Source organism: Microplitis demolitor, chromosome 5 (genome assembly GCF_026212275.2).
Source record: "Microplitis demolitor isolate Queensland-Clemson2020A chromosome 5, iyMicDemo2.1a, whole genome shotgun sequence".
Taxonomy (NCBI): domain Eukaryota; kingdom Metazoa; phylum Arthropoda; class Insecta; order Hymenoptera; family Braconidae; genus Microplitis; species Microplitis demolitor.
The window spans coordinates 19,647,841-19,783,738 of NC_068549.1; the positions used below are offsets into that span (position 1 = coordinate 19,647,841).

Genomic DNA, 135,898 nt, shown 5'->3' on the forward strand with positions numbered 1-135,898 from the left:
AAGAGACATCTCGATCAAGAATAAAAGTATATATTTAACATTAAAAATAAATATAACATTTGATATTAAATGTGACATTGAAGAAGTATATCTATCTCTTTCACTGATCCAGAATCCACCTCGGTATTTATCCACACTTGACTACCTCTTAATTACTACTTCCGGTGTTCAAACGAGGCTCCCAGTTCCATGTATGTAACATCCATAAATAGCATTATAAACACACACGCACTTCTATCAGCTGTAGAAAAGTAAAAAAAGTTTAATAATAAACAAGATAAAAATATTTAAAAAGAAAAAATAAAATCTAAACAACAAAACGACAAGCTTCTAACATCTCGATTGAGTTAATTGCAATTCTTCGAATATCACGGATACCTGGGAATAAATTCCCCGGATTCAGGAATCGTGTGTAAGCACGTGATCATTTTTTAAATATATATGTATATATATGTGTGTGTGTATATAGTATACTATTAATTCTTGTTATATTCTTGCAACAGTAGTACAAGTGCGCTTATGTGAATAAGTGGCTCCAGGGTGTTGTTAATTGATACCATGGCGCCACAGTGGCACGATGCAATTTCTGGAGACGCCGCGTAATCGTTAACTCCTATAATATTATACATATATGAGTATATGTGATATTTAATTATACAGTAACAAACTACGTGTGATTACTTCTATCAGACTTATTGCCACGCCTTTGACCGGAAAAACTTAACACTTTCCCCGATAATAATTTTTTAGAAAGAAAATTATTATAAATTTAACTGTCGTATTATAATATTTTAAATATTTTCGGGTTTAATTTTACTCAGCTTGTATTTTTTACAAAACCCCGTTTTTGGGGTTAAATTTAGCATCGATTATCTTCCCGAGTCAAAAAACAAATCCGGATTTAAGACTTAAAGTTCTCAATGAGGTTTTTGAGGATCGATTTATAATTTTAAGATTGACAACAGTATCGAAAGTTATCGTAGTTTAGTCCTAAAAGTAGTAGTTATGACCATTTTACCACTTCGAAGACTAAACTTGAGTAGCATAATCTGGATTAGAGCCTCAAAGTACTCAAAACATACAGGAATTATTTTATCCACATTTGAACCTCAAAAGTCTTATTCGACGTATTCTCTCCCCTCCCTTTTCTATCTGAAATTTTTCAAAGTCCGAAATATGACTTTTCATTCGTTGAGGATTTTGGCGTCTTAGTTATAATTTGAAATTAAAAAATTATTCGTAATTAGATATCATAGTTATTTTGAGTACTAAAGTAGAGTTTCTGGGCGCCAAATAAAACGCCAAAAGAATTGAGGCTCTTGAAGACTAAACTAGAATTCGTTTTTTGACTCGGGTTAACACCAGGATAGCTTAGACTTAAACCATTTTCTTTTCAATGCATGTACACAGCTGAAAAATTTGTGTGACATTTAACACAAATCACATCTCAAATGGTTCACTCAATTTTTTGTGTTAATTTAAAACACATATCAAACAATGATACAGGTTTGAAACTTGTTCAAATTAGATAACACATTCAACTTTAGTTAAAAAATACACTGTATAGTGTCAAATAATTGACACTAAATATTGCACCATTGAATTTTTATACACAAAAACACAAAATCTTCAACTGTATAAATGTAAGCCCATTTTGCCCCTGGGGACCCATTTTGCACAACTTTCCCCTAGAGGTATGATTAAAGACTAAAAATTTTAGGGAATTTTTTTCTTAATATATATTAGGGTGATTCAAAAAATAACACACTTTCGTTTTCTTCTTGGAAACAGGTTCAAGAGTTTCATTTAGACATAAAAAGACGCCTGTAAAAATTAGAGCTCTTGATATTATCATTAAGAGGTTCCGCATTGCACTTTTCTATTTTCCATAAGAACAATATGGAAAAAATTTTTTTTGCGGCTTCTGATTTTCTATAAAATAGGACCTTTTCTATGATTCATCGTTAGCTAGTTATAAAAATCAGAACATGCAAAAAAAAATTTTTCCATGTTATTCTTATGGAAAATAGAAAAGTTCAGTGCGGAACCTCTTAATGTTAATATTAAGAGCTTTAATTTTCACAGGCGCCTTTTTATATCTAAATGAAACTTCTGAACCTGTTTCCGAGAAGAAAAAAAAAGTTTGTTATATTTTGAATCACCCTAATATATATACATCAATATTTCAATGCAAGAGTGAAAAAAACATGTCCGTTCAAAATGAATGACCCTAGTATATATGCATAAAATGGTGTCGTGAAGTATAAAGCAATAAAATGGTTGAAGTCATATAAGTATGAGTATAGTACAGTATAGGATAATATTAGAAATTCTCGTTCATAAACTTGCCAAGTGTGAATATGATAGTAAGATTCTCTTGGTCTCTTGAAAAAGGATGCTTTTACTTTTTTGTCGTTGCTGGTAATGCATGTAGACATACAATGTTTGCTTGTTCTATAGCTTTATATGTTTATATATATTATAGCTTTTATGAAGAACTACGATCGTAAATACCATTAAGTACCGCAATTAACGATCCAGAGGGAACAATCACTCGTATAGTTTGTAGTAGATATCTTGAGGTAAGAAATACCATGGAAATTATGCATTGTCATGTGAGAAACTCTGCTACGTTTTTTTCACTCCCGCTTGTAAGAATTTATTCAAATAGTCTATTAGAATTTACTGCGTTGTAATATCAAATGTTTATCTAGATCTCGCTTTTAAGTGACAGATGTGATCTGGGTCTTCGGAAGATTAAGAAAATTTATTTGAGATGTGTTGCATGCTCTCAAAAATTATCAAGCCATCCAACGTTTACTTTTATTACCGAAGTCACCAATGAGAATCTCTGTATCGAGAAAAACAAAAATTTAATTGTACGATTGGGCGCCAAAAATCTAAAAATTCCTAATTCGCAGAATCAAATTACTGTGCAATTTTTTTTCTAAACACAATTCAAAAAAAAATTGCAATTATTCCTCAGTACTGCGTTATATAAACGTCATAAATTTTTCTATTATTGTAACAATTCCAACTCATATTAATTCTCATAACCCATAAATCTTCACCTTCTCATAATCCATAAATCAATAAATCCATAATTCATAAATAACATTCAAAAAATAATATTTACCGTGATACCCAATCTTAGATAATACATATTTCATAAAATATATAATTAAAAAAAAATAAAAATTAGCTCAAGATTGACGAAGAGTAAAGTCAATAACTGGTTCACACCTTACAGATAATAATCTCCCTTATTTTTTATATTTTTTAATCTTTCCTTATTCTTATTCTTTCACCTTAGCATCATCATCTTATCCGTTTCATATATATCTATATATATATTTACAAATACTTATACAATATACATGTACATGCAACATATTTCTCGAGGTCCCAAAAGGTCCTTGAGAATTATCGACGCACGCCAAGGGAACCGTTGCACGCGTCCAACAATCTTCTTTCATTTTATTTTAATCTTATATATATATACATATATATTTTTTTTCAATTTTATTTTTACGCCTTTCATACCCGTTTACTTTATTTTTCGTATTTTGCGTACCCTCATGAACGGTTTCTCCTTCACCTTCACTTCTACATCCATATATATGTATATATATATATATATATATATATATATATATATATAAGGATTCTCTGACTCAGCAGCAGCAACAGTAAGCAACATCAGCATCAACAACAACAACAACAACATCAGCAAAGTAACAGCAACATGTAGTGCATGTGTGACCATTAGTGAGGTCTTACGGTAAAACCCCACGTGAGAAACAAGCTCGGACCTCTTGCTGACTCTCCATACGCTCTTTTATAATAAAAGAGTTAAGAGAGTCCAAAGATCGGATTTAACGATTAATACTGATCATTTTATCTAATACACAGCTACAACTTAAACTCAAAAAAAAAAATTTATTCTAAAGGGATATACATTATAATATTAGAAATGCGTTAATTTAACACACTTATATATTATTTTATATTAATCGAATCTTTTGATCGGCTGCGAGCTTCCGGGGGGTCTCCTGCTGTGTGCAATACAAGTAGAGAAGTCCACTGTTTTATTTTCGAGTCTGCTGAAGAGATGTGTAAAAAAAAATTACACCTGCCAGAAGTGTCGGTTATAGAATATTACTGCCGAAAAACAGAAGCCGGTTACTGGTATATCAAATAACGGCTGTAACTCTCATCTCTGTTTCCCGATGTATGTCTTATAAAGTGACTGGCGTTTAAATTGGACAGTACCTCTATAACTTGGATGTATGCTTAAACTATACATTACTATTATTACTGTGTACTACGGCAATAAAAACAATATTTTAGCTAACATCAGGTCGCTTATTAACCCATAGTATTTAACTTCCGGGTGCGTATCAACAGAACTGTTTACAGAACTAAATATTCTGTCACAATGTTTATGGGAGATTATGAAATTTAATTGATAAATCTACATATAAGGTAAAAGACCCTAAACCTGATCAGCACCATTAGTTACGCACTTTAACTGATTGATGCGTTTTTACAATTTTTACAGAAAACAATCTGAAAATTGGTTGGCTCACAGAGCCAACCCTAAAACTTCCTGTTGTTTTCCAGCTCAGACAGCTTAAAAACATTATTTTCAAATTTTTGAGCTCTTCGAAGTCAAAAAAAGTTTATTTTGTTGTTCAACCTAAAAAAAATTAGTTTTTGTAATACGTTATCTTTGAAATGAATCTACCGATTCAGACGTTTTTGGCAATCAGAAGGGCTCATCAAGATTTAGAACTCGATGTATGTTGAGGCGAATCGAACAAGTAGTTTATGAATGATAGAAAAAAAACCTAAGAAAAAAAAATTTATTAATTATTTCGATATCTATCCAGATTTGAGTCTCGATGATCTCTTTTGATTGCCGCCAAAAACGTCCAAATCGGTTTATTCGTTCCAAAGTTATCGCACAACAAAAATTAATTTACACACATTCGTATATATGCGCACACACAAACGCGCGTAGACGCGGACTTTCATGTTAATTGGAGATTAATATGTATACTAAATAATGGAATCTAATGCGCATAAAATAATATTTTACTTTTTTTTATTTGTCGATTTTTTTTTTTTTAATGACCTATGCGTGTAAAATAATCACATGAGCATAGATAAAATATGTTTTTTTAATATTTATAATTTTGTTTTTTCTTGATTTTTTTTTCCGAGTCTTTAAAAAACCTTTTTTTTTATTCTTAAAATTGCGTCTTATTTTGCCCCAGAAACTTAATATAGAAGATATTATGTATTATTTTTTCTTGAGTTTCCTTTAAGAATCAAAGGATCCTGTAAATAAAAAGTAAGTAATCTACATTTTCACAGATATCGCGGTCGTACAAATTTTTTCATTATCTCGACCACAAAGATAAGATATATGTGCGTATATGTATATACATACATTTATATCTTTTCCTCTTTGATCCCAAGCTTGTTATATATAAACTATCGACTGATATCTAGACACTTATTAGACGAGATCCAGAGGTTTCGTGAACACGCGTCGGCATCTAATTGAAGGAAGAAACAAAAATTTGAAAAGTTTGAAAAAAATACTAAAGTGTAAGTTACACATTTTGATCAGTGCATCTGGTAGAATTTATCATATAATAATTATTAAATGGTATCTATTAGAAATCATCATACCAACAGTGTTAAGTAAACTCGGTTTTTTAAAATTATTGTAATTCATATCAGTAATTACGCCGCATAATCATTGGAAGAGATAAGAGATATTTATTATATTTTTATCAAATTTTGGTCTTGTTAATCGTGAACTTGCAGATAAAAAATATGTCTTATTAATTATACAATATAAAAAAACAAAAATATTTCGGGTATTAATTGTTGTTGGTATTAAGTATAAAATAATTGAGGAACGTCAGTTTCGAAGCTTATAATGTCGTAAATTCTTATTTCGTTGTCTACGTAATTATTTACTGATAATTTTTGAAAATCGCACGATCATGTCAGTTTTATTATTTATTTATTTTTTTTTTTTTTTTCAGCGAAAAATCAAAAAAATGAGATCAATCGTTTTATTGCTGGCATTTGCCGCTGTCGCAGTTGGTAAAGATATTATTGCAACTGTGGAGCTTTTACCCCATGACAACATCAACCCTGTCACTGGAAATATTAGATTATTTCAAAGTGATTCTGGTGGGCCCGTAACTGTAACTGGAACAATTACTGGACTCACTCCGGGAAATCACGGGTTTCATATTCATGAGAAAGGTGATCTTTCTAATAAGTGTCTTAGCACTGGTGGACACTTTAATCCTACAAATGTAATTTTTTATTATTATTATTATTATTATTATCATAATTATTATTATTATTATTATTATTATTATTATTATTATTATTATTATTATTATTATTATTATTATTATTATTATTATTATTATTATTATTATTATTTTTACTATACTTACAATTTTAGCACGTACATGGAGCACCAACAGATACTGTAAGACATGTTGGGGATCTTGGAAACATTAAAGCTAACGTTGATGGTGTTGCTAATATAAATATTGTTGATAATGTGATTTCGTTAGTTGGAACAAACAATATCATTGGACGTGGTGTTGTTGTTCATTCAGGTGTTGATGATCTCGGCAAAGGAGGACATGAGCTATCACCCATTACCGGAAATGCTGGATCACGTGTAAGCTGTGGAGTTATTGAACTTGAGTAAGCGAAACAATATCGTGATGAATTTTTGCTCCAAAAAGTTTTTTACCCGAAATATTGTCTTAAATTAGGAAAAGCCGAAAGATAACTTTGGGTATAATGAGCCCCTTTTAAAAAAAACTTTCTTTTTTGTGTTTAAAATTTTTATACTTTCACTAGGATAGATATCCATTGATAAATAAATCTACTAATCAACCGATCGTTGTCAAAATTAAATTATTTGAATTGTAATGATAATAAAAATTATTTTAAAGATTTTCACAGTTTTTACAGTCGCCTTTCTTGTCATGTCTATTTCTATTTTCCCAATATTATTATTGCATTAATGACCGAATTCTGATACTATACTGCATTCGCATAGTACCCATGCATGACACATGTGGACCACAGTAACTATGGCAACCCCCGGAAAATTAATCTGCTATACTAAATCTGACTCGATTTTTCTTTAATTTTAATTTTTACCGAAAATTACAAAACTCAAAAAAAAAATTTCTTATTGGTCATTTTACCCCTAAGTATTTTTTTCCAGTGCCCGATAATTAAAAAAAAATCCAAATAATGAACACTGGATAAATCATTTTTTTAATCAAAATTTTGGATGATACTAAAGTTAGCCGACGTCTAATAATATTTGGACTTTTTTTAAAACGATAGATTATTTTTTTGTTATTGATTGTTTTTTTTAAATATCCAAAAAATTTTAATTGCCTGTCAACTTCAGGATCTCAATGATTCCTTGACCTCATTGCCAACTTGCCCCGTTTTCTCTTAAACATAATAAAAATTTTTAACTAAAAAAACATTTTTTTTTTCCGTCTAGTGTTGCATATTTTCACAGATTTTTCCTTAACTAGAACTAATAATTTTTTAGATCTTCCGAAGGAAGTCTTCCATCTTCGAGATCGTCAATTTCCATTGGCCATCATACCGTACTAGTGCCACTTATTTTTATTGTCTTCAAATATTACAACTAGTGACATATTTACATATATATAACTACAATATTTAATTATAATATCCATAATTTCATTGCTAAATACAGTATTCTAAAATCGATTTATGATATCATCGGTTTATCTACAAATAAAGTGTGTTATTTTTTTACTGAATTTAAATACTTAATCATGCAATTAATGTTTGAAATTTTTCTACCGCAATTCGATCAACTTCCAATGATTTAATTACAGTAGCAATGGATGAAGATAAAGATAAAAATCATATAATAGAAAGTAATTAATAAATGTAATGCATAAAATAATAATGATAATGATACTCAATAAATGACTTGAAGTTAACACTCAAGTAAATGTATTAATATTTAGATAATTGTAATGTTACATGTAAATGTGGGTATGATGTAAAAAGAAAATAAAAGAATAAAAATGTTAGGATCTGATGATAGTGTGGATTGATTCATAGACTCAATTTCCTGAGTATAGGCGTTAAATTCTTGAATAAGTGTGACGATTTATCGCTGAAAGGGTTTATTTATCAGCTATATAGGTATGCTAGTTTCCTCAGCCAGTGAAAATGAAGGAGTAAATGGCGCCAAAGAGTACCCGCGGGTCTGACGCTAAGAAGTATAAGAAGAAGAATAAGGTTAGCGACCTTGGGCTTGAAGACTCAGAGGACAGCCCCTGTAGCGGGCTTAGACCTAGTCTTGTGTAGATGGTAAGATGCCAAGTCCTGATGCTCTTAGAGAGAAGAAGAAGGAGATGAAGATAAAGAAGAAGAAGAGAGAAAAGTCTCGGACGACTCTGTGCATCCATCATTACTATCCAGTAATCAGTGCCAGGTAACATTATCGGTCAATTTACTGACGCCGTGACCAGTCCGAGTCTCGATCATCAGGCGTAAAAAGATTAAGATGAAGAAGAAGAAATAAATGATAAAAATAAATAACTTGAGCGAGTAAGCAAGCAAGCAAAACTGTTACTTAATATACCGGGACAATAAAAAAATTAAATACAACGAGAAGATACAATAATATAATATTCCAAGCACTAAGTAACTCGCACAAAAATATATATATGTGTATATGTATACATATATACATATGCGGAAAATCTATGTACACATATGTGTCGTATTCTTTTTTCGCATAAACATATATAAAAATAGAGGAAAGGTGGACAAGGCCAGACCGGGTGTGCAAAACGGACGGCCCCAAAAATTTAGTAAAAAATGTTTTTTTTTTTTTTTTTCCAAAATCGATCTTAATCGTCATTTTTAACTCTTCTTTGCAAAGTTTTGAGTGTCCCAAAATTTTTTTCAAATAAATACGATAGCAATAACACTAAGAATTATAAATAATAATATTAGTCACTAATTAAATAATAATTTTAAAAAATTTTTAATTATTATTTTGTACATATGACTTTGAATCCTACATAAATAAATGCGTTCAAAATTAATTAAAAATTATTTTAAACAGAATGCTGAGCTGTAAATGATACCGTTTAATATAAACTTCAAACTCAAAGTTTTGTGAAATCTTGAAATCTAATATGGAACTGAAATTTTCCTTATATTAATTTATCCGTAAAAATAACGGCCATGATTTCTTTTTTGAAAATATTATTAAGTTTTTCAATATTTTTACTTGTTACGTAATCTTTTTAAATAATTTAAATCACTAAAGCTGTTTTCGCGCCCTTACAGTATTATTTTAAAGTCATGTATAAAGTTCTTTAATTCTTTAGATACCGTTATTATAATTAAATGTTAAGAATCTAACTCGGTCTTTGTTATTTTCTCATGTATACTAATAGTTATACCAAAAAATTATCAATATTTTCTCAATGTTATTAAAACTAATTACTTTTAAATGGTTTAATTTAAATCTCCACTCATCATGCAATACTTCAGGTAGGTATTTCCCAAAGTGCTTAACTTAAATTTGTGAGATGCGGGTAATATAACACCAACAAATGACATTCTCATTAGTAAGACTATTAAACCTTTTACAAATACTTTTATGAATAAGTAATTATATAATCAAGAGTACCTGGGTTTTTAGATAAAATGTGATGTCTACAGAAAAATATTAGACATTATATCTTATAATTACCCAAAAACGACACCATTTACCTGCTCTAATGAGTATTTACTTGAGAAGTGGGGATAGAGTCCCTTTATATATTTCTAATAGCTTCAGTTTTTGCATTTTATTTTGTGACACAAGTGAACACGCGTGGTGAAAAATAAAATTTTATAACAAAATGTATTCAACGAAGACAGTGGAACGAACGATTGAAGACCCAACAAAATCAATGTTGTGCAAGGTACAATTGGAACATTCAGGTATATATTTTTACTCTACCGATTTGAAATTAATATTTCCAGAAAGAAATTTTTTCATTTTACTCCAAAAAATTTTATAGAATTTTATGACATCAAAAATGACATTCATAAATTTTCACATAAAATTTTATGGAATGACATGAAAAAATTTTGTCGTGGATTCAAATATTTATTATTATTGCTAATAGATGATAAAATTTTATGAATTTTTCCAATTTTAGACTACACTCCTCCACCTCCTGACAGACCATGGATTTCTTGTGACATTGAAATGAAACCGGGACCATATTGTAAGTGAATAAAAATAAAATAGTTGTGATAATTTTCTAACAAAAATATCATAACCATATTGATAATTTATCCATTTGTTATAGGCATTTTTTCGGTGATGAGCTACAATACGCTCAGTAGTTCGTACGCATCCCCGCAAAGATACCCTTATTGTCTCGAGGATTGCTTGAACTGGGAAACCCGTGGGCAGAGTATCATCAACGAAATAGAATACTATAACTGCGATGTGCTCTGTCTCCAGGAGGTGGAAAATAAAGTATTCCATGAATACTTATTACCCGCCTTAGAGACTCTGGGGTACAGTGGCGTTTTTGCCCCCAAATCTCGGGCAAAAACCATGTCATCTGCAAAACAGAGGCTCGTGGACGGGTGCGCGATATTCTGGAAGACCGAAAAGTAAGTATTACTTTCATGTATTTCACCAAAATACTGTTAAGTTTACTAGTAAAAATTATTAAGTTTTTATTTATTGTTTTTTTCAGATTCACGCTGATAGCCCATGAACTCATTGAGTTCAATCTATTAGCTATGGAAAACCATGCAGGTTGTGATGACATGCTTAATAGAGTTGCGCTTCGTGACAACATTGGGTTATTTGGGCTGCTGAAAACAACCGCAGCAGCATGGAACGACGGTATGTTTCTGCACACTTTTTAATTTTTATAATTTTCATTAAATTAGTCTGCTTTAATCACTATATTTTAACAAATTCAATTTTTTTTTATAGGTCTTCCAGAAAATTCATGGGATGTGGAGCAGCTGGTGTTGATCACAACTACCCATTTACATTGGAATCCTGCTTTCTGTGATGTTAAATTATTGCAGACATTTCTGCTCACCTCAGAAATTAACAAGATGTTAGAAAAAGCGTGTATCTTATCAGGCAAAGATAACATCGCTTCTTCCGATATTAAGTTGATAGTCTGTGGTGATTTCAACTCGAAAACGGATTCTGGTAAGTCGAATCACAGAAGTAACTCGAAATTCATACTTAATTTATATAAATAAAATTAATAAATTTTTTTTTTTTTTAAGGTGTATATGAGTTTTTAGTAACGGGCCAACTAGCTGCAGATCATCCGGATTTCCGAAATCTGAATTATAGAGATGCTGTTAGTAAGATTTTTGGAAATCCGAAATCTACCGACACAATACAGAGTAATCTGAATCTTTTATCGGCCTGCAATGAAATGGACATGCTGTTTACGAACTATACGTAAGTAAAAATTACATTAAAATTATGACTAAAACAATGTCAATTATAGAGAATAGTAAAGTAATTGTTTATTTTTTCCAGATATTATTTCAAGGCCGTCATAGATTTCATTTTTTATAGACCATCGAATATTCAACCAATAGGATTCTATGGTATGATGGATGTTCAATGGTTTATTGAAAATGGTATTGTGGGTTGTCCAAATCGGTACATCCCATCGGGTAAGTTGATTAATTAATAATATAATTTAACCGTTTTAACAATTGAGTATCAATTTATAATGTTTTTTTTTTTCTTTTTTTTTTAGATCACCTTCCTGTTATAGCAGCTTTCAAGATAGTGTAGTTGTTAAAATACTTTTAAAACCTAGTTTATATTGAGAATTATTTAGTTTATAGAAAACCACTAGAATTAACAATAGAAAAATTATTTTTTGTATAAAACAAAAAAAAGCACATATTGTGATATTAAATTAGTAATGTACCAATACTGTATGTAAATAAGTTAGTTTTTAAACATATTTCTATTTACATTTAAGACTGATTTTAACTTTAAGTAATTATCTTTACATTTCAATAAAACTTTTGTACAATTTTTTTATTTTCATACTTTTTGTAAAGATTTTAAAAATATTTATAAAATTATTAATTTATATTCTTAGTTTTAAGAATAGGTTGAAATATTTATTGTACATTTTTTCAAAAAATTTAAAGAATATGAGAATTTTATAAACTTGTCTGTGATATTTGTAAGATTGTATTTTTGTAAAAAAAAATTGTCATTCAAAAGAACGTTAATAAACCAAATTTTAATTGATTTATGCTTATTTTATGTAATTTATTAATAATTAAATAAATCTTTAAGTCTATTCGAAAAACTCGGCTATTTTTTTTTAAGGACACAACCTCAAAAGTTTCAGTAGGATAAAAGAAAACGCATGTTAAAATTTAAGCCATTAATATTAAGTACTCCTTGTTTGCAATTTTCTATTTCTTATTTAAAGAACATGGAAGTTTTTTTTTAAATTTACAATTTTATAACTCATCAACTAGAAATTGTACCGAATCATTCGATACAAATATTCGTTGAAAATTGAAAGCTCTACAAAAATGGTATCTTATAGTTTTTCCATAAATTCACTCTTTTAAAAGTAATTCGTTGTCAAATATAAATGCATGACAAATTTCAGTATTATTTTACATTCCCTTCAAAAATATCAGTATTATCTAAAAATATCGTAGGACTGTTTTTGCAGGCTACTTTTTTTCCAATAAATTATCATCTACTAAATTTTTTTGTGTTATTATTTTTACATAAATGAATGTTGTCAAAACAAATTAAAAATTTGGGCAAAATTTTATTTCAACACACAATTTTATATTAATTTTTACAAAATTTTTTTTGCTGCATATAGTTTTCACACATACATTTTTCTGCGCAGGAAGGTAAAGATTTTTTTACATTTTCTAGGTGATTCGAACGCGAGAATATATTGATATATTATAGTCATGGTTGGATAGAAAATTCAGTACTGGAAGTAGCTAACTCGGCTATAAACGGCAGATGCACACGTCGGGATCACGTTGCCACGTTACATTGTTGTTGGAGATGTTTGAGCATGTATTTTAGTGTAGATGAAGTATGTACATAAGTATATATAGTCGTGGTAAACCGCAGTAACCTTCCTACATCATCGCACAATTCACAAATTACTCGACCATATTTATTTTTATTCCATTTATCATCCATAGAACTCTTATATCGAGTAATACTGATTAATATACAAATAACATGGTTACTTAGTTTACTTTTATAACTTGTAATAACAAAATGTATGAGTTGATTAGTATCGTTGGTTATTACCATCATGATTTCCGAGTAAAAAAAATTAAATATTTCACTGGGTATTTTTTGCGTATGAAGATATGAAGGTTTTATAAGATAATTATGGGTGTACTTATGAGATTTTAATTTTTTGGTGAACTTCAAAAAATTCATTTGGGTAACAATGTTTAATTATGTTAATAAATTTTTATGACCTTCATTAGTTTTTATTCATTTGAAAAATAATGTAATAGTTTTTTTTTATCCGGTAATTTCATAAAAATTTTTAAATTTAGCAGAGACCGGGACAAAGTAAATTATCATTTCTGAAATAAAAAAATGTTTTTTTTATGATAAGTTACAAATTATTATCAAAAAAACTAGGGTAAGTTGGTCAGGACCAACAGTTACAAATTTTAAATAAAAAAAATTTATTCTCATGTTTGTTAACAGAATTATTTTATTTATAACTAAAAACACCGTCTCTGAGGTAAAATGGGCCACTAACGTAGAAAATTTTTTTTTTTTAAATTAGTGAATCGTTATTACCTTAGTCTCCCTTGTAAGAATACCGAACTAGAACTTTTTATCGATCCTCGAATCGGAAATACTACAGTTCGTACTAAGTAATGAATAATAATATTAATCAATGATTAAATATATAAACGCGAATGGACATAATATCATCAGGATCTAAAGATCTATTGACATTGTCAGAAATTAATAAAAAAAATTACTACTTAAAGATTGAATGCACGTTGATAATGCATTTGCACAAGTTTGCACGGAGGCCGTCGTGGAATGCGCGCGTCTCGCGTTTCAACCACAGGATATCACCAATACAGGGTTGAAATTTAAAAAAATATAAATAAAAATACATCCACATATATATACATATATACGTATGTATAAAAGAAAATAAAATAAAAAGTAGGTATACGTTAACGTTAACGTTATTGAAAACCAGTTCACCGCGATATCCAAGTCATTCGCTCGTTATCGGCTTATAATTGTGGATTACCATCATCGGCAGGCGTCGTCGTCGGCAAGACGAAGATGGTAAATAGAGAAATGACAGTAAAAAGAAAAGATAAATAAATATATATATAAAAGTATCATCGAGTACTAAATATCGTGCGTGGATATGTAACACACGGCTGTTATCGGTGTACATTTCTCGGATATAACTCTCTTCGATTGGAAATTATTTCCGTCCCTAAGAATTCATTAGCCGTCTCGTATAGAAAAGTTGCTTTGCTCATTTTATTATTCACGCTTCTCTTACACATCCAACTATCACCATCTTTCTTCTCTTCTCTTCTACTCTTTAATAAAACCTAAACATTGATATACAATCTGCTGGATGAATTTTAATGATGCCTGAATTAATATTATTTCATTTCGCAGGAATTTATTTTATATATTATTGCATTTAAGTCTACCGTTTCTATATTTATTGTCAAAAAAAAATATGAGGATAAATAATAATAATAATAAGGGTTATAAATATTATTAATAACTAAATAAATAAATATATTATTAATTAGTTGATATTAATTAAAATTTTATATGGCGCCAGTGTATTGCAGGAAGTCGTCGACATTTTTTTATTATTTTTTTCTATTGTAAAAATATTTACAGTTATAATTTTAATGCACCATAAATAATTGTCATTATTAAATTTAATTACAATCTATTTTTATCGAAATTTGAATTAGAAAATTATTAAAATTTGTTTTGATTAAAAAAAAAATTCCCGCAAAAATTTAAAAAATTTTTATTTACTTGATAAATTTTTATTTAAAAAATAAAATTTCCCGTGTAATTTTTTCTTGTTTTAATTTAAAAATTCGCGCGAAAATTTTTAAAATTAAATTTTCCCGCGGAAATTTTTAATTTAAAAAAAAAATTTTTTTAATGTAATTTTGAAAAAAATGATTAAATTTGATTTTAAAACAAGTAACGACATCTAACGATATGTGAGAGTAAAATTTGAAAGTGAGCGGTAAAATCTCAATGGATAAGCTGTAGAAATACATGAGTTTAAAAATGGAGTTCGAAGTGCGAGCAGTCGGGGAGAAGTAAGTGAAGAAGAAAGAGCGTGTGGAAAAGAGAGACAAGTAGTACAAACAGTAACGTTTATTTAAAGGTCCTGACGAGACGCGACACACAACGTTACTTGTGTATTGCTGTAAATTTAAGTGCGCGCGCAATGAACCAAGCCCCAGTATCGTGTATTCCTGCCGCGACAAAGATGTCAAAAGCCAAAAAGATCCTAGACGAAGCTCGGGAAATTCAAAATCCTGAGCTTGATCTCGCTGATAAAAATGTATCAACATTTGAAGAGATGCCCGGATTGCGTGAGTATTCTCTGCTGTTCCATATTTGTATGACGGGTTCACTCGACGAGCCAAATTTGGTAGCTTGTCGCGACAACTTTTTTTAACATAACGTATACATGTATATATAGATATAACATCATTACCATTTTTTGTGTAATTTTTGAGAGGCGTGGTTACGCATGCGCGTGTTATTTATTTTTGACTTTTGAATTTAAACACACGTGGGATTTTTTTTTTACTTAAAATATTACTGACCTACGATAAAAAAATTGTATAATTAAATTTTTTAAAATTGTTATGATAATTTTTTTAGTTTTATGCTTTAAAATAATTGATAAAAAATTTAAGCCGCATTATTTGCGGTATATATAATGTGATAATAAGTAATTTTAATCAATGATTTTTTCTTGTTACAGTGAATATGTTAAACATCACAAGATTAACATTAAGCCATAATAAAATCCAACTTGTGCCACCAGGGTTAGCTAATCTAGTTAATTTGGAAATATTGAACTTATTTAATAATCATATTACGGAATTACCTATTTCCTTATCACAAATGCCGAAATTGAGGATACTTAATGTCGGGTTAGTTTCAATAATTGTTATTATAAATAAAAAATTTATAATTACCCCATAAAAAAAATCCACATGAAAATCCAGCACAGATCCCGATATAAATTCTCACATGGGTTTCTATGGGGATTCACACCATGCCAAATTCATAAAGGAATCAAGTATGGATTCCCATGTGGATTTTTACTATTTCCCATGGAAATCTGTACCATGTTAAAATCCATATGGGAATCTAGTCTAGATTCCTATGGGGATTTCCACGTGGTGTTTTTGAATGGATTCTCATACGGTTTCCTATAGAAATCCAACATAGATCCCGATACAAAGTCATATGGGAATCTGCACCATGTCAAAATTCATATAGGAATCTTGTATGGATTAGGAATTAAGAAAATTAACAAAACGCATCACGTAGATACAAATACCATAAAAATCGTGTGTGTTTTATTAAAATTATTTGTAATTTCTATAGAGACGTAATATAAGTTCTTATATGGAAATACAAATACCCATGGTTTCTTACATAGATTTTTCTATAAATCCATACACTCTTATATTAATTTCCATGAATTCGTACATAATTCCATAGTTTCCTATATGGATTCCTATGGGTTCCCATGCAATCCCACATGGATCTTTTAAAATGGTAAATAAATAAAAATATTATTTTTTAGTATGAATCGATTGGATATTTTACCAAGAGGTTTTGGTGCTTTTCCAGTTCTCGAGGTGCTTGATCTGACGTACAATAATTTAAATGAAAAGAATTTACCAGGAAATTTTTTTATGATGGGTAAATAAATCATTGAATAAATAAAATTTCATTAAATACTAAAAAAAAAAATATCATATTTTTAGAAACGTTACGAGCACTTTATTTAGCTGACAATGATTTTGAATATCTTCCACCGGAAATTGGTTCATTGAAAAATCTTCAAATTGTAAGTCGAAAGTAATTATAAATATAAATTAAGTACCGAAATATAAATACTTTAGATAAACATTTTCTCTTATGCAAAAAATATATCAATGGAATTTAAAAATTTGAATTTACAGCTGGTACTGCGTGAAAATGATCTAATAGAATTACCAAAAGAAATTGGTGAACTTACGCGTCTCCGCGAGCTTCATATCCAGGGAAATCGTTTAACTGTTCTTCCACCGGAAATCGGCAATCTCGATTTAGTAAGCAACAAAGCGGTTTTTAGAATGGAATTCAATCCATGGGTAACTCCCATTGGTGATCAATTACAAGTCGGCATTTCTCATGTTATGGATTACATTAGATCTGAGACTTATAAATAGTAAGTTATCCTTCCAATGTTTTAGAAAAAATTTCTATTATAATTTTTGTCAGTTGCAGTGCTTAAATTTTATGAGGATTAATAATATTAAAATGCATCATTTTAAATGCGCATTATAATACCATACATTAATTGATTCGATTCTATCAACTCTATTTAAAAATATTGATTGAAAAAAATTAAAAATGATGAAATTCGAATTCTTTTCAATAATTTCAATTCTTTTGTTTGTATATATAGACCCAAGTAGCACAGAGTCAACTTCAAGATGTCTTTTAAAAGGACAAGACAAATTTTTTTTGTCTCAAAGTCATCTTTTTTTATATAAATATGACATGCAAATGTTGGTTCCGGAGACTGAGAAAATTTGTGTTGTTTCCTGTCTCATGTCAATTGAAAAGTCGTTTAGATGCCTTATTTTACCATCATTTGCAATTGACTTTTTATCGTCACTGGTGTCAAGTCTTTAAGTAGACATTTTTTCGGTGACAAATTTTTGGTCGTTTTGTCAACATATTGATGCCTTATCGACAAGTCATAAAGTAGCCTACAAACTGATATCTTATAGATGTCACAAAGGCAAGTCTGCTACCTGGGGACAGCTTGCATGGAGTGGCCGCTTGTCAATTCTTTTCAATCAGTATTTTTAACCAGGGTATCAAAGATGTTTATTATAAATAATGTTTCGCCCTGAATGTACTTGCTGGGCTCATTAGTAAATTTGATGCAAGTTTATTCTACTTTAGACCATTTAAATGATGTTAAAAAAAATGATTATTGTTAATCCACGTAATAACCCATACGTAGTTTAGATTCTAAAAAATAATTTGTCAATTAAGCAGATCAGTAAAGCCGTTATTCCTCTAACACTAAAATAAAAGTCTGATTGCTAAGTAGAGTCACCTTAAAAAATATACTATTATTATTATTATTATTATTATTATTTATGTTTTTTTAGTGTTTATAATCGTCACCAAAGTGTCAAAGGACCACCGCCAGCCATAGAAAATGACAAGAGTAAAAAAATTTCTCGAATGCGCTAAAAAAAAAAAAAAATTACAATTTAAGTAAAATTTACAAAAACTACTTAAATTAATTATAATAACAAACTAATTATAATTACTTAACAATGAGAATAATTAGTGATTATTAATGATTAATATCAAATAGTGATTAATGACTTGATTAATCAACTGTCATTAACCTTACAAATGAACTTAAAAAATCAATGGTGCCTTAACGTCATACCTCACACAATATTTTTATAAATTCTATATTTACATATGTATTCTATATTAACTATACATAAATATAAATATATATATTTTAGTACTGATTAATTATTAACAAACAATTTTACGAAAATATTTATTTTTATTTATTTTCGTTTAACAATTAATTAAATATTATTAAATGATTAATGAAAAATGATAATTATGTACAACATTTAACATGATTTTAATTGAGATGATAAATTTTTATAATATATATATATATAAAATTACATGGGACTATTTATTATTTTATCTAAAAAAAAAAAAAAAAAAAAAAAAAGAAACCTGAATTTTTTTCTTATGTCATAAAAAATTACATTATTTAATAATCATCTTCGTCATATTCATCTTCAGTGTATTCGCATTCTTCAATTAATCTCGTTATTTCTAAATCATGTTCTGAGCTCTCGTGTTCTGATAAATGTGACTCGCCTTCCATAAATTTAGCAAACCTACAACATTTTAATTATTTATTTAAATTAATTATTATCAACCCGCCGGTTGAGATATGATCGATTTGTACAAAAAAAATGATATTTATTTAATTTATTTCAGTCACTAATTTTTTTATAAATTAGACACGATCACAAAATCATTAAATATCGATATGCTGTAGGGTTTAACAACAGAATAAAAATAAAATCGATAGAATTGACAATTGTAGTACTGAAAATTTTAAAATTAACGTTCAGAATTTAATAGAATTTGGCATATTAACAAATAATGATAAGAAACGAATCAATTAAATTTGGAAGAACTACAGCGAAAAATAAATTCGACGGAACCTGTGATTTGGCATGTACCTGAAGATCGGAACATTTTTCGCGCAACGAAAATGAAAAAAATGATTTAATTTCACTATTTAAGGGGTAGCTCTGAAGGTTGGGGCCGGCCTAAGATTTTTAGCTGGCATACCAGCATCTATATGAGAAAGATTTTTAAAATCTAGTTGTCCAGCTATCCAGTAGATTTTGCATTATCAAATTTTTTCCTCTGTTACGCGAAAAACGTCCGATGTTCAGGTACATGATTTGTTATGTAGTTCAATGTTATATGTATGAAAATCCAAATTTATAGGTTTTTCTGTGATATGTCTAATTTCATTCAATTCTGAACGATAGTTTTTGAAGAAACAGTATGACTTTTACAACAAAATTTTTAAAAAATTTACAGATTTTTGTACAATTTTATAAAACTATGAAATTTTATCAGAAAATTTTTTCGAGAATTCGTATAAAATTAAAAAAAAAACTTACAGAATTTTTTACAATTTCATAAAACTTTCTAAAATTTTTCCATGATTTCACGTAAATTAAAAAAAAAAAACTACCGCAGTATTTTTTCCATAATTTAAAAATTGTGAATTAATTTAACTCGTAACATTTTTTTGTGCCTAATTAAATTAAATTAACTAATTTATTTATTTACCTTATTGGATCTTTCAATCGTAATACAGTTTTCCATGGATTTGATTCAGGACTTGAACAATATCCTTTTAATTCATTCAAAGCTTTATTAGTTTCTCTAATCGCTTGGAGTCGGAACTCGTTCTCCGTTAATAATTTCCGGCGTTCAGGAAACATTTTTTTCCTGTTGTTAAATTGTCATTAATAATAAAACAAAAAAAAACAATAATAAAAATAACTGTTTTGTTCAGTAAAAATAAAAATAATTTATTATTATTATATTATGTACAAAAAATAAACAGTGTTTTGGTATTAAAAATAAAATAAAATTACTACGTAGTGCATGCTATGATTTTTTTTTTTTTTTTTTTTTTTTTTTTCAAACTTATTATTAAGATTTCAGATTCAAACCTACCAGTAGCTTTTACTTTTGTAATAAACGGCGATGGGAAAATTGTAGATTATAAAATTTAATACACAAAATGATAATGAAGCTTCAGTGAAATAACTACTGCAGTATATAATTAACAATCCAGAAGCCTAAAAAAAATTATAATTTTTTTATTAAATCAAAATTATAATTCACTTAAAAATTTTACAGTACAATATTTTTTTTTAGAATCACGAATAAAAAAAATAAATTATAAATATAAAAAAAATAAATACCTGTAAAAACCACTGAATAATTTTCTTAGTCCTATCATTAGTGACAGGTCCAATTCTATAACAAACAAGAAAACTTATCAAAGATGTTACTAAAAAATACCAAAAAACATAATCTTTGTACTGATGTAAAATAATTTGGGCATTTTCCCAAAGAACTCGAGCAAGCCATGAACTCATTGCCCAGCCGGTTCCAATCATCAAGTACATGGTTTTTCCCTAAAATATTAATCCATTTTAAAATCTTCCAACCTTTGGAATACTAAATTTCATCATTTAATTTTTAAAAATATAAAATTAATGTATATTAATATACATGTATAACTCACACGACCCAGTAGTTTACCAACAAACCAAACTAATATCAAAACTGAAAACATAACACCCAATGTAACTCCAGTTAAATAATAAAATAGTGTATTTCTACTTAATTTTTTAGCGCTCCAAAATAATACAATCCCGCCAATAGTCATCAATACTTTCCATGAATCGATTTCTATTAAAAACAATTTAAATTACCAGTAAATAATTAAATTTATTTAGTAATTAATAATAATGAAGCTGAAGCTAGCGGCCGTAATAAGTAGCGGCCACGCAAAAAATTGCTGGCTGCTACTTATTACGGCCGCTAACTTCAGCTTCATATTAATAATAATAGTATGACTTGCAACTCACTTATTAAAGTCATAGACATTTTGTAACGATAATTATTATATGGATAAGTAAATACTCCGATACAAGTATCTTCGAAAGGATTTATTCGCAATTCTTTACTTTTTTTTGTACCAAACCAATTAAACTTCCATGATCGTTGATTAATATCATGTTTTTCCATAACTTCTGTTGGTGTTTTTCCATCATACAGATCGTAAGTATCAAGATCTGTATGTAAATTCATCTAAAATATGTTAATATTTATTTTCATAAAATATTTATAATATTCAAGTTAAATTTTTTTTTTATCATACTAAGTATCAATATATAGAGAAAATATCAAATATATATAATATAAAATTATAAAATTATATTTTAGAAATTTTAAGGTAAAATTCCCAATAGGCAGCTTCCTTTTATTATCCAGCCCTTATATTTATTTTATTAAAACTTTTACTGGTCAAGCGCTGAGACTTGGACTCGAACCCCGGACCTTCTGCTTGCAGCTGAAGCCTTCCAATGCGTTAACCCACAGCCTTATTAATTACGAGTTCTACTTAAATTACGTAACGCATTTAGGATCACTTTTGAACCCCCGCCCTCACTATGAAACAAATCGTATCAAAATACCCCTCCTCTGCTCCTTATACTGTGCAATCCGCGACATTAATTTGTACCAGGTCACGTTGCCCTCAGTTCACTGATTTCAGTACATCCCCTTTAAAATCATCGAGCCGAGAGCAACAACCCGGTACATAATTTTTTATACCGCACGCAAATTTAAATTAAATTTTTAAAATTAATTATCATAAACTTTTATACTTTTTTTTTTTAAATTACATGCGAACATTAAAATCGACCTCGCCCCCGCCCTCAAATTTATTACGTAATTTAAGTACCGCCCTTAAAAAAAAAAAAAAAAAAAAAAAAACGGATAATTGATTTTGTTTACAGAAAAATTGAAAAAATTGTGTCGCCTAAAAATACGTAAAAAAAAAAAAATCAAGTGAAGATTAAAATTTAAACTCAGACTGGGGCTGACCATCCATGAATTAGAGAAGAAATAATTGAATGGCTCATCCTTAATTCGTCTTATCAATGAGACAGTGTGCAAATATTATTTTTGTAAAGTTAAATATTTAAAAAATTTTAAATTCAGTTATTTTATTTCCGGTTCTGTCCTCAGGCCTCCACCGTGAGAAAAATAATACCTGTCATTATTTATAACAACTATATATTATTTCCCATATTAACTAATAATCATAATTAGTCATATATTCAATTTATGAAGTAACCTTGTAAATATATATGTATCTATATACACATACACATGCATGCCTACATACATTTTTTTCTACTGAGTGTACACATGTGTCATGAAAAACAAAACAAATTTAGTGAACTAGAAAAGTCTAGAATTTCCATTAAATTAAAAACTAATAAATAAAAAAAATTAATAAAAGTTAATTATTTTTATCTAAAAATCAATAATAATAATAATTATAATAAACACAACTTACAATAAGTGTCCTCCACGTGTGAATAAAATATTTGGACTTTGCATTGTGACAAAAAATCCGTAAACCAGGTGCCAAATTTTCAATCGAATCTCCAGGTTCTAAATAATGGACTGAAAAAAAATAATTAATTAATTAATTAATTACTGACAATTAAACAATAAATTACCAAAAAAAAAGCCGGTACTTGAAAAATTTAAAGGTTATAAATAGAAAGTAACTTACGGGAATCAGCACTTGAACTCCCGGTTAAAATTTGAATAAAAATATAAATAGTAATAAATTTGATGTAACTTTTCATTGAGCTGTCAAACATTTTTGTTAAATTTATTTATTGTGACCTCTGAGCAGACGATTTATTTATTTATCAATTTGTAATTTGATCTTGAACCAGATTTCGACAAAACAATGCCATTTGCCGCAAACGCTAAGGCTGCTCCACGTGTATTGAAAAATTCTAACCAAGTATTTAAATTCGTAATTATTATCAAATATTTACTAACCAATAATTTATTGCATTGATAAATATCACAGATAGCTTTTTATGTAACATATATATGTGCATTAACACCAAACAGCTGATTATTATCTCTATATCTGTGATTTTAAATTTTAAAAATAAAAGGCGGGAAAATAAAAATTTTTATCTTATTTGCGTATAAGTTAATAAATGAGATTAAATTTAAAAATTATGACACAATGAGTGAGTTTATATGTGTTCAAGGTATTTATTAACATATGTTTTATATATATTTTATATTAATTATTGATTAATTTTATTTAAAATTTATTTTTTGTTTAATTAATTCGTGGCCTGAAAGTAGTAGACATTAAAATTATTTTTTCTGTTTAATAAATCAACAAATAAAATACATATGAGAAAGAATATTTGGAAAATATATATAAAGAATTTTTGAAAATATTTTTCTGCATATTTATTAATCATTTTTTTTTATATTTACAACATGAGTGAATGTAACAGACATCACACAAATTTAAAGTTATAAATAAATATATTAAATGATTCAAAAAAAATATTTATAAAAAATACACTTATTAGTTTAAAAATTTTTTAAATGTGCATTTTTTGAAAATATTATTTTATTAATCATTTACTCTATTTATTTATAATTTTTAATTTGTCTCACGTCGGTTACGTTTACACGAAAAAAACAGAATATTAAAAATTGATAAATAATAGTAAAAAGTGGAATCTCTTATCAATAATTAGTACTAGTATGTGCTTAATGCAAAGTAGTTTGCTAATTTTTGTAGATTCCTACTATCAATTATTTCAAAAAGTAAGGAAATATTATTACTTTTAGGTATAATACGTCACTTATTAGTGAAAGTTAATTAATTTATGGCATAATCTATTAAAAAGTAATGATTGGTCAAATTAAAAATTGCTATCTTAGATACTGATTTTTCCAGCCGAAAATTGAAAAAGTTACTGACTTTTATTTTATAAATTCGATATCACTGATCAATTATTAGCTAAAAATATCATTTATTCATCATTATAAATTAATTTACAATATACATAAATCGAATAAGTGGTAAACAATAAAATGAAAAATTAGTATACTAGATACTGATTTTTTGCTCATGAAAATACCGAAAATTTTAAACTCTTATTTTATAAATTCTTTCCCATTGACTAATAATTAATATAAAATGTTTTTGTTCGTTATTATAAATTAATTTATTATATACATATATCGAATAAGTGGTAAATAATAAAATTAAAAATTCGTATACTAGATCTTCATATATTAATATGTACGTTTACTAATTTTTCGGTTCCTCATTTTAAAAATTTTTCTATGTTTATTTGAATAGTAATAACTGTAGATAGCAATTTATCGATTCTTTTTCATATGAATTTTAATATACGAAATTACAAATTTAGCTCTTTTATGTGTATTAAATTTTAATATAAATAAGAGCCATTTTGTAATATATATAATGATCCTGGTTTGATATTAGTATCGAATATACTAATTTTAAGTCCAAAATAAACTACAAGCTATTAAAATTTTGAGCATCATTTTTTTCCGTGTACACTCATAAAATTCCCACATGTCTGACACTTCCGGTACGAAATTAATTTAGAAAAATGTAAAATAAAATTTAAAAAATAATTTTTTTTTAGTTGGACAATGCGGAAATCAAATAGGAAGTGCATTTTGGCCGTTAGCACTACACGAATATGGTGTAGAAACATCAAGTGGTGGCGTAAATCAATTGAAAATTTCAAAAGATCATAAAAAAAATGTCGACGATCTGGCTGATGCATTTCATAGTTTTTTTTATGTACCAGAAAACTCGGGAAATTTATCTTTTAAGCGAATATTCGATTTGACTGCCGCCAAAGTTAAAGCGCGAGTAAGTATTTTTTTAAATTTTTTATTTGACTGATGAATATTTAAATAAATTTTTTAATTATTTAATTTCCAGGCTGTTTTGATCGATATGGAAGACAGCGTAGTATCAAGATTCAAACAAGGCCCTTTGAGAAATTTATTCGACCAAACTTGCACTGTTACAAATTACCCTGGCTCGGGTAACAATTGGTAATAAAAAATTAAATTATAAATTGATTGAGGGTCGGAGTAATTTTAATTAAAGTCAAGGACATTTTCAGACATTGTCTTCACTTTTTAAAAATTTTATCAATTATTTTAAAAAAAATTTAAGTATTAATTTAAAAAAAAAAAATACAATGTAATTCAAATTTCGCCGAAATTAAGATTTAAAAAATTACTTACAGTCGTTATCAATCAGGAGTTTAACGAAATTTAAAAAGTAAATTTTAACCCAAAATTTGACATTTCGAATCATAAAATTGACATAAAGATTTTACTGAAATTTATTTACCAAATTTTGTTCAACTTCTAATCAATAAAAACTCAGTATTTTTTTTTTCAAATCTATACTTCAGCAAAATTGTAACTGAGTGGGCAAAGAAATTACTTAAAAATTCACTGATATTTCCCGGTTTTTCAGTAAAGATTAATTTTTTTTCTCTGCTTCAGAAATTTTGTTCATATGATTGAGATTTTTAGTTTTGATTATATTCTAATTGTCAATAATTAAATCTAGTACAGAAATGTTCAACTGTGTTTACTTTATTAATTTATTTTTTATGTCAATCATTTTTTATAGCATTGCCATAGCTGGTACTTATAACCAATTAAATAATTTTTTAAAAAGTGATTTAAAGTACCCGTACGAAAAAAATATATATCCGGGCAAATTTCATCTATGAGACATATATTTTTTTCGTATGGGTAAGTAAAAAAAAAATTAATAAATAAGCAATGACTTGTATGGATTAAAAAAAATTAAACTTCCAATATTTGGTAGATGAAATTATTGAAGATTTTGAAATTGATCATCAGTTACTTGAATCTCAGCTAAAAGTTAATCTTTTTTTTTCTGTGTCAAATCTTTTTGTTTTTATTTGCTACGCGTTTTCTTTTAAAATCATCTAATCCAGTTGTAACTCCTTTTTTGTCTCGTTCAATTTTGAATTTGAGAATAACATCAAAGCATTAATTGATAAAATTAAAATACCATTGACAAAGTCATCGAGGATTTTTAAAAAGTTTCGAATATTGTCTGAGAATGTCCTTAATTATTAGCAAATTAAATATTTAGGGCTGTCGGATACTACACTCACGGTATGAATTATCACGATAAGATTCAAGAGACGATAAGAAGAACAGCTGAACGCTGTGACAGCCTTCACGGTTTCTTGTTAACGCATTCTCTGGGTGGTGGAACGGGATCTGGTTTAGGAACAGCGACTTTGAGTCTTCTGCAAGATGACTACCCACATGTTGACAAATTTCTGTCGAGCGTTTATCCAGCAGCAGCTCAAGATGTCATTACTGCACCTTACAATGTTTTGTTAGCAACCAAAGAACTTATTGATAATGCAACTTGTGTTTTTCCGGCAGACAATGGAGCGCTGCTAGATATTTGTAACTCACAAATTTGTAAAAAGGATAACGTTGATCAGTTAAATTATAATGCCACGTGCAAACCCTTCCAAGATATGAACAGTATTATTGTAAATATGTTACTCCATTTAACGAGGTACCTTAATTTAAATTAATTTTCAAATATATATGATATATATTTGTAATTACAATTGAAATTTGATTTCTTATTTTAGCGGAGCGCGTTTTCCAGGAAGTTTGAATACTGACATGAATGATTTAGCGACAAATCTTGTACCTTATCCACAATTACATTATATATTTAGTAGTGTCAGTCCAATATCTATGACTGCTCCTAAATTATTAATCGCTAAGAAAACTAAGTAAGTAATTTACTAATTACTTTTAACAGTTGTTGTAAAAAAATCGAAATGCTGACTCAACTAGTACAGATATGACAAAAATCTATATAAACAATTTTGTAAGTAATTAAATTTTCTACAAAAAAGGTCTCATTACATTTTTACGTACATCTAATTATTTTAACGTAATTCCAATTTGAAGTAAAAAAAATAATTTAAATGTATTTTTAAATAAATTTTCCCGCGTTTTTTTTTTCATAACTTAAAAACTATCAGAGATACGTTAATAAGCACAGATACTTTTTTTGTAGCAAATTAAATTTCCTATAAAATTTGTTTGAAACATTTTTTTCTAAAATCTATAGTTCAGCTTTTAAATTAATTTTTAAAATTGTTTATGTCAAAGGGTACAAGACGAATTATTCATGAATGCATGGTCACGTTCGCATCAATTGATAAAATTAGATCCATTTAATCAAAAGTCTGTGATAATTTCTGCTGGTCATATTGCCAGAGGTAACTGTTCAATGGATGACATGAGAAGAAATATCCAAAGGTATTTATAAATAATTATTTAAATAAATTTAAATTGAGCGCCAAAATTTATTTTGGGTGCATTCCGATATGCGCTGCGAGCAGCTGAAGGCTGAAGCGAAGTGCATTTCGGAATGCATCCTCATTAATTATTCTCATTACTTACGCGGTAAATTTAAATTTTTGAAAAATAAATTAATAGAAATTGGAGAAAACTTAAAATCGTACGTCCAAATAAAATGGCGGTAGAATATGATAGAAAAATATTCAAAAAATTTAAAAAAAAACACTTGAGTGTTTAAACAAACCTTGGTGGGGAAATAATATGCAGAAGGGTATCCTAATACACTTGGAGATTTGAATTAAATTGCTCCATGTGTATTGCAGCTAAAAAACGTCACTTAACTGCTATTTTCCACCAGACGATGCCAGATGATTTTGCTCAGGAACTTGGAAGTTATCAGCATCAGCAATTTGCAACACTTTACACTAGCACTGAAAACTCAACACTTAACGACACTACAGACACTTTGCACAATTTAAATTTTACAAACACTGGACATTTTAATTAAACAATTACTATGAACAATAAATTTAATAGATAATTCCGCGAATTAACTGCAATACTGTGTTTCAATTTAAACGTAAAGAAGGATCTGGACTACTACTGGCGTCGTCGATGATACTGACTGCTGCTATTGGACCACCAGCTGATACAAAACAATCGATTTTGCAATAATTCGATTCCCCCACTTAGCAAAAATTTGAACGTTGAATACAGCAACGCGCAGTAGTGTCAGTGGCGCGAAATTTCAAAATTGAAATTTAATAATTTTATTAAAATTTATTTGTGTCAATAATTATATTAATTAGACGAAAAAGTATACTCGAAATTTTTTATTTTCATCAATATTTTATTAATTATTCTTATTACTTGCGCGGTAAATTCAAATATTTGAAAAATAACTTATTAGAAATGGGAGGAAAATTAACAATTGTTAGTCAAAATAAAATGGCGGCAAAATATGATAGATAAATATTTAAAAAATTGAAAAAAAAAAAAAAAAAACACAACGGATGTTAAAAAAAAATAATTATTAGATTTCAGAACAAAGCAAAATTTACACCATGGAGTAAAGAAGTTATGAAAATCGGATTATGTGCAGTTCCACCAGCAGGTCACTCTGCGTCTCTCCTATGTCTTCTCAACTCAACATCAATGCGGCTGATGTTCAAAAATATAATCAATCAATTTGACAAACTGTACCAGCGCAAAGCCCACGTCCATCATTACTTACAAGTCGACGGGTTCGACGTTGAAAATTTTTACGAAGCGAGAGAAAGTATAAAAGTAATTTGCGATCGGTACAAAGAAGTCGAGCTACAAAAGCCTCAAAATATTCCCCGACTTAAAGTTAATTAATTTATTTTACTTTTACAACATTAAATATTTATTTTATTAATTCCCTTTTATTTATTTTATTTAATTAGCATTAATTCTTATAATTTTATAATAAAAAAACCAAGGAGATAATTTTTTACTGAATAAAATTTTTGAATTAAATAAATAAAAGTTATTTTTGAAAAAAAAAAAAATATATATATATATATATTTACTTTGGATTACTGAAGTTAATTAACATTGCGTATAATTATTTTATGCAGACACATTTTAATTTTATTTAATAATTATTAATTAGTAATTATTTCATTAGTCAATAGCATATTTTTAATCGCTGTTTAAATAGAGAACTTTGATTTAAATTTAAAATGTTCAGCTTGCAATTATTTTAGAATGACTCGAGTTAATTAATATTTCGAATAAATTTTAAAATCGATTTAGCTGGCAGGTATTTGCGGTAATCCGAATTCATCAACCAGGACTCCATCCTAAAACAAAAAAAAAAAAAGATAATAAATATAAAAGTACATGGGTCGAGTATAAATTTAATTGATACTGACCTTGTTCTTGATAGAAGCGATGCCAGGTTCTTTGTCCGGAGCACTGGGAGCAGAAATAGCGTCATCCAAGTAAGAAGTATCAGTATCCAGGGCAAGATCATCGCCTAGAGCATCCAACTCAGCGGCAAGTTCATCATCATCTATCTCAGGTGTGCCGTAGCTACGACCTAGAGCTTCCTGGACTTCATCAGCTTGCTCTAACATGTCTGCCAAGTCATCTTGGACATCCTGAATATTTAAAAAATAATTCAAATGAGTCAGTAATTGAAACCTAGAAAATTGAACCTTTCGTCTGTCGCGTATCCTTTACTAAAAATCGTTAGTGGCATAGTAGACGTATGTCTTATTATTTATATGACTGGGCTTAATATTTTTTAACTGACTGAATCACCTGAGAAAGTTTTTTATAAATATTTAAACTCAGGAATTTGAATTAAACATTTGACATCTCGATGATGTCTAGTACACATAATTTCGTTAAATTTTTAGCGCTCTCCCACACATAAAATCACAAATGAACGTGATGTAAAATAGCAGCTTCAATTTTACGTCAAATTTTTGTTATTTTACGTATAAGAGAGCTAAAAAGTTTAATTTAAATTTTTTATGTATAAGGTAAAAGCTCCTATACCCGCTCAGTACCATTAGTCGCTCACTTTAACTGTTAAAGGCGTTTTTTTATAATTTTTATAAAGAAAAATTACAACCAAAAATTTTATTATTGATAAATAATTATTTGTGAATCTAAATATATTTAAATATGACGTATCAAATTATTTTATAATAGATTATAAATTTAAATTGAATGACTGTTTTCAAAATCGCGCATCGCCGGGCATTTTTTACTTTAACGTTCATTCGTTAGATTAAATTTAGATTACGTCAAATTTTTTAAGAATTGTTATAACTATATCTTATTAAATAAATTTTTAAAATTCATGAAATTTTATATTATGAAAGAATAAAGTACTATAATTTATAAATTATTTGTCCAAATCAATAAACTTATGATAGTTTAATTGATATTGTCTTTGAGCGACTATGGGGCCATGTGTTGATCGAGTAATGGTACATGACAACTTTTAGTGAGCGACTATGGGTACACTCAAGGACCTTATTTAAAAAATTAATAATAATTAATTATCAACATTATTCTTCAAACTTAAATTTTATTCTAATACTCGAAACTTCAAAAAATAACTATAAAAAAAATATGGTTTTTCATTTTATTTATTAATTTATATTGAGTGATTCAATTCTCACTCCAATGAAAAGTGAGCGGGTGTAGGAGCTGTTACCTTACTGTACGTCATCGAGATGTCAAAAGTTTCATTTCAATTTCTGAGCTGAAACTCTAGTTTTCTGGATAGCTACCTCTGGAAAAATTTGAATTATTTGAAAAACTATTGCGACTTTAGCTATTATTAATTTACCTAAAAATTTCCCTTTTTTTTTTTTGAAAATTTTTAATTCTATAACGGGAAGTTAAAAAATAAAGTAAATAAAATTATACAAACGTTTTAAATCGATTAGTAAGACATTAATACACGAGTTGCTAAATCGGTTTAGGAAAGTAATGATTAATTTTTCTAAAAAAAAAGTCAGGGATTCTCTCAAAGCGCAACGGACGAAAGGTTAAACTACGGGTAATCCAGACCTCAATGTTATCAATATTTATGTTTTTAAATTCTTTCTGCATTTGTTTCACTCCATCTTTCATAGCTGCTACAGTGATCTGAGTATCTTTGAGAGTTTGAGTGGCATAATTAGTCTGGTCCATATTAAAAGCCTGTTGTCTCAAGTTAGAGACCTGGTTTTCATACATTTTACGCTGTTTCAATATTCTCAAGGCTTTGGTTTTAATTGCGTTCTTAGATGGGCCATCTCTCATTTTCATCATCTGGTCTTTGCATTTTTTTAATTCGATATCTAAATTATGAATTTTTTTTTCAGCTGCATCTGCTCTGCTGTCGACCTATTAATTACAAAATATATATTTTTTATATAAGTGGAATCTTGTAATTATCTGGGATGAATCATTATGGACAAGGTCATAACCTAAGTAATTGAAATTGGATAATATAAAGTAATACTTACTCCTGCAATACAATCACTGAGACTCGGACCAGGTTCTTTGGGTTTTGCGCGTCCGAACAATCGATTCATTTTTAATTTGTTTATTTATAGAGGAAAAAAAATATTTTGTGATTTTATTTTATTCAAAAAGTACTAAAATTAATACAACGTCAAAACACTGTGTCATATATTTTTTTTGTTGTTGTTATTCGGAAACTAGTGCTGCTCTCTACAAGAAATAGAGGAACTTGAGTATTTTTAAATATTTTCCCAAGTTGCATAGAGACAACTTTAAGATGTCATAAAGATGTTTTTTAAAAGGACAAGAAAATTTTTTGTCTTAAGTCAAGTTTTTTTTTATATAAATGAGACATCGAATTTTGGTACTGGAAGTCATAGAAAATTTGTGTTTTTTGTTCATTCTTAAGGAGGTAAATTGGTTAGAGATACAAAAAAAGAGCGTATTTTTGTGATTTTTTTTTCAGGGTACTTTCTTTATAAAAATTCTCAAAATATGTGACATGGTTAAGTATCATTCCAAGAAAGTTCTGCTAAATTTTCATAAAAAAATATTGAAAAATAACCCAGTGGTTGTGGGGAGAGACGAGTCACCTCAAAAAAAAGTCTCCATGCCGTAGGCAGGATAACTCATGACTGCCTCATCTGAAATCAAAAAACCAAAAAGATTTCTTTAGTACATAAGCTTGTCGTAGATTTGAACGAAGGATTTTTTTTTTCAAAAACTACTTATTTTTTAATTAAACAAAAAGAGCAATTTTTGGCAAAAACCAGAGTTTTTTTGATTGTACCTTTACCAAAAATTCAAAAATGAATATTTTGTTTATTCTTTCGTTCAAATCCATCAAACTTATGTACTAAAGAAATCTTTTTTGTTTTTTTAATTTCAGATGAGGCAGTCATGAGTTATTCTGCCTACGGCATGGAGACTTTTTTTTAGTGACTCGTCTCTCCCCACTACCACTGCCTGATTTTTAAATATTTTTTTATGAAAATTTAGCAGAATATTCTTGAAATGATGCTTAATAATGTCACAAATTTTGAGAATTTTAACAAAGAACGTAATCCGAAAAAAAAATCACAAAAATATCCTTTTTTGTTTGTATTTCAGACCAACTTCCCTTTTAAAAAAGTCATCGCAATAGACAAGTCGTTCAGATGAAATTTTATAATTATTTTTAATAATCTTGCCGTCACTTGTGTCAAGTCTTTTAAGCAGATATTTTTTCAGTGACAAATTTCTGATCATTTTGTCAACATTTTGGTGCCTTATCGATAAGTCTGAAAACTGACATCTAATAGATGTCAACAAATCTAAATGTGCTACTTGAATCAGTACACTTGAAAAAGTTATAATTTTCAAGGATAATTATCATGGAAATTCAATAACATTTATTACATTTATGTGATTATTTATTTGTTGACAATTTAAAAAATTAAGTATGATCTTTAATAAAAATATAATGTGACTATTTAAAAGCATGTTCTTTGTGATTACGGCTCGACAGTCAGGAAGAGTGATACAATTGGAACAAGGGGCAACTGTAACACTCAACAAATAAGACAACGAGAAAAAAACCATTATTATTTTTTTTTGTAACTTATTCAAAATATTAATTTATGAGATGGTAAAAAATGTAAGCTTTTATATTTTTGTTTTTTAGTAGATTTATTTACACAAAAATTTTGAATAAAATCATTTTTGTAAATTCTCTTTTTTTTTTTTTAAGGGGATCCAATTCCAATGACTCCACAGCTCGCACGTTGTCCAGAAGATCCGCCTGTGCACGATTCGTGAGTTCCTCCTCTGCCGTAATCATCTTCACCCACATGAACAACGAAAGAACGTCCAATGATACTATATGGTCCAGTTAGAGAAATCACATCATCAACAATATATATTTCAGTAACACCATTATCGTCAGTTTCAACATTTCCAAGATCACCAACATGTCTTATATAATCTGTTGGTGCTCCATGTGTTTGCTAAAAATAAAATTTAATAGTAGTATCTCTTATATACATATATTCACTAATAATAATAAAAAATTACGTTTGTAGGATTGTAGTGTTCACCAGCGCTATCACAACCATTGGTAATATTTCCAAACTCATGAACATGGAACCCGTGTTTTCCCGGTTTCAGTCCAGTGATTATTCCAGTCACAACTACGGGCCCATTACCCCTTTGAAAAAGTGTAACAGTCCCACTGACATTGTTAGTAGCGTTGTTTGGGGTTAGCTTCGAAACTGCAGCAATATCTTTACCAGCTACGACAGTGGCAAAGGCCACTAATATAACGATTGATTTCATTTTCTTGGTTTCTCACTAATAACAAAAAATAAATAACAATAAAACTGATTTGTCCGTTTGATTTTCAATGCGAGTTATCAGTAAATAATTATGGTCCGGGGTTACAATGCACCCATAGTAAAATTTAATGAGAATTTTTCACAGTGTAGATAACTAAATATAAGTTTCGAACCATACGTTTTTAAATTATTTCATACAAGAATACCAACAAGCTTTAATTTGACAACTATTATAAATTTTATGAAATTCACTGATTGAAAGTCTATAACTTATACTTTTTTCACTTAAACTCTTTCCTAATTTAAATCTCTTTTTTCAACTGATGACGACGGGTGTTTACGATTTTACTGGGTATCGACTAATATGTCAGTTGGTACGCAAGCTGTATTTATATACTGAATCTTATCTTTGTGATTGAAATAACTTAAAAATACGGAAGACTGCAAAATGGCTATTGAAATGAAAATTATTTTACTTTTCTTTACAGGACATCTAAACTTTTAGGGGAATCCCGAGAGAAAATATTGCATTTATATTCTTCAGAAGTACCCGAGGTAAAATGAGATATCCCTTGTGAAACAAAAAAAAAAAAAAGGTTTTTATTTGTTTAGTTACAGTCGAAGTTCATCGACTTGGATTCCATTAACTCGGAACTTCCCCTCAATCTTGACTCCCAATACAAGACGCTGTCTCCCACCCAATGGTATGTGTCCGTATATTTATATATACATCATACATGTGATGTAAGAGCGCATGCGTATAGTTTACTTTTTAAGGGAGAAAGGGCATCCGTTAACTCGAAAATTCCAAAGAATTTCCGCTCCTAAACAAAATTTTTCTTATTCTCGAGAATTTAAATCTTAATATAGACACAAATTTTTGTTAATTTTTTATTAAATATTTTATGTATTAATTATCTGTTGAATAAATTTATCTTCTAGTGTATGTTGCAATTTTTATTAGAAATAAATCGTGCTTTACATTAACGCAGCCGCGACGTTCGTGGCTTTTATTACAAATCGCACACCTATAATTACCCAACTCATGACTAACAGACTGTAAAAAATAAGTAATGTTTGTCACAAAACTGCGGCTAAAAAACATTGTGAAATGTATTTACTTTAAGTAAATAATATACCATTGTCTGTTTTTGATTTCTTAATACATTGAAACATGTTCAAATACAAATGGTTATTCTGAGAAATAAATATTAAATTTAATAATATAGGTTACGAATTTTAAAGGATGTAAATTCAATATTTTTATTAGTTTTACTATCTTTAGAATTTTAATATTTAAATACACATGAATATTTGAAAAATTTTTCTCACTAACGACTGAACTGGTTCACCAAATCGAAATTTAGAGCCGTTTTCTAGACTTTACTGGCTTACTTAGTTTCGATTAAAGACGAAATAGTCAAATCAAGTCGAAATTGACTTGGTTTAGACTTATTTGACTTAAATTATAAGGTGAAAAAGTTGAACTGAGGTGAAACGGGAAAAACGAATTTTACACTAAAAGATACTACACTGTGAAAAATTTCCAACAAATTTTACTATGGGTACATTGTAACACCGGACCATAAGAAAACTGGCACAAAATTTACAAGTGTCCCATAATAAACGGTATGCGCAGACGACACGATTGGGACCTATGCGCATACGTTTACTATGGGACGCTTGTAAATTTTGTTCCAGTTTTCTTATGGTCCGGGGTTACAATGCACCCATAGTAAAATTTGTTGGAAATTTTTCACAGTATACTTGCTTTTGACTTGGTTGAGCAAGTCTAAAGTAAGGTGAATGCCCGTATTAAAAAAATGATTTAATCCATGCTAAGTGTATATCTATATATTAGTCGATTCGAATTGTTTTAAATCATTTCAAATCATTTTTCTTAATCAGGGTGACTGTGTGTTCGGAGTGAAGACGAATAAGTTCAAACTAAAATGAAAAAAGCTCTAAATCATCAGCAAATCGATAACCAACAGAAAACAGGCTGAAGCGGGCCTGAATTAAGTTTTATTTTTGACCCGGGGTTTGTTAACTTTTATACTGAAATCGATATTTAATTTATCTTTTGGTATAAATTTTCGAAAACAGCCTGAATTCGCAGACTTTTGCGCATAGGTGTAGATGTTGAAGAATATTGGTGTTTACATAATTTTACTGCATACTTTCTTTGATATTGAAAATTTTACGCGATATATATATATATATATATATATATATATATATATTAAGTCCATTTATATATATATTACAAGTCCATATATATATATTAAGTCCATTTATATATATATTAAGTCCATTTTAAATGACGAATGTTTTTTTGTATGGTGTTGCATATAAGTAAGATTAGCCAGATTGGACAATTTGTTTTTATAATTTTGAATATGGACCCGTTGAATCTCACAGAATTCAATGATTTTTCTAGATGAGAGGTAGATGTTAATTACGGTCATAAAAACATTAATAATTTATATTAAACACGTTTTTTGTTTCTGTCCGCAAAAAGATCGCCCCCGGGTGGGCTCGAACCACCAACCTTTCGGTTAACAGCCGAACGCGCTAGCCATTGCGCCACGGAGGCCGTTGTAATGAAGATGAAAAAAATAATTTATAATCAGTAATATCTTATTTTTAATGTTATCTTTTTTTTAATGATAAAAAAATTCGCCCCCGGGTGGGCTCGAACCACCAACCTTTCGGTTAACAGCCGAACGCGCTAGCCATTGCGCCACGGAGGCCGATGATAAAAAGACTAAAAAAAGAACATATTTGAACATTCTTATACTTCTACTGACATTATCACTTTTAATTACAGTAATTTCAATTAAAAAATTTATCAAGATACTTCTGAAATGGAATATATTCATTTTATTCATTAGAAATTGTGCTTAGTGACACGAAAACGCAATAAATAAATGCATATTTGAATACTTATTATTCCTGATGACTTGAGTGATTCATAAAAATCAATCAGGTGTTCATAATCCCAAAAATAAATGAATTTTTTATCAATATTCATTAAAGAACAAATATGTATTTACTCATGTTATTGATTCTGAGATAAGGTTTAAATCTGTACGCTCAGAATAAAAATATTGATAAGTTTAGTTACCGCTAATGACTATACTTTTCAAAAAGTCATTAAGTTTAGTATAGTGCAAGCAATATCAATAAATCAAAATTTTTCCCGCTTCTTTTTTAAAACTGAAAATGAATATGAATAAAGACTTTTATAAGTCATCTTTAATCATGCAAATGATTAAATAAGTGCAATCTATTAATGATATTTAGTAATCTTATCGGTTAGAAAATATAATTGATAATTATTTGAAAAAAATGATTATGTTCTTTAATTGATACTGTTTACAGGCGTTAATTATTAATCGTATTTTATGACCAAGGTAATCGACAATAAAAGTGGATTGTTGAAAGCAGTTTGGAAACTCACAATTATTGATTATAAAGCAACAGTTTGCTACAGAAATAGTAAACACGCGCAAACTGAATGTTTATGAGGGATAATACTTTATAGGCCGACGATGACATCAAAAACCTTGCAGCACAAATTTTAAAAAAATTTTAGAGTCATGTGGGGCAAGTGTGCGCTGTAGGTAATTGTGCGCAAGTCCATTTATTTTGGAATGAAAAGCATGGGTTTGTGCACACTTACCCAATGCGCATGCAGATGCACTAATGGAGCTCGAAAACAGCGGGAAGTTTGGGAGCTGACCTGCAGGGTCAACCATTTTTCAAATTTTTAACTTCCCGCTAAGAAAATCGACGATTTTCAAAAATTTCGGGAAGTTATTGTTTTCACCCCGATTTTCGAAAATTGAGTTTTCATCAGATGTCGACGTTTTGAGGTCCTAGGAAGCTATTCTGACTATTTTCAGAATGATGTCCGAGTGTGTGTGTGTGTGCGTATGTATGTAAACTCTTTGTAACTTTTGAACTAATGAATCGATTTGGATGGTTGAGGTGGCAATCGAAAGAGCTCGTTGGCCTTCAACTTTCCTGAAAATTTCAGATTATTTGATCGAATAGACTCGAAAATATTGGCGAATTACGGAAAAAAAAAATTTTTTTTTTAGTTTTTTATTGATTTCTCAAAAACGACTTATACGATCGACTTCAAAATCTAATCAGCTCTAGTACTCAATAAAACGCGTCGATTGCCACCTCAAACATCAAAATCGGATAATTCGTTCGCGAGTTATCGCGGGAGAAAGAAATGGTGAAAAACGGTTTTTTTTAAATATTTTCGAAACGGCTGACGCGATCGATTTTAACTTTCAATCAGCTCTAGAATTCAATAAAACGCGCCTATTGCTGCGTCAACTATCGAAATCGATTGATTAGTTCAAAAGATATCGGCGTTGAAAAGTTAAAAAAATAACATTTTATGTTATTTTTTCCGGATAAATCAGAATATAACGTAACAAAATGTGCCTGATATCATACCAACTCATCTTTTTTATGGTTTCTTTTGATCATATAATGTCATCGAACTTGGTTTTTATATAGTTTAAATCATATTATCAACAAAAAAAATCGATAAAACCTAGTTTTTAATATTTTTATCGGATATTTCATAATTTATTGTTTCTTACATGAGTCAAAACTCATTTAAATCCTGATTTTGATCCCTGACATCGACTTCTGCCTCAATATACTTATTTCACTGTGCATAATCAGGAACTAAATTTTAAAAACCGCTTCATTGATGATTTTCGATTCTTAAATTTTCAAACTTCAGCATAACAGGTAACTTGTTAGAACTTGAAAAGATCGTAAAAAAACAATTGCATGTGATAGCATTTTCGAGCTCGAAAATATATCTACACTAATGTTTTCGAGCTCTTTGAGGTCGAAAACAGCGGGAAGTTTTGGGGCTGGCCCGCAGGGTCAACCGACGCCCAGATTTTTTTCTTTTTAAAACAACACATTTTTATAAAAAATAAATTATTTATTAGCTTCAATTTTAAATCATTAACTCTAAATTATTACAATAAGCATTTTTTTATTATAAATTATTGAATTATAATCCAATTAATAAATAATTTGTTGAAGGAAGTTGAACTGCATTTGGGCCTCTGGACATTTTACCTTAGTTACCTCCAACGCACAATCGCATTGTTGTTAAGCCGATGTTTTTACATAGTTGAGAACAACAATCGGAGTATGTGAGACACTAAAATAATAGACATAACTATAATATTGTTCTTTCTCTCTCTCTCTCATGCAATAAGATAGTGTTACAATTTTTGGACAATTGAAAAATTAATATACAATAAGTTTTAAAAGACCCAACGACATAATTATTTTTTAACATGTGTTCAAAAATACTTTTATCACACTAATGTTAGAATAGAAATTTTTTTTTTGTTTTTTTTTCATCAATTAAAATAAAGTATGAAATGTCCAAAAATGGAGCAGTGGCCACAAATGGTACTTCTACCATATGTGTATTCATATACGTACACTGTGTCCATTAGGCATACAAATAGTTATTTTGTCTTTCTTCATAATGATACCAGTTGAAGTACAGAGATAATAAGTATTGTTATCAAAATTAAATGGAAAACAATTATTAGAGCAGCAATCGTGATGTTTATAACACTGAAATGAAAAAAAAACTTATTTTAAAAAAATATTCTTTGTTGGAGTAAATTTTTACTAAGATTAAACAAATAATTTTCTTGGGAAAATACAAATACGCAGATACTTGAATACAGTATTTTTTTTCAGTGTATACTATATCATCAAATTCTCTCCGTGTACTTGATTTTGAATATATAAATGCGTGAATGGATAATTTTGTAAATAATTTATATTTACTATACAAAAATTCTTCTATTATTGCTGTTAGGTATTTTTATTTTAATCAAAGAGTGTATACTATATTATTTTGTTATATGCATTTAAATAAGCGTAGAATAAAATACTTACACGATTTCCATTTTCCAAACAACGCTTTTCTATAATTATTTCAGCTTGTGCGTTAAAAGATACGCTAATTATACAGCTAAGAAAAATATAAATTACCAACATGATCAATAATTATTCAGTTATTCAGTTTTCCGTGATCTATTTTTTTTTCTTTACTATATGTGTTAAAAAATATAATTACTGTAAACGTGTCTCTATAACAAAATTTATCTATTTCAAGCAATACTTGAAACGAGTATCTAAATGACATTAGTTTACATCGAGAATATATATAGTTAAAACTAAATGTGTCGAATCGATAAAAATTAATGCGTTCTATAATAATAATTATTAGTTGGTAAAAGGAGGACAAAACAGGACCGGATGAGAAAAACAGACCACTTCAAAAATTGGATTAAAAATTTTTGTCAAGTCATTTACGTACAATTATATTGTTGGCCACGAAAAGTACATACGCTGTCTTCATCGTTACATTTAAATTTTATAAAAGTTTATTTATTTTCAATAATTGCACGTTTCAACGCGAAGCGGTTGAGTAATGCTTTACTCTCGCTCTCACTAGGTCGAGCAATTTTCTCAGCTTAAATTGCTTTTATCCGATCATTTTTGGACTTGAAGTATTAAATGAGTTGATAAATATCAACAATAACAGTTTTCTATGACAGTATTAGAAACTTTAAAAAACACTATTTTTTATAAATAGTAAAAAAAACCGTTTTGAAAAAATATTTCGGTGGACGTCGGGTTGTCTGTATGTGCGGATGATGTATATGGTCACGATAACGCCCTGGTGGAAATTTTTCGGACTCTTAGAACTCTAGAATTGAGTTTTTAAGACAGAAGTCCGAAAAATTTCCACCAGGGCGCCCAAAAGAGTTCACTTTTTAAATCAATTTTTTTTTTAATTCGTTTTAGTATCATTCTGAGTAATAGCGTATTTAAAATTACTGTCTCATTCAATGTAATTTAATTAAGAAATGAATAAATTCATTAACAGTGAACTGTCTTTTTTGTGTATATATGAATAAATAGTTCAATTTTTGGCCACACATGGACGCTTCCGATCATCTCAGGTTTATCTTATTTTATTTTTTTTTTTTGTGATGAATGAGCGTTGAGACGTGCACTTTTGGATTTTCCAAACTTTTTTTTTTTTTTTTTTTTTCGGCTTTTTTATTTACTAATCGTATTGCAATTGCAAGAGAATAAAAGAAAAAAATTAGCAATTCCTAGTAAACTTTTTTTTTACATTCGCAAAAGAATCGCCCCCGGGTGGGCTCGAACCACCAACCTTTCGGTTAACAGCCGAACGCGCTAGCCATTGCGCCACGGAGGCCGATGTTTCGGAAGAATACATTTAAACATTATGAAACTCACATTAACATTATTACTTTAAGGTAGATTTCATAGATTTCGATGGTTTACATTTGTTCTGATAATTAATTTTCCAAAGAATTTTGTCATAATATAATTTAATTAGTCATGAAGTTTTCAAAAATATTATTGGTTCTTATACTTATTTATATATGTATACATGTAATGTAACCCGCCTTATTCAGCAGAACCTCTGTGAGTCAAATTTCAAAAAAGACGCCAAAAATTCGAATTACAATTTTCGGTTTGGAGGATTTCGACTTAAGCGGATTTTTTAAGAAAGTATTCAACTTGTAGAGGTTAAGATTCATTCTGACTAATTTTGAGTATAACACTCATTTTTAAACAGTTTTATTCAACAGCAAAACACTGTTTAGTGAAAATGGTATGCACAAATAAGAAAACCAGTTCGAGTTCCCAACACATGTATGTAGATGGACAATTTTTGAAAATAGTCCACTTCAACCTGCACTGATAGAAGTATTTATATGATATTAATAAATACATTTATTCAAAAGAGTTTTTCAGCTGTATTTAGCTGAAATAAGCATTTATTTGCCTCAAATATAGATTTATTAATAGTTAATAAATCTCATATTTAAGTGAACATCACTGTGATTTTTGACTACAGCGCCATTTTCTCTTTACAATACCTTTCAGTATATTGTCTAGTTTAACAAATTCAAAATATAATCAACTAAATATTGTTTTATAAATAAAAAAAATCCTAAATATTTTTAAAATTAATTACTTTGCGTATTATTTTCTTTAAAAAAATAAACTTAAACTAAACTATAAATTATTTGTCATAACCTTACTTAATTAGCTTCATATGTAATTTCCTATTTAAATTAGCCATTTATTAACTATTAATAAATCTTATTTGGTTAAAATAAATTCTTCTATTAGTGTATATGTAGTAAAAAATATAATTACTCGACGTATCTCTATACTAAAATTTATCTATTCGAAGCAATGCCCTGGTTAAAAATACTGATTGAAAAGAATTGAGAAACGGTCACTCCATTCAAACTGTGTATCTATATATACAAACCAAAGAATTTTATTTATTGAAAAGAATCCGAATTTTTTTAAATTCTTTTCAATAATTATTTTTAAAAAAGGTGATGCTTGAAATGGACAATTAAAAAATATTATTTCCGGTCTCGATACACATTTTGACGAAATTTAATGTGTGGGAATAAGAAGTAATAAAGAAACGGTCAAAGAAGTGGTTTTAGTTTTTTAAATACTTCTCTTAGTATTTTTTTATACAAAATTTATGATTATTTTAATGATTTCCTCTTTCTATTTTTGTAAGCTGTTTTATTATACATCAACAATTCATTCATAGAAGTATTTATTTAAACCAAAATAAATAGTTCTTAATATTCAAAAAATTACTTATTTGAATAAAAGGAAATGACACATGAAGCTAAGGCTACTGTCAAATCAACACACGAAATACACGGAGTTTTTAATCAGGGTACAATTTAAAATTAATTTACTACTCGAATTACAATCCAAATTAACTTCAAAAGTTAAGGACGGCCATTTGATGAAAAATTTAAAAAAACTTTTGCTAACAGAGCAGTTGGTTATCGTCAGCTTGTCACCAACTCGACTATCATGGTGGTAACAAATTGTAGTCAACATTTACAAAACCTGAAAGTTGTCATCAACTTGATCGCAACCAATTGACATCAACTTTCTGACCAGAAGTCTTGTTGTCAGGGTAAATAAAAATTAAAAAAAAAGTCTCCTTTATCATCAAGTGGTCAGTAAATGAAAGCGCGCGAAATTTAAAAATCTTAAAACACTAACAAAAAAATAAAACCCGCTAGATGGCAATGTATGATAAAAACCTCAGTACTCTTATTCATGGATCATTCAGTCTTCTCTCTAACGTCATTTATCCAATCATAATTGATCGTAGCTCATACCTTATACTAGTGCATACACACCAGTGATTTACATCTGTACAATTCAACTATTTCTCTCTCTCTCTCTCTCGGCTTCCGTGGAGCCAAAAAAAAAACAATTAAACAAATACAATAATTAATAGCCTTTATAAACAAATAATGTGAAGCTTGACCATTTGTATACCACGCAAGTAGAAACTTAAGATCATTACAGATTAAATTCACAGTCCGGTAAACTGTAGGAAAAGACTGAGCCAATAAAAAATCCAGTTGTATATCTTGATGCTTTACTTTAAACCAAGTTGACGATAAACCAAGTGTGTGTGTGTTTTTTTTTTATCATATATTTTTTCTTTTTGCCAATAACATATTCATAAAGACATCCGGTCGTTGTCTCAATAATTAACTTCTTTCTTAAAAAGTTTTTAGTTTTTTTTTTTTTTTATAAATTTAAAAATAAATGCAATAATAGTTTTAAATAATTATTTAATTAACAATCACTGTGTAGGCTGTGCTAATTCTAGTTGATAAAATAAATATTTAAAAAAGAGACCGTCATTTATATGAATAATAAATTATTATTTTTAATTTGAAATAATAATTGTGATAAAAAAATTTTAATTTAAATTTTTAAATATTACGAATTCAAATGTGCAAGTTATTGTTTTTGTTTGTTTAGATGCTAGTGCGCTGTGTTAGATAAAATTATATGATAAAAAAAAATAATATATATACATATATATATATATAATAATAATAATAAAAAGTATAATCCTGTGTTTAAAAAGTAACACAAGGATTACAGACGGACTGACTTGTTCTGGTGTCACCGCCCATATGTCATGTGTCCTAGTGAATGAGTAATAATGTACTGTCAAGACAAGGGATCAGCAACGTCTAAGGGTAAAGAGGGTGGTAAGTTTTTGTTAATTAAAATATATATGTATTTTAAAATAATTATTTATCAGAAGAAAAAAAAGTAACGATACTGAAGTTAGGAGACGTTTAATAATTTTTGGATTTTTAAAAAATGATAAATTATAAAAAAAAAATATTTTGAAAAATTGCACATATAGTTTATTTAATTTTCTACATGTGCATTTTTTTAGTTTTTTTTTGGTAATTGACGTTAAAAAAAAAAAATTCGAAAATTGTCAATTGTCTGCTAACCAGGATCATCAAAAAATTTTTAAAAATTCATTGAGAAATGGCAATAATAAATAATGACATTTATTTTTTTTTAATGATGCAGTTGTCAGCTTGTGTCGTCATAAAAAATTATCATACACATGTTTTATTAATTTATGTAGGGTAATAATTAATTTATTTATTTGTTTTTGTTACAGGTACAGTGACAATGAGAGATAAAAAAAATGGTGCACTCAGCAGGGTACAGAAATTAAAAAAACGCCTTAGCCATAGTTTTGGTAGATTGTGTATGTATTTATTTTTTTACTAGACTTAATAGCCAAAGATAATGATAGGGTATTTTAATATAAATACACAGTTTTTGATGAGTGTGAATGTAGCATACATGAGACAATTTATAAACTTGCAATAAATAAATAAATTAATTAATAATACGGAAATTTAAAAAAATGTACGTATGGATCTTGTATTTTTCTAAGTATGCATTTTTTTAATTTTTACTGTACTTACATTCTTTTATTCTAAAATTTAAAAAATTTCCCATTGGCAACTACATTCACACTCATAGTTTTTGATGACCTAGAAATTGAGTCAGTATTTTTTTAATTTTTTTTTCAAAATTAATAACAAAAACAAAAAAAAATAAAAGTATGCACATGTAAAAAATTAAATCAACTATAAATGCAATTTTTAAAAATATATTTTTTTTAATAATTTATCATTTTTTAAAAAATATAAAAGTTATTAGCTGGTGGCTAATTTATGATCCTGAAGTTCGGAGATAATTAACAATTTTCGGATTTTTTTTTCAACAAATCGGTGACAAAAAAAAAAAACTAAAAATATGCACATGTAAAAAATTAAATAAACTATAAGTGCAATTTCTTTGAATAATTTTTTTGAATAAATTCCAAAAATTATTAGACGTCGACTACAGAATCATAGTTTTTGGATCAGTAACAACACTGAGCTTAAACTCTTATACAGATATAAGTATTGAAAAAACAACAGCCATATTAACATAAAAATGAAAATTATAACAAAACTTCATAAAGAAAAAATTCAGACATTAATTATCAGACATTATTATTTATCAGACATTAATTTTTTAGTTTTTCAAAATAAATTACTCGTAAGAAAAATAAAATTTTGCGAATATTCACGAATAGATTTTGAAAATTTTTGATCTGCAATTTTTAAAAAATTTTTTCTGTAATTCGTTTTATTTAAGGGGGATAGCTACTGTGAGGATCGAAAAAATAGGTGATTTTCGAGAATTTTTTTGACTGGGATAAAAGAATTTGGGGATCGGGTTTTTTTTTTTTTATAAATTATACATTGAACATAATTCTCCCAAATTTTTATTAAAAAATATCATGCTATTATATAGTTATAAACATTTTTGTGGAGTACCACAAAAATTTCCTTCACCACGTTATCATCTCTAACTCAATAACGGATTATCTGAAACAAAAAAACCAAGTCGCGTTGTAATCTGTATGCATGTGGTTATCATTGCACATAGGGGATTTTGAAAATTTGGATTTGAAAAAAAATGGCGACATATTAAAAATTTTTACGTTTTTTTGAATTCAAACAGCCTTAAAAAATCTTAACAATCAAAATTATCAAAATCCCTATGTGCGACTTTAGCCACTGAATAGACGAATACGATTAAAATAAAGTTGCGAATCGGTTCATATTTATGCAAATTACAGATGCCACTAGTTCAAAAAAAAGTATTTTTGAGAAAAACGCGTTTCAAGTTTTTGGTCAATGCAACGGTCAGTTGACGCGCTGTCACAAAAATGACTATAACTCGAAAAATATTCCGAATTTTCATATAATACTCTAGATACATATTTTTGAATATATAAACTTTGATTTAATAAAAAAAAATTTTTTTTTTTAAATTTCACAGTGTCTATCCCTTTAAAAAAAAATTAATTTTTTTATTGTCTTATTATGAGCCGTAAAATAATGATACTTTTAAACAGAAATCATATGACCAAATTAATAGAAAATTTCATCTTATTCATAATGAGTAAACTAAGCATTAGTGAATTATTAATCTATTTATTTATAAATTAATTTTTCAAAATTTTTGTATTAAAATAAAATATTATTTTTAAATATTACTATTATTATTGTCATTGTTGTTGTTTATTATTTTTGTTACGGAGACGAATAAATCAATGAAATAAACAATAATTTAACAGCAATATCAAAAGAAGAGGCTGACGATGTAGCCAATAGAGGGCCGCTTCCGTACAATGGATTTTCGGAAGAATTTTTGGATCGTTTGGAGCGAAATGGTAACGTTTCTGGTGACAAAGACCGTCGTTACGGTAAGTTTATTTACTTTTTTTTATTATTTATCTTACGTCATAGGTGACTTATTAGTGATATATAACTTTGTTAGTTTTACATCGTCATCAATGAAACTTTTGTATCACTTTATTTGTAAAATTGAATCATTTCCTTGACTTGTCTGTCATAAAAATAAAGTTTATCATTAACGTTCCGCTTATGAGACTCAGAAATACTACAAGTATTTGTATGTAACTGAAAATTTACAAATTATTTTTGGTAGACGTTCCTTAATTAATGATCCAAAAAAATTATGAAGAAATTCTTTGATGACATTTTCAAAATTTTGAAATATTACGTTTTTTTCTATACTCTGTCTTGGAAATTTTATCATAAATTTTTATAGCTCCGTGAAAATTCTTCCTGTGTAAAAAGAATTCGGTCTAAAAATTTTTTTGACAGTGAATTTCCAAAATTTAGACAATTTTTAACTTTTTTGACACTTTAAAATAATTAAGCGTGAAAAATTTTCAACTCGTGTGGACTTTTCTTGCGAGTTTCTATTTTTTTTTTTTTTAAATTTTTTAAGCGAGAATAATTTGAATTGACAATAAATTCATAATTAGTTCTAATCACTAATTTTTGGGACTATTTTGAACAATTCAAAAAAACTAATCTTCCCAAAAAATTCTAATAAAATTCTTAACTTTTTTAGTTTAAAATCTTCCCAATTTTTGAAGTTTACTCTCAACATTTTTGGAACGAACTTTTTTTTACATGGGTAATGTCTTCCCCATTTCAAAAAATATATTTTAAAAACTTTTTCTTTTTTATTCAAAATTCGCTCATAAAAAGTCTCAGTTAAACTTTTTTTTTGCTATCAAAATTACAAAAATCCAAAAAAAGTTCTACTCGAAGTTCTAATTTAAAAATTTAGTATTTCTGATCAGAACCAGGAACTTGATACTTTAAATATTAAAATTATATTGCAAGCATCAAGTTCAAGACTTAGGTCATCCGAAATTTAGACAAAATATTAAAAATTTCCACGAGTAGTTAATAATAATCATCATAATATTAAACTTTGTAATTGTCTTTAGCAAAATCAATTACTTCATCGTCTATATCACATGTCTCAGAATGGTCAGGGGTTGGTGATCATGACAGAGTTCACCGGCAGCTATCAGTGTCCAGTGATTCTAAGCTTCTAGATGAGGATATACGAGAAGAAGCACGAGTTATTTTAAGACCACGTCGACCACCTCGACCAAAGTCGGAAGTTTTTCTCGGTCCCGATCCAGGGCCTCGTCGAACCAAAAGATTTTCAGCATTTGGAGTACGCATTCTATTAACCACTAATTAATTTTGTTAATTAACTATTTAAATAAATTGTATATTTAAATTTCATTTACCATTTAGGGTGACTCACCTTTTGGTAAATCTGAGGGATACATAAAACTAGAACAGTTGGGTGAGGGTTCTTACGCGACTGTATTCAAGGGCTACAGTCATCTCGCAGAGCAAGTTGTCGCGTTAAAAGAAATAAGACTACAGGAGGAAGAAGGCGCTCCATTTACTGCCATTCGGGAGGCGAGTTTATTAAAAGAGCTTAAGCACAGTAATATAGTTACGCTACATGATATCATTCATACCCGAGAAACACTCACTTTTGTATTCGAGTACGTTCACACTGATCTCTCCCAGTATATGGCCAAGTACGGCAGCGGTGGCTTGGATCCACGAAACGTCAGACTCTTTCTCTTCCAGCTTTTGCGTGGACTAGCTTATTGTCATCGCAGGTAAATACCATCTTTTAAATTTATTAACAATACGATTTATTTTAAAAAGCAATCACGAGTTGCATGTCGAATGATAAATTATATATTCAAGATTTATGACAGTATATTTTATTTGTTTTAATTTATTGCCATTTTATTTGCACAAAAAATTTTTTAAATAAAGATTTTTTTTTTTAGTGGGACAGTTTTTTAATTATGTATAGTACACTGACATAAATAAAAAATGTATGCTTGAAAGTGTAGTCGACCTAATTACTGCAAAATGATGATATAGGGGAGGAAGACAAAACGGGGTGGGGGTGCCCCCAAAAGTTTATGAATTTTTTAAACATTTAAAAATCACTTTTGTTGATATAACTGAGCATTATTTTGAATTTTTTTTCACCGTTTTCGAAAAATTTTTTTTTTGTAAAAAATTATCCTAAAGTTAGAAAACAGGAATTTTAATCAAAACTTTTTGTATTTTTTTTTTTAAATTAATTACAAAAAAATGTACATGTAGAAAATTTTAAAAACTACAAGTGCAATTTTTTTTAATATTTTTTTTTTTTATAATTTATTGTTTTAAATAAATTCCAAAAATTATTGGACGTTGGCTAATTAGGATCATTATAAAAAAAAATTATGAAATCAATTGGAATTTTTTTATTATCGATTTACAATAAAAAAAAAGAAACCCCAGTGTTAAATTACTTCAGATATATTTCGATAATTAAATTTAAAATATTATGACACTGAAATTAGCCGGCATCTACTAATTATATAAAAAAAATATTTTTAAAAATTGTACCCATAGTTTTTTTAATTTTCTACATGTACATTTTTTTTTGCAATTGATTTGTTGAAAAAAAAAAAAATCCGAAAATTTTTAATTGTCTGCTAACTTCAGAATCATTAAAATGAAAACAATTTTTTGATCTATTACTTTAAGCGATAATTTATTGCTTTTTTAAAAAGATTTTTGAAATTAAAAATAAAAAATTTTAAGTCAGTAGTTAAGTTTTGAAAAAAATTCAGTCCGTCGAAAAATTTTAACTTTTGTTTTATAATACCGAGAAATTTCTTTTTTAATTTTTTAGGGTCCCCATTTTTCCCGCAAAAAACTAAATTTTTTTTCAACAGCGGTTTAAAATTTTTTCTATTGCCTTTAAATCCTCCCCTACATATAATTTATTAAAATTTTTTAAATTTCAGAAAAGTGTTACATCGTGATGTAAAGCCTCAGAATCTTTTAATTAGTGAATTAGGAGAATTAAAACTCGCGGATTTTGGATTAGCGAGAGCAAAGTCTGTTCCATCTCATACATATTCGCACGAAGTCGTGACATTGTGGTACAGGCCACCGGATGTACTTTTAGGCTCAACAGAATATTCAACTTCACTGGATATGTGGGGCGTGGGATGTATATTTGTTGAGATGCTCACAGGTGTACCGACATTTCCGGGTGTGCGATGTACCTATGATCAACTTGATAAAATATTCAAAATATTGGGAACGCCGACAGAAGAAACATGGCCAGGAGTTACGCGACTACCCGGCTATAAACCTCATCGACTAGCATTTTATCCAATTCGTAAACTCGGTCTATCTTTTCCGAAACTTTACGATGTCGCTCAAGGGGATATTATGGCATCCTCACTATTACAACTTAATCCAGACGAACGAGTAGATGCTGAAGAAGCACTTAGACATCCGTACTTCTCTTCTTTACCTAGGAAATTATACGAATTGCCGGATGGTAAGTAGCTTATGTACAACTTTATGGTTTTATTTATCACTATATATCTATAGATTATTCAAGCAATTTCTGACGCTTAAACTGTTTACTGTTGACTTAAGGTATTACGTAATTTAAACACTTTTGTAGGATATCTTTTACTATTAAATTATTCCTCTGCAAATTTACTCTCTTTTATTCACTTTAATTCGGAATCCGTACAACTGAATGTCAATAAAATAATTTACTGATAGCATTATATAAAAAAAAAACTGTATAATACAACTTTTGCAATTTAAAATTAAGGCGGCAAATTTAAAAACAGAAGACAAATTTTTGAAACGTCATTGATATTAAGGAATTTGTTGATTTTTATTCAAAATAAATTTTTCGCGCACTTTTGACTGCGACTGTTGGTAGAAAAAAAGCCGGGTTTTTATTTTAACTTAATTGGTTTATTTTCTAAAAATAAACATTGAGAATTGTTTTAATTCTTCACTGACTATCCCTAATTAAAAACTCTGATTGGAACTTGGAGCGACTCATAAGAGTTCCGATTGGTCCAATTAAACGCGATTGAAATCTCACTGACTTGTAATTGGAATTGATCGTTTTCTATCGGAATTTATAATCAGAGATGTCTTTATCAAATTTTTTTATGATACTCAAATTAACTGACGTCTAATAATTTTTGAATTTTTTTTTTAGACGATAAATTTACAAAAAAAATATTTTAAAAAATTGCACCTTTAGTTTTTTTCATTTTCTACATGTGCATTTTTTATTTTTTTTATTTTTTTCAAATTTATGGTTTAAAAAAGTAATCAAAAATTATTAATTGTTTACTAAGTTCAGGATCATATTTTTATGATACTGAAATTAATTGACGTCTTATAATTTTTGAATTTTTTAAAAACGACAAATTTTGAAAAATTGCACTTGTAGTTTTTTTAATTCTCTACATGTGCATTTTTAATTTTTTTTTTTTTAAATTGAATTAAAATATTTAAAAAAAAAAAAATCAAAAATTATTAATTGTCCTAACTCCAGGATCATATTTTTCTTTTACTAATTTCATAATTTGTTCATTACAATTTTTTTTATTCCCATTAAAAAACTATGAGAAACTAAAAATAATAAAATTAATTAATAAAATTAAAATATTTACAGAGGTATCGATATTCTCCGTAGAGGGAATTTATCTTCATACAGAAACCGGAGATACGTACATGGACTCACGTCATACGGCACTCAAAACTTGAGGTCGAGGATAGATTACTAAAACAATATAATTACTAAATCTAATAAGAGAAAAAAAGTGCTAAAATAATAAACCAACCGAATTGAAATTAAAAAAAAAAAAAAAAAAAAAACAAAAATTATTAATTTAATTATCTTGACAATTAACTGTTTACTTTTAATTCTATCTGATATAATTAAATAGCAATCGAGATTATCTTCACTATTTCTTCTCTTTCAATTATTATTATTATAATTATTATTTTCTATTAATACATTATCAATTAGTTGATTAATAAAATGTAATCTAAATGAGCAAGAGGAAATATTACGTTAAGATTAATATGAGAAAAAATAAAAAATTAGTCGGAGTGAAATGTATGATACATTTGAAAGTTATATATATATATATAAATATATATAATATACACGTTGTAGAAAGCAAGAGCACGCACAACCCATCCTCGCACTTCGTCCAAGTACTAGCTATTAGACTGAATAAATCAAAAAATTTAAAAAAAATAAATAAATAAAATGTTTTGAATAAACGAAAAAAAAATATCCATTACAATCCTGTGTTAAAAAAAGTTCATTGCAAAAAAATTCCAAAAATTAAAATCTATGGAACTTCTAAACTTGAGACAGAGTAGAACTTCAAGTAAAAATTTCTTTGAAATTTTGTAATTTGATAGTCAAAAAAAAAGTTATCTAGGATTTTATATCAGCGAATTTTGAATAAAAAAAAAAAGTTTTTGAAACATATTTCTAAAAATGGGGATGGCATCACCCGTGTAAAAAAAATTCGTTCAAAAAATTTTTGTAGTGGATTCAAAAATTAAAAAGATTCTGAACTTTAAGTTGAACATTTTTGGAACTGAAAAATTTTCAACTGCTGTAGGCTTTTTCTAAGGGATTTTTTTTTTGAGCAAAAATAATTTGGATTGACAATTTTTTGGGTTTGAAGAAGATTGAAAATAAAAGGAATTAATTAGGAATTTTGAACATGACGACTCTTACCAGAATTATTCAGATATGAAGCAAAAAAAAAAAATAAAAATTAGTTGAAAATACATGAACATTTTTTGGCTTTTATTTGAATTTCTTGGGACGGTCAGTTTTCTTTTTTTTTTAAACTTGGGTACAGCTTCATTTGAACCGAAAAAAATCTACCATTTAAAAAGTTTTCTAATTAAAAACTCTATAATTTTCAAACTACTACTATTTTAAATCTCTACACTAAAAAAATTATCGAATTTTAATACTGTAGTATTTTGTTTAGTAGAGTTATATTTTGGTAGTGATTTAAACATCATTGAGTTTTTAATTGGGAGACTTTTGTTATGGTAGAATTTTAAATGATAGATTTTTTTTTTTTTGGTACAAATGCAGTTGGGCCTTGCTCGAAAATAATCCAAAAAATGAGTGATAGAAAATAATTATGAACTTTTTATAAAATTATTAACTCAGAAAATTATTAATTCAAATTAATTTTGCTTAAAAAATTTCAAAAAAAAAACTCCACAAGAAAAGTCTACTAAATAAAAATTTTCCCCGCTATCATTTTAAATTTCCAAAAAGGTTCAACTTAAAGTTCAGAATGTTCTCAATTTTTGAAGTTTAAAAAACAAATTTTTTTTTACACTTAAAAACGTTCTTTTTGACTCAAAATTCTTTTATATAAAATTCTAGAGAAATTTTTTTTTACCATAAAAATTACAAAAGCCTCTAAAAATTTAAATCCATGGAATTTATTTTCAACGCCAAACTTTTTTGGAATTTTTTTATAACGATTTTTTTTTACACAGGAAATATCATGCCACCGTTTAGGGTTCTCACCAAGTTATTAATCAATAACGCCGGTTTGATATAGCAATTAATGACGTAGATTAACAATATCGGTAATTAAAATTTTTTAAAATAAATAAAATAAAGTCACGTAAGATTTGTAGCGCTCGGAACTCTGGTTAAATTAACATAAAATAATAATTGTGTTCACAATTTATTACTTCTTTACTAAAAATTTTATGTTCGGTCATTTTTAAATATTTAACACACAAACATACAACTACGTAAATATAAATTACAATAATAATAATAATTAAAACAAAAACAATAACAATCAAATGGTTAAAAACTAGACCATTATTTATTATGTAATAAATAGAATAATAAAATAGATAAAATGTATTCTTTATAAGTAAGAGATAAAAATAATAATAATAAATGTATCGACGGTTTAATCGTTGAGATATACATATATATGTATAAATTAATCAGCGAGTGTTATTTGAATTAATAATTTTATAAATTAATAGTAGTTTAATTTTTATAAAATTATAAGTGATTAATTAAATAGGCCAATGGTGCTCGATAAATATTATTATTATTACGTAATTAATTAATTAATTAATTAAATAAATAAATAAATGGATTTAAATAAAGACAATTAACAAATAAATATCATATTGATTAATATTATCGGTAAACTAGTAATAGTTGCCTAGGTGATATTATAAATAAATAAATTAATTAATTTAAAAATGATAATAATAATAATTGAATAATATATTTATTAGTTTTAAACGTGGGTAGATAAATTTATCAATGAACCGACGCTACAAATCTGGAAATTTAAAATATTTCAGCTAGACGTAATTAGATTTATTATTTTTATCATTATTAGTAATTAATTATTAAATCAATATCGTAATTAGTAGATTTTTATATATATATATTGGGGTGACTCGAAAAAACTGACTACTTTTTTTTGAGTCTCATTTGAAAATTTTTTGGTTTAAAAAATTTTCGAAATACTCCAAAAATCAGGTCAATAAAAATTTGGGGATCACTCGAAAAATTTGGAAATTTTTAAAATGATTGAAATTCGGATATTTTTTTTTGTGAAGGAAATATTTTGTGTAAAATCAATAGCATGCGGAAGTTTTACTCAAAATATTGATTTTTAAACGTCGTTAAAAAATTTTGAATATTTACTCGCAATAGATAACTAATACTTTGAATTAATTTTGGGATTTTTTTTATTACACTGTAAAAATCGGAAGTGAATTAGGATTTTATTCAAATTCAAATTTACTCCATCACTCGGAGTTCCGGAGTTTAAAAAAAATTATTCCGTATACGGAGTAAATAGGGAGTTTGCTTTTTCATCAGAGTGATTTTGATTTTATTTACTCCTACTCGAAGTTTTAATATTAAAATAAACTCCGCTTGGAGTAAATTTTTCTCCGAGGTATTAAATAAATAAACAGTTATCTGCTCCACATTTACTCCGTGTTCACTCTCTAAATTTTTTACAGTGCAATTATCATTTTACTAAAATATAACTTTTGCTTAACCGAAAAAATACTAGACCATCTTAAACAATAAAATTTTAGTATTCAAAAAATTTTAAATTTGAATTAAAAAATAAAAAGTATGGAAGTAATTAATTTTTTTTATGTCTCGGGTTATATTTTTATTAATTATGGTATAAATTAATGGTGAAAAAATTGAAATGCTTTAATATTAATATTCAAGGGTCGCTCGAAAATGTCCGAAAGACCACTCGGACATTCAAAGATCTTGAGCGACGTTCAATTATTTAAATTTTTGGCATATTCATTATTTTACAGATAGAAAATAATTCTGCCACGATATAGAAAAAATTCCGAATTTAAATCATTTTTTGAATTTTCAAAATTTGTGAGTGACCTCTTAAAATTTTTTATCGACCTGATTTATGAAAGTTTTGAAAAAATATTTAACAAATTCCCATATGAGCCTCGAAAAAAAAATTCAGTTTTTTTGGGTTACTCTAATATATATGTATATATATAAATATAAACTTTTATATTATTTTTCTGCACCTATTAAATATATCGCGGAAATGATTTTTTTTGCTCACATCCACTATGCAATTGAAAACTGACTATTAAATAAAATAGTTTTTGATTTTTTTATTCTTTATAAAAAAAAATATATATATATACTTATTACGATAGCGTGTAAATAGAACACCATTTATTATTATTATTTTTTATTTTTATTATTGATGGTAATATTAAATAGTTTAGCATCGACTAATCAATATGCATTTTTATCAAATGGAGAAGAATTCATTTTTCAAAAAAAAAAAAATCATGTAATGTATGATCTCTCCTTATCTTTTTATTTACATTTTATTAGATGTAATTTAAATTTTTAATGAACAAACAAATATTTAAAAAAAAAATAAAAATGACTTCATTTTTTATTTCTTCCTTTTTTTTATTATGTAAGTTAACATATTGTTCATTAAATATATATATATATATATATATATATATGCATATATCTTATTGTCAATTAGACTGTATCGATTAATACAATGAATTTATTTCTTGGTTGAGTGTTTTTTATTTATGAACTTTTTTTATTTTTAAATTTTTATAAAGGCGCGAAATGTTCAAACGGAATTTTAATACTCGATTTAAAATTCAAATATTTTATTTTTACTCGATTTCACTAAACTAATCGAGAGTAATAATTTTATACATTCGTGTATGATTTAAATTTATTTCGAAAAATTTTAATTGATCATTTTTTTTTTTTTTATTTTTCATAAAGTATTTGAAAGCTTATCAATAATTTTGAAATTTAAAAAAAAAATTAAAATTTACGAATAGTTCAAAAATTTATGAAGATTTTAAAAACACAAATAAATAAAAGAATCATGGAATTCAAATAATTTTAAATTATGATAGTGATAGTAGCAGATATCAGACAATTTTTCAATTTTCATAAGTAAATTAGTTGTAAGTAAAATAAAATTTTAAAAATATACAAAAAATTTTTTAAAAGTTTTTGATAGACAATTTTTGAAGTTTTTTTCCAAGTACTGCATATTTTAATTCTTTTTCTTTTGTAATTGATTTGTTAAACAAAAAAAATCTGAATATTGTTTCATGTCTACTAACTTGTGATACTGAAGTCAGTAGACATCTGATAATTTGTGTGATTGTGAAGGTGCATTTCGGAATGCATCCTCATTAATTATTCTCATTACTTACGCGGTAAATTTAAATTTTTGAAAAATAAATTAATAGAAATTGGAGAAAACTTAAAATCGTACGTCAAAATAAAATGGCGGTAGAATATGATAGAAAAATATTCAAAAAATTTAAAAAAAAACACTTGAGTGTTCAAACAAACCTTGGTGGGGAAATAATATGCAGAAGGGTATCCTAATACACTTGGAGATTTGAATTAAATTGCTCCATGTGTATTGCAGCTAAAAAACGTCACTTAACTGCTATTTTCCACCAGACGATGCCAGATGATTTTGCTCAGGAACTTGGAAGTTATCAGCATCAGCAATTTGCAACACTTTACATTAGCACTGAACACTCAACACTTAACAACACCACAGACACTTTGCACAATTTGAATTTTACAAACACTGGACATTTTAATTAAACAATTACTATGAGCAATAAATTTAATAGATAATTCCGCGAATTAACTGCAATACTGTGTTTCAATTTAAACGTAAAGAAGGATCTGGACTACTACTGGCGTCGTCGATGATACTGACTGCTGCTATTGGACCACCAGTTGATACAAAACAATCGATTTTGCAATAATTCGACTCCCCCACTTAGCAGAAATTCGAACGTTGAATACAGCAACGCGCAGTAGTGCCAGTGGCGCGAAATTTCAAAATTGAAATTTAATAATTTTATTAAAATTTATTTGTGTCAATAATTATATTAATTAGACTGAAAAGTATACTCGAAATTTTTTATTTTCATCAATATTTTATTAATTATTCTTATTACTTGCGCGGTAAATTTAAATATTCAAAAAATAACTTATTAGAAATTGAAGAAAAATTAAAAATTGTTAGTCAAAATAAAATGGCGGCAAAATATTATAGATAAATATTTAAAAAATTAAAAAAAAACACGCGAGGGCTGCTACCACGTACACGCTCATTAATTTTTTTATTTTTTTGAAAACAATAAATATTTAAAAAGTTAAAAAAATAAAAATTTGAAAATCCATATTTAGATCATCGAAAAAACGCGCGCACTTTTTTAAATTTCACTAATTCGATTAATTACTTAATTAATTTATTAAAAACTTATAAATTCCCTCACATCCTCTATATTTACACTTGTAATTCCAGACACCATGAAAAATAAATTAGTAAATTATCATCAGTAGATAATTAGTAGTAAATATAACAAAATATATGTACAAGAGGTCTCCAGTTTTAAAATCTAATTTTTTAATATTTCTGGAGAAGGAGGCTGAGTTGGCATAAATATAAAATATACGTAGATTATTGTCATTGGTCATTATTGTACAGGTAGTGAAACCTAAATGATATATAGATTCATTTGTTATACATTTAATAATCATATTATATTTAATAATAATAATAAAAAATACTTAAGCGAATTAACATCAGCGATATTCAAAAAAACAATGGCTACAGTAGAAAAAAAACCGTTTTATCGTTTACCTGAAAATATTCGTCCTCGTCATTACGAAATAACCCTAGTTCCAGATATTGATAAGTTTACTTTCAAAGGATGTCAATCTGTCGAAATAGAGGTAAGTAATTATCATCATTATTGTTTTATGTCGAAGTCCTCAAATATTTAATTACTGGTTTTATATTTAAATTTAAATAATTGCAGGTGAAAGAAGCAACTGATAAAATAGTATTGAACTCATTGGATATCGATATAAGCAGCGTTACGTTCAAAAATGACAAAGGAACGAGTCTCAAAGCGGCAAAAATAGATCTGCTGCCAGAAGATGAAACTGCTGTTTTAACTTTCCCTGAAAAACTTCCGGTTGGAAAAACTGGTTGTTTGAATTTTGATTTTGTCGGCCAGATAAATGATAAAATGAAGGGATTGTATCGCAGCAAATATCATGGGTGAGATAGAATAATAATCTTGATAAGCAATCAGTGCACGACACGGAAAAAATTTAGAATGACAAGTAATATAATAATAAAGTGATCAGTAAATACTGTCATTCTAAATAGTCATTTTTTAATTTATGATTAAAACGTGAATAATTACAGGATAAGTAGGAAAATTTATTGTTTATGCAAGAAAAGCTACTATTTGAAATTTAAAAATTAGTACTGATACTTAGAAAATAGACGACGCGTATTATAAAATTTACTATTTGAATACTAAAGTTCCTCATATTTACTCCCGGGTTGAGTTATAATTTCAAATAGTAATTTTTAGAGTTTCCGTGTACCCAAGTAATATTTTTTTTTTAGTTTATTTTAGCAAATAATCAGTCGCGCTCATTATGAGTTTGAATGCGGCAGACATAAAACAATTCATAAATTTTAAATAAATAAACTAAAGTAAAATTTTTAAAAATGCGCACACTAATTTTTCATTGATTTACATACGCATTTTTTTATTTTTGTTTTAAATTTACATTTTATTTATTTATTCATAAATTAAAGAATTCCCACTTGTCAGTTACATTCCTACTCATTTGATTATTATTATTTTTATGATTAATAGTTTAATTTAAATTACAGTGAAGTTTAACTCAACTTTTGTCTCAAGAAAAAGTATGTCAGACTTATTTATTATATTTAAAAATAATAATAATAATTAGTAACTTGTAGTTCCTACGCGACTCCGTTTACTAGTAAATTTATTAAGTATATTTTTAATTCAATTTTTTATTGAATCATTTAGAGATCCTGTGTTAAATAGATTTGTTTAAAAAATTTTACAAAAAAATCCATAACCATAAACTTAAAAATTTCATCGTTTTTAAAAATTTGAAAACATTCAAAAATAAAAAAAATTTTTAACTGAGTACTTTTCAGAATTTTTTAAGGAAAATAATTTAACTTGAAAACTTCACTGACTTAAAAAAAATTATAATTTAAGAAAAAAAAAGGCTGACACCAAAAATGTTTTTTTTTTTTACTTTTCACGAACAAAATCCAGACTGAAAATTTTTTTAAAGTTAGAAAAACTATCAACAAATTCATATTTGTCTCAAATTTTTAAATTCACTATCAACTTTTTTGATTATCCATTATCCTGGATATTTATTAAAAATTCATTAATACCCCAAGTATTATCATTCTCCTGATAAACTTAAATATTTTTTTCAAAATATTTCCACAACTGCGATAGTAAGAAAAATATTTCGTAAATTCAAATAAAAATTTCTTGAATAAAATTAAATTCATTTACTTGAAGTAAATTTTAAAAATAAGGAAAATTAAGTATAAGATTCAATAAAATATTTGAAAAAGATAAAAACAAAAACTAGACTATTATTATCATTTTATTGAGTCTTAATTCTAGCGGGAAAAGTAATGAATCAGCTGCCGTGACTTATCTATGTCCGACTTCAGCACGTAGAGTATTTCCTTGTTGGGATGAGCCAAAAATAAAAGCAACATTTAGCTTGAAAATAGTTGTTCCATTATCTAAAAGACTAGTCGCATTATCTAACATGGTAAGATATTTAATTAATAACAGAAAAAACTAATTGTAAATTACAGAGCTGACGGGAGCGTTAAATATGCAGCGGTGACGCAATTCGAAGCGACAGATGCGAGACGTTGCTTTCCCTGCTGGGATGAGCCGTCAGTTAAATCCACGTTCGGTATTACACTTCAAATACCAGCTGGTTACACGGCCCTTTCGAACATGGTAAACAACGTTCCGTAGTCTGGATTTAAATTACTATTTAATAATTACAGTCGAACTCCATTAACTCGGATTCCAATATCGCGAAACTTTCCTTCAATCTTTACTCCCCTTTCCCAACCCATGCTATAAATTTGTATATGTCAAGGACACACTTCCAAAAGTTTCAGCAGGGTAAGAAAATTCGCCTGTTAAAATTACAGCTTTTAATATCAACATCAAGTACTTCCTGATTGCAATTTTCTATTTCCCATTTAAATAACATAGGAAAATTTTTTTTAATTTTGGAATTTTCTAACTCATCAACGAACAAGATTACAAAAAAGATCAAATGACATTTTTTGTACAGAATTTAATGCTCTACAAAAAAAGTCTCTTATCATTTTTTGATAAATTCAATATTTCAAAAGTTATTTGAGGTCAAAGTTGAATTTATAAAATTTTTACTATTTTTCCACTTTTCTAGTAAAACTCAAAAATATTACAAAATTTCACAGGAACTTTTTTGTAGACCTTTTTATTTCCAACGAATTACCTTCTACAAACTTTTTAAAATTCTTGAATACTTTTCAGTTATTCGCATTAAAAAATCAGTTGGTTTCAAAAGACGTATTATGGCTGACTTTAATTCTAATGCAAATAACTAAAGAGCATTCAGGAATTTTTAAAAACTTACAATGGATAATTTGTTGGAAATGAAACGACTTACAAAAAAGGTCCTATGACATTTTGTAATAATTCTGACAGTTTCACCAGAAAAGTTGAAAAATAGTAAAAGTTTTATAAATTCAACTTTGAATTCAAATAACTTTTGAAATATTGAATTTATCAAAAAATTATAAGAGACTTTTTTTGTAGAGCATCAAATTTTCTACAAAAATGTGTATTGATTTTTTTGTATATTTGTTCGTTGATAAGTTATAAAATTCCAAGATTAAAAAAAATTTTTCCCTATTATTTAAGGGAGGAAGCTGGTCTGAAATACAGAAAAAAGAGGATATTTTTGTGATTTTTTTTTTCAGAGTACGTTCTTTGTTAAAATTCTCAAAATTTGTGACATTGTTAAGCATCATTCCAAGAATGTTCTGCTAAATTTTCATAAAAAAATATTTAAAAATAAGCCAGTGGTAGTGGGGAGAAACGAGTTACTAAAAAAGTCATCATGCCGTAGGCAGGATAACTCATGACTGCATCTGAAATAAAAAAACCAAAAAAATTTCTTTAGTACATAAGTTTGATGGATTTGAATGAAGGAATAAACAAAATATTCATTTTTGAATTTTTGATAAAGGTACAATAAAAAAACTCTGGTTTTTGCTAAAAATTCCTTCGTTCAAATCTAAGGCAAGCTTATGTCTTAAAGAAATCTTTTTGATTTTTTGATTTCAGATGCAGTCATGAGTTATCCTGCCCAATATGGAGAATTTTTTTTAGGTGACTCGTCTCTCCCCACTACCACTGGCTTATTTTTAAATATTTTTTTATGAAAATTTAGCAGAACATTCTTGGAATGATGCTTACTAATGTCACAAATTTTGAGAATTTTAATAAAGAACGTACTCTGAAAAAAAAATCACAAAAATATCCTCTTTTTTTGTATTACAGACCCCTTTTCCCTTTAATCAGTCTAGTGCATCATACATGTCAATGTAAGAGCGCACGCATTTACTTTTTAAGGGAGAGGGCATCCCTTAACTCGGAAATTCCAAAAAATTTCCACACCTCGGACCAACTCCGAGTCAATGGAGTTCAACTGTAGGATAATCAATAATAAAATAAACGTTTTAAAAAAATTGTTATAGCCAGTAGAAAAAGTCGAGAAGAAGGGCGAATTAGAAATTTTAAAATTCCAAAAAACCCCAGTGATGTCAACGTACCTAGTAGCAGTAGTCATCGGGGAGTTTGATTACTTGGAAGACAAAACCGTGGACGGAACGGTAGTGAGAGTTTACACTCCGAAATCCAAACAAGAACAAGGACGATTTGCCTTAGAAGTAGCGACTAAAGTACTGCCATACTACAACAAATACTTTGGAATATCTTACCCACTACCAAAAATGGACCTCATCGCCATCGCTGATTTTTCCGCGGGAGCCATGGAAAATTGGGGCCTAGTTACTTACAGAGAGACTTGTCTGCTAGTCGACCCACAGAACACATCAGCAGCCTCAAAGCAGTGGATCGCTCTGGTGGTAGGACACGAGTTGGCTCATCAATGGTTCGGCAACCTGGTAACCATGGAATGGTGGACCCACTTGTGGCTCAACGAAGGCTACGCCTCATTCGTCGAATTTCTTTGCGTCGCTCACTTGTTCCCCGAGTACGACATCTGGACTCAGTTCGTCACCGACACCCACATCAAAGCCCTAGAGCTTGATGGTCTCAAAAACAGTCACCCGATCGAAGTACCCGTGGGTCACCCCACAGAAATAGACGAAATCTTCGACGACATTTCTTACAACAAAGGCGCTAGTGTCATTCGCATGCTGCACTCCTACATCGGCGACGAAGATTTCCGCAAGGGTATGAATCTATACCTCAAACGTCACAGTTACGCGAATGCAGAGACGGAAGATCTCTGGGCAGCCTTGGAAGAAATGAGCAACAAACCAGTCGGTGATGTCATGTCGACCTGGACAAAGCAACAAGGATTTCCTGTCATAAAAGTTGAGCAACGTCAGCAAGGCAACGACAGAGTACTGGTTCTATCTCAGGAAAAATTCCTCGCTGATGGTTCCGTTGATAAAGAAGATTATCTATGGATGATACCATTGAGTGTCAGTACATCAAAGTCACCAAATGATGTTGCGCTTACGACAGTAATGAGTGAAAAAAATAAAGAAATAATAATAAAAGATGTACCAGAAGGTTCATGGGTTAAAATAAATCCCGGTACCATTGGATTTTACCGCACGCGTTATGATTCGCAAGCGCTCTCTTTACTTATGCCGGCAATTAAAGACCGCACTTTACCGCCACTAGATCGACTTGGACTTTTTGATGATCTCTTTGCAATGGTCCAGGCCGGTCATACATCAACTGTTGATGTACTTAAATGTATGCAAGCTTTCCAGTATGAAGACAATTATACTGTGTGGTGCAGCATCGTCAGTAGTTTAGGAAAAATAGGAATTTTATTGGGACATCTTGATATTTATGATAATTTCAAAGCTTACGGTCGGTCATTATTGAAGGACATCACCAAGAAATTAGGATGGGAGCCGAAAGAAAATGAAAGTCACCTGGACAATTTGCTGAGGTCACTGGTCTTGGGCAGAATGGCTGTGCTGAAAGACACGGACATTATCGAAGAAGCCAAGAGACGATTCGATCTCCATGTCACGAAAAAGTCAATCCTGGCTGCTGATCTGAGGACTCCTGTTTACCGCGCGGTGCTTTCTGTTGGTGACGTCAATACTTACGAGACAATGCTCAAGTTGTACGACGAAGCTGATTTGCATGAAGAGAAGGACAGAATACTAAGGGCATTGGGAACAATTCAGGATGAAAATCTTCTGTCAAAAGTCCTAGATTTTTCAATGAGTGACAAAGTACGTGCTCAGGATACTGTATTTGCTATAATGTCTGTTGCTATGAACTCAAAAGGACGCGATTTAGCCTGGGAGTTTTTCAAAAATAATTGGAAGCCGCTGATGAATCGCTACGACGGTGGGTTTTTGTTGTCGAGACTCGTTAAACATACCACTGAAAATTTTGTTACCGAAGAACGTGCCATGGAAATTGAGGAATTCTTCAAGAAAAATCCTACACCTGGTTCTGAGAGAACGGTGCAACAGAGCATGGAAAATATTAGACTTAATGCAGCTTGGCTGGCTCGAGATCAAGCTTCTATTGAATCGTTTTTCAAAAATAATTCGTATTAAAAATAAGAAAAACATTTTTTTTTTTTTTAATTATTTAATTAATTGAATATACATGAGCTCAAAGGTTGTTGTTTCAAATATTTATTAATATCTTTTGTTAATAAATTCAATGTACAAGTATTATATCAGTAATTTATGATAACTTTAATTATTAATTTATAATTTTTTTAAATTTTAATTTAAATATTAATTGTAATTAAAGATATTAATAATTTTTTTGGGGTGCGCGAATTTTTCGAATTATTGAAGTTTCGAAATATTCGATGCGCTCCTATAATTTATTATTTTGTAGAAACATCAACGATTGGACTCAAAAAAAAATTCATAAAAATCTAAACTTTTTTTTTTCAAATGAGTATAATTGCGTAACATTAAATTTACTTGCACTTATAATAACTAAAATACAGTCAGTTTTGAAATTTTTACATGAAATTTTTTACATAAAAAAAAAGGATTGTAAATTCTTGTGTAATAATTAATTTTTATAAAACATTTACTTAATTTAATTCAGTATTGTTTTATATACAACCATCTACTATTATTATTATTATTTTATTGTTTGTTGAAACATTTATGTTTATTTCGACTAGTACTTATGATTTGAGAATGAATAAAAACGCCTGATTCAAATTGATAAAAAATTTATTTATTGCTAATATTTCGCCAATTACATGGACCAGTATCTTCAGATATCTATAGTACTTACCGAGTAATTTTTAAAAAATGTATACTAGGTTTTACATAATTAATGTTTTTAATGTAATTATAAAAAAAAAAAATTAAATCAATATTAAATTGGTAATTATAGAAATTCTACTTACATTTTTCAAATCGAAAAACAAAATTTTTTTTAAATTTAACATAAGGAAAAAGTAGTATTGATGGTTACTGATTCATTTTTGGATATTTAATACTTCACTTAAGGATGGAAAGGGATCTGAGATTATTTTTGTGATTTTTTTTTCAGATTACCTTCTTTATAAAAATTCTCAAAATTTGTGATCTTATTAAGCGTCATTCCAAGAATGTTCTGCTAAATTTTCATCAAAAAATATTTAAAAATAAGCCAGTGATAGTGGGGAGAGACGAGACACTTGAAAAAAAAAAGTCTCTATGCCGTAAGCAAGATAACTCATGACTGCCTCATCTGAAATCAAAAAACCAAAAAGATTTCTTTAGTACATAAGTTTGATGGATTTGAACGAAAAAATAAACAAAATATTCATTTTTGAATTTTTGGTAAAGGTACACGGAAAAAAAAAATTGTAGTGGCTACTCTCTGGATAATACTGAGTACTATCCCGGACAGTAGTGGGTATAGTCTAGATAATAGTAGATACAGTTTAGATAGCATACAGTACTGTCTAAAATTTTTTTTTTACAGAAAGTACTCAGTACTATCCCAGAGAGTAACCACTACTATTTTTTTTCTCGTGTACAATAAAAAAACTCTGAGTTTTGCCAAAAATTCTTTTTTTTGTTTGATTAAAAAATAAGTAGTTATTGAAAAAAAATCCTTCGTTCAAATTCAAGATATACTTATGTACTAAAGAAATCTCTTTGGTTTTTTGATTTCACATGATGCAGTCATGAGTTATCCTGCCTACGGCATGATGACTTTTTTAGTGACTCGTCTCTCCCCACTACTGCTGGCTTATTTTTAAATATTTTTTTATGAAAATTTATCAAAATATTCTTGAAATGATGTTTAATGTCACAAATTTTTAAAATTTTAATAAAGAAATTTTTCTGAAAAAAAAAATCATAAAAATATCCTCTTTTTTTTTTTTTTATATCTTAGACCCCGTTTTTCCTTAAATTTGTCTCTGTCCTTCTTAGATAACAATTCAATATTACTATTGAACTTTTTGTTTTACAATCACAATAAAAACACTAATTATCTAAACCCTAGTATATATTTTTTAAAATTAATTACTAAATAATACAAAAATCAGCAGATGCTGACACATGAAACTGTCGAAATATTAATAAATTTTAATAAATTAATAATAAATTTTCTACCAATTTGAATAGAGTGTCTTTAATTTTTCTACAATTATTAATATTCAAATATTAAAATATATATTTCTAAAAAAAAAATAAGACCATTACTAAACCCAAGTAGATATTGATTGAAACTCAGCAGAAACACAAATCGTTTTTGCGCAAACTCGAGCACTCAACTCACCCGACCCTTAAATCCAAAAAAACTTAAAAAATAAAGGGATAGGTAATTAAAGAAAACTAATTAAATACATAATTTATTTTTATTTATATTCGAATATTTATTTTATTGTCGCACCATGCGATTTATATTTATTATACTTTTTATAAGCTTTCCTACTCACTCGTCGCTGTTGTGTATTTACAGCATTCTTATATTATAATTTTTTTTTTTATTTTTATTTATTTTTTTTTTTATTTTTATTATTTTTTTTCAGTCTTTGTAAATATACATAAAATATCTACGACTAATCGCTGCTTTTAATTATAAAATAATATTGCGAAAACAATAACAATAATAATTAATATATATTTATTGTAATAACATCAATTATAATTACTCCATTTAAAATAATATCTACAATACAATTTAATAATAAAATAATAATAATAATAATAATCTTAAACCAAGCCAATAAAAAAAATTATTATAGTTTTTATTTAAATTATTTGTAACAAAAAAAAAATAATTGAATAAAAACAATTGATGTGCCTGAAAAATGCATACACTAACATATATATTTATATATATATATAGTACTGGAATACTTTAATTAATTGCGACGAGGTCGTATGAGGAATGCAATAAATTTATATACATTATTTACAATTTTTTTTTTAAGTTTATCCTGATTATAAATTGGCTGTGGCTCGATACATTTATTTTAAAATTAATATATAAATTATAATATAATAATAATAATATAGGAAGACATCCAACTAAAACGCCGATACAAAAATTATAAATTTATAAAATTTATGTATTAAGACAACATAAAATTAAAATTAAAAAAATGGCGCGCAATGAAAAATTCAAATTTAAAATTTGAAAATTCAAATTCAAATATCACATTGCTGACAGCGGACAAATATTTGAATATTTTCACTTGGTGCCATTTGAATATTTAAATAATCGACTTGTTCATTAAAACACATGTAGTTTTTATTTAAAATAATAATTTTTTGTAAACTTTAAATGATGATGAAATATAAATTTATGTAATTAAATTGGTCACCGTTCAATCGCAGCTATTGCCGAAACACTTGAAGTGGCTGAATTTAAAAGTGGCTGCAGTGGTTGTCTAATTGTCGATTTATTAATTTGACTATTTGCTGATGACGATGTTGTTGTTGTTGTTGTTGACATCCTTATATTATTATTATTATTATTATTATTATTGCCACTGTCAGAATTATGGATATTTGTTTCTTCAAGAGTTGTCTGTAAGTCACAGATATACTCGATGACCCTCTGGATAACTTCGAGTTTCGAAAGTTTTCTCTTACGTGGCATGTCGGGAACCAAAGACCTCAATTTAGTGAGATAGGCTGCAACTTCTTCAGCTTCTAAATCACGTCTTGTTCCATTTATTCCCAAATTACTGTTAATTATTCCACGTGTTGGTGGTACGCGTCCGCCAATCGGGCTAACGACCATTGCCTTCATTGTAATTTAATTCAAATATTTTTCCACAGCGAAATAAAATTATACTTTTAAAAAATATTTAACTGTTTTTTAAATTTTTTTCACTTCCGCCAGCGGTAATCGCAATTGTTTTAATGCCAAACTGATAAATGCGCGCACCACAGTCACAATGACGTTCGTATGGCGCACGTACGTACACTGCCGGTTATATTGATCTTTTATTTAAATATATATACATACATATACATATATATGTTTAATTTTTTTTTTAATTACCAATCAAAAAGTCATTCAGTCTTAGTAATTATGATAACTGATAATTAATTAATTTATCAATTAATTAATTAGTTAATTAACGCACTTCACTTATCGGTAATTGTTTGATCACTTTTTGAATTTTGAATCCAGGAACTTTTATTTCTTTTTTTAAATTGTTTAGATTTTGTATGAGAAAAATAAACAATTTCGTTAAATTAAAAAAAAATATTTTTTTTAATTTTAAATTTAAATTCTGCGGACAAAGAGTCGACACATTGGATCCAAGTTAACTGGCCTCCGCCCCTCACCTGTCGGGTTTTATATCAGTTCCCCCTCTTCTACTCACCGGGAAGCGATTTTTCCCCTTCTTCGAGAGTTACATTACCAGTACCAGGCGCAATCGCACACTAAACAAAAGACAACGATGCCGATGAGTATAAACGTAAGATGGATTTATTCATTACTTAAATATATATAAATATATATGTAGAAGATAAATAATATAGTTAACTTCATTTTACTGTCATGTTTTTTTTTTCTCGTGGGTGATAAGATATCACTGGTTAAATAAATTTATTTATTGATACTCCGATCACGAAAAGTTTATTCGTTTTATCAATGAACAAAATTGTTTAATATTCTGAGAATTGAGATACAAAAATTATCAACTCTATTTACTGAAGATAAATTTATATATTTTTTTTTTTAAATTTTAAACAGTAAATTAAATATTATTTTAGGTTTTTTTATGATTTTGAAGTCAGCAGACAATTTAACTTTTTTTGTTTCTTTTTTTTCGATTAATGAATTTGAAAAAAAAAAAAATCTAAAAATATGCACTTGTAGAAAATTTAAAAAACTATAAGTGCATTTTTTAAAAATATTTTTTTTTTTGTAATTTGGTAGTTTTAAAAAAATCCAAAAGTTATTAGACTAATAATTTCAAATTATTCTGAAGTCAGCAGACAATTTACAATTTTTGAATTTTTTTTTAACAGTTAAATTACAAAAAAAAAAAAAAACTAAAAATATGCACTTGTAGAAAATTTAAAAAACTATAAGTGCATTTTTTTAAAATATTTTTTTTTTGTAATTTGGTAGTTTTAAAAAAATCCAAAAGTTATTAGACGAATAATTTCAAATTATTCTGAAGTCAGCAGACAATTTACAATTTTTGAATTTTTTTTCAACAGTTAAATTACAAAAAAAAAAAAAACTAAAAATATGCACTTGTAGAAAATTTAAAAAACTATAAGTGCAATTGTTCAAAATATTTTTTTTTTTATAATTTGTTAGTTTTTAAAAAATTCAAAAATTATCACACCGCTAATTTCAGTGTCAGTATTTTTTGAAAATTTCTGTTAAAAAAAAAAAAATTCAAACAATGGTTCCATTTACTGCGCAAGTCCAACAAGGACAGAATTGTTCGTCCACTTGAAAGAACGGGTAAAAAAGTGACAGCTCCTTTTAAAAACATGAGTTTTAATTGATAATTTAAAATGGTAATTATTATTATTATACATTATTACACTGTTAGGCAATAATGTTATCATATTAATAGTAATTGTCATCTAAAACCATCAATCAACCGTTTGTCTCAAGTTATTTCCGTTAATCTACATAATATATTATATTGAGTCTCAATGCTCACGTGTTAATTTTTTTTTTTTTTTTTTTTTTTTTTCTTTTTAAACAAGAAACAAGAGAGTCGCTATCTAGAGCTACGCACAGCTGGCTTACACGCACTTGCGCTCGCAATAACACAACGAGCGTCACCAACTACTATAATTGTGCGCTTCCCCTGTTGCATTCCAATCCTCGACAAATCTGTACTCTTATGTCGCAACAAATTATATTTATTTAGTTTTTTAGTTATTACATACATATATACATATATATTTTGAAATTTTACAATTGAATTTGTCTCCATGCCACGGTTTATATTTTATTTTCACTCAATACCTCAAGTAGTTTTCAAAAATACCGTTAGTTCAAAAATTCATATATATATATATATATTTGTATATTATAGATTATATATATAACTTGGCTCAGAACATAATTTCGTAGGGAATTAAACTACAAAAAACGTCTCATAATTTTTTGATAAATTCATGTTAAAAAGTTATTGGAGCTTGAAGTCAAATTTGTAAGAAATTTTGAGATCTTTTTACTTTTCCAGCGAAACTATCAGACTTATCACAAAATGTCACAGGTCCTTTTTTGTAGACAATTTTATTCCTGACAAATTATCTCTGATAAATTTTTTCAAAATTCCGCATTGTTTTATAGTTATTTTCATTTTAATGTCAAGCTCTTAAAATTGATCAGTTTTTAAAAAACTTTATCAGAGATAATTTGTAAGGAATAAAATTGTTTACACAAAAAAATCGACTGTTTTCTTTTTTCGCTGACACACCCAAAGGTTGTTGTACACATCAAAAAAAAATTCTTCAAAGTTTGAGCCTTTAATATTAATTCCAAGGACTTCTTTTCCCATTTAAAAAGCCTATAAATCAAATCTTTTTTTTAAAACTTCTAGAACTCAGCCGGATTTTAAGCTGTCGTTTTGAAACCAGTTTTTGTTCGTAGAGTATTTGTTGCTTTTTAAAAGTCTCTAAAACGATTTTGCTCTAACTCGATCCATATCCATTATATCGGCTCCAAAACTCAATTTTTTCACATTTTTCATATATTTTTGTTGATAACAAAGAAATGGCTCATCTTACAACAAATATGCATAGGACCAATCTTTTAGGAAATTTTGTCCTCTACAAAATTGTTCCTTACACTTATATCGCTAAAGTCCATTGTTCACAAGATACAAGCCGTTGAACATTTTACAGTATAAAAAATGTATAATATACTATATATATGTATATAAAATATATGACACTGACATCATAATGTCACTGACGTAATGAATCATAATGAGAAACATTTTTTATTTTTATCAATTCCTTTTAATCATTAAAAAATAATAATTACAAAAATGGCGGCAATTTCAAATTTTCAAATTTAAAAAAACCATTTTCATGGCTTTCTCATCAGATAACTTTTGAATTAAAATATTTAGGTGATTTCTATAAAGAGAAAGTTAAAATTAACCATACAAACTTCAATTTGACCATCATAAAAATTTGAACCGTTATTTTCCTGAAAAAAACTCATAGCTCATAAATTTTTTTTTAAATTTCAAATTTCCACCAAAATGATAATATACATATATATATAAATATAATTTAGTTCAGTAAAATATATTTAGTAGCATCCAACGTAACGATCGTACACCAAATGCTAGATTAGGAGGAAGGAAGAGAGTGCACGTGCAAGCCGCACGTGTGAGCTGTTCGCCGTCCCTCCCGATTGTGATTTTGCTCACTGTGGCATACACTCGAACATCATGTTACGATTTATCACATGTACATATATCCAACATATATTCATTTTTACTATTTCTATTCATGTTCATCCATCGCTTCCAATAATAACATCAATAATAATAATAATAATAATTATTATTATTTTTATAAAAATAATAACTGAGCGCATTTTAATAAAAAAAAGGTTCAAGTAATGATTTCTTTTTTTTTTTTTTAGTGAAATTATATCGTCAGTACTGGGCTCGCTCAAACGTGTTAGCAAGGACCCCTCTACTTGTTCCAGCCCCGTGGGAACGCGTTGGTGGCCAGCTGCACTGATTGCCGCGAGGACGTGACGTAGTGCCGGGATACTGAAGGAAAGTGTCTTTGTATGTGTGGTATAGGAATACAAGTAAATTCTACATTGAAAAATACTTTGAGCTCCGATTGGTTGATGCTGATCCTCCACAATCTCACTCTGATATATATGAGTTGGGTGTATTTGTGTATAGTATGAAATATATATAATACGGTAAGTAAAGAAGACAAGTAAAGAGAGAAAGATGGTCAGAAGTTTAAGAGCAGAACGAAGCCGACGAGGCCAAGATCCGTACGAGAAGAAAGGAGGGACGCATTCCAATGAGGCGCCGGCCAGTCTGTGGCACACCTGCGCGTTAAGCTGAATCACGGCGCCTCCGACACAGAACTGAACTGGCCCTCCCACCCGTTTCTCTCTCTCTTGTACCTTTTCTCATCTCTCCTGCTCCTTTTTATCCCACGACATACATCCTCCAAGAGACCTGAGAGATAAAGATAAAATAAGTAGTACTATCTTTTTTTTTCCGGTTCTTTTGCAAATAAAAACACTTGGGCTCGTCTTTCATTTCATTTTATTTTTATTTTCCTCGAGAGTTATTTGCGTTTTCTCTTAAATTTCAGCCTTTGCTATGCTCAGATACCAGCCAACCAACACGGTCTCGAATAACTGGGAAAACTCACGGTCTTGAACATACAATTCGATGGAGGCGTGCAGGTGTCCAATGAAGCCTGTCCGTACGGATTTTATGTCTGTCAGTTGTATATCACAATAATATATATAAATATATGTATACTGTACTGGTAATATGTTTTTTAAATAGTTTCTTGTAGCAACACTTTTTTTTTTACTCATTTCCATTGACCTAAAATATATATATATATATATATTATTTTTAATTTACAGTTTGACATTTTAATATCCGTGTAAAAATATTTTATTACTCCGAAATTTTATTTCATAAGATTTGTAAATAAATTGTTAATCTTGGGTAATTTTTTTAGATACTAATTGCTCGGCTGAAAAATAAAAAAAAATTTTTAGTTAATAGTTAATTTTATTACACATGTTAATATTTTACTGACACTTTTCAGATTCATTCATAGATTTTTAATTCAAGTCTGCGATTATTTACCGACATATGGATAGACCTTGCGACCCCCATTCTTCTTATGGCTTTAAATAAATTAATAATATATGTATGTATGTATTTTTTTTTTTATTTATGTTTTGACATTTTAATACCCATGTAAAAATATTTTATTACTCCACAAATTTTATTTCATAAGTTTTGTAACTAAATTGTAAATCTTGGGTTTTTTTTTTTTTAATTACTGATTGCTCGGTTGCAAAATAAAAAATAATTTTTAGTTAATTATTTAAAAAAGATAATAAATTTTAAGGTAAAGGACCTACAGAAAAAAAAGGATTTCTTGGTGCGAAAAAATTTTACAGGCCTGTGATATTTTGTCGTGATGAGTGTGAATGTAGTAAACGTTAGACAAATTCAAAATTTTAAATAAATAGATGATTCTAAAGCTAACATACAATCATCAATTTTCGGATTTTTTTTTCAACAAGTAAATTACAAAAAAAAAATAAAAAAAAAAAATACACATGTAGAAAATTTAATAAACTATATGTGTAATTTTTTCAAATATTTTTTTTTTCATAATTTATCGTTTAAAAAAAAAAATTCAAAAATTATTGGACGTTGGCTACCTTCAGTATCATTATCAATACACAAATTTTTTATTTCTGAAAAATGTACAGGACGAACTACCGTAAGATTTTCATCCTTTGTAAATATGTAAAACGTAATTAAAAATCTAACACCAGAAATTCAATTACTGCCTCCTTAAAAAATTACAATTCATATTCATAAATAAAATTTTCAAATTTTAATTCAAACATTTATTAAAATGTTTGAATTTAAATTTGAAAATTATCCCGCGTAAAAATATTTTATTACTCAAAAATTAAAAAAAATCCTTTCAATTTAAAAAAAACTACAAATTGCTCTGAAAAATAATAATTTCTAATCAACAAAATAAAAATAAAAAAAAAATGATTTGAATATAAAATCACTTCAATAAATCTAGCATCCGCTATTTAAATACAAATACTATTTAATTCCGTTAGTTTGAATAATTAATTAAGCCTACAGTGACAACACCTGTGTAAGCCGATGAAGATGGTTATGCAGGTGGCAGTCTATAGTCTAGGTAAACTCTAGCCGCGTACCAGGTCAATCAAACCAGCAAACAGGTGTCCGTTTTCTCAATACCCAGTACAAGTACTTTTTCGTGATTCAATATCACCGACCTTGTATTTTAAATATCTGACATTAATTCACATAAAAAAAAAAATTTAAAAAAACAACATTCACATAGAAAAAGTTAAAATTGTAGTCATGGTAAAAAGAGAAGGCGTTATGTATTAAATGCAAACGAGGCGTGGCATAAGAGAGAAGAAAACAACCACTGGTGTAATATACCCACGAGTATACAAGACAAGTTGGATGTAAGAGTAAAGATTACAATACCAAAGTGGTAAAGAATTAAAGTTAAGAGTAAGAGAGATTTTAAATTAGTATAGTGTATTGCAGTGATAGAGAGAGAAAATAAATATATATATATATAAATGAAATAAAATAAAATAAGCAACGGTGCGATTGCTGTATAGTTGTGTTGGGTACAGTGGGACTTTGGTTTACTTGATGTTGATTGCTATTGGCTCATGTTGGTTTACTTTACTATGCTATTACTTGTATGTGTATTGCAGGAGTTGGATTGAGTATGAGTATGAGTATGAGAGGCAAAGCCAAGTGAATAAGCCAAGCTATGGCAGTTTACCAGCACCAGGGCAGGCCAGGCCAGAAGCGACTGTTCAGTGTTCATGGTGATGTTGCGGGAACGAGGGGGAAACGAGTCTGGCGACAGACTGGCGGACGCGCACCTGCACTCACTCAACCCATACCAAAGACCATGTGAATAGAGAGGAGAGTCAGGGGCGCACCTAGTGTATTAACAACGAGAACATCCAATATTGCCACCTTGATTTTTCATTACATTTTATTACATTTTTTTTTTTTTTTTTTTTTTTAGTAATAATTACTGATTCGGGTCTTGATGAGTAAGATATGTCAGTATGTAGCTCAGATGTCATAGACCAAATTACGGGTTTTTATTTATGCAGCATGTCATCAGGATCTATGGGAATGATGACAGAAAAAGATTTTAGAAAAGGATCATTTTTTTTTGGAGAAAAAATTTTGTGTGAAGAGATTTTTTTTTGGTTTGGAGAAATTTTTTTTAGTATGAATTGAAAAAGAAAATTTTTTTAGGGAGGAAAAATTTCTTGGAGAATTTTCTTTGGGCCGAAGAAAAAATTTTTTTTATTAAAAATTGAGAATGAAAATTTTTTTAGGGTGAAAAAGAAATTTCTTACTGTAAGAAAATTTTTTTTTAGATTATGGATTGAGCAGGAAAATTTTTTTAGAGCGAGAAATTTTTTTTAGACTTAAGAAAATTTTTGTTTTCATTACGGATTGAACGGGAAAATTTTTTCAAAGCGAGAAATTTTTGTTTTTATTAAGAACTGAAAACGAAAATTTTCTTAGGGAGGAAAAATTTCTTGCCCTAAGAATTTTCTTTGAGCCTAAGAAAATTTTTTTTTACTTTGCGACTTGAACAGGAAAATTTTTTAGAGCGAGAAATTTTTTTCAGACCTAAGAAAATTTTTGTTTTCATTTCATAATAAAAAATTTTTCTTACACCAAGAAATCCTTTTTTTTCTGTCTACATAAAATTTAAATGTATACATGAGGTTAAAGTATGAAGTATTACAAAAAAAGAAGAAAAATAGAATTAATTTACATAAACACAATAAAAAAATTTTTTTTTTTATTTTCATAAACTTACCTTGTACTTTAACTTATACTTTTCATTACCTTACATATTTTTTCTACAAAAATTCAATGTAATTTTTTTTTATTCTCTAATAATTAAAATTAAAGTTCGGAGTAAAAACAAAAAAATTCAAATTTTAATTTTTTCAAAATAAATAAATTATTTAATTTTAATTTTTACAAAAAATTTAATTAAAAAAAATAAAATTTGTCATCATATATTTTTATTATTTAATGAGATCATTGTGTACTTAAATCTCGTTATCTATTTAAATAGTAAACTAATAAAAATAAATATTTACTTTTCTTACGTAATATTTATATATTTTTTATTTTGGATAAAAAAAGATAAAATAATTACAGGAAATTAATTTCCAACCGCCGATGAAAATAAAATTTACCGTACAGTCACTTGATAATAAACCGCGAGTCGTTAAAGTAGAAAATTCAAATCAAAATAATTTCGCGCGCAATCTCCCGTGGGATTTACAGGATTTTACCTTAACTTGACAGTCGCTCTAAACAAAAATAAGTGTTATCACAACATATTGTCATAAATTATCATTGCAAACATAAATAAAAAAAAAAAAAAAAACAATAATAAATAAAATAAGCGACTTTCTCAAATAAAAAATCGTATAATTTACAAATGGTCATTTAAACAACTTTCAAATGTTTTTATTTTTTAAACAAATTTGTATAAAATTACATGCTGTCTAATGACAGAAACATCAGCGAAAGCAATCCCTATTAGGGACAATGCCACTGATTATCATCACGACAGGAAAATTCACAACGAAAAATTTTGCTTTCTCTGCAGTGTAATTTAAAAAAAACCAAGTCTTGATTTTAACTTCTTAAGATTAAGATTCTGATTATCTTTAAAAAGAATACATGGAAAAAAAAAATAATAAAATTAATTATCCTACGTAATATTGTTATAATTTCACCTGTATTTCATCATCGGATCATACATTTTTATTTCTTGAGAGTTAATATTTACAATCGAAAACAATACCGCATATAAGTATGTATATATGTATATATATACTTATCGTAAAGTAGTAGTGTAATTTAAAAAAAATAATAGGTAATGTAAACGTGGATTTGTGTGAATCACACGGTAGAATAAGAAGAGTACATAGCAGATAGTATAAATAAAAGGTAAAGTAATACAAGAAAAGTATAGGAGGGGGAGGTAGTTGTTAATATCGTGAAGAAAGGCCGGTAAGACATAGAATAAGTGGGGACTTAACTTACTGATCACTAAGTTATTTCTCTCTACCAACTTCTTGTACTACTGTATACTATTGTGGTGTTGTCTTGTGAGAAGGTGAGGATACCTGAGCAAACTCCTTGGTTGCTTACCTGTATGCTATAAGACGTTGAACGATCAACAGCTAAACGCGAGTTTTATCCGCGAGTTGTTTCACCAATTTAATATATTCGCGTAAAGGTAAAGGTGTTAAAGTTGGGACCAGTCCGGGACTTGGCCTCGTCACATTTACGTCTGTTGCTGAAAGTGCGCGTGAGCTAAATATTATTAAAAACAAGGATAGTAAAAAAAAAGATAATTGGTCATTAACAAAATATTATTTAAGTGCGCAGTATTATTTTAGTCAGTAACTATGACGAAAGTAAATGCATCTTGCAAGTGATTTTTTCATTTTTCATACGTGGAATATTTTTATTTTTTGTGTGATAATATGGTTTAATATAAAGATGACGCACTGGTACTTTAAACAACAATTTTTTTCAAATAGTTGCATAGGGGAGCCTGGGGCACGAAGGCCCCCTTAAGCCGGTTTTTTCTTTTTGTGGCTTTTAACCATAAAATTCACTTATTTTCCGTCGATATCGAAAGAATAAGTAGAAATTTTGCAAAAAATCGAAAAAAAAATTTGTTTTTTTTCTGGGGCACGAAGGCCTCCTCTCCAAAAAATTATCAACAAAAATTTTTTTTTTATTTGCCGTTAAGTTATGACCTTTATAATGTTTTTATGACGTTTTAGGCCAGTATGTGATGTATGAGGTAAAATGGACCATTAAAAAAAAAATTGTCACGAAAAAATTAACTTGACGGAAAATAAAAAAAAAATAATTTTTTCTTTATAATGTTTTTTTCGAGTTGTCCGTTTTGCCCCTCATATCACGTATTGACTTAAAATATACTAAAAACATTATGAAGGTCATACTTTGACGGAAAATAAAAAAAAAAAATTTTACCTAATTTTTGAAGAGGGCCTTTATGCCCCAGGGGGGCCTTCGTGCCCCAGGCTCCCCTATATTTGTGAGGTAAATTATGTAATTATTTATTTATTTTATATTGAAATAATTTTATTCATTATTTTAAAATGTGTGAACACACATGAGATTATGATCCATTGATTAGACACACATTACACATCGCGTGGATTTGAAAGTAAAACTGTATATAGTTATTATCTAATTGTTTTCTATTACTTTCGGTTGTAATTTAAAAGTTAATCACTGATCTTATCTTTTAAATTTTTACGATAATTTTAAAATCGTATGATTACTCGAAAAAATTTTTTGTTCAGAACAAAATATAATTTAAATATTTGTATATATATATATATACAGAAAAAAAGGTTTTTTTTGGAGAAATAAATTTTTACTTATCTTGAGAAAATTTTTACTTGACTAAAGAAATTTTTTTGCATTTTAAATTGAAAACAAAAATTTTCTTGAAGTAAGAAATGATTTTTCTCGTCTCAAAAAATAATTTCTTGTTTCAAAAAAATATTCACTTGACCTAAGAAATTTTTTGCGTCATAAATTGAAGATAAAAATTTTCTTGAGATGGAAAAAAAAATTTCTTGAAGTAAGAAATGATTTTTCTCGTTTCAAAAAATAATTTATTGTTTCAAAAAAATATTCACTTGACCTAAGAAATTTTTTGCGTCATAAATTGTAGACAAAAATTTTCTTGAGATGAAAAAAAAATTTTCTTGAAGTAAGAAATGATTTTTCTCGTTTCAAAAAATAATTTCTTATTTCAAAAAAATATTCACTTGACCTAAGAAATTTTTTGCGTCATAAATTGTAGACAAAAATTTTCTTGAAGTAAGAAATGATTTTTTAAGGCAAGAAAAAAAATTCTTGAGCTAAGAAATTTTTTCTAGTCCTAAAAAAATTTTTGTCTGATTTAAAATGCAAAATATTTTTTGCGCCGAGAAATCTTTTTTTTCTGTATAAATATATACATATATATACATATATAAGTATAATTATTTATTTATGAGTTTGTAAAATCATTCAATAGAAATAATTTGAAACGGATATATTGTAATTTAAAAAACTTTTCTATTTCAGAAAATCATTGCACGGACATAACTTCCGGTAGCGACTTGTGGGTATAAAAAAAAATAATAAACGCGATTAAAATTTAAACGACGGATTGCTATTTAAAGATTTAATTTAGTATTACTAATGAGTAATGAGGATATAGTATTTAAATGACTAACTTTCATTCATTGAATATTAAATAAATATATTAAGTATTCGTCCATACTTGTGTATATAGTAAATAATATAATAACCATAATAATAATAATAATAATAATAAATAAAAGTCAACAAAGGTGGATGCGTTACCGTGGGTTGGCATTTAACGGACGGCCGTTCGATATAACGATTTCATAAGCATACAGGCTAGTATTATCCTGAAATGTTTCGAAGGCCGATGCCGATATCGATGCGGCTCCTGCTGCTAACAGAGATTCTGCTCCTCTTTATTTCATTATTTATCAGTGACGCCAATGGCCACGTTGCTCTTACCTTCCCACGAGCACGGAAGTACGACCTCGACTTCCTAGACAGCGCAAGAACTCCTGGACCCTGTGGAATGCCACGAGGTTTGTATATATGTGCATATTATACATAATACATATATATACTTATATATGTTCGTGTGAATAATTTAGTTATAATTTTATATTCATTGGGCCCGTGAGATAGACGATGGGAGATGATGGAAAAAAAAGAAAATGTTGGAAAAAAAAGAAAAGAAACAGAGACCGGTTTACCTAAATATTAAAACCTGTATTTATTCATTAATTTTTGTTAGCTGTTAATTTAATTTTTTTTTTTTTTTATAAATGTTTGTAATGCCGAAAATACCGTAGAACTAAAACATTATTTATTTGACTTATATATTTTTATTTATATATATATATATGTTTTATAAAAAAGAGAATGGGTGGAGGAATTTAGGCTCACGTCCAATCGAGAGAGTCGACTTTCACCCGTTCGGGCAATCTTGCTGTTATGTTGAGAGTATAGCATTCCATGGATTATCCCTAGTTCACTTTGTAAATGTGCATTCCAAACAATCATTTTAAACAAACAAAACAATTTTGTTTTTTGCACTCATAATTTTCACAGTAAAAATTACTCGGAAATTGTAGAGCATAGAGAATTTTAATATTCATTATTTATCTAAAAACTTCGTATATTTTTAATACTTCATTCAAAATTAATAAAATTTTCGCGCCATTTATTAGCGGGAACTTTGAAATTTAAATTCTTATGGAGTTTTTACTATGCATCATAGTAATTTAAAAAAAAATCTATAGTTCGTGGTTGTTCGTGAATATTCGGCTCTTTCCGTTCATTCGGGAGGTGATAGGTTAGAAAGAAGCGTCACGTGACGTATTAACGCTAAACAAGATTTCTGCATACAAATTTTTCATTGTTCCTTGAAAAATAGTTTTTTTAAAAATGTTTTACTGAATATTGTAATTTAATGTAGTAAATTTTACTATGCAATTAATGGAAATTTCTAAAATGAAATTTTCTATATTTGGCTCAAATTACTATGCATTGTAAATTGTATTGAATGGATATATAAAAAGTTTCTACATTATTAGTAATTTTCACAATAATTCTATACTTTTTTCATTTTATACTGACACGTAAAAGATTGAAGTGAATATGGATTTTATTTGAATTTGAATTTGAATTTATTCCGTCACTCGAAGTTTTGGAGTTTCAAAAAAATTAGTCTGCATACGAAGTAAATAAGGAGTTTTTTTTATGAATTTTATTTTAATCCGAAGTTTAAATATTGAATTAAATTCCCGCGCGGAGTAAAATCCATTCCAATGGGCAAATAAAAAATTATCCGAGTAATTATTTAAAAAATTAATTTTGATAATGACTAAATTATTATTAAAAAAAAATTTCGTGTTAATTAGACAGATAAAAATTTTTTTTAGCTTCAAAATACGCGATTCAGTAATTAACAACAATTAATTAATTATTCAAAATTACATGAACATTTGACGGGCGCGCTTTTGAATTTTTCAAATTTATGGTCAAAAATTTTGAATTCGCTGATGCGAATAATTTGGTGTTAAAATTTTTAACACTCGTGTAAATGTTATTCGATGCACGGTGTTAAATTTTGGACCGTAAATTAGAAGGTTAACACCACCAATTGTGTAAATTTATTTCTTTATTTCAAATTCTCGATTACTTCGACACCGTATTCAATTTTTCACCAAAAATTATATTATCGTACAATATTTGAAATCTCAACACCGAATGGTGTAAAAGAAAACACACTCTGGTGTTAAAAGTATACCACTTAAAATTTTACACCGAACAGACTGAAAGGAAAAAAAAAGTTTTTTTGAAGCCAAAAATTTTTACTCGTCCTAAGAAATTTGTTATTTCCTACGCAAAAAAAGTTAACTTGAATCAAGAAAATTTTTTGGCACACAAATGTTTTCGAAAACCAAGTCAAGATTTTCTTGAGCCTCCAGAATTTCTTTGGTCAGAAATTTCTACTTTATTCAAGAAAATTGAGGTTTTCAAAAAAATTTTCTGCATTCAAAATTCAAAATGAAAATTTTTTTGAGTCAAAAAAAAAATGTCTTAGAACTAAAAAAATTTTCTTAAGACTAAGAAACTTTTGCTTTTCATTTCACAAAGAAAATTCTTCCTGCCCCAAGAAATCTTTTTTTTCCATGCGTGTAAATTTCTCGGGACCATTTTCTTTACTCAAAATTTTTTACCCTGTTTTTTTTTTTAAATAATTTCAATAGAGTAATTTCAAAAAAATTTATTAAAAATTAATAAAGTAAATAAAATAATATTATTAAAATTAGATGTACTAAGACCAGAAAGTGTAAAGAATCGCCGAACGGAACGATCGGCCGATCGCGTGCTCGACTTCCGGAGTTTACGTTTACTTCATTTAAATTATTTAGCGTGATGCTGCTTTCGACGATAAATCAAACCTTCACCCATTCAATTTTATTTATTCCATGCTATAAAATTTATAAATAAAAATAACCGATTTTCCTCCACAAAAAAAAAAAAAAAAAAAAAAAAAAAAAAAAAAAATTAATATCTCAATAATTTTAATTTCAGGAGACATAAAAACAAGTTTATTGTCCGGCAGTCAATTCAACGTATCCTGGCATCTGGCTTATCCGCACCGAGTAAGTTTATTTTATTCAATTTAAAAAAATAATAAATATATATGTATACATAGATATATATAAGAAAATATATATATTGCGAGCTATAAAATACAGGGAAAGGCGATATATTATTATTTGTATGTAGCGTAGCACAGGCATCAAGTTTATATGGAGATTCCTTGACAGTATTACGACACTATTGTAAAAAGAGAATGAGCAAGCGCAAAATAAAGATGAAGATAGACTGGATTTATATTTATATATTATAAGTATATATGTTTATATATGAATATTATTCCATACAGTAGACATTTAAGTGGATGTGGCCTACACGCGTTTTCTTCTCAAGGCAAAATTTTGAATTATTCACGAAAGACTCTTGAGGTATTTAGCGAACGTGCTCACTGTTGAGTAGGCAACGATTGAGTAGTCGTCGATTATCGTTGGTATCCTCTATACCACTGTCCGAGACTTAAACACACAGATTTATTTATTGTATATGTGTATACAGATACTATTAGTGTGGATGAAAATATGATTGTATGTATGACGGTTGCGAAATTAGCCAAGGTAATAGACATTCAGGTTGACGCTTAGTTATATACATTGTGCGTACCCGAGTATTGATGTTGCATCACTCAAAAATACGTAGGCAAGAGATTATTGTATCATTATGTTGGTTAAAGTTATTAGGACGCTTTTATAAGGCGCGATTTTTAATTATTCAATGGTTTATATATATGTATGTGTGGGTGTCAAAAAAATGATGACAAGTTTGATTTGAACATGGGTACACTGTGAAAAATTTCTATAAAATTTTACTATGGGGGTATTGTAACACTGGACCATAAGAAAACTGGTACAAAATTTACAAGTGTCCCATAGTAAACGTATGCGCAGACATAATTGGGACCTATGCGCATACGTTTACTATGGGACACTTGTAAATTTTGTTCCAGTTTTCTTATGGTCCGGGGTTACAATGCACCCATAGTAAAATTTAATGGGAATTTTTCATAGTGTAAAATTATTTGATAAATTTGCTTTATTAATTGTGAGTAGAACTGGGCCTGCGTGAATATTCACTCGTCCGTTTCTAGATAGTCTTTAATTATGGGGTAAAAACACCCAATTTCGAGTAATTTTTTTTAAAAAATCAAACAAAAGGAATCTGTTTTCATTCTTTCTGTATTTATTTTATTTTTGACCCAGGTTTATTCAAAATTCCAGGGTAAATTTTATTGGAAGATTCTTTCCGTGTAGAAGTTGTAATTTTGAGAATTCAAGATTTCAAGTTTAACTTTTTTTTTAATTTGGGATTTTTAATAGTAGAACTTATGGGTTATTTAGAATGTGACGTAGACGAGTTTTGAATTGGATAAAATTTTTTTTTTACGCGGTTTTCAAAATCTATTTTTTCTCTATTTTTCATCGTTGTAAAAAAGTTCAAAAATCTTAAATTTGAAATTTTTGTATTAGGAAGAAAAAATGGTGTAGAATTATGCGGCTGCCCAATTTCAAAAAAAAATTAACTGACAAAAATAAAATTTTTGAAATATGTATAGAATCAGTTCACAAAACTCTACTGGAACTAAAAATACTAAAAAGTCGATTTTGAAAAATTTTTCACTTACTGTGTTTTGAAATTAGGCAGCCGTATGGTTCAAAAATTATCTGGTTTGACTTGAAATTTGTCCATATGAAGTTTTAAATCAACGATCATATTTATTAGCCCTGTATGGAGAAAAATGTTGGCTCGAAACCTACGAATTTTTATTATGCTGTCGACCAAACTTAAAACAGGAAGGAAAGCATCCAAAAAATTACTTAAAGTGGAAATTCGCAAGGAATTCATTGCTTAGTACTAAAAGTACTTTTTTGGCTAAAGACAAATTTATCTTCCATGATAAATATATAAAAAATGGCCATGTATGAAAATCAGTCATATATGCACCATATATGGTAAATTTTAATATATATTATATATAAGGAATATGACTTATTTTTCACGGTTCAAAAAATGAATGAACATCAGCTTGACTCAAATAATTTTTGGTATTTTAAATAAATTTATTGTAAATTGGAATTAAATTTTAAATTTATTTGACAATTAATTTCTACCGTGAAAAAACAAATATATGAAATATCTTATTGTTGAAAATAATTCAGCCTAGAAATTATCAACTATTTGATAAATTTTTTTGCTTAATGTAGAAGACGTAATTTAATTAAATTCTGATCTAAAAAAAATTCCTAACAATTAGAGAAATATTTTTAAAAAATTCTCATAAATTGTATGTGCAGCAAAGTTACATTCATCTTTTGGAGTGTGAGAAAGAGGATAGATGACGTTTCTCCTTGATACTTTTTGGAGCTAATTGTCGGGTACTGCTATATAATCACGGCTCCACCTATTTTTTATCGTAAAAAATAAAAACGGTATTTTTTCTTTAAATTCTTCTTCACGGCGGATGGAAAAAAAATATATGTATATATAAAATTTATGTTAAATACATACTTACATTATTGCAGTCTATAATATTCACAAAAATTTATGGTAATTATTCACCACACTTCTCGATTTTCGGGTTTAAAAATTCTAAAAATTCATATTTTTTATATTTTGTCATAAAATAAAAAATAATACGGAATTTAAAACAAGTATTTAGAATCATTTATCGATTTGTATGATAAAATTAGTGAATTAATTAGCGGACGCTTGAAAATTTTTGAAATTTTTAAGCAAATTACAAATTATAATTTTTTAAAAAAAGCAGAATTAAAAATTTTTTTTTTTTTAATTAAAAAATTGTCTGTTACTCCTCATTATCATCAAAATTATCACCAAATTTATTTAATATTTCCCATAATAAATTTTCGGTTTCAAAATCAAAACTTAAAATTTTTTCAAAAATTTATCATTTCATATTCAAAAAATTTTTAATACTAAAAAAATTTATTTTTCATAAAAAAAAAATATTAATGTTACTAAAAAAAAAAATCAAAAATTTTTATTAAAAAAATACGGTAAAAATTTTACAACTTAAAAATTTTTCAAAAATGAAATTTTATTTTTTTTTTTTTTCAAAAATTTTATTTTTAAAAAATTATTATTATTTTCATATTGTAAGACATCAAAAGTAAAGTCAAGTCTATTAATAGTAAAAAAAAAAAAAAAAAAAAAAAAAAAAAAAAAAAACTATAAACTTTTGATCTCTACAGTAATTGTATAAGAGTTTTTGTATTAACATTTTGAATTAAAGATATAATAAAAAAAGTTGACATTGATATTCAGATGCTGACAACACGTGGATGTTGGTTGGTATCGTGTGAGACATACCCGATACTCAATTGTAAGAGCCGTTATGACCTCAAATTAGTGTGACGTACCCAGGTATCAAGCAAAGCCAACAGTTTAATCATCCACATGTCTATTGAATTAAATCTCCTGTCTTAAAAAAAAAAATAAAATTAAATAAATCTAATTAATTTATATGATAAAAAAAGAGAAAGAAAACTAGGCACCCATTAAAAAAAATGGTATCCATTTTTGAATGCAAATAGTATTGGGTTGATTGCGCGTGAATGCGGAAATCTTAATGCTGACCTTCATTCCACATTCCATCGGTGTCCGGAGTCGGTGCTTCTCTTGTCCGTTACGAAAATTATGCGTTTTAATAGTCTAACTAACCAGGAGGGACAGAGTGCAATGTTCGCTGCATGTCCGTTATATCTTTGACATTACATATAATCGTTACCGCCTACAAGGAGTGACGATTCAATGATCATCAGTTATTGCACTTGCAGCCTTGGAAATTTTGCATAGTAAATTAGTAATAATAATTATTTTTTTTTTTTTAGTAAACAAGTATTGAGTGCGCTTATTTATATTGTCATTTGACGGGTAAATCAATTTATTACTTTTGAAATAATAACTGACGCTGAGAGAAATTGTAGGCTACTTTCTCCTTTTTATTTTTTGTCCGCATCTCGGGTATTGTCATTGGGATAATTGACAATTTTTTTATTTACTTTTTTCTCATTGTATGGAGTTTTTTTTTTATTTTCTTACGTGGGAAAAAAATGGGAGCGAATTCGGAGTGATCTGGATTTTATTTGAATTCAAATTTACTCTGTAACCCAGAGTTCTGGAGTAAAAAAAATCAGTTTGCATATGGAGTAAATAAGAAGTTTTTTTTAGCCGAGAGATTTGGGTTTTATTTTTATTTGAATTTACTCCGGCACTCGGAGTTCCGGAGTAAAAAAATGACTCCGCAAATTAAGTAAATAGAAAGTATTTTTTCTGTTGAGTTATTTGGATTTTATTTAAATCCAAATTTACTCCGTCACTCTACTTAGTTCCGGAGTAAAAAAAAATTACTGCTCATACGGAGTAAATAAGGAGTTTTTTAAGCGGAGTGTTCTGGATTTTATTTATATCTGAATTTACTCCGAGACTCTTCTTGAAGTTTCGGAGTAAAAAATTTAACTCCGGAAACGGAGTAAATAAAAAGTTTTAAATTTTATTTAAATTCAAATTTACTCCGTCATTTTACTCGGAGTTCCGGAGTAAAAAAAATCTCTTCGCATACGGAGTAAATAAGAAGTTATTTAGTTTATTTAAATCCGAATTTACTCTGTCATTTTACTCGGAGTTCCGGAGTAAAAAAAATCTCTTCGCATACGGAGTAAATAAGAAGTTATTTATTTTATTTAAATCCGAATTTACTCCGTCACTCTAATTAGTTCTGGAGTAAAAAAATCACTGCTTAAACGGAGTAAATAAGGAGTTTTTTAAGCGAAGTGTTCTGAATTTTATTTTTATCTGAATTTACTCCAACATTCAGAGTTCTGGAGTAAAAAAATAACTCCAGATACGGAGTAAATAAAAAGTTTTAAATTTGATTTAAATTAAAATTTACTCCGTCATTTTACTCGGAGTTCCGGAGTAAAAAAAATCTCTTCGCATACGGAGTAAATAAGAAGTTATTTATTTTATTTAAATCCGAATTTACTCCGTCACTCTAATTAGTTCTGGAGTAAAAAAATCACTGCTTAAACGGAGTAAATGAGTTTTTTAAGCGGAGTGTTCTGAATTTTATTTTTATCTGAATTTACTCCAACATTCGAAGTTCTGGAGTAAAAAAAATAACTCCAGATACGGAGTAAATAAAAAGTGTTGGATTTTATTTAAATTAAAATTTACTCCGTTATTTTACTCGGAGTTCCAGATTAAAAAAAATCTTTCCGCATTCGGAGTAAACAAAAAATTTGTTTTTCCCGCCCAGTGATCTAGATTTTATTTCAACCCACCTTCACTCCGATTCAAAATTTAAAAATTAAAATAAACTCCCAGAGTAAATTTACTCCGCAGGAACTAAAATAAAAAATCTGCTTCGCATTGACTCCTATACATAATTAATCCACGTTCACTCTGCAAATTTTTACATTGTATAAAAGAACAAAATGATTTCTATATCGACACCAGTAAATAGATTGTAATGATTATTTATTAACTGTTGTCAATAAATATATACAAACAACATAACAACTAAAGGTTGGCAATAAGATACTCAACTGCTGACTGGCTGTAGTAAATACCTGTCGTGGTAAAAGTATTGGGCATGTCAACTAAGACTATATCACCTCGATGGAATTCAGGTGAAAGCCGGCTACGAAAACTCATGTGATACATTTGATATACTCCATATCTAATTAATATTTTAATTTATCCTCATTATCCATTTTTTAAATTAATTAATTAAGTTATTAATTATTTTTTTTTTAGGGAGGATTTAGATTACAAATTCTTGATGCACTTGATCGTCCGCTTGTCGATCTCACTCCTGTGACGAAGCAGAGTGAATTCGTTGAAGATGACGCTACGTAGGTTTTTTGAAATTAATAATATAAATTTGTTATGATAAATAATAAAATGAATTATTAATGAAAAATATTAAAATGACCTCAGGGCACAGCATTACCCAGTTGAATTGCCACAGAATTTCACCTGCACCGATTGCACAATCCGGCTTCTTCGTGAGGCCGAAGAGTGGGGGTCCAGTTACAGGTTTTGGTCTTGTGCTGACATTGATGTAAGTACCGTACGCAATATTTTAATTTATTATTATTATTGATAATTAAAATAAAAAGTAACTATATAGGTGCATAAATAAATATTATTATAGATATTAGATAGGAAAACATATCGGGAAGATTGCAGCGGGCATGGGAGATCGTTGGTTGGTAGATGTAGATGTGACCGATTTTACCACGGGCCAAGGTGTGAATTTAGGGAAGATTGTCTTGATGATTCGGACTGCGGAAATCAGGGCACTTGTGTTGACAATGGTGGTACAACATTTCCCACGAAACATTGTTATTGCAATGTTGGGTGGTTTGGGCCAGGTTGCGCTAAGAGTGAGTTTCTATTTCTCATAATTTTATACTCTTACAATATTATTATTTTTATTTTTGTTATTATTATTATAATGATGGTGATAATAATTATTATTATAATTATTTTCTTGTAAAAATCCATATAGGAAAGAGCCTAGATGGGTCCTTTATATGGTTTCTTATAGGAAGACGTTGTATGGTTTCCGATGAGGAATCTCTGTATAGTTTTTTATAAAGATTCCAATATGATTTCCTGTGAGAAATTTATGTATGGTTTCCTATAAAAAATTTCTGTTCGGTTTCTTGTAGGAAATCTCTGTATGGTTTCCTTTAGAAAATCTCTGTATATTTTTTTATAGGAAATTACAGTATGGTTTTCTGTAAGAAATTTATGTATGGTTTCCTATAAAATTTCTGTTCGGTTTCTTGTAGGAAATCTCTGTATGGTTTCCTTTAGAAAATCTCTGTATATTTTTTTATAGGAAATTACAGTATGGTTTCCTGTAAGAAATTTATGTATGGTTTCCTATAAGAAATTTCTGTTCGGTTTCTTGTAGGAAATCTCTGTATGGTTTCCTTTAGAAAATCTCTGTATATTTTTTTATAGGAAATTACAGTATGGTTTCCTGTAAGAAATTTATGTATGGTTTCCTATAAGAAATTTCTGTTCGGTTTCTTGTAGGAAATCTCTGTATGGTTTCCTTTAGAAAATCTCTGTATATTTTTTTATAGGAAATTACAGTATGGTTTCCTGTAAGAAATTTATGTATGGTTTCCTATAAGAAATTTCTGTTCGGTTTCTTGTAGGAAATCTCTGTATGGTTTCCTTTAGAAAATCTCTGTATATTTTTTTATAGGAAATTACAGTATGGTTTCCTGTAAGAAATTTATGTATGGTTTCCTGTAAGAAATTTATGTATGGTTTCCTATAAGAAATTTCTGTTCGGTTTTTTGTAGGAAATCTCTGTATGGTTTCCTTTAGAAAATCTTTGTATATTTTTTTATAGGAAATTACAGTATGGTTTCCTGTAAGAAATTTATGTATGGTTTCCTATAAAATTTCTGTTCGGTTTCTTGTAGGAAATCTCTGTATGGTTTCCTTTAGAAAATCTTTGTATATTTTTTTATAGGAAATTACAATATGGTTTCCTGTAAGAAATTTTTTTACGGTTTCCTATAAGTAATCCCTGTATGGTTTCCTATAAGGAAATCCTAGTATGGTTCCCTGTAGGAAATTCTTGCATGGTATCCTATAAAAAAATTTCTGTATGATTTCCTATAAGAAATCTTTGTATAGCTTCTTATAGGAAATCTCTGAATAGTTTCCTATAGAAAAGCCCTATATGGTTTTCTATAGAAAATGTCTGTATGAGTCCTATAAGAAATCTCTGTAGAGTTTCCTGTAGGAAATCCTTACATGGGTTTCAATAATAACTATTATTATTAATAATAATAATAATAATAATAATAATAATAATAATTATTATTATTATTATTATTATTATTATTATTATTATTAAAATTTTCTTATTTATTATAATTTAAAAATTTACATATATTTCAAAATATAATTTACAGGATCAGCAATTAAGTCTACTGAAATAGACCTACAGGGACATACAATGATACGTTTCTCAGAAGACTTTGTCTTTTATTGGCGAATACTCAAGGACTCAAAAGAATTAGAAGGTGTAATGATAGTTAATGACACATCGTGGGTTGGAGTTGGCTGGCGTCCAAGCAGTTTAACGCCATCGTGTCGTGCGTTCCCTGAAATTCACGGCAAGAATTACGTCCAGGCTGAGCCATTGCCTCATCCTGAGCCAAAATCTCAAGTTACTTTAGCAAAAAATAATTCACGCTCAGATAATTCCGCTGAGCCGAAACCTGAACCGACTCACGGTGCGCTTACCGGTGAACAAACCGCTGAGCCATCATCAAAGTCTGCTGCTAAAAGACGATCTCCCAAATCCCCTCGTTCTGAATTGTCCGTTACCTCGAGAACAAATAACAATGATGTAACTGTTCAAACAAGTGTTACTTATCAAGTTAGCACCCAGCAAGGACGTAAGAAACGGTCACCTGAGTTCGGAACTCCTGCGCCAACTGCCGGTATGTATATAAATATTATTTTTATTCTAGTTAATATCCTAATGCAGTATCAAGTATTATATTAAAAAAATATATTTTTTGTAAAGTTGTTGCAGTTGTAACATATTATTTTTTTTTAGCAGTATTCACTTACTTTAGATTATTATTATTTTTAAATTATTAATAGATGAGCACGGTGTTGGTAAAATAGTTGCATGTTGTTATTGCTTTGTTGCACAGGAGAGCCTACCAGTGAACCAGAACCAGCTTCTGAGCCTGAACCGAAATCAAAAACTAAACCCAATATATCCGAACCACTTCCAGAACCTGAACCTTCACCTGAACCCGAACCTGCACCCGAACCTGAACCTAAATCTGTACCTGAACCATCACCTGTGCCCGAACCATCACCTGAACCTGAACCTAAATCAATTTCAGAATCAAAATTAAAATCAACATCTAATGTAGAACCTAAACCTGAACCCGAACCATCACCTGAACCTGAACCCGAACCTAAATCATTACCAGAACCACATCCAGAACCAGAACCACATCCTGAGCCTGAACCAGAACCTAAATCTTTACCTGAACCACATCCAGAACCAGAACCACATCCTGAGCCCGAACCAGAACCTAAATCTTTACCTGAACCACATCCAGAACCTGAACCAGAACCTGAACCTAATTTACAATCAAGTTCCAAGTCAGAAAATGAAGATTCTGAAATTAGCACCAAATCAGGCGCAACAAAAGGTAAAATTTTAGTAAGGAAGTAAATAGTATTTAGTAAATAATAATAATTGTATAAATTATTTATTTCATAGTAAAGTAGTAGTAATTTAACATAATTATAGTAATTACATATAAATAAATAAAAAGTTAATGCAATACTAACAAAATAGCTGTAAAGTAGCGCTTTTAGTTTACAACAAAGTGAAAAATATTTACTAGTATTGTCTATAATAACAATTAAATATATTTATTAAAATGTAATGATAGCACCAGTGAGACCGGAAGTTCATGAATACACACCGAAACACGACTTTAATCCGATGGACTGCACGGACATGATAATTGGAATGGCCAGAGAGAATACCCACAGGATCGGTGATTATTACACCCGCGATCGTTCTACTCCGCGTAATGACGCGTTTTGGGGAGGGAAGGACAGCTTGACTGCTGCGATGGGATATGAGAAGGATGGCGTCACGACGATTATGTTTAGACGCAAGTTAACAACCAATGAGCTGACTGATCATGAAATAGTTGATGGCGATATGCAGGTTATTTGGGCCAGAGGACAACAGAAGGGTAATTATATCCACCAGCCTCCCAGTGGTGTCGAAAAGAGCAAGGTCAGTGTCAAGGATTTCTACAAGACTGACGAGCTCAAGTATCACGGCCACAAAAATCAACGAGGCGTGGCAACTTTTAACTTTTTTGGTAAATTTTGTTATTTTTATAAAATTATGAGTTTACTTGAGACAATTATTAGAGATGTGTCAAACTTTTTAAATTATTTTTCAATTTTCAAATTATTCAAAAATTTTCAAATTATTTGTAATTTTTCTGATCAACTTTCAAATATTCAATTTTGATTTAATTTGACTTCAAAAAGTTACGCATAATTTGTCAATTTTCAAATTATTCAAAAATTTTCAAATTATTTGTAATTTTTCTGATCAACTTTCAAATATTTAATTTTGATTTAATTTGACTTCAAAAAGTTACGCATAATTTGAAATTTTTCAAATAATTTGAAACATTTAGAATTGTTTGTCGATTTCTGAATTCTTCAAAAATTTTTGAATTAATTGTAACTTTTCAAATTACTCGATTCGAATCAAGGAAATGTTTATTAGCGTTCAAATATTCAATTTTTCGTGCCTGAGTTTTATTTACTTTTGACAAAAATTTAAATTTTTCAAAAATTATTGAAATTTTCAAGTCACTCTAAAAAAAATTTTCGAATTATTTGTCTATTTTCCAATGATTAGAGAGTTTACGAATAATTCGGAATTAAAAATTATTCTAAAGTTTTCGAATTATTTTTAACTTTAAAAATTACTCGACTCGAATTGAGGAAATTCTAATCATCTTTCAAATATTCCATTTTTGTATTTAATGGAGGGCTTAGTTTTTAATTTAACCAAAAATAATTAATTCGTAGATTCGTGTCTTCAAAAAGTTACGGATAATTTGAAACTTTTCAAATTATTCGATTCGAATCAAAGAAATTTTGATCAGTTTTCAAATATTCAATTTTTCGTGTATGAGTTCTATTTACTTCTGACAAAATTTCGAATTTTTTTAAAAATATTAAAATTTCAAGTCGTTCAAAAAAAAATTTTTCAAATTATCCGAAAATTTTCTAATTGCCTGTAACTTTTTAAATTCCTCAATTCAAATCAAGGAAATTTTGATCAGTTTTCAAATATTCAATTTTTCGTGTATGAGTTCTATTTACTTCTAACAAAAATTTGAATTATTCAAAAAAATATTAAAATTTCAAGTCGTTTAAAAAAAAGTTTTCAAATTATTTGTAAACTTTCCAATAATTAGAGACTTTACGAATAACTCAAAAAATTTCGAAGTTTTCGATACGAATAATTCGTAAATTCAAAATTTTCGCCCCCTAATAATTACACAATTTTTTTCTTTCCCTAGATGAGAAAACCAGAAGTAAAGATGAATTAGGCGGACCTATTCCGCTTGAAAGTGGAAATTGCGGCGGAGAATGGAAATATCCAAGAAGTTGTAACGTAAAAAATTTCACCTGCGAGTATTACATTCGGTGGAGTTACAAGACAAGGAAGGTGAGGAATATCTTGATACTTAAACATATATATATATACACATTTTTGCTTTCTCTTTTTGCCATTACCACCATTAATACTCGTCCGTTGAGGAAAACAACTTTCATTATTCGGGTTTTTGCGGCAGAAAATGACTTTTATTTTTTTTTACGTAAAAATATATCCATAAATTATAAATAAAATATATTTATACTTATTTATGGGTTTGCTGATTATGTATATAAATAATTAGATATATTTTTTTATGGTGCAGGATCAAATAACATTTACAATAAAAACTAAAAACACGGATACCTGGACGGGAATCGGATTTTCAGAGGATGACAAAATGACACAAACGGATGCTATATTAGGATGGGTTGATAAAACAAATGGAAGAGCATTTGTTATGGATACCTGGATAAGTGGTTACAGTCTACCACTTTTAGATCCTTCCCAAGATATTTACAATATAAGTGGTAATATTGAAAATGGCGTAACGACTCTAATGTTCTCCCGGAAACGCGCCACTAAAGACACTAAAGATTTCTCATTTACGGATGACCATTGTCTCTATATGATGTTCCCTGTGAAAGGCGGAATATTCAATGCTGTTAATAAGAAAATAAGAAAACATACGCGAGTTCCAATCGTTTCATCAGAGCGCATTTGCATTAAATCATGTGGCATTGAAGAGCCTGATGATGATGATGACAAAATGACTTCAGTACCTCCGGGAATTGATTACGAAGTTGAGGTTAAACTCGTTAATGTTGGCGACGGTTTCAAAACTTCACAATTTGGGACACAGGAATTTGAAATAACCTCCAATAGAATTTCGGGAGATTTTGAACCGACTTTAAAAAACAAAATTCCCGGGTTTTATGCAACACAACTCAGTGAACTTAAAAGGTATAGTTTTTTTTTTTACCTTTATTTAAAAATTGAAGGTTAGCCGATCTTTCATTGGTTTTAATCAGAATTCGCTTGAAGCGCCCTCGCACTGATTAAAATATAGTTGGATTCGATAGAAAAATTTGAATTGGATTCGATTGGAAAATAATTTAAAAGTAAAATTATTGTTTATTTATTGAAATCGATTGATTTTCAATCGGAAACTTCGAATTGAATATGATTACAAATTTTTAATTGGAGTTTTTGATCGAAATTAAAATATAAATTATTTTTACAGAAATGACGACAATGGAATAATTGCAAAAATGAATGTAATTATTGATAAAAATATTGATAAAGAACGACCTTTTAAACCAAGTGAAACTTTGATGCTAATTGAACAAGTTTTGAAAGAAGCTGTATTAACAGGAAAAATAGGATCTCTTCGCGTTGATCCAAGTTATCTTGTAGTCAAACCTCCAATAGGTGAGTCAATTTATTTTTTCAACTAAAAATACAGTCGGACCTCGTTATAAGACTACGCGTTATAAGACTCTTCCTCTCGAAACCTCGCTATAAGACTAACATAATGTTTGCTATGAGTGTGGGTGTAGCAGACATCAGGCATTTAAAATTATTAATAAATAGAATAAATAATTAATAAAATAAAATTTGAAAAAAATGGGCATTTAAAAAATTTTGAAATTTATAAGTGCATTTTTTCTAAATATTATTTTTAAATTATTTACTCTATTTAATTATAATTTTTAATTTCTCTAAAAATTTAAAAAAGTCTAAAAATTTTTGAATTTTTTTTTTAAACTATAAATTATAAAAAAAAAATATTTGAAAAAAATGCACTTGTAGTTTTTTCAATTTTCTACATGTGCATTTTTTTGGTTTTTTTAAATTGTCTATTGGCAGCCTCAATTTTAAGAATTTTTTCCCCTACAGCCCGAATGAGTCTTATAACGAGGTCCGACTGTAATTATTTTAATGTATTTATTAGTTGGTATTTTTTTTATTTTTTTTTTTTTTGTTAAATCAATAGGATACGAATTGAGCGAAGACAAAGAAAGAAATATGCAATCAAATGATTTGTTACTCGGCACAACAAAACTTTACCTTGTTATTGGATGTATTGCTGCTTTGATAGCATTAGCATTATTACAAGCCATTTGTACTCTTTACAAAGCAACTCGTAAAAGAATGACTAAGGTAAACAATTGTATTATATTTTTTGTTTGTTTAGTTAGGGTGAATAATCAATACTCGAATAGCAGAAACCGATCAACAGTAACCGCTAATATTTATTTTGTAAATTTAAAAAGCGCCTCGAATAGTAAAATAGTTGTGGTTAAGAATTAAATTTATTTTATTGCGCAACTCAATCACGAAGCAATTAAATGTGTTCTGCTAATGCTTACTCGGTCCCAGTTGATTCGCTTACGTAAAAATCATATTTACACATGCAAATATTCACGATACTGGTTAGACGACGTTTAATAATTTTTTGATTTTTTTTAAAAACAACAAATTAAAAAAAAAAAAAAGATTTTAAAAAATTGCACCTGTAGATTTTTTAATTTTCTACAAGTGCATTTTTTTAGTTTTTTTTTTTTTGTAATTGAAATGCTGAAAAAAAAAAATCCGAAAATTTTTTATTGTCTAGTAACTTTTAATACTGGACTTCTGATAACTTTTTGACTTTTAAAAAGGAGAAATTATGAAAAAAAAAAATATTTTCAAAAATTGCACCTTTATTTTTTAAAATTTTCTACATGTGCATTTTTTTAGTTTTTTTTTTTTTTGTAATTAGTGTTGAAAAAAAAAAAATCCGAAAATTTTGATTTGATTGTCTAATAACTTTTAATAATAGGAAGATTAGCAGACATTTGAAATTGAAAAAAAAATTTTTTAACAGATAAATAATAAAAAAAAAATATTTCTAAAAAAATGCACATGTCGAAAATTTTATAAGCTATATGTGCAATTTTTCAAAATATGTTTTTAATATTTATTTTTAAAAATCAAAAAATTTTTAAATGTCTGCTAACTTTATTGTCATTAACTTTTAATATTGAAGTTAATTGACGTCTGATAACTTTTTGACTTTTAAAAAGGAGAAATTATGAAAAAAAAAATATTTTCAAAAATTGCACCTTTAGTTTTTTAAATTTTCTACATGTGCATTTTTTTATTTTTTTTTTTTAATTGATTTATTGATGAAAAATCCGAAAATTGTTTATTGTCCACTTCAGGATTGTAAATTATTAAATTATCAATTTTTTAAAACTATTTATAAATAATAACTACTCGAGGCTCTTTAAATAAATGAATAATAATCTAGAGGAAATGTAAATAATAATTAATTTTTGGTATATTCACTCTACTCAAACATTCTGTAACTAATTAAATAACTAAATTATTATTATAAATAAATAACAATTAGTACCTTGGGCACTTGCTGTATTTTTCCACATCTTCAATATTCTCATACGCGTACCTGTCTTGCCATATAAACTAATTTCGTTTATCACCGCGGGTTTTTAAATTTTATAATGCAATAATTAAAATATTCTTTGAACTATAATGAAATAAACAAAAAAAAAAAAAATTAAAAAAGGAGAATGTGAATGTGAAATAAATAAAAAAATTAATATGCCGGTCTCGGAATTAAAAGCATAAATTTACATTTAAATAATTGATGAAGTTCTGACTTTAAAATTAAAGTCACGGATTTAAAAGCTTCGGATGCTCAAATACCTTTCAGAATATTTAACATCAAAGGTTTTAATAAATAAATTAGAAAAATATGTATATAAATTTTTTATATCACGTCTCCAGAGGTTCATCTGATAGCCACAAATTAACCAATTATTTAAATGGAAATATAAATATAAAAACCACTCGAAAAGTATGTTGCGGTAAATAAATTTATATATTTTTATTTTTTAAATAATAAATTATTCGTATCCTTGATGTTTTTTTTTTAAATAGAAACTAAACCGGTCACGTGTAAAAAAAATTCGCTTTAAAAAGATTCCAAAAAAGTTCGATGTGTGGGGATTTTAAATTTTAGATAAATTTGAATTTTAAGTAGAAATTTTTTTGAACTTTCGTAATTTTGATGGTAAAAAAAAGTTTAGGATTTTATATAAACAAATTTTGAGTCAAAAAAGAACGTTTTTACAAGAAATTTTTAAAATCGTATTTTTACATTTTACCCTAGTTTTTTAAAAATTCAAAAATCTCAAATTTTGAACTTTTTATGAACGTTTTTTGATTTTTGACGTGCTATCGCCCGTTTAAAAAGATTTTAAAAAAGTTCGATGTGGAATTTCGAAATTTGAGACAAATAGAACTTTTTTTGAACTTCTTTAATTTTGATAATAAAAAAAAAGTTTATCTGCGACTTTATAAAAGCGAATTTTGAGTAAAAAAAAATGTTTTTGATACATGTGTCTGAAAATATATTTTTAATACATTTTACCCTAATTTCGAAAAGTTATTAGAAACCGAAGCCTGATAAAATTCAAAAAACTTTCATAAAAAATTCAAAATTAGTTTTTGAACTTTTTCAAAACCAGGGCAAAATGCAGTAAAAAAATTTTCAGAATATTATTTTTTGATTCATAATTCGCTCCTATAAAGTCCTAGAGACTTTTTTTCACTAGGGTATTCACAAAAGTTCTACTCTGTCTCAAATTTCGAAGTTTTTTATAATCTTTTTGAAAGGAATTTTTTTTTTCACGGCTGATTTCTAATAAAAACTTTTTTGGAACAAGTGTAAAATGTATTAAAAATACTTTTTGACAACGTTCTTTTTTGACTCAAAATTTGCTGATATAAAATCCTAGATAAAATTTTTTTTTCTTTTACTATAAAAATTAAAAAAGTTCTACTTGAAATTCTAATCTGTCCCAAATTTAAAATTTCCACATGTTGAACTTTTTTGAATCTTTTTCGACGGAATTTTTTTTAACATGGGTAGTACGTACTATTGATATACTTGAAATCGATTGTATTGCTTTGCTTGTTGTTGTTGCATGACCCGCGCTCTTCCTGACTACCGCTGGTATTGTATTAGAGGGTGTACTCACTGCCTTTGGTATCTTCTTCTACCCCGGCTGATCCAATTAATGGTACATCCGTGATGATGCGATCACATCAATACAATGATCATCATTACCATCATTATCATCAACATCACCGTCATCGACAACAGCCTCGACCTAATCATCACTATACGTCATCAAATATGCATCGAACTGTCCCACATTAAATTGATAGTCCACGTATCTAATGAATTATTGCTTTCATTTCCTTCAGGTACTCGCTATGTGCTTTTAGTCTTTACTTTCTCTTCTTTATCTATCCATCCTGTTTTCATTCTTTTCGTTCTCTTACTTTACATTTTAGTTACTATTGTTGTGGTTAATTGTTATTAATATTATTTGTAATGTATATGGGTGAAAAAAATATTTAAGTCCTGCGCAGAAACAATTATTAGAATTTTTACAGAATCCAGAAATTTTATTTTTTCAGTAAATTTTCAGATATTTTGTAATTTTTTATAAGGTAAAGTCCCTATACCCGCTTAGTATTATTAGTCGCTCACTTTAACTGTTTAAGGCGTTTTTTTATAATTTTTATAAAAAAAAATTACAACTAAAAATATTATTATTGATAAATAATTATTTGTGAATCTAAATATATTTAAATATGACGTATCAAATTATTTTATAATAGATTATAAAGTTAAATTAAATGACTGTTTTCAAAATCGCGCATAGCCGGCATTTTTTACTTTAACGTTCATTCGTTAGATTAAATTTAGATTACGTCAAATTTTTTAAGAATTGTTATAACTATATCTTATTAAATAAATTTTTAAAATTCATGAAATTTTATATTGTGAAAGAATAAAGTAGTATAATTTATAAATTATTTTCCGAATCAATAAACTTATGATAGTTTAATTGATATTGTCTTTGAGCGACTATGGGGCCATGTGTTGATCGAGTAATGGTACATGACAACTTTTAGTGAGCGACTATGGGTACACTCAAGGACCTTATTTAAAGAATTAATAATAATTAATTATCGACATTATTCTTCAAACTTGAATTGTATTCTAATACTCGAAACTTCAAAAAATAACTATAAAAAAAAATATGATTTTTCATTTTATTTATTAATTTGTATTGAGTGATTCAATTCTCACTTCAATGAAAAGTGAGCGGGTATAGAGGCTTTTACCTTACTTGAAAAAATATGAAACTCAATTTTTTTTTTTTTTTTTGAATTTGTAAAATTCAATTTTTATTAAAAATATGATTTAATAAAAATTAAAAATTCATAAATTTAATTATCTAAAGTTCAATTTTTGAAAATTTAAATTACGAAAAATTTAAATATGAATTTCATTGCTTAGATGACTAAAAAAATTTCAAATATCAAACCCGATAATTAGTCATTAATATTTTTAATATTTTCGCGGTTTTTTTTAAATTTTTTTTTTCAATAAATTTTCATTTACTTTTTGTAATTTTCTATACTTGAAAAAATGTATAACTCAATTTTTTTTTTTTGAATTTGTAAAATTCAATTTTTATTAAAAATTTGATTTAATAAAAGTTAAAAATTCATGAATTTAATTATCTAAAGTTCAATTTTCGAAAATTTAAATTACCAAAAATTTAAATGTAAATTGAATTGCTTAGATGTCTAAAAAAATGTCAAATATCAGTCGCAAGAATTTTCATTAATATTTAAAAAATTTTCGCGGTTTTTTAAATAAATTTTTTTAGTTCTCTAAAAACAACATTAATAAAAAAATTTTTCCGCGCAAGACTATATATATTTTTATAAATAGCTAGAATATTTTTCATTTGTTTGTTACAGCAGGAGCGTTTGATCACGAATAATATGTGGAAAGATTATTCAACGGGTGCCAAGACAAATTTTGGTTTCGAAGCCTTTGAGACTGAAGAAAAAGTACCACCGCCTCCGGTATCTAATCCTCCGAGAACAAGAGACGTAACAGACGGCGCAATAACTATGTCAGCTGGTGGAAAAAATATGATGGAAAAACATCGATTGAGTAGCAGCAGCAATGGTCATAATCATAATCATAATCACAACCATAATAACAACAGTAGTAATAATAGCAACAGCCACCATCATACTCATCAAATGTCATCTACACCACGAGCAACTTATAGTTTGCCTCGTGCTCCGGGTACTAGACAACCATCGCCACCACCACAACTCAGTTATTACACTCAAGACCGTAGAAATAATCGTAAGAGTAATAATAATGCTAATGGTAATTCACAATCGGGTCAACAACCTGACTTTTATTTCATGCCAAGTCAACGAAAATACAGCGGCGAGGTCGTTCGCGTTTATGTTGATTATGGAAATCAAAAACCTAAATAATTAACCCCCACTACCCCAGTATTTTCACAGTTTATTATTACTATTTTATTTATTTTTATAATTTCAAATTCCATGGACTTTTATTATTCCAATTTGGCTATTGTACATAATTTTAATTTTAATGTTAACTTTTTTTTTTTTTAAGAAGAGAATAAATTTACTCGTTTTTTTTTTTTAAATTTTATTTGTATAGATATATGGTGCTAATTTGTTAATTGTGTATATGAGAGTTTTGTTATTTTAATATATTGATATTTCTATTTTAAGTGTGTTTCGAAAACTTTATATTTTTTTTGAATATTTAATTTTGCTGACATTGGTCGTGAAGTAATTGATTAATTATTAGTTCAAGTTATTTACTTTCTACGATATTTTAATTGACGGGTTATAGAAAATTTGAGTTGAGTTTAAAACTTTAAGTATTGTCATTAAAAACAAATTATATTTTTTGACGTATCGGGTCAAATTACATTTTTTTGGGGTTAGGTTGTTTTTGGGTGACTTAAATTTGTTACTTAAAAATTTTAAAGAGTGTAAACCTAATAAGAAATTCAAAAACGTTACTTTCTCTAAAATATGGAGTTAGGCAGTTTTCTATTGAGTAAGACAATATATTTATCAAAATGATATTTAGAAAGAAATATATCAAAAAATGATATTATTAAGATATTTAAAGTAGAAATATCGATATTAATCATAAACGATAGTGTAAATAATAACAATGATATATATATATATATATATATATATATATATATATATATATATATATATATATATATATATATATATATGTATATATATATATATATAATAGTAAAAAAGGATTCGCTAAACTGTAAAAAAAGTGAGTGTTAGAAAATTCCACACTTGAAGTTTTAACACTTTTGAGTATTAATTTAACACTTGAATTTTAATACACTCAAGTATTACTTTAACACTCAAATTAACAACACTTTTAAGCATTAATTCACCACTTAAATTCATAACACTTGAAATTGTAACACTTTCAAGTGTTAATTTAACACTTAAAATTTGAACACTTTCAAGTGTTGATTCAACGCTTGAAATTGTAACATTTACAAGTATTAATTCATTCGAATTCTTAAGACTTTCAAGCGTTAATTTACCGCTTGAAATTTGAACACTTTCAAGTGTTGATTCAGCACTTGAAATTGTAACACTTTTGAAGGTTAATTCAACACTGGAATTTTTAAAACTTTCGGATATTAATTAAAGACTTAAATTTTTAATATTTTCGAGCAACAATTCAACACCTAAATTTTTAACACTTTTAAGTGTTCATTTAACACTCAAATTAATAACACTTTCGGGTATTAAATTAACCCTTGAATTGTTAACATTTTTAAGCATTAATTCAACACTTAAATTCATAACACTTGAAATTGTAACACTTTCAATTGTTAATTTAACACTCGAAAATTGAACACCTTTAAGTGTTAGTTAACGCTTGAAATCGTGACACTTTCGAAGGTTAATTCAACACTTGAATTTTTAACATTTTCGAGTATCAATTCAACACCTAAACTTTTAATACTTTCAAGTGTTAATTTAACACCCTCTTACTATCTTGTCCGACCAGATTTAATCAATCGATTTTTTAACACACAAAAATGTTATTTTAATCAAAAATAACACTTTTCAAATGTTATTCTCAAACTAACCTATAAAAAGTGTTAAAAATACTTTCGACCATCATAATTTTTCCCGAATTCTTGGAAAAATTCTTACGTTTAACACATACTCATGTAACTTTTTCTATACTAATGTTAAAATAACATTTGAATAAGTGTAAAACGTCTGTTTTTCACACAATATATATAGACTTTAACGAATCCTTTTTTACTGTTAATATATATACATACATATATATATATATATATATATATATATATATATATATATATATATAGATCACGCATTTATATATTATAAATTATAAATAAGTATTATCTATTGAAAATAAAAAAAAAAAAATAAATAAATTTGTTAAAAACTTTTTGAAAAAATGAATGACAAAAATAAATAAAACCAAAATAATAAAAATACTCTTCGCCAAAGAGACTAATTAATAGTTAAAAAAAAAAACAATCAATAGTAATACTAAAAATAAATGAAAATCGATGATACTCATTAAATCCATTAATTGGTAATTAATACGAATTCCTTTATTTTAAAATATTTTTAATTAAAACGTTATTATCCTTAAGATTTAATAAGATAAATATTGTTTATTATTATTATTATATTCTAAAAAATAAAATAAGATATTTGTAAATGCACAAAAATTTATCTATGGCATTTATCAACGTGCAATAAAATACTTTTAATTAATATTATTTTTTATCTCATTTCTCATTTTTTTTCTTTATCTTTTGCTCAACAATAAATGACTTTTTTTTACATGTAGGAAGACAAAAATAAAACATCAATAAGCACATAATTAATACTAAGTCGCGTATAACTTTTTTAGAAACTGTATTATTATCAACAAAATTAATATCAACATTATTATTATCATTAATAAAAACACTTTATTACAGTACGTAATTTTTTTTTCAAATTACCAACTAAAAAAAACATTGTTAGTTTTAGTTCGTAATGCTCATGATTTATTTTTATAGTTAGTAATATTTTTTTTTAGTGAAAGTACTGAATAAGTATAATTAATTAATTAATTAATTAATTGTAATTGACAATTATTTTATTAATGTCAAAGTTCACGTCTACAATGGACAAAAAAAATAATTATGGCTAGGTTTTTTTTATTTCTATTAAGGGCGAAAGCGGTTGAAATACAGAATAAAAAATATATTTTTGTGATTTTTTTTTTCGAGTACCTTCGTTATTAAAATTCTCAAAATTTGTCACACGATTAAGCATCATTCCAAGAATGTTCTGCTAAATTTTCATTAAAAAATATTTAAAACTAAGCCAGTGGTAGTGGGGAGAGACGAGTCACTAAAAACAAATTCTCCATATTAGGCAGGATAACTCATGACTGCATATGAAATCAAAAAATCAAAAAGATTTCTTTGGTACATAAGTTTATCTTAGATTTGAACAAAGGATTTTTTTTTTCAATAATTACTTATTTTTTAATTAAACAAAACGAGCAATTTTTGGCAAAAATCAGTCTTTTGATTGCACCTTTACCAAAAATTCAAAAATGAATATTTTGTTTATTCCTTCGTTCAAATCCATCAAACTTATGTACTAAAGAAATTTTTTTGGTTTTTTTATTTCAGATGCAGTCATGAGTTATCTTGCCTACTATGGAGACTTTTTTTTTAGTGACTCGTCTCTCCCCACTACCACTGGCTTATTTTTCAATATTTTTTTATGAAAATTTAGTAGAACATTCTTGAAATGATGCTTAATAAGATCACAAATTTTGAGAATTTTAATAAAGAAACTTTTCTGAAAAAAAAATCACAAAAATATCCTCTTTTTTTGTTTTTTGTATTTCAGATCCCTGTCCCCCTTAAAAGAAATAAAAAAAAAATGACTTAAAAAACAAAAATCTCTTAGATATTAAACTTGTAAATATAAATAACAATAATATTAATATTAATATTAATAATAATAATAGTGCACAGTGATTATTCAGATGTATTAATTAAAATAATGGTGCACTTAATTTAATAATTTTTCCATTGCAATTGTATTAAAAATGCATGAATAATATGAAATACTTTATACTTTTTTAATTATTTTAAATGTAGTTCTTCACAATGGAAAAAAATTACTGCGCTTACGAGAAATGGATCCTCGAACAAGGCACACTCGTGTGCAATTAATTAACTAACGTTGTAGTATTTAATTGTTGACTCAAATTTTATTTTTTTTAAAATTAATATAACAGCAGCAAGGAGCAACGGCGGTATCCTTTTATTTAATTATTATTGTTTTCGTCCTAGATTTTTTATTTATCAGCACTAGCAACATCCTCACATTTGTTCTCATCTTTAAATATTATACTGGAGCCTTAACACTGCCTTCTAATAATTTTAATATTTTTTTTTTTTAACATTACTTAGATTTCCGCTGCTTACTTTCTCTGTCTCACATCAGAGTCCTTGTTGGGCGTTGGCTTGCTATTTATTTTATAAAAAAAAAATAAAAATCATTGTGATTATAATTAAGAATTTTAACGGACATTATTATAATTATTTTTTTGTGGTATCGAGTTAGAAAAAATAGTAATTAGTGAAGCCCAAGAAAATGATAAAATTTTTTTATAAATAATTAGGGTGAGTTTTTATTTTAATGCTTTTTAAAAAAAAAATTTTTTGCAGTCCTGCAAAAAAACGTTTTGTATTTTTTTTTAATTATATCTAGTAATTATTGTAAGTAAAAGTAAGTAACCACAAATGCTGGATGAGTATCTTCCGCTTTTCTATTTATTTTAATACTGAGCTTTCAACGGGTGGAGAAGTTTTTCAAATAAATATTTAATTTGTAGTTTTTTTTACTCAACAAATTTTGTTATAAAAAATTTAAAGAAATTTAAATTTAATGTCAGCTTCTATATTCCGGAAATGAATGGCTAAAATATGAAGTGTAATTTTTATAGGAATACAAATTCTCAGTGGACAGAAAATCCGTAACGTCGCTCATTTCCATGTTTTTAATAAAAAATGATGTTATTTATTATTTATTTATTTATTATTTTTTTTTTTTTTTTTTGAGAAAATGGATTTTATTTTTTGAGGTAATTTTTTAAGAGGCATTAAAATAAATAAAATAAAAATATAATCTTACCGTAATTATTTATGCAAAACCAGAATTTTTGATACTTTTAATGGGCTTAGAGGCATTTCTGACAGAACCCTCTCCCACTTTTTAAAAAGATTCAATAACTTTCAACTGTCAAAACCGTATTAAAATTTTATTAATTAAATTGAGAAATTAATTAAATAAAAAAAGTTAGAGTTAGTTAAAATTAAAATTTCGACCTGGTTTATAATTCAATTGATTTTGAATAAATTATTTTAATTGAAGAAACCACACTGATAGAAGGATTTACTTGAGAGTAAACTAGATTTATTAAAACTCTTGTGAGAAGCTTCTTTGAGAAAAATAAATATTCATTAATGGTTAACAAAATTATTCTTTGGTGAATATTATCGATAGATGGCTGCATATAATCATATGTAGTTGTATATGGTAGCAAGAGACTAACTGGATAGTAGTAAGCTTTGGCACACGGCCATATTTTATATAAAATATATAAACTATTTTAAATAATTGTTTATTAATTATTTAATAAAAATTATTTCTTTATAATATATTCTTCATCTTCACGCTTAAAATAAATTTTTTAAAATATTTTTTTTATATTTTGAGATAATTAGGTTATATCTTTAAATACGCAAAATTGCCTCGAATAAATTAAATATTAAATATTAATAAATATTTATTTGAGCCTGTTCATTAACGAACCATTTGTTAAATATTAACAAATTTTATTAAATCGAAAGAAACCCTTCTATTGGTGCAGTGCGTTAAGGAGGTTCGACCGAATCTAATGTAAAAAGGATTTTCCAACTTTAAGATTTGATACTTAGTATACATGTAAAGAAGTACTTTATCTATGTATTCTCAAAATTTGAATATGATCCACCGTCTAGTTTTTTAGAAAAAAAGATTTAAAAATGACGTTTTTAAAGTTCTTATAGACAGGCTCTTTGGCGGACAAGCTTCCGTCATGACTTGTTCGATTGTTTTCATTATTAACCTCCCAAGTTTAAGAAATAAAAAACCACATGCTATAAACTTGAATATTTTTGGAATATGATAAGATTTTAACAATATAGTGTTACCGTTGTAATTATTTAAATAATTAAAGTTAAACTTTATTATTTAATCTCGTTTATCGACAGAGATACATATTATTGAGGTTTGGCAACGTCGCGGAAGCAGCTGAGAGAAAAAACAAAGATAGAAATACATTAATAAGAGAGACGAGATTAGAAATAAATTTTTCCCGCTTTAATTTGAATATCGATGTGTAAGAAGTTAGAACGCGCTGTTGCCAAATCTTTTTATTAAATTATATGAGTCAAAAATAACCAAGTCATTTAATTACTTTCTTTAATTAAATAAGTAATAAATATTAATTTATGAATTCATTATGTTATTATAAATTAAAATAATGAATTTTTATAACTGTTAGGAGAATTTAGCGAACAAAAAAATTCAAACACTACTTTGACTCACTAGTGTCGGTCAAACCTCCTTAAATTGTTTCTGTACGAATTTTCGGAACCACGCAGAGTCAGGTGGTTTTCAGATTTTTTTAAAAATACTTTCTTGCATATAGAGCGCCATCTATTGATGACTTTTTTTGTTTCTTAAGTGGGCCATCCCGCCATGATTTGTCTTAAAAAATCATGGCGCCCAAAAAAGTTTGTAGGTTAGACATCACTTAGTGGTGGATAAGGGCAAGTTTGTGAAATAGTATGTCTGGAATCTTTGTGATTATAAGTGGAAGAAACCCTTTTTAGGGTATTGAAGTAAAGTTGCGTCTCACCACTAATTTATGCAACATGTCGACCGATGAAATTGGTACCACGGGGCTACTTTTCAAGCCCACTTCGATCAGGGTCTCTTTATTTCCTGATATCCTGATAGTAGTGTTTGACCCAAGAGAGGTATGGATTCGGTGGTTGGTAAGGCACCCATACGAAAGAGGATCATTGATCCCAGGGTAAGGTAATGTGAGTTTATACTTCTATTTCACTATTATAATATTATGGCCGACAATATGGCGTGTATGCCTGAAATAGGCGAGGAAACAACCTCCGGTAAAACGGAAGTGGACCGGTACCGTTACATTAATTAATCGATCACTTTTTGAATGTGCAAATGAGGTGCAAGTTTTGATTTCGTAAATTTTTTTATTTGATTAATAAATATTTTAAAAAATTCGGTTATGACAGTTAAAGTTCATTGAATATTTTAACAAAGTGGGAGGTGTTATATGAGAATGATGTTAAATATTAGTGTTAAAAATAAAATATCAATACCTGAATTTTATTTAAAATAAATAATAATAAAATATCAGTCATTTTGTTTCATCAATAAACCACTTGTGAGGTGACAAAAGTTTAAATAAATATAAAGAAGGTAGAGGATGAGGTTGTGTCTCAAGTGGTTAAGGACCTAAATACGTGCAAGAGTAAGCCTTTGATTAAAATAATATTAAATATATAGCGAAAGTAACCATAAGTAATTAAATCAATATAAAAAAAGTTATAAATATAATTATTTTAAATGCAGCAGTAAAAGCCGGGAGTATAATTTTAAGAAATATCATGTATAGTAAATAGTGATTTGTTAATAAATTAAAAATTATAAATATATGTAATATTAAAATAATTATTATTTTATAATTAACGAATTATTTGGTGAAGGATAATTATACAAAGTAAAAGATAGAGTAATAAAATTTATGAATTATGTAGATAAAAAAAAAAAAGATAACTTACGTATCGGGACTTTGGTCAGTATCAGACTCTTCTAATTCAGATTTATTACGTTTCTTTTCATAAATTAGAATAATGGCACAGAGTACGACGACTTCAGCACAAATTCCGAGGAATGGCCACAGAGCTGCTAATTTATCTTTGATTCTGAGTGTAGCTGTTGTGCTGTTCATGTGGTTTGGAGTATCGTTCCAATCATACGCAACTTTACAAGTTACGTTACCGTGATCGCTCATCTGAATATTATCAACGCTAAGTATTGCGCGATTAATTCCCCGTTCTTCATCTGGCAATAATTTAACTCGGCCTTCACTGTTGTTGTAAGTTTTGCCAGCAAATTCCCACATAACTTTTAATCCTGGATAATGGTGTCCTTTGCAGACCATATGGAGCTTTTCGCCCTCGACTACATTTTCTGCTTCACGTAGAAGTGCCGTTGGTCTGGCTGTAAAATAATTAGATTCTTTTCTAAATATTTTCTTTATATTTTATAAGACTGTTTTTTTAATTATTTATTTGTGAAAGTTCTATGCTAACCCTCAATGGTCAATTGGAATCCAAGAGATTCCAGACAATTTTTAACTAAAAATTCATATATTTATTTGTTTGGATTTCAAACTCTAAATAACCGATTAATTATTTTTTCCAACTTAAAAAAGTTAGTGTGGGCATTACTTGTAGTCGTTAAAGCAACGGTTGCTATGGAGACACTGCTGCCATAGCAACGGTTGCCATGGAGACTGTTCCCATAGCAACGGTTGCTATAGAAACTGGTATAGAGATGTTTGGTCATGACAATGGTTGCTATGGAGATTTTTTTCATGGCAACGGTTGCTAAGAAGATGGTTGATCATAGTAACAGTTGTTATAGAGACTGATACCATAGCAACGGTTGTTATGGAGACTTATCATGGCAACGGTTGTTATGGAGACTTATCATGGCAACGGTTGCTATGGAGATTTTTGTCATGGCAACGGTTACTAAGGGGATGGTTGACCATAGCAACGGTTGCTATGGAGACTTGTATCATGGCAACGGTTCCCATGGAAACTTTTGTGATGACAACGGTTGCTAAGGGAATGGTCGGTTATAGAAGCGGTTGCTATGGGAATGATTGATCATGTTAATGGTTAATAGGATCAACAGACATTCATAATAAATATTTTTAATAACGACTTTTTCATAAGGGGAATATGGAAGGTAGTTATTAAAGTATTACAAGAGGTAAAAAAAGTGAGCGCGCATCAGCAACCAAAAATCTTTTAGTTTTTTAAAAAAATACAAGATACCTTCTTTATAAAGAATTTAAAATGCTACAAAAAAGGTCTTCTACAAATTGTAGGATAACTTAATATTTATAGAGATTTTTCAAAAAAACCAATCACACTTTTTTTTATATGAAACTGAAATTTCCAATGAAAAATATCGAATTCTTTTAACTAAAATAAACATCATTTTTATTGAGTTTATTTTTTTTATCAGTTGTGCCGGAAGTGTAACCACTGAGAATTAACTCTAAAATTTATTAGTTCAAAATAATTAAGAATTAAAATAAAAAATATGCGTTTACTTACGAACGATTCGAAAGAATCTTGTTGAGTTTGCATGGGCAGTGGTATTACACGTATAATTTCCAAATACATCTATTAAATTTTGATATATTGTAAGTACTCCATTGCTGTCAACTTTAAGAAGTTCGTCTTTATCTGCGAATTTTTCAGCAACACTTTCTCCGTCTATATACCAATCAACTTTTTCCCCAGCCGTATGATTATCACATTCCAGAATCATTGGTACATCAGAGCTTGTAAGAACTTTTATTTTAGTCACTGAAAAAAATTAATTTTAATAAATTATTAAAAGTTTGCTGTTTGGGTTTATTTGAATAATTTTTTTTTTTATCATCATTTTAATAACGCGGAGCTCTTTTATTCAAGAGAGCATTCAGAAGGCAACTTCTTATTAATCAAGGGATCTGTTAAATCTCAAGATTAAAAATCAAAGACTAAGACGACAGCTAAATATTTATAGCTCTAGGTCTTTCATTCTACTGGATCTTGTTTACTGTAATTTTCAGTAAATTGCGGTATATTAAGATACCTTATGATATTCCACAGTAAATTTACTAAACCTAAAATATTTTGCTTTTAATTATCTAATTATCAAATTCTGCTAATAATTTACTTAAAAGGGACCATTAGTGTGAAATTTTGAAAAATCAATTCATTTTTTTTTTTTTTTTTTTTTTTTTTTTTTTTTTTCTTTCATATTTCGAGAATCTATTCCTTCAAAAATAGCATACTACAATTTCTAGAGCACATCTGGAATATTGTTTTTGAGTTGCAGCCATCTGAAGAGCAGCCGCGTATCGGTTTTTGATAATACATTTTTCAAAATTGCTGTATCTATAACTCGAAGATAAATCATCCAATCGACTTGATTTGAATTGTAGTTTTTTTTATAAGCTACCGACGGGTAATAAGGTCAGCTAAGGGAGATTTTGAATAAAATAGAAAATATTGCATTTAATTATCGAAATGTATCATTAATCTTTATTTCAATACATTAGCCATTAAATGTGATGAAGTAATGGTAATTTTTACCATAAACAAACAAAAAATTATACTTTTACAAAAACCATACGAATTGGTCTTATTTTACTACGGTAGGGTAATGAGGCCTACGGGTTAAACAAACTGGAATAGTTTAAATATACTCAATAAAATTGGTATTAGAGATGAATCATCACTTAAATTTAGCAACAATACTTTTTAAGAGTCAGAAGACTAGATTGTTTTTTATAATTTCTTCTGCGCTACGACAGCATGACGGATGATGAAATATAGAAGACAGGGAACGTGGTTTTGGGACTCTATAAATTTGTCGTAACATCTCCATATAAGACCCTTCTACTGGAGTAGCCTTTAGCGAAGGCAGTTATTTTAAATATCATTTCTGTCACTTAGGCCTTATTTGAATTTTTTATAAAAACTCCGCCATTTTGTTAAATTAAAATTTTTTTCTTAGCCCGAGAGTTATAGTACAAAAAATATCTTCTAGTTTAATAAGCTTTTTAGTTTTTTTGATATGCGAAAAAGTCGATTTTCGAAAATGGGCATGAAAACAATAATTTTCCTTTTTTGGAAATTTTAAATTTTTATAGCGGGAAGATCAAAAAATCTTTTTTTCTAGAATCAATGGAAATAAGAAAAGGTTCAAAATGGTAATATAATATTTTCTCCCCTTGTCTTTTTTCGAATACTCTATTAAATAATTTCTCGAGCGTATTTCCGTGCGCCCATTGCCCTATTTCTATTTTTCCCCTGCTCATCTGTAAGATTTTGACAACTGGCATAGAACCCTTAGTCCTTAGTCACCCGACATTACCCCAATATTTAAATATATCATTTATATACAGTCGACTACCCGTTATAAGCCTGTCCGTAATGATTCTCTTTCTCCCAACCGAAATAACTGAGCCCAGAAAAACTTCTCCCACTTAACTCTAAGGAGTTTCGTACCAGACTTCCCGTTATAAGCCTCCATTAAAATTGTCAAAATTTTAAAATTATAGATGATTTTATATATATAATAATAATAATGTTTTGCCTTAAAAATTAAACTCTGATTTAGTATTCTGAAAAATTTATTTAAGCAATAATTAACCTGTTTTAACTGTAAGGTGGTAGGATTCATTACTACTGGGAGTACATTTGTAGCTTCCTTCGTGTAATTCAGTAGCGTGCTCAGCCTTTAATTCACTGACTCCTTTATCTGGCTTAAATACTCTGATATCACCAGACGATAATTCTTCAAACTGTTGCCCATTTCTTGTCCAAATTATTTTTTCTCCAGCTTTTAAACCCGTACATATAATACTCCATGGTTGTCCCTCTTGTACTTCGGTCGTTCCGCTGTAATTAACTATCAAAAAAAATACATTATTTTTTTATTTTATTAAAGAAAATTATTATCTATGTACTAAATAAAATTAATCTGTATTTGCAGTATGATAACTTTTGATAAATACGCATATATTTACTTATTTTTAATTGTTATTTTCATGTCATTTTTATAAATATTTTTTTTATTTTAAATCAAATATTATAATTTATTTATAAATAGGTGACGTAAATATAATTTTAATACTCGGGTAATTAAAAAATTGAGATATTAATGATAAGAGTGATTAAAAAAAAAAATGACTTTATTTCTGTATAACTAAAAATAAATAATAACAGTTGAAAATAATTTAACAATTTTTGGATTTTTTTTTCAATGATTCAGATACAAAAAAAAAAAAAAAGTAAAAAAATGCACATGTAGGAAATTAAAAAAACTATATGTGCAATTTTTTTTAATATTTTTTTTTTTATAATTTATCGTTTTTTAAAAAATTCAAAAATTATTAGTCGGTTAATTTCAGTATCAAGTTACTAGACAATCAACAATTTCGGATATTTTTTTAATCATTCAAATACAAAAAAAAAAAAAAACTAAAAAAATGCACATGTTGGAAATTTAAAAAACTATATGTGCAATTTTTTAAAATATTTTTTTTTTTATAATTTTAAAAATTATTAGACGTCGGTTAACGTCAGTATCATTTAAATTTATGAGTGTAAATGTAGCAGATATAAAAAAATTTATAAGTTTTAAATAAATAATTAAAATAATAAAATTTTGAAAAAATGCGCATACTGATTTTTCAATCGTCTAAATGTGCATTTTTTTATTTTTACTCTAATAAAATTTATTTATTAATTCTAAAATATAAAAAATTGACAATTGTCAAATAAATTCTCAGTCATTTAAATTTAAATAAATGAACATTGTTTCTGACTGATATATTTAAGATTAGATTTGAAACTAAGGATAAACATGATGCCATTTAATGAGAGCCTCAAGTACAAACAAAGTGATGACGATACGTCTCTACAACTATGACTCATTCATGAGCTTTGTACTACTATTTATTAAATAATTAAATTACATTTAAATAAATGAGACATTTAATAATTAAATTACGTCGAAAGTACTTGATACAATTCATATTAATTTATATGAATAGTTTAAATTATATATAAAAAAAAAAAATTTTTTTTTAAATATTTATAATTAGAACATCAAATATTTTAAATAAATGATAGAGATATTTTTTGAAAATTAAGACCGAGTACATATTTGTGATAATGATAAGATAAAAAAAATTCCACTCTTAAATTTACTTAGTGTATAATTTTATTATTTAGATACTAATGTTGGTACTTAACATTTATATTTATTATAGAAATATATTTCCTCATTACTTTGAGATTGTAATCAATAAATTATAATTTATGATTATGAAAAATTACTCAGATAATTTTTAAGTTAAAAAGAAAAAAAATTTTAATAGAAAATAATAAAAAAATTTATAAATTCACTTATTAAATAAATATATATATATATATATATATATATTAATTATAATTAAAATTGTTATTAATTTAATTTCTATTTAAGTTATTATTCTGTCACGTGATAAATAACGTTTATCATTAATCATCATTAAACAATTACTCAATATTTATTACATCCATAAATTATTAATGTGACTTTGAAAATAAAATTTAAAAAATTAAAATAAAAAAACCATGCGCTCGTTTTTATGATTCTGGAGTTAATAGACAATTAACAAATTTAGAATTTTTTTCCAATCAATTACAAATAAAAAAAAAAAGAAAAAAAATGCACGTGTAGAAAATTGAAAAAACTACAGGTGCAATTTTTCAAAATTATTTTTTTTTTTAATTATCATTTTTAAAAAAAATTTCAAAATTATCAGATGCTCGAGTGTAAATGTAGCAGAGAGAAATTTAAAATTCAAAATAAATAGAGTAAATAATTAAAAAAAAAATATTTATAAAAAATGCACTTATTAATTGCAAAATTTTTTGAATACCCATTTTTTAAAATTTTATTTTGTTAATTATTTACTCTATTTATTTATAATTTTAAATTTCTCTGATGTCTGGTACATTAATAAGTGTGAATGTAGCAGACGTGAGACAAATTTAAAATTGTAAATAAACAGAGTTAATAGTTTTAAAAATAATATTTTTAAAAAATGCACATATTCATTTTTAAATTTTTTAAACGTGCATTTTTTTTAAATATTATTTTTTAAATTATTTACTCTGTTTATTTAAAATTCAAACTTTGTCCAATGTCTGCTACATTCACACTTCTAAAATTTTCTAATTTTTTTTCAAATCAATTCCAAAAAAAAAAAAAAAACTAAAAATATGCACACATAGAAAATTTAAAAAACTAAAGGTGCAATTTTTCAAAATAATTTTTTTTTTCAATTTATCGCTTTTAAAAAAAACTATAAGTTATTAGAGATCGGTTAGTTTCAGTATTTATATTTTATGTAAATGTAGCAGACATGTGTCTATAAATTTTAAATAAATAAATTTTAAAAAAATGCGCGTAATTTTTTATCAGTTCTCTAAATACGCATTTTAAAAATTTTATTCGTTTTTTTTATTTATTCAAAAATTTAAAAACTCCTTTGTCACACTCACTATATTTAATTAAATTTATAATCAATATAAATGATTTAAAATAACATAATATTAAATAAAATATATATATAAACTCACCAGCCTGGATCGTATAGATGCTTGCTAAATATAGAGTACTAAGCAAGACATGAACAACTTGATTCTTCATTTTTGTTGCTTGTTTCAAGTTTTTATACTTAACTCCCCTTTATTGTGCTCTGAAAAATTTTTATTACTTTAACTTTTTTTTCTTTTAAATCAAATTACATTACATTAAATTCTTCTCTCTTTCTCTCCATATATATATATATATATATATATATATATAACTAGTAATTCAATATTAAATCTCATCTATACGAACTAATAATAATTAAATTTAAAAATATCTCTCCCAAATATTTCAGTCTCGAAATTTTATTTATAAACCAAAAAAAAATTTTTAATTTCATTACCACTAAAATAAGTAAACGTCAAAATCTCATTAACAAAAAATAAAATAAAAAAATAAGTAAATAAATAAAATCCATAATTAAAAAAAAAAAAAAAATAATTTTTTTTGAAATCCTTGAATTTTGATACTGTATTCTAAAAATATTATTCTTACTTTGTTCGTAACTTCACGGCCACTGTCTTCGAGTTGTTCGATAAAACTTACACACTATATTACAATAAATTATTAAATAAATTTTAAAAAATTGTATATTTTATTTAGACGTCATATGGATGTTAATTTATTAGTTCTTTCACACACGACTTATTGTTAAATAATAATTAACAATTTTTAACCAACAGAATAATTGAAATAATAAATTGATAATTAAATTGGAGTAGGGAAATGTACACACTCGTGACTCTTTATTTCAACTACGGGCATCAAACTATACATTATTTTATAACAAAATGGCTTCTCTTGCTCCCGATTATTTTTACTATATAACTATATTGTGTTATCGACTACTATATCTTTCTCTCTTTTACATCGTATATATATATATAAATATATGAACACTCATACTACGTCATAGAGAATACGAACCTACAAATACGATGACGTATAAAATTTACTACCGCGCACGCGCGCCGAAAAATCAACTCAGCTGATTTGTATCTCAATAATTGACAGGTTACATTTTTATTTAAATTTAAAAATTTAAAATATTATACTTTAATTATGTAATTAATTATTTATTATTTTATAGAAAATTTTCAAATTAATTTCAATAAATTGACACTAAAAAAATTGATTTGAAATCCTGATTAAAAATCTCCTGTAAGGTGCCGCCATCTGTACTATAAACGGATGTTAAATTTTAGCGGGTTATCGACGCAGCTTACGCAGCAATTTGGTATGAGAAATTGTTTTAAAAAATTATTTATTACAATTAATTTAATTAGTAATTAGTAAAAGTCAATTTAAATAAATTGGCGGGAAATTAATTTGAATTTGAATTCAATTATTTTATTTGGATTAAATTAAGTTTTGATTTGAAATTATAAATAATTCAAATACACGGTAATTTTTTATGGAAATCAGGCGATAAAAATTTGATTAATATTTATTATTAATTAATTATTGATAATTAATTATTGAGGTTAAAGGGAACGGAGGGAAAAAAATTGTTTTTAAATAAATACTTTTTTGTGTACTAATTTATTATAGTTGAGAAAATTTAAGTATTGATTACTTGAAAGTATAAAAAGATACATTGTGGTCACAAAAAGATGGTTTATTTGTGTATGATAATAATAAACTTGTGCGCAATGTAAGCTGATAAAAGTATATCTGGATTTTTTGTCCTCAGATCATTAGCTTTTATATCAAGTTTTGTTTTAAAAGTTGCTGCGGAAAGTAGTTTGCTACTTTTTCTTCTTTTTTTGTAGAATATTTGATAGTTGTTTAGAATTGCGGTTGGTCACGTTTTTTAAAAATATATGTTACAATATTAAAAATATATAATGCTGAAAAGAAAAATAAATATTATAATGACAAAAGTTTTTTTAAATTAATATGATTTTTTTTTATGTAAAGAAAAAAGATTTCTTATCGGTGGATGTTCGATACTTTTTCAAGACTTCGGATAAATGGAATAGTGATTTTTTTTTTTAAATAATTTTTAACTTAAAAATTTTTAATTTTCCGAGTTTCTGAGACTAAAATATTTTTTACCATATGGTTACACTTCCGGTACGAATTATAAGGTCACAAAAAGTTTAAAGGACACTAGAGTCCTTGATCAGCCATATAAAAGAAATCAATATTTTTGTTATTTTACTAAAAAAAATTCAAAATTTTCCACCAGAAATTTCCCAGCTTCACATAAAAAAAAGTGTGATTGGTTTTTTATAAATATCTCTGTAAATATTGAGTTTTTCCAAAATTTATAAGAAACCTTTTTTGTAGCATTTTAAATTCTCTACAAAAAAGATATCTTATAATTTTTTTCAAAACTCAATAGTTATTGAGATATTCAGAGTTTAAAATTCAATGAATCAGAAATTTATGATACCGAATTCAACCAACGTCTAATAATTTTCAAATTTTTTTAAAACGATAAATTATGAAAAAAAAAATATATATATATAAAAAAAAATTGCACGTATAGTTTTTAAAATTTTCTACATGTGCATTTTTTTATATTTTTTTTTAATTGACGTCAAAAAAAAACCGAAAATTGCAAGTCTGTTAACCAGGATCATTGAAATTTCAAGTTCAAAATTAGAGAATTTCTGTAATCTCTAGCTTCTGACTATTAATTGTTAACAGTATTAGTATTTGCTACACAATAGATTATCATAATTACCTCAATTGGAACTTTGAGTTTAAATGTTTGGAGTTAGACGAAACGATGCAATTTAAGATCAATATTCCATATGCTAATTCAACATTCAAAACTTAGTTAATTATAATAGCAACAATAATCACGATTAACTTTACAATAAACAAATAGAATTCTGACAGGATTTAAATGAAGTTAGGAACTAATTTGCCGGACAAAAATCGATGGTTTACAAGCTGCTTAATCTTATTGGTCCTCTGAAATTGGTTAATATTCGATGAGATAAAAAGACATTGAAGTTCTTAGATTTAATGGAGGTCATAAAAAAAAAAATTAATTTTTAAATGTGAAAATATTTCTTTATTAAAAACATTTTTTTGCGCTCAGTGTAAATTAGTACGAAGCTGAATAAAATAAATTCTGTCAGAAGTTACTAACACCTCCAGCAAGGTATTCAGCTTAAATAGTTCAAGTAAACTATTTTCAGAGACAATTAGTGTAGAAAATAAAAGTACAATAGCTAATTATACTCATATTGTTTCTGGACCGCTAAATAGGCATTCAAATTTAAAACAGACAATATTTTACCGAAATTTATGTTTCATGTTTATTATGAACAAAGGGAAGAAATAACAACTATGTACATTGTTTTAATTTTTGTGGCATGTAGGAAAAGGCGGGAAAACAGGACCGCGAAGATAATAAAGAATTTTTTATGTTTGAATATACACAGAAGAAAATATTTTGCAGTATGGAACGAAGACGAAAATTTTCTTACTAGAAAAAATTTTTTGAGACGTAAAAATTTTTTTGAGGTGTTAATTTTTTTTATACCAAGAAATTTATTTTTTCTGTCTAGTGAATCTTTTTTTTTGTTGACTTACATTTTAAATAATTAAATTAAATTTTCAGTTGCCATAAAAAAAATGTTTTTCTGTAGCAATTTTTTTTTTTCAGGTGGTCCATTATGCCCCAGATATCGCAGATCATGAGAAAATGAAAAAAAAAATTTTACCAAATTTTTGAGGAGGACCGACGTGCCCCAGGGAACCGTACCCCAGTTTCCCCCATATAAAATTTGAATATCGCGAACAAGATACCGTATGAATTTTTTGTGCACAATAATACTTTCAACCCACTGGAAAATTCCTAAAAAAAAATTTTGAGATACTCAAAATTTTCCAGAAATTATGAAAAAAATCCAAGTGACAAAAGTCGAAAATTTTTGGGTGAATTTTGCCCGCTCTTTTTCTATAAAATAATTATCAATTGAAAACTTATAATTGATCTGTTTAATGACATTATTAAAGTATTTTGTATAATATATATGAAGTATAGTTTATATATATTCAGTCTCCGGTTGTTTATAAACTTAATCTAGTACGTGTTATTATTGAATTTGACTAGTATTTGAAAGCCTAAGGCAGAATGCGTCAGAGTACTTTACTGATGATATGAGACACTTTGTGCATATGAGAATAATATCCATTAGATCACTATGACACGGTTTATTATTATTTTATAGTTTCATATATATTTAAATAATGTTACTTTTAACACTTTATGATGCTTGTAAACATTTATGAAGACACATGACTAACAGAAATTACCAAAGTAACGTCAATTTGCAAGTTGAATAGGGAAAACCTGTGGAAAAATGAGATACTTTATTTTAGAACATAAACATATTTTTTTTTTTTTTTTTTTGCTTAAAAATTCTGAGTTACGGGTTTGAAATCAATATGAGGCGAGTCGGTTAGCCCAGAGGCCGGGAAATTTCAAATTTTTGACAAAAAAAAATTTTCGTGTTTGTTATCTGAATTATTTTATTGAAAACTTGAAAAAACTGATTGTGAGGTTGAATGAGTCATTGTAAAAACTCTGTAAACTAATTAATTCAATCAAATTAAAAACTTTTATTTTTTTTTTTTCAGGGACCTGAAAATTCAATTTTTTCGCGATAATCAATTATTTATTTCAGATGAAAATCCCGAGCAGAGAAATTTCGAGTTAAAAACAATAACAAAATTTGTTCTTGATCGAAAAGTGGCCGAAAAAGGCCCAGGTATTAGTTACGACAGAAAATACGCCAGGCCGATATTTGGGTCTTAAAATCGTAGAAATTCAGGCGGCCACTAGGCCCAAAAAGTGGCCGAAAATAATCCGGCTCAATTTATCAGCTTATTTATTAAGAATAGTAAATTTTCAATGTGTTTTCGGTCAACTTTTGTTTTTTTGCAATAAAATGTCACGGCTTCAAAGTGATTTCGGTCAAATTTAGTCATTTCGACGTATTTTCGGTCAAATATTTGTCCCCGGCCAATTTTCGGGCTATTTATGAAATATAAAAAATTTTCGGTGTGTTTTCGGCCAACTTTCGCTTTTTTGCAATAAAATGTCACAGGTTTAAAGTGATTTCGGTCAAATTTTATTCTTTTCGACGTATTTCCGTCGAAATATTTTTTCCCGGGAACATTCAAAAAAATTTTTTATTGTCTCATAAATTTTGTCTTCTGTACATTGCATTTTAAAATTTATTATTACTAAGCAAAATTTTAAAACCCGTAATTCTATAAAAAAAATATAACCAAGTTTTTAAAACACAATATTTTTCTATACATGCATTCAAAAGTGTAAATAAATTTTTATTAAATAATTTAAAAGTCACTACACAGTGATATCATTTTTTATGTCAGATTGTTTTTTAGTACGTAATAAAAATTTATTCTCACCATCATAAATGCATGGCAAAGTTATTTTTTTATTTACATACTCAGTAAATAATTCAGACACAACATACAGAAATTAATTTATATTTAATGCGCATATATTGTGTACTTGTGATAATAGTTTTTAAATATTTGACTTATGATACTTTAATAAACCTCAGAAAAATTTATACTCGAAGGAATCTCATCGAATAAAATTACAATACAAAAGGTAGACATTTAAAAGTCGATAAAATTATTTATGGTTCGTAAAAATTTAATGCCAAATGAATTATTTAACTTTTTAAATAAAAATAAATTTTAGTTGAGAAATTCGAAACATTTAATTTTTATTGATATTTAAACTATTTTAATAAATTTTCAATACTCCAGACTATTTTGTAATTTTAAAAATGCACTCGTTAAATTAAATAATTTAAAATTTCTCTTACTTTACATGAATAAATCCCTAGATATTAACACCGCGAAATTAAATTCCCAATTCTACTAAAAATTAAACTTTCAAAGTTTTAACTTTTAATAAATTAAATTATAAATTATAAATAAGAATAGAAGGGGCAAAATATCTCACCACCAAAATTACTTTTGTAAATATAATTGAGCATTATTTTGAATTTTTTTTTTTTTTATTAAGCTTGCGCGATACCTGGGGCAGAATGGACCAGTCGAAAATTCTGAAAAAAAATTTTTTTTATTATTTTTATCATCAAATTATAAAAAATTAAATATACTTCTCTATATTTGTGATTTATTTTTACAGTTTTCACAAATATACTTGTCGAAATAATATTCATTTACACCTGCACAGGAATTATGATACTATTTTTAGGTGGGCCTTCTTTCCCCACCCTCCCTTAATTAAAAAAAAATTTATATTTAATCAAATATATTTGATGGCAAAAAATTTTTTCTTTTCACTTTTTTTAGGGGGTCCCCATTTTATCTGCAAAAATGAAAATTTTTTTTTATTACAGTCGGACCTCGTTATAAGACTATCATTCTGTCTTTTTTAACTAATAGTCTTATAACGAGGTCCTACTGTACTTTGAATATCATAAAAAAAAAAAAAAATTTACGTATTTGAGTCCTCGAAAACTTGCTAGTAAATACCCCCCCCCCCCTCCCGCCCCAGTAATTAAGTTCAAAACTGTTTTATAAAAATATAAATTAATAGTTTTTCTAGTCATACTTACCCGCAAATTAAAAAAAAACATACAAATATATATCGTAATATACATTATGTTGTGGAGTAATTGTTTTTGTATCATTTCTTAAGATAATAACGTGACATCTAATTGTTACATATAAATCCAAAAGTTTGTTTAGTATTTTTTTTCTTGACGGAAGTAATTCTTTCAGTTAATAGAAAGAACCAGATATAAGTTAAGTATAAGCTTTTCAACAAACAGGATAGTGTGTAGTGACTGTAAATGTGTAGGCACAGGATATGAGACATCGCGACGCCAGGAGTCGTGGCGCCGGTACGGCTTTCGGCATTCAAGTATCTCTTTTTTTTCTTTCATCTTCTACCCTTTATCTCTATATATATATAAATATACCCTTCTCTCTCACTCATATTCTCTTGCACTTCAATATATCGATTGGCCAAGTTTCTCATCTAATCCCAAAATGAGAGTTTTCTCTTTCTGTATCTAGTTCTCTCGCTTTAGATTTTTTTATTTTCTTCGCTCATCCTCTGACAATTGTATGTCCAAAGGTAATATATATACATATATAATAATAAATAAATATCCATATACATGAATAATACATACATATGTGTATATGTATATGTATATGTACATATATATTTATTCATTTCTGTGTATATACAATATACATATGTATATATAATAGATGAACCGGTTATACTATTATATCATATTGTACAATTGTTTGAGCTTCTTCCCTCATGAGACCAACTATTATTCCATTATTTTGATAGACGATCAATTTCATGATATATACTGACTACTATTTTCCTTGTCGATGAATAACTAAAACATAAATATAGATTGGGATAAAATTAATTATAAAAAGAGATGAAGAAATGGCATTAATTTAATTATAAATAGTATACTATATATAGTATTCTTATATTTAAATATAATAAAAATAAGATAAAATGGATGAAATAATAAATGTAAATGTAAAAAAAAGTATGAATGAATAAAATTGAATAATTGTTTCGAGATTGAGGAAAACCGAAGCATGAAAAAAGAACTAAAGAGATGAAAGGAAGAAAATTCAATTAAAAACCTACGGCATAAGATGAAAACGGGTCAACCCACAAGTTTTTCTTAGCGTCTTTTTCCGTTTTCACTATCCACACCTCGTGCCGTCGCTTATGCTTTTCAACCAACAACTCTTCTTATTCTTATTATTATTCTTCTTTATCCTATCATCATTTCTTCTATTCATAATTTTCATCTACCAACATCTGTGAAGCTTTTATATTTTTATCTCCTTACGAGTAAAGAGGCTATTCATTTAATTTATATTAATTTTCTTTTTTTTTTTTTTTTTATATTATTTTTATAACATTTTTTATTACTTTTGTTTTAACTTAACTTCATCAATGTACTTGAAATAGTTTAATACTGTTGAATGTATTCTATAAATACTAAATGATTATTAACAATTCATGATGTTAGAAACGTAAATCCTGGAAAAGTATTGCGTTTATTTTTAAATACTTCTTGCAATCTTAATAAGATGAAACTATAATCTTTTTTAAAATACTTAATGAAAGTAAACAGACGAAAGTGGTTTTTTTGGCGCAAAAAAAATTTTACATTATTAAATGAAAACTAAAATTTTTTTGATGACTCGAAAAAATTTTTTAAGCGGGTAATTTTTTCTCCACAGAAAATTTTCCTTTTGAATTTATAATGAAAAAAATTTTTTTGGGACATGTGAAAAATTTCTAATAGATCCAAAGTACGGTTAATTACTGTAATATGCCGTAATTTACGGTATTCGGAAGAATTACAGTATTTTACGTTAAAGATACAGCATTTTTTTTGCAAATTTTCAGTTAGAGAGTGGTGATTTACCGTAAAGTGAAGTATTAATCTGTAAAAACTGTAAAAATAAAAAACATACGGTATTTATGGTAAAATTTCCGTAAATTGCGAAAAATGTGGTATTTGACGGTAAATGTGCGATTTTTTGAAGTCAAAAGTACGATATTTTATGGGGATAGTCTGGTATTTTAACTATAAATTTGCAGTAAGGGAACGGTAATTTACCGTAAAATTGCGACAATCCGACGGTAATTTGCCGTAAAGTAAAGTATTAATCTGTAAAAACTGTAAAAATAGAAAAACATACGGTACTTATGGTAAAATTTCCGTAAATTGCGGTAAATGTGGTATTTTACGGTAAACGTGCGGTTTTTTTTGGGTAAAAAGTATGATATCTCATGGGGATAATCTGGTATTTTTATCATAAATTTGCAGTAAGGGAACGGTAATTTACCGTAAAATTGCGACAACCCGACGGTAATTTGCCGTAAAGTAAAGTATTAATCTGTAAAAATAGAAAAACATACGGTGCTTATGGTAAAATTTCCATAAATTGCGGTAAATGTGGTATTTTACGGTAAACGTGCGGTTTTTTTTGGGTAAAAAGTATGATATTTCATGGAGATAGTCTGGTATTTTTATCATAAATTTGCAGTAAGCGAACGGTAATTTACTGTAAAATTGAGGCGTATGCGAAATTTTGCCGTAAAGTGAAGTATTAATCTGTAAAAACTGTAAAAATAAAAAAACATACGGTACTTATGGTAAAATTCCCGTAAATTGCGGTAAATGTGGTATTTTACGGTGTACTTTCGGGTTTTTACGTCAAAAGTACGATATTTCATGGGGATAGTCTGGTATTTTTACCATAAATTTGCAGTAAGGGAACGGTAATTTACGGTAAAATTGCGACAACCCGACGATAATTTGCCGTAAAGTAAAGTATTAATCTGTAAAAACTGTAAAAATAGAGAAACATGCGGTACTTATGGTAAAATTTCCATAAATTATGGTAAATGTGGTATTTTACGGTAAACGTGCGGTTTTTTTAAAGTCAAAAGTACGATATTTCATGGGGATAGTCTGGTATTTTTATCATAAATTTGCAGTAAGCGAACAGTAATTTACTGTAAAATTGAGGCGTCTGCGAAATTTTGCCGTAAAGTGAAGTATTAATCTGTAAAAACCATAAAAGTACTAAAGCATATGGTTTTTGGGGTAAATTACCATATATTACTGTAAATTGGAGCAAATTTACCGTAAAAAACATATGTTACGGTAAATTTCGGCAAATGCGATAAATTACCGTGATTCAGATCCACCAGAAAATTTCCTTGGCGCTATTTAAAATTTTTTCAAGACATACTTTTTTCTGTGTACACAGAATAAAAGTTATCTTGAGTCAAGAAAATATTTTTGAAGTTAAACCTTTTCGAGAACCAAATCCGGACTTTCTTACATCAAGAGAATATGCCTTGGTCTAATAAACTTGGTCTTTGTCAGAGAAAATTTTGATTTAATCCGAGAAAATTGAGGTTTTTCAAAAAATTTTCTTAAATCAAAAATACTTACCTGTGGTCGCGATTTTTTTCCTCATGTATAAAAAATATTTTTTCTATATCATATGTATTTTTATACAGTTTTGTATTTTTAATACAACATTATTTGAACTGGGTTTCATAAATTTACTTCTTGACAAAAATAAAATATGAGATAAATTCGGTGTACATATATATATATATATATATATATATATATATATATATATATATATATATATATATATATATATATATATATATATATAATATAGCCAAGTGTTTTACATTTCCCGACGATGCAAAGTGTCCGGTTTCTCACTCACTGAATATCCGGAATATCTGCATATATTTATGCGGTTTTAAAGTAAAACTATATTTCCTACTTTCTGATAGTTTTAAAACTGCAAAGAAGAGAAATAATAAATAAAAGTAAAGAAAAGAAGAAATTACAACTACAGAGCATATAAAGTTAAATAATACAGGTTTGAATAAAAAAGTGGGATTTGCATGCATGTTGAAAGGTAATAACTAATTCATTTTGTAGACATAGTTACATATAAGCAATCACGAAACAGTGCGACATAAGGCTAAATTAACAAACAGAATATATCTTGGAGCGTGTTACCTTCCCTTTAACATCACCTCTACAACCCGGATTACCCTAGGTCATGCTACAACCCAGATTATACAGAATACTATATACTGTTCTCCGACGGATGATGATACTGGTGCATTGTACGCTGGTCAATAAGTCAACCTAAATTCTACATTAACTTCATTTTTATAATTATGTCTTATCATTTATTCGTGGATTTCATTTAAATTAACTAATGCATTTTTGCTGTCCAATTTCAAAACAGTCACTGACAAAAAAACATTTTTCAAGTATGCATTGAATCATGTTCCCAAGACCACTGGAACTAAAACATGGATTTTTCCAAATTTAACTCTTTTTGTGTTTTGAAATTGACAGCCGATTTTTACTCATGCGAAACTTTTGGAAAAATTTGTTATTATATGCACGAGTTTGTTGAGAAGCCATGTAAAAAAATTTAGTTTCGAAAATTTTATAAAAAAGTTAATGATTGCAAAATTCCAAATTTGAAATAATTCTAACCTCTGATCATTTTTTTGAATTTCTGGAAAAAAATTTTCTAGGAAATTTTTCAACCTCCAAACCTCTGGTTGAAAAGTTGAAAAAATGAAAAAAAAGTTCATAATTAGTTTGAATTTTTTTGAACACAGCAAAATTTTCAAAGCGAATTATATTTGCATGGAAATTTCAGGAAAATGTTTCTAAAAATTACTCAGTCGAAAATTATTTCCTCTTGCATTTTTTTGAAGTTTCAAAAATGATCAACTCGAAATTCAGAATTGTTTCAAATTTTGAAGATTATGATTATGAACTTTTTTGGAATATTTTCAGGATGAATTTTTTTTACAGGTAGATTCTGCAAATAACCATGTCCAAAAAAAATATATATACACTTACCTTGATTAAAGTCGAAATTAAACGGAATTGATTAATAAGTTCAAAAATTGTAGACATTTAAAATTTGTAAAAAACCGAAATATTTTATTTCCATGGTTTTTGTTTTTTTTCTTATAAATTTTTAATGAACGGCCTTATCTTGATCCTGTGAAAAATTTATGAAAGTTGATAAGCTGAACTTTAATACACAGGAAAAACGGATTTCTTGTGCTAAGAAATTTATTCCCGCCTAAAACATTTTTTCTTCAATTTATAATGCGAAAAGTGTCTCGGCGCAATAAATTCTTTGTTTTTCCAAATATTTTTTGAAATTCATATTTTATAATAATTTTATTCGATTTTACAAGTGTTCAAAATTGTAATATTTATCAAAAATTTTACTTTCATGAATTCTTCTCTTATAAATTTTTATACAGACTTAGTAACACTTCGATTCTATAGAAAATCCAATAAGCTGATAATATAAACTTCAATTTTCTTTCTTGTAATTTTGTTGATTTAAAAGGGGTTGAAAAATTTTTTTAAATATTTTCCAAAAATTGACATTTAATTTTGACTGCCAGTTATCACTGTCTATTCAACAGAAAAAAATCAATAGACAAATTAGTTTTTGTTTGAACAAATAGAAAACAAAACAAAATAAAATTGTTAATTAGAGGTAGTACTTTTTTACTAAAGATCAGAATTATTCTATTAAAATTTGTAAGTTTTCTATTGCCTGCAGAGTTTACTATTAACCTTTGTCCCACTTTTTCCGTGATAAATTACTTAGTAACAACGGAAATTATAAATTTAAATTAGTAACGGTGAATTTGTTTTCAGATTAAGCTAATAATTTCGCAGCTTATTAATTATAAAGAAAAAAAAATTTATTTATTTATTTATAATGATACAATGATGGAATATTGCGTAATAAATACTAACATCGAATACAAAATTAATTTTATACTTTTTTCCGAATTCGGTAATTTATTAGTATACGGAAAAATCTGTTATATACTAAAAGAAAAAAAAAACAAAATATATATATATATATATATATATATATATATGTGTATATATATATATATATATATATATATATATATATATATATACATATATACGCCCGCGTAAAAAAAATTTTTTTCCAAAACGTTCGTGAAAGTGAATTTCCAAAATTGAGACAATTCTGAACTTTAAATATTTTTAGAAATTTAAAATAATTACAAGTTTGAAAAATTTTCCAATCAAATTATTTTTGCTCAAAAAAATGAAAAAACGCACAGGAAAAGCCTTCACTAGTAGGAAATTGTTTATTTTCTAATTTTTTCAAAGTTCCAAAAATGTTTAACTTAAAGTTCAGAATTGTTGCAATTTCGAAAGTTTACTCATTAACATTTTTGGAATGAATTTTTTCCACAAGGGTATGTACTTCGGTGACTCAAAAATCTCATATGAAAATTTTTTGATTTAAGAAGTACTAAGAATCCTTTTCGAAAATCAGATCGATAGAAAAATTTTCAAGGGATCGCTTAAGAATTTTGAAAATTTTAAAAATGATTGAAATTCGGTTTTTTTTTCCTAAATTTTTTTTGTTTTCGTAGTAGCAATAGTTTATATTTGCAGAATCATGATTCATGCATGAATACTTTGAAAATTCCCGCCTAAAATTTAAATATTTGAACGTCGCTCAAAAATTTTGAAAATTCCAAAAATCAAATTCAGTTTTTTTTTCCTAAATTTTTTTTTGTTTTCGTAGTAACAATAGTTTATATTTGCAAAATCATGATTCATGCATGAATACTTTAAAAATTCCCGCCAAAAATTTAAATATTTGAATGTCACTCAAGAATTTTGAATTTTCCAAGAAATCTTTTTTTGACATTTTCCCGCGACCTTTGAAAATAAATATTAAGACCTCGATTTTCGCACCACCAATTTGTATCATATAATAAAACAGTCACCCTCATATATAATATATAAAACCCCTTTGTTTACGAACAATAATTTACTTCTACTCATACATTAAAATTTTTTTAATCAATTATGCAGAGTATATAAATATATAAAATTACATTCTATCGATTATTTAATAAAACCTGAAATATAATTTTACTCAATAGCGCCGCGATTAATTAATATATTCACAAAACCTGTAAAAAATTATTTCCATCTCCGTGATGAAAGTAACAAATGTAAACTCAGTTATTAAAGTGCGGAATAAAAAACATGTACAGTCGTCATGATCAAAGGTGCGTTTAATTAGTCTGAATAATATGTGTGATTACTTCTCTACATTTAATTGAATTATCGATTACCTTAGTCAGGCCGTACAAGCAATTAAATAAAAAAAAAAAAAATTATTATTCAATTTTTAAATATAAAATAATTAATATCCTTGAGTTTTATATTTTTAATATTTATTTTTATTCAAATCATATACATCATTTTATTAAATTCATTCTCTCCATTTAATTTAACATCCAACTGCTACATATATTTTAAATTTTATTCAGTTTGAAAATGGGTTTTAACAATAAAAAATATTAAATGACTGATTCATTTTTATCAACAAAATTGACACAGTTTTAATCTTCATGTTCATTGTATCAAATTTTGGATCTCGTCCAACATTAAACGCTATACATGTTGTCAAAAGAACTCTGACTTATTCATTTCATATATATATATATATATATATATATATACATTTATAAAACTTATGTATATGTATATATATATATATATATAAGTTAATTAGTTTCTCGTTACGTAAATTTTGTTCTCTGAAACTTAAACTACGGAGCCACATCTTTACACTTCAGAAGTGCATTGCATGCTTAATTAATTTAAATCTTAAATAATTTTCTAGTAAAATTAATTAAATAATATAAAATTACATTTAGGCCCTTTTATTTGAATATTAAAAAAAAAAAATTTTATCAATTATCCTCATTAACTAATCTACAGAAAAAAAAATTTCTTGGCGCCAAAAATATTTTGTATTATGAATTAAAGACAAAAATTTTTTTTGACTCAATAATTTTTTTCTCACCTCAAAAAAATTTTTTTTTGCTTTATAATACAAAAAATTTATTGGGTCAAGTAAAAATTTTCTTAGAACAATAAATATTTTTTGCTCCAAGAAATTATTTTTTTCTGTGCATCATAAAATTTTCATTTATTCACATATATTAACACTCATATTTATTAATTATTATAATTTTTTTGTTTATTAATTTACATAAATTTATTTTTATTATTTTATTTTACATCATTAACTTAATAATTATTTTATTCTATTACTATTATTGTATTTTGTATACATTAGTATGAATGTTGTTAATAAGATATATTATTATTATTATTACATATATATTATTTACAAATTTAATGATAACATTAGTTTAAAATTTCCACATTAATGAATTTATTAGTAAATTAACTATTCGTGGATTAATGGAAAATGGACAAAAGTAAATTGATGGGTGGATGGATGGGTGAAACAAATTAAATTTACTGGTTTACATGGACTGATAAATTTCCATATCATGAGAACCGTCAGCTAGTAATTGTATTGCGATAAAGTTACGGACACAGAATTGTAATATTGATGTTATATAATATTAATCGCAATTTATACTCACGGTTTACATTTAATTTCATATATATATATATGTTATTATAATGCAAAACATAAATTCGAAGATTGAATTCAACTCAAAGTTTGATTACAACTCATACTCTTAGAATAATAATAATAATTATATATATATATATATATATATATGCACTGCGAAAAATCGGAAGTGAATTCGAAGCAATTATGGATTTCATTCAAATTGGAATTCGGAGTTTCGGAGTTTTTTTTTAAATTACTGTGCATATGGAGTAAATAGAGAGTTTGTTTTTTCAGTGAAGAGATTTGGATTTTTTTTTAACCCGCCCTGTTTAAAAAATATCATAGAATCCAATAGATTCTCATAAATTCCCATAGAGATTTTATAAGAATGAATGAGTTCTATGAGAAATTATATAGTTATGTATAGATTCTTATATATATATCTTATATCTTATATATATATCTTATATACTCTGATTCGGAGTTTTAATTAATATTAATTCAAATAAACTCTCCTTTGGAGTTTGATACTAAAGTTAATTGTCTGATAATTTTTGGATTTTTTTTTTCAAACTGATAAATTATAAAAAAAAAATATTTTAAATAATTGCACCAGTAGTTTCTTAAGTATTCTACATGTGCATATTTTTAGATTTTTTATGTTTATGGTAAAAAAAAAAATTCGAACGTTTTCGATTGTCTGTTAATTTCTGGATTATTTTCAGGCTAACTTTTGTCCGGATTTAATCTGGAAAATTTTCTACAGTGAGTGTGAATGTCGCAGATATAAGCAATTTTTAAATTTTCAGTAAATAAAACAATTTAAAAAATAAAATTTTTAAAAAACCGAATACTGATTTTTAAATTTAAATGCGCGTTTTTTAAATTTTTACTCAACTTAGATTTTATTTATTAAATGAAAATTTAAAATATTTTCAATTACCCGCTACATTTACACTCATTATTATTTTCATTAATTTTCCAATACAGAATTTAGTAATTAATGTTTTACTGTATTTAAAATTTACTAATTACTGAGTCATTAACGGGCTTGAATCAGCCGAGAATGTATAATATAAAGTAATTAAAATATTTACATAGAAAAATAGAATTTTTTGGCGCGAAAAATATTTCGCATTACAAATTTAAATTTGAAATTTTTTATACCAACAAATTTTTTTTTTCTGTGTCTGTACTTCATTTTTACATAATTTTGAATTTCCAAGTAATAAATAACATAATTAAAATCACAATATATTTTTTTTACTATCCATAAGTCAATAAATTTTGAATAATCAATTTTAAAACCGAATTTTAATTGAAAATTATTTTTCCATGAGTAATTAGTAGGGTCAGGATTTTAGCTTTAAAAAATAACAATTAATAATAAATGATGTCAAATTTTTAATATTACGGCGGAAATATTGGTCGTATAAAAAAATTTTTCAAACAAAAGTTGTTAAGAATTTAATTTTATAAAAAAAATGTCTCTTATAATTTTTACTAAAGACTAATACGAAAGTCGTAATTTCAAAATTAAGATTCATAATGAATGATAATTTGAATCATTCATTATGAATCTTAATTTTGAAATTACGATGAAAATATTGGCCATATAAAAAAAATTTTTAAACAAAAGTTGTAGGAAATTTCATTTTTTAGAAAAAATGTCTCTTATAATTTTTTTATACGACTAATATTTTCACCGTAATTTCAAAATTAAGATTTTCATTATTAACAAAAATTTGAATCATTCACTATGAATCTTAATTTTGAAGTTACGATGAAAATATTGGCCATATAAAAAAAATTTTCAAACAAAAGTTGTAGGAAATTTTATTTTTTAGAAAAAATGTCTCTTATGATTTTTTTATACGACTAATATTTTCACCGTAATTTCAAAATTAAGATTTTCATAATTAACAAAAATTTGAATCATTCATTATGAATCTTAATTTTGGAATTACGGTGAAAATATTGGTCGTATAAAAAAACCATAAGAGACAATTTTTCTAGAACATTAAATTTCTTACAACTTTTGTTTGAAACTTTTTTTATAAGACCAATTTTTTCGCCGTAATATTAACCATTTGAACCATTAATTTCGAAATTAAGTCAAAATTCTTGTCCCTAGTAATTAGTTTTTAAATACTTGAAATTTCCTAGCAAAATAAACTCCCTCACAACTAATTAACTTTTTACTAAAAAATTACTACCGCATTTTTCCAATTTTTCCAATTTAAATCCCAGTCAATATCATGATTGATCTCACAAAAAATATATTTTTGTCCATCGTATTTTATTTAAAAATTATGTTTTAATTTTTTTTTAATTACCAGCCTCTATTCAATTTCCATGACAATTATCCTTGAAAATCTACAGAATTTTTAAACAGTACATAAAATTCAATGATTAAATTTTAATTAATAAACACTTAGCTCTTTCTTTGTGAAATTATTTCATAAAATGGGCTTTGTAGTGCAATTAATAAGTGTTCGTTTTTGTCGTAAAGTAAAAGAATAAGAAAAAATTAATAAAAAAAAAGTAAATTATAATAAAGCGTTTAAAAGAGTAAAAAATGAAGTGACAGTGTATAGAGTTACGCTAAAAGAGCTACTTCATTCTCGGGAATTCATCACAGGAGGGTGAGAAAGAACCAGGTGAAACTGATTGTACGCGAAAGGCGAGCAAGCTAGTAAAGATACAACAAGGTAAAAAGGCACGCGGCAAGGCTCTCCTGTTTTACTTTTATTTTATGCCTTTTTATTATTTTTTTCTTTTCGGGTCTTATTTCTTCGTACAGTCAACTGAAACACCATTTTATTTAAGTTTATATACTATCGTCTGACAGTAAAATGATAAAAACTTCGCTAAGATAAATTTTCTTTGATTGTTAAATGGCAAAAAGAAATCATTTTATTTTTTCAAATATATAGGGGCGGAGGGAGGAGGGGGGGGGCAAAACGGGGTACTTTTAAAATTTCATAAAAAAAGTTTTTTTCTACGGCTAATTACTATAAATCCGATATATTCGCGCATTTTTACCCCTATGTATGATACTTGAGGTAAAATGGACCAGTGGAAAATTCTGAAAAAATAATTCTTTAAAATTTTTATGGTCGAATTAAAAAACAATTTAATATATTTCCGCATTTTTAGCCTTATTTATGATACCCGGGGTAAAATGGACCAGTGGAAAATTCTGAAAAAATAATTCTTTCAAATTTTTATCGTTGAATTAAGAAACAATTTAATATATTTCCGCATTTTTAGCCTTATTTATGATACCCGGGGTAAAATGGACCAGTGGACAATTCTGAAAAAATAATTCTTTCAAATTTTTATCGTCGAATTAAAAGATATTTAATATATTAATCCATTTTTCGGTTGATTTTCTACAGCTGGGTCAAATTTGGCCACTAAAAATATTCGAAAATAATATTTTATTTTTTGAATGATAAAATTTTTTAAATAATGAAAAATAATCTGGAATTTAAAAAATAAAAGAATATTTTTTTTGGGGTTAAAATAATGACAAACTAGAAATATAGAATTGTTTTTTTTTTTTTTTTTTTTTTTTTTTTTTTTTAAATAACAATTAGTAATTAAGCTAATCGAGGGGGAGCGATTTATTACACCCAAAAATATTTGTTTTGAGTATTTTAAAACCAAAAATAGTTATCAAGAGAAAGAAAAACATTTTTAGTGATGAAAATAATAAAAAAAAAAAAATCATTTTTTGGGCGGGGACCTCTCTGTCACACAAAAAAAAAATTTTCTGCCTTCATATCCACCAATGATGTGAAATGTAATTTTTCTTAATGTATATCACATATAAAAAATTTAATTTAATGAAATTCGATCAACTTTCAGAAATTTTTTTTTTTTCAACTTTTTTAAAGGGTACTCCATTTTCCCGTCAAAAATAAAAATTTTATTTTTTGACAGCAGCTAAAAATTTATGACAATAAAGTTAGCAGACATTTAAAAATTTTTGAATTTTTAAAAAATAAATATTAAAAAAATATTTTGAAAAATTGCATTCATAGTTTATGAAATTTTCCATAATTGCATTTTTTTAGAAATATTTTTTTTTCACTATTTATCTGTTAAAAAAAATTTTTTTAAATTTCAAATGTCTGCTAACTTTACTATCATTAAAAATGTTGTCTATTTACCCTTATTATCATTAAAAACAAAAAGATTTAGCGTATTTTAGTCCTCGAAAGTATTTCCTTAAGTACCCCCTTTGCTTCCCCCACCTCTATTTAATTTTTTATTTCCCTTTTTTTATTCTTAGCCTATTTTTCTCTACCCTAATAATGATGATGAAAAAAAAAATGACCTATTAGGGGCAGTTATGTTTAAGAAAGATACATGTACTTGGGATAAAATGTTTTTACTGAAAGTAATGAATCAAATAATAGAGAAGAATAAAAACAAGTATGAGAGACTTACACGGTTTCATGATGAACATATTATGTTTTCTTGTTCCTTTCATTTCCTAGTGTAAAAGGAAGATCTGAGACGTAAGAGAAATGCTGAAGAAAACGACAAAATAAAAATATACACGATCGAAAAATGTAGTCGAGCAAACGAGGTAAAATAAAAAGAGTATATATAAATATATGTGCTTGTAAGCGAGAAAAAAAGGCGAAACTGGGGATAAAATGCGAGTATGCTGCATTTTATCCTTCCACTGTTTGTATATTCTTGGGAAAAAAAAAAAAAAATGAAAACAAGAAAAAATGTGTAAAAAACGAAATTGTTCGAGTTACGGAGTATACCAGTGCATTCAACATTTAAATCTAAATTTAAGTCCTGGAGTCCATTAGCTATGTATACATATTACATAGACTGTAGACCGTAAACTTAGACCGTATACAATCAAATGTAAATATATACTTTGAGTGTTTGTTTGTGAGGGTGGGATGAGTGTAAGTCGTCAATTTTGAGTGGCAATTTATTCCTTTGTTATCTTGAATAACGTTCTCACTACTTTCAATCACATGCTAATTATACTTCTGTCAATAGTATGAATGCGCTGTAAAAAATTTTCAGTCAATTCTGAGAGATCGAGGATTTCATTTAAATCCGACTTTATTTTGTCACTTGGAATTCTGGAGTTTAAAAAATTTAATTTGCATACGGAGTTTGGTTTTTCAGCCAAGGGATTTTCGGGTAATTTGAGTGGTATTTAAATTTGTATTCACGGATTTGAATTTTAATATAAAAATTAACACTTTATAGTAGTGAATTTAACTCCGAACTGGAATTTTTATTTTAAAATAAACTTCTTTTAATAGTGAATTTAACTCCGAACCAGAGTTTGAATATTGAAATATACTTCTTTTATAGTAGTGAATTTAACTCCAGACCGGAATTTTAATTTTTAAATAAACTCCTTTTAGTAGTAATTTTAACTCCGAATCAGAGTTTCAATATCGAAATTCCCACCTTTTAATAGTGAATTTAACTCCGAACCAGAGTTTTAATATTAAAATAATCTCCTTTTAATATTGAATTTAACTCCGAAACGGAGTTTCAATATTGAAAAAATAACTCCTTTTAGTCGTAAATTTAACTCCGAACTTACGTTTCAATATTTAAAAAAGTAACTCCTTTTAATATTGAATTTAACTCCGAATCAGAGTTTCAATATCGAAATTCCTACCTTTTAATAGTGAATTTAACTCCGTACTAGAGTTTTAA

The 135,898-nt window shown here is 27.3% G+C and overlaps 12 protein-coding genes, 2 long non-coding RNA genes and 3 other non-coding genes across 26 annotated transcripts in view; 8 read left to right on the forward strand and 9 right to left on the reverse strand.

Annotated features, from left to right (window-relative positions):
• The window catches only part of LOC103579506 (uncharacterized), a 112,106-nt gene extending 103,876 nt beyond the window's left edge, over positions 1-8,230 (forward strand). The window contains exons 1-4 of one of the 2 annotated variants that reach the window (XM_008560925.3): positions 5,479-5,616; positions 6,063-6,341; positions 6,497-6,747; positions 7,622-8,227. In XM_008560925.3, coding sequence (XP_008559147.1) covers positions 6,078-6,341; positions 6,497-6,747; positions 7,622-7,724 — 618 coding nt within the window. In that variant the 5' untranslated portion in view covers positions 5,479-5,616; positions 6,063-6,077 and the 3' untranslated portion in view covers positions 7,725-8,227. Of the gene's footprint in view, positions 1-5,478; positions 5,617-6,062; positions 6,342-6,496; positions 6,748-7,621 lie in introns of those variants that run through there. The other variant, XM_053739469.1, reaches the window with a different exon arrangement.
• Positions 8,231-9,971: 1,741 nt separating this feature from the next.
• On the forward strand, positions 9,972-11,980 carry LOC106693497 (CCR4-NOT transcription complex subunit 6-like). Its single transcript, XM_014441394.2, has 8 exons — positions 9,972-10,053; positions 10,275-10,343; positions 10,428-10,740; positions 10,827-10,978; positions 11,072-11,299; positions 11,380-11,560; positions 11,642-11,781; positions 11,868-11,980. Exons 1-8 carry the CDS (start codon positions 9,972-9,974, stop codon positions 11,903-11,905), a joined length of 1,203 nt encoding a protein of 400 aa, XP_014296880.2. The 3' UTR covers positions 11,906-11,980.
• Positions 11,981-15,451: 3,471 nt separating this feature from the next.
• Positions 15,452-19,110, forward strand: LOC103579505 (ras suppressor protein 1). The gene is made up of 6 exons (XM_008560924.3): positions 15,452-15,744; positions 16,143-16,314; positions 16,977-17,095; positions 17,161-17,243; positions 17,359-17,606; positions 18,565-19,110. Exons 1-6 carry the CDS (start codon positions 15,597-15,599, stop codon positions 18,647-18,649), a joined length of 855 nt encoding a protein of 284 aa, XP_008559146.1. The 5' UTR covers positions 15,452-15,596; the 3' UTR covers positions 18,650-19,110.
• A 47-nt stretch (positions 19,111-19,157) lies between these two features.
• On the reverse strand, positions 19,158-23,751 carry LOC103579504 (nuclear envelope integral membrane protein). Its single transcript, XM_014441469.2, has 8 exons — positions 23,346-23,751; positions 23,124-23,233; positions 21,625-21,847; positions 21,279-21,445; positions 20,953-21,168; positions 20,702-20,826; positions 20,309-20,470; positions 19,158-19,332 (listed from the first exon to the last, which is right to left on the reverse strand). Exons 1-8 carry the CDS (start codon positions 23,434-23,436, stop codon positions 19,203-19,205), a joined length of 1,224 nt encoding a protein of 407 aa, XP_014296955.1. The 5' UTR covers positions 23,437-23,751; the 3' UTR covers positions 19,158-19,202.
• Positions 23,752-23,760: 9 nt separating this feature from the next.
• LOC103579503 (tubulin epsilon chain) lies at positions 23,761-29,536 on the forward strand. Its single transcript, XM_014441468.2, has 7 exons — positions 23,761-23,844; positions 25,276-25,508; positions 25,581-25,696; positions 26,784-27,224; positions 27,304-27,450; positions 27,836-27,985; positions 29,065-29,536. Exons 1-7 carry the CDS (start codon positions 23,820-23,822, stop codon positions 29,384-29,386), a joined length of 1,434 nt encoding a protein of 477 aa, XP_014296954.1. The 5' UTR covers positions 23,761-23,819; the 3' UTR covers positions 29,387-29,536.
• A 74-nt stretch (positions 29,537-29,610) lies between these two features.
• On the reverse strand, positions 29,611-32,207 carry LOC103579502 (charged multivesicular body protein 5). Its single transcript, XM_008560920.3, has 4 exons — positions 32,023-32,207; positions 31,583-31,900; positions 29,926-30,153; positions 29,611-29,853 (listed from the first exon to the last, which is right to left on the reverse strand). The coding sequence occupies exons 1-4, from the start codon at positions 32,089-32,091 to the stop codon at positions 29,803-29,805; spliced, it is 666 nt and encodes a 221-aa protein (XP_008559142.1). The 5' UTR covers positions 32,092-32,207; the 3' UTR covers positions 29,611-29,802.
• A 1,537-nt stretch (positions 32,208-33,744) lies between these two features.
• On the reverse strand, positions 33,745-35,941 carry LOC103579557 (uncharacterized). Its single transcript, XM_008560988.2, has 3 exons — positions 35,917-35,941; positions 34,073-34,348; positions 33,745-34,005 (listed from the first exon to the last, which is right to left on the reverse strand). Exons 2-3 carry the CDS (start codon positions 34,331-34,333, stop codon positions 33,745-33,747), a joined length of 522 nt encoding a protein of 173 aa, XP_008559210.1. The 5' UTR covers positions 34,334-34,348; positions 35,917-35,941.
• A 914-nt stretch (positions 35,942-36,855) lies between these two features.
• Trnan-guu (transfer RNA asparagine (anticodon GUU)) lies at positions 36,856-36,928 on the reverse strand. Its single transcript has one exon. It is a non-coding gene; the product is annotated as a tRNA-Asn (tRNA).
• An 84-nt stretch (positions 36,929-37,012) lies between these two features.
• On the reverse strand, positions 37,013-37,085 carry Trnan-guu (transfer RNA asparagine (anticodon GUU)). Its single transcript has one exon. It is a non-coding gene; the product is annotated as a tRNA-Asn (tRNA).
• A 2,248-nt stretch (positions 37,086-39,333) lies between these two features.
• On the reverse strand, positions 39,334-40,526 carry LOC103579501 (uncharacterized). The gene is made up of 3 exons (XR_008403763.1): positions 40,297-40,526; positions 39,829-39,966; positions 39,334-39,538 (listed from the first exon to the last, which is right to left on the reverse strand). It is a non-coding gene; the product is annotated as an uncharacterized LOC103579501 (long non-coding RNA).
• A 1,033-nt stretch (positions 40,527-41,559) lies between these two features.
• Trnan-guu (transfer RNA asparagine (anticodon GUU)) lies at positions 41,560-41,632 on the reverse strand. Its single transcript has one exon. It is a non-coding gene; the product is annotated as a tRNA-Asn (tRNA).
• A 1,943-nt stretch (positions 41,633-43,575) lies between these two features.
• On the forward strand, positions 43,576-55,902 carry LOC103579500 (cyclin-dependent kinase 14). 2 transcript variants are annotated; one of them, XM_008560918.2, is made up of 8 exons: positions 43,576-43,911; positions 44,272-44,507; positions 44,939-45,028; positions 46,961-47,089; positions 48,191-48,387; positions 48,471-48,850; positions 50,045-50,589; positions 51,739-55,902. In XM_008560918.2, the coding sequence occupies exons 2-8, from the start codon at positions 44,459-44,461 to the stop codon at positions 51,828-51,830; spliced, it is 1,482 nt and encodes a 493-aa protein (XP_008559140.1). In that variant the 5' UTR covers positions 43,576-43,911; positions 44,272-44,458; the 3' UTR covers positions 51,831-55,902. The 2 variants fall into 2 exon arrangements, with proteins under 2 accessions (XP_008559140.1, XP_008559139.1); XM_008560917.2 differs by having other exon boundaries at positions 48,152-48,387; positions 51,739-55,901.
• A 2,191-nt stretch (positions 55,903-58,093) lies between these two features.
• LOC103579499 (puromycin-sensitive aminopeptidase) lies at positions 58,094-64,889 on the forward strand. 2 transcript variants are annotated; one of them, XM_008560914.2, is made up of 4 exons: positions 58,094-58,404; positions 58,491-58,735; positions 60,153-60,306; positions 62,303-64,889. In XM_008560914.2, the coding sequence occupies exons 1-4, from the start codon at positions 58,171-58,173 to the stop codon at positions 64,382-64,384; spliced, it is 2,715 nt and encodes a 904-aa protein (XP_008559136.1). In that variant the 5' UTR covers positions 58,094-58,170; the 3' UTR covers positions 64,385-64,889. The 2 variants fall into 2 exon arrangements, with proteins under 2 accessions (XP_008559136.1, XP_008559138.1); XM_008560916.2 differs by lacking the exon at positions 60,153-60,306 and adding an exon at positions 60,353-60,503.
• A 1,743-nt stretch (positions 64,890-66,632) lies between these two features.
• Positions 66,633-68,691, reverse strand: LOC103579498 (DNA-binding protein inhibitor ID-3). The gene has a single exon (XM_008560913.3). It carries the CDS (start codon positions 68,052-68,054, stop codon positions 67,620-67,622), a length of 435 nt encoding a protein of 144 aa, XP_008559135.1. The 5' UTR covers positions 68,055-68,691; the 3' UTR covers positions 66,633-67,619.
• An 8,461-nt stretch (positions 68,692-77,152) lies between these two features.
• On the forward strand, positions 77,153-101,668 carry LOC103579497 (uncharacterized). Of its 6 annotated transcripts, XM_014441455.2 has the most exons (15): positions 77,181-77,612; positions 79,216-79,757; positions 82,279-82,349; positions 88,120-88,217; positions 88,303-88,426; positions 88,520-88,751; positions 90,309-90,842; positions 91,062-91,574; positions 91,821-92,264; positions 93,489-93,637; positions 93,891-94,528; positions 94,809-94,996; positions 95,562-95,728; positions 98,601-98,842; positions 100,418-100,501. In XM_014441455.2, the coding sequence occupies exons 2-14, from the start codon at positions 79,571-79,573 to the stop codon at positions 98,793-98,795; spliced, it is 3,540 nt and encodes a 1,179-aa protein (XP_014296941.1). In that variant the 5' UTR covers positions 77,181-77,612; positions 79,216-79,570; the 3' UTR covers positions 98,796-98,842; positions 100,418-100,501. The 6 variants fall into 6 exon arrangements, with proteins under 6 accessions (XP_014296939.1, XP_014296941.1, XP_014296936.1 ...); XM_014441453.2 differs by lacking the exon at positions 98,601-98,842 and having other exon boundaries at positions 77,153-77,212; positions 100,418-101,668; XM_014441450.2 differs by lacking the exon at positions 98,601-98,842 and having other exon boundaries at positions 77,182-77,612; positions 100,418-101,668.
• A 1,993-nt stretch (positions 101,669-103,661) lies between these two features.
• On the reverse strand, positions 103,662-115,874 carry LOC103579496 (neuroplastin). Of its 2 annotated transcripts, none has more exons than XM_008560910.3 (6): positions 115,622-115,874; positions 115,114-115,232; positions 112,133-112,390; positions 110,041-110,295; positions 108,469-108,910; positions 103,662-105,072 (listed from the first exon to the last, which is right to left on the reverse strand). In XM_008560910.3, the coding sequence occupies exons 2-6, from the start codon at positions 115,181-115,183 to the stop codon at positions 105,027-105,029; spliced, it is 1,071 nt and encodes a 356-aa protein (XP_008559132.1). In that variant the 5' UTR covers positions 115,184-115,232; positions 115,622-115,874; the 3' UTR covers positions 103,662-105,026. The 2 variants fall into 2 exon arrangements, with proteins under 2 accessions (XP_008559132.1, XP_008559133.1); XM_008560911.3 differs by lacking the exon at positions 103,662-105,072 and adding an exon at positions 108,001-108,142.
• A 121-nt stretch (positions 115,875-115,995) lies between these two features.
• On the forward strand, positions 115,996-119,427 carry LOC103579495 (uncharacterized). The gene is made up of 3 exons (XR_549541.2): positions 115,996-116,140; positions 116,217-116,363; positions 118,752-119,427. It is a non-coding gene; the product is annotated as an uncharacterized LOC103579495 (long non-coding RNA).
• The last annotated feature ends 16,471 nt before the right edge of the window (positions 119,428-135,898 follow it).

Excerpts from the sequence above, each read along its gene's own strand:
- LOC103579496 (XM_008560910.3), bottom strand. The coding sequence starts at position 115,183 with ATGAAGAATCAAGTTGTTCATGTCTTGCTTAGTACTCTATATTTAGCA. Across the intron at positions 110,296-112,132 it reads CCACCTTACAGTTAAAACAG|TGACTAAAATAAAAGTTCTT; the intron begins GTTAATTATTGC and ends AATTTTTTTCAG. Across the intron at positions 105,073-108,468 it reads ACTGACCAAAGTCCCGATAC|CAAGCCAACGCCCAACAAGG; the intron begins GTAAGTTATCTT and ends TAAAATAAATAG.
- LOC103579497 (XM_014441453.2), top strand. The coding sequence starts at position 79,571 with ATGTTTCGAAGGCCGATGCCGATATCGATGCGGCTCCTGCTGCTAACA. Across the intron at positions 88,752-90,308 it reads TGGGCCAGGTTGCGCTAAGA|GATCAGCAATTAAGTCTACT; the intron begins GTGAGTTTCTAT and ends TATAATTTACAG. Across the intron at positions 92,265-93,488 it reads GGCAACTTTTAACTTTTTTG|ATGAGAAAACCAGAAGTAAA; the intron begins GTAAATTTTGTT and ends TTCTTTCCCTAG.
- LOC103579505 (XM_008560924.3), top strand. The coding sequence starts at position 15,597 with ATGAACCAAGCCCCAGTATCGTGTATTCCTGCCGCGACAAAGATGTCA. Across the intron at positions 16,315-16,976 it reads TTGAGGATACTTAATGTCGG|TATGAATCGATTGGATATTT; the intron begins GTTAGTTTCAAT and ends ATTATTTTTTAG. Across the intron at positions 17,244-17,358 it reads CATTGAAAAATCTTCAAATT|CTGGTACTGCGTGAAAATGA; the intron begins GTAAGTCGAAAG and ends TTGAATTTACAG.
- LOC103579504 (XM_014441469.2), bottom strand. The coding sequence starts at position 23,436 with ATGTTTGACAGCTCAATGAAAAGTTACATCAAATTTATTACTATTTAT. Across the intron at positions 20,827-20,952 it reads TTATTCAGTGGTTTTTACAG|GCTTCTGGATTGTTAATTAT; the intron begins GTATTTATTTTT and ends AATTTTTTTTAG. Across the intron at positions 19,333-20,308 it reads CGATTGAAAGATCCAATAAG|GTTTGCTAAATTTATGGAAG; the intron begins GTAAATAAATAA and ends AAAATGTTGTAG.
- LOC103579557 (XM_008560988.2), bottom strand. The coding sequence starts at position 34,333 with ATGAAATCAATCGTTATATTAGTGGCCTTTGCCACTGTCGTAGCTGGT. Across the intron at positions 34,006-34,072 it reads AACACTACAATCCTACAAAC|CAAACACATGGAGCACCAAC; the intron begins GTAATTTTTTAT and ends TTTTATTTTTAG.
- LOC103579500 (XM_008560917.2), top strand. The coding sequence starts at position 44,459 with ATGTACTGTCAAGACAAGGGATCAGCAACGTCTAAGGGTAAAGAGGGT. Across the intron at positions 44,508-44,938 it reads GTCTAAGGGTAAAGAGGGTG|GTACAGTGACAATGAGAGAT; the intron begins GTAAGTTTTTGT and ends TTTTTGTTACAG. Across the intron at positions 45,029-46,960 it reads CCATAGTTTTGGTAGATTGT|CAATATCAAAAGAAGAGGCT; the intron begins GTATGTATTTAT and ends ATAATTTAACAG.
- LOC103579503 (XM_014441468.2), top strand. The coding sequence starts at position 23,820 with ATGAGTGAGTTTATATGTGTTCAAG. Across the intron at positions 27,225-27,303 it reads ATGTTACTCCATTTAACGAG|CGGAGCGCGTTTTCCAGGAA; the intron begins GTACCTTAATTT and ends TTCTTATTTTAG. Across the intron at positions 27,986-29,064 it reads ATGAGAAGAAATATCCAAAG|ATTTCAGAACAAAGCAAAAT; the intron begins GTATTTATAAAT and ends AATAATTATTAG.
- LOC103579498 (XM_008560913.3), bottom strand. The coding sequence starts at position 68,054 with ATGAAGGCAATGGTCGTTAGCCCGATTGGCGGACGCGTACCACCAACA.
- LOC103579499 (XM_008560914.2), top strand. The coding sequence starts at position 58,171 with ATGATATATAGATTCATTTGTTATACATTTAATAATCATATTATATTT. Across the intron at positions 58,405-58,490 it reads GTCAATCTGTCGAAATAGAG|GTGAAAGAAGCAACTGATAA; the intron begins GTAAGTAATTAT and ends AAATAATTGCAG. Across the intron at positions 60,307-62,302 it reads TAGTCGCATTATCTAACATG|CCAGTAGAAAAAGTCGAGAA; the intron begins GTAAGATATTTA and ends AAATTGTTATAG.
- LOC103579502 (XM_008560920.3), bottom strand. The coding sequence starts at position 32,091 with ATGAATCGATTGTTCGGACGCGCAAAACCCAAAGAACCTGGTCCGAGT. Across the intron at positions 31,901-32,022 it reads TCAGTGATTGTATTGCAGGA|GTCGACAGCAGAGCAGATGC; the intron begins GTAAGTATTACT and ends TGTAATTAATAG. Across the intron at positions 30,154-31,582 it reads TAAATATTGATAACATTGAG|GATGTCCAAGATGACTTGGC; the intron begins GTCTGGATTACC and ends TTAAATATTCAG.
- LOC106693497 (XM_014441394.2), top strand. The coding sequence starts at position 9,972 with ATGTATTCAACGAAGACAGTGGAACGAACGATTGAAGACCCAACAAAA. Across the intron at positions 10,054-10,274 it reads GGTACAATTGGAACATTCAG|ACTACACTCCTCCACCTCCT; the intron begins GTATATATTTTT and ends TTCCAATTTTAG. Across the intron at positions 11,782-11,867 it reads AAATCGGTACATCCCATCGG|ATCACCTTCCTGTTATAGCA; the intron begins GTAAGTTGATTA and ends TTTTTTTTTTAG.